This window comes from Sylvia atricapilla, chromosome 25 (genome assembly GCF_009819655.1).
Source record: "Sylvia atricapilla isolate bSylAtr1 chromosome 25, bSylAtr1.pri, whole genome shotgun sequence".
Classification (NCBI taxonomy): domain Eukaryota; kingdom Metazoa; phylum Chordata; class Aves; order Passeriformes; family Sylviidae; genus Sylvia; species Sylvia atricapilla.
In genome coordinates, this window is record NC_089164.1 from 526,288 (window position 1) to 649,331 (window position 123,044).

A 123,044-nucleotide genomic window follows, 5' to 3' on the forward strand; every position below is an offset into this window, starting at 1 on the left:
CGGCCCCGCGCCCGGCCCGCCCGCTCACCCAGCCCGCAGCGCCCCAGCGGGATGGCCTTCAGCTGCACCGGCGACGGCCGATGGAACCCCGCCGCCTCCAGCCCCTCCAGCACCGGCGGCGACAGCAGCAGAGAGCCGAAATCGGAGGGGCCGCCGGGCACCAGCACATCGCGGGTGCGGAACCGGCCCGGTGCCTCCCTGGGCGCCGCCATCTTGGCGGGGCGGGAAGGGAAGTCTCGCGAGAGGTGCCCCGATCCCGCGCAGGGAGACGAGCGGTGCCGCCGCCAGGGGGCGCCGGACGAGCAGCGGTGCCGCCGCCAGGGGGCGCTGCGCAGGGAGACATGGCGGCGGCTGCGCCTCACGGAGCGGGCTGGGAACGGGCTGGGAACGGGCACGGAGCCGGCACGGAACAGCCCCGGGGCCGTGCTGAGCCCTGCCAGCTCGGCTGTACACGGGCTGTGCCCTGCCAGTCACGGAACAGCCCCAAACCACCGCGGAGCCCGGCTCCTGGCCCCGCACGGACACCCCAAAGGCAGCCCGGGCCCGAGAGGGGGTCACGGAACGCACCATCCATCAGCCTACAGAAAAGTACTGCAAAAACATAACAGTGCAGTATTCACACAGCAAAGGGCAAATGTGTTCATCTGTATGTGCGTTACTACTACCCTCTGTAGGCCACTTATTTTAAATCGTGGGTGGGTTTATGAATATGAGCTTTTATCTCAGCGCTTCAGAGGCGCTGGCCGTGCATTTTCCATTCATGGCAGGGGGAGCTGGAAAATCTCCACAGTGGCTTTTTCTGTACAGCACTTACACTGGGTCATTATTCCTGCAGTGCCGGGCAGCCTAAACCAAATTAATGCCTTTGGTGTATCACGGCTTGGTCACGCCTTTGAAATTCCTCATCTCTATATTCCTGATGGGGGAGAAGAGTCCCTCAGATTCTGTGCAGTTATTTTTTTATTCTGATGGCATTTTCCTATGAATATCTGAGTAGCAAACACTGAACCCTGCAGGACAAAGAGCTGTTCCAGTTTGGAGCCCTCCGCCAAGGGAGACACCAGGTGATTGGGACTGTGCCCCAGAGCACAGGTAACAGGATCTGCAGGCATTCTGCTCGTCCAATTATTTATATTTTTTAATTTTTGAGTGGATATTCTCATTGGTCCTCAAGGGGAAAGAGTCTCCAACATGAAATAATTGTCCCTGGATAAATCTGGGAAAGGAGACAGACAAAGACACCTGGCCAAATAACAAACATCTGATTAAATAGAGCCTTTCATAACCCTTTTAAATTGATGTGATTTGAACAGACAAGGAAGAGCAGTGAGGAGGGACTGTTCCCGGGGGAGAAGGACAGCGAGGAGGTCACAAAACAAGCCCCAGGTGCCATCGCAGGGACTGCTCCTCTCTCTGTTTTTCTCACTTATCCCTTTTCTCCCAGGGTTTCAATAGTTGCGATATAACCGAGGTGATCTGAGACAGCCGTGATTCTCTGTGGTGCATTAATGAGACATTCAGACGCTGTCCCGTCATTCACAAGGATGCTGCTGTTAGTTCATTTCCCTTCTGCTGCCCGAGGCAGACAGACTCCGAACCCCGTGTGTGAGACACCCTTGGCAGGTTTGCTGTCCCTCTCCCGCTGCTTTTGGCCTGACTGAGGGAGCTGTGACACATTCCAGCTCCCGCAGCTCTGTCAGCGGATCCCAGGGAAGGAAGGTTGTGTTTTAACCCTCATCCCCGCAGTAAATGCTCCCTGCTGGTGCTCCTTTGCCCTGAGCTCGGTGTAGGTGCTGTGAGTCACGGCATCAATAGGGATCTTGGCCCCGCAGGCCTGGATCTGGCTCTGTGACTCTCCGGCACCGAATTCCCCTTGTCACCCTTCCCGTGTCAGCGCCGCCACCAGGAATCTGCAGCTCGGCAGTGACATGGCTTTGCCTTTGCTCGCAGTGAGGAAGAATCCCTGCTCAGGGCAGCCTTCGGAAATCTTGCCGTTTAATCTGAATACTCTGCAGGCAGAGTAGGTCCTGGGAAAGGATTTAGGTAAAAGAAGCAGATGAGACATCCTTCAGAGCGGGAGTATTACTAAAATTACAGATTCTTTTGAAGGGATATAAACTCTAGCTTGGGGTCATAAAAATCCTTGAGGTTTTAGGATGTAGAAAAGCCCTGCTAGGGAAAAAATTCTTCCTCCCATACACACTGAGAGCATGTTTTATTCCTCCAAGAAAGTGCTCACCACATTTTTGGCCCTGCTGGAAAGTGCACATCACATGTTTGATTTTAATTCTGTGCTGGATTGATTCTCCCCTGTATCTGGGTATCGATGTCTCAGCTTTAGGTAAATGATGTTCTAAGACACCTCTGACTGCTGCTGATGCTCCAGGTCAGGTGGTCACTACCCCAGACTATTTCAGCCCAACACCTGCAGTACCAGGACTTAGTGCTTCTACTAAATACTTCTCACAAATTTATCCATCTCTCCTTTTGTTACAAATCAACTTTTCATTCCCACCACCTAAATTCCTGTTGTGTCTCTTTGAAATACTGAGGTAAAACGCTCGTGGATAATTTGCATTGGCTTCCAGAACTGTTGGGTTGTGTCTATTTTAAGAATATATTCATTATAGATTTGGACATTGCTTTGCTACTGCGAACAGGCACCAGCCTTGCCTTATTCCTTTGCCTTCAAAGGGTTTTGTCTTTCAGATCTGCCAAGACATGGAATTATTCAGAGCAAATCTGGTTTACATAATATTTGTAGAATATTTTGAAAGTGAGATAATCTCATCCTCCTCTCCCAGATGTTTTCAGATTAAGACAGGGAAGTTTCTCTGCTCTCTGCAGCACGTGTGAGTCACTCTTTGGAGTGTGGGACGTATTTGTGTTTACACTGCCATGGAAACTGTGTTTGTTCTCTGTGCAGTGGAGCCCAGGACAGTGAAAGGGCCATTGATCCCAGCAGAGACAGTGGCTGCAGGCTCACCACCCAAAATTGACTCCCAGCACCCTGCACATGACTTGTCCTCTGGAAAAAGAAGCTGCATGGCAAGTTACCAAGTAGCAGCAAGTCTTGGGAGCAGCAGAATCTTCTCTTGTTTTAGTGACTAACAAAGTTGTGGGTTTTCCCCAGCGGGTCTGGTGTGTGGAGCTGGCATACATAACGACGGTGAGGAGGAGGATGGTGATGCCTTTCCATCCATCTAAGGCTCATTGCAGTGCCCTCCTGTGGGATGGATTTGGGTCCTTGTCAGGCACGTTCTTCCCGAAGATCCCCAGGCTGCAGATGGAATCTCCAGCCCCTGGGGGAGTCACCACGGGCAGGGTGCAGCTGCAGATAAAAGACCTCAGGGACGGGTCAGAGCAGCGACTGCAGCCCTGCAGAGAGAAATGCCAGTGTTCTACTCCTGTTGTTTTCCTCCAGATAAATAAACATCATCCCATTTTAATCTTAGATACCAAGATCTGCTAAATTATTTTTTCAGCTCGTATGAGCAGGATCTAGGTCAGGCAAACGCAGCGAGCCGAGATGAAATCCAGTGGTGGTTCAGCACAAGGCACACAGAGGCTGCACAGGAGCTGCCCTGGTGCCCACTCCTGGCTCTCCAGTGCAGGCAGAGCAATGTCAGGGGCTGGAATTTAGCTGGAGCAGCATTAAAAGTTTTCATTTTGAGGATGGGCCATAGAGAGGCTGGGGAATGTCAGAACTTTATGAAAAGGCCACAAGTGCAGGGACTGTGTGCACTAAATTAGACTTAATGGAAGCAACAGTCAGATTTCCAGGGGTGTTTTATCTCTTTATGCACAAATATAAAACCAAAGTTCTGACATTATACCCTTACCTATCGTGGCTGGTTGTTTCTGCCCCAGCGGGTTTAAACAAGGATGGATGCAATTCAGGTCATGCTGCAGCTGAAGTGGGAGGAAATTCTGAAAGGTCTGTCGTCAGTGTGCAGGAAAGTCGAAAGGAAAGAAAATTCAGTGATAACCACTCTTGTTAGTTCAGCAAAGAACAGTCACGTGGGAGCCTGGAGAAACCAGATCAATGAACTGAAAGACAACAAATGAGATGAGCCTTCAGCTGTGAAAGGATGGATGTTCCCTCAATCAGGAAGGAACGAGGCAGTTCACAGAAGTGGAATACTCCACTCTGAAGGAGTATTCTAATTTTTGCCCAAGGATCTCAGTTCTTCTTTTTATCCTGAAATAAACCATGTAGCTTTCTGCTTGAGGGTGTTTTATTCTTGGCTCTGTGTTTTCTCGGAGATCTGATTTTCCACTGCACTGCACCATCTGCTCATGGTTTACACCACGACGCAGTGGAAGGAGTGCAGGGCCTGGCATGAGGTGTCGGTGCTGCTTTGAACCAGTTGTCTACACGCAGGAGAAAAATGCTGCTTAGGAAGGAAATCCTACTGAGAAAATATTTCAGATTTTTTCTCTCCTCTTGCAAGTTCCCAGGAGTTTGGAGCACATGAATATTCTGGTCTTTTCTTTACCCTGTGCTCGTGAACTTCTTTATCAGTCTCCTGGGACAGGAGCAGCCCCGGAGGCTGGAAAATGGATCAAAAAGATGTCCTTAGCAGAAGCCAAAGAGAGCCTAGAAACTCTTCCTGTTCATCTGCCAGAAGATCACAGAGTTTGGTGTCTTGCAAGAGGCACAGGATCTTGCAGCATCTGCCACTTGCTCTGTACACGTGCAGGTGGCCTCCTGAATCCCTGCCATGAGCTGGGGGTAAGACACTGTGTAAGTTCCATTTGATCCCTCCAGTGACGGCGGGTGTCCTCCTCGCTGTGCCGCAGCAGTCGGATCTGAAGGCATCGCTCCAGCTCAGCAGCGATGCAGTGACCAGACTTGGGGGCCCTTTGTGCCACGTCTGGGACACTGCAGGGACACTGGGTCACTCCCTGGCATTCCCTGTGCCCCCGGAGCAGAGCCAGGGACAGTCCTGGGCTCCACTGGGGCCATCCCAGCCGTCCAATGTCCCACTCCCGCCTGGCTCCTCACCCTGCCATATGCTGGGATAGGCTGTGGACATCCACACCCAACCCCGGCCCCTGGGAACAGCCAGCTGGCCAGCAAATCCTGCCAGATTTCAGGGAAAAATCACATTTTTCAGGGAAAAATCATAGCTGGGCTAGGTGGCTTAGACTGTAAGAAAGACTCGAGACCAGCAAGTACCCACCCACACCATGGCACGGCCTGCTGGAGGGGATTCACTTTTTGATACGGTCGTTTCTTTAATAAATTTTTATTTTACTGCCCCACGTTCTACAGAGCCTCGAAGAGAGGAGCTGCTCCCTCGCTGAACAGATGGGAAATGGGAGCCCTGAAATGAGCGAAGAGACAGGGAATTTTGACCCATAATAACCGAGACACTGGAAGGATCAATAAGCATTAACTCTGGAGTGTTTTCCAAACACATGTGAAAGGGCAGATTGCAAATTTCCCATTTCAATTGGATTTTGACACAAAGGTCAGCTTTCAAAAGCACTGAAACTGACTTCTACAAACAAAGAAGCAAATAAACCAAATCCAATTACCTTCTATGAAAAATGTATTCCTCCAAAAAACAAAGACCTGGAGAGGCAAAAATTTTAGCCAGTCTTTGTGAAATTTATGGGGCAAAACCCAAGTTTTTAATCTCAAATTTGAAAACACAAACTACTATCTGTCCTCCTATCAAGTTCTTCAGCATTGCAGAATGACTCTGCCAAACCTTGCTAAATTATCACGGGGGACTCAGCATTTATCATCTAAACAACACACTTCGCAAATAAGATAAGAATGATATTTATTTGTGAGAAACACTCAAAACTTCAAACTCTTTCAGACTCGGTGCAGTTATGGAGTCTGATGATCCAAAATCGTCTGTATTTTTTTTCCCCGGCTCGCATGTCCATCTGTTGAGTGTCCTGTGGTGAGAAGCAATATTAGAGCTTGTTGATCCGAGATAAAAGACTCCCGCTCCGACATCCCCACAGCCCGGAGATTTCCCGGTGCTGCTGCGCTCAGACCGACACCGCGAGGGGAAACTCGTGACAATGAACCCGCAAAAGCCCTGCCGACACCTGCCCGTGCTCCGTGCGCTGTCCCCGGCTCGGCCCGTGTCTGTGTCCCTGTCCGTGTCCCTGTCCGTGTCCCTGTCCGTGTCTCTGTCCCTGTCCCGGCCCCGCCACAGCCCGGGGGACAGGCACAGGGGACACCGCCGCCAGGACAAAACGGGGACGCCGCGACCGCGTGCCTTTGCAATTTCTCCCGATTAATGCCATGTAGGTTAATCCGTGCTTTCGGTGGGGTGGTCCGCGTCTGCGGAGCGACGTGCCCAGCGCACAGCGGGACCGGCTAAAGGGCCCGGTGGGGCCGGGCGGAGCGCGGGGCTGCCTCTGGGGAGCGCCCGCCGCCTCCGGCGGGGCTGCGAGCGCCGGGGCCGCCCGGGGGATGCGCTGTGCGCTGCCCCCGCCCGCACACGCGGCCCCGCCGCCGCGCTCAGCGCCTGCCGCCTTCTGCCCTGAGTTCTGCCCGGCATCCTGCTCCGATCCCTGCTCCGAGCCCTGCCCCGCATCCTGCCCCGAGCCCTGCTCTGATCCCTGCCCCGAGCCCGCTGTGAGCCCTGCCCCGAGCCCTGCCCCGAGCCCTGCCCCGAGCCCTGCCCCGCCGGCAGCCGCCGCCCCCCGGAGCCGCCCCCGGCCAGCGGAGCCCCGCTCCCCTCCGGCCAGCCCCGGCCAGCCCCCGGCCAGCCCCGGCCAGCCCCGGCCAGCCCCGGCCAGCCCCCGGCCAGCCCCGGCCAGCCCTTCTCCCCTCCCCTGCCGCGGCGGGGCCGCGCCGAGCCGGGCCATGGAGCAGCACCTGCGGCGCCTGCGGCAGGAGCTGGTAAGGGCCGGGGCTCGGGGCAGCGCGGCGGGGGCGGCTCTGGAGCGGGGCTGGGGGTCCCGCCGCTCCCGTCCCCGTGAGCGGGGCAGGTCCCGGCTATGGGGCGGGGGTCCCGGCTATGGGGCGGGGGTCCCGGTTATAGGTCTGGGATCCCGATGCTTCCGACCCCCTGAACGGGGGCAGGTCCCAGGTATGGGTCGGGGGTCCTGGGTTGGGGGTCCCGGTTATGGCTCGGGGGTCGCGGTTATGGATTGAGGGTCCCGGTTATGGGTCAAGGTCCCGGTTATGGGTCAGGGGTCCCGGTTATGGCTCGGGGGTCCCGGTTATGGGTCAGGGGTCCCGGTTATGGCTCGGGGGTCGCGGTTATGGATTGAGGGTCCCGGTTATGGCTCGGGGGTCCCGGTTATGGGTCAGGGGTCCCGGTTATGGCTCGAGGGTCCCGGTTATGGCTCGGGGGTCGCGGTTATGGATTGAGGGTCCCGGTTATGGATTGGGGTCCCGGTTATGGGTCAGGGGTCCCGGTTATGGGTCAGGGGTCCCGGTTATGGCTCGGGGGTCCCATCCCCGTGCGCGGGGCAGGTCCCATCCCCGCCGGCGGTGGCCGCTCGGGCTCGGTCCGTGTGTCCGGGAGGAGCGCGGCGGGGACGCGCGGGGGCTTTAGCGACAAGCTGCCAGCACAGGTCAGGGATCAGAGAATCAGCCACGGAGATGGATGGGAACAACTTTGTGGCAATCCGAAGGCTGTAAAGGGAGCGCGGTGGCGCCTCCGGGCCCCGTGCGAACCCTTCCTCCCGAGGACAGCCTTTGTGAGGAGGGAGCGGTGTCTGGCCCCGCCGCTCCTGCCCGGCTGGCCGCGGCCGGGCCGTGCCGGGGCTTGTCCCGCTGCCCTCGGGAGGAGGAACCGGCACTTCCCAAAACAGGCTTCCAGGGGGTCTGCGGGATCCTGATAAAGAGACCATGAGAACAAAAGGGGAGGACGAGGCAGAGCGAGAAGGGGCGGGTGAAGTCTGGGGACGCCAGGAGCTCCCGGGCTGGGCTGGGGAGGCTGGTTTCGGCCGGTCGGTGCTCCGTGGGCTGTGTGCGGTGCTGCCCTGCAGGAAACATCCCGTGTGTGTGTGACAGCAGTCCCTGCGGGCGGGCCGAGCTCCAGCCGTGCCCGGGGCAGCCGCGGGGCTGGAGAGCCCTGTGCTCCTCAGATCTTGTGAAACACGGGCCTTTTCCTCCCGATAAATGTGGCAGCGGTGACATTTGACCCGCTGGCGTTCCCAGTGTTTCCCCAGCAAACGCGGGAGGTGAAGAGCGAACTAAAACAAAGGAAAATGGGAGTCACTGGTGTGCTGCACACGGAGAGTGATGAATGAAATGCAAACTGCAAACCAGGTACAGAATAATCAGAGAGCTCCTGAAAATCTGACTGAGTCAGAAGGTGAGATGGGAGAAAGAATAACTTCCAGAAGAACATCCTAAGAATAGGGTTCCTAAATCAGTGTTTTGTCCTCTGGCCAAAGTGGTTTTGTTATCTGAGCAGTATTTCTGTAGAGGAGCCTAAACACTGCACCTCTGAATCTAAACCAGGACTGTTTTGTAGTGCAAAGTACAACTTGTGAAGAGTCAATATCTTCAACAGAAAGGCAGATCCCTCTCACTTAATGTGAAAGGCAGGAAAAAAATACTTTGAGTGAGAAAATTCTGGCTTTTTTTTTCACTCCTTGTAGGAATCTCTTTTTTTCAATTGTAAAAATGCAACAGTTTTTATTATATCAATAAACCGTGACCTAGCCAGACAGAATTCTGTGTGTATGCTCGGCTTAAAAGACCTGGGAAGGGGCAGTTGTCACCTTCAGCTGGACGAGCTGTGACTTGACTGAGAGCAGCCTGGGTCTCCTCGCGTTTGCTTTGCACCAGTCACATTCGTTCCCCCTCCCACCGCCCGGGTTTTGTTACTCAGACTTTAAAACTTCCTTTCACACGGGTTCTGCAGGGATCCCAGGGCAGTTGTGGGACATCTGCAGGGTGCAGCTGGCCAGGGGTCACCTCCCTCAGCCTCCGTGCAGCTGAGCAGCTCAGCCTGGAGTGAAAGTGGGAGCAGTGGCAATGGGAACAACCATCGCTGGTATCCTGAGCGGTAACAGCTTGTAAAAATCAGTCCCCGTAGCCCGGAATTAAAATAGATTACTGTTTGTGTGAGGAGCAGCGAGCAGGGACAGCTGGGCCCATCTGCACCACGGGCTCTGGAGCTGCTGCTCTGCCCCTGCCCGGCCTTTGGGTGCCCCAGGGCCACGGGCAGCAGTGGTGACAGTGGCTTTGGCCCCAGTGAGTGGGGCAGGGGACAGTCCAGCCCCGGCAGCCCCCCGGATTTAGGAGCCCCAGGCTGTGCTGTGCCCGGGGAGCAGCGCTGCTGGGCAGGGAGGTGCTGCAGAGCTTCCCTCTGGATTTATTCCTTACCCTCCGTGAGGAGCCAGGTGTATGAGGGCTGCTCAGGGTCACACGGCAGGGTTAGAGACTGTCCCATCAGCAGAGGGACAGTCTCAGTGCAAGCAGCCTCTGGTTTGCTGAACCAGACTTTTGGCCAGTTTTGAGGAGGGGATTTTCTCAAGAAATAGTGGATGTCGGCCCAGTTCCCAAGGAAAGGTTATCTTCTGGTGCAAGCCAACCCCCAGCAGTGTGAGATAGGAGGATTCCAGCTCTGGTTTTCCTTTCCCTTGCTCTGTTTATTGAAAACACGTTGAATGTGCCCCGAGAGCACGGCGAGCCGTGCCAGCAGGGCTGAGCAGTGCCAGCAGGGCTGAGCAGTGAGGCCGGGCTGTGCTGACCCTGCTCTTCCCGTTTCCTGTGGCAGGGCTCTGCCAGCGCTCCCCAGGATCACTCCCAGCCCTTTCAGGCAGCCGGGGGATCTCCTGTCCCAGCCGCGTGCTGCCGCTGTAAGCTGATCGTCTCTGGCATCTGTGGTGTCCCTTTGATTGGAATTCATCCAGAGGCTGGGCGGGCACGAGAGCCTCAGCTGCCACAGGCATCCACGGCCCGCGGGGATGGGGACACCTCTGCTGGGCTGTGTCACCCCGGGCCCCTCAGCCCGTGTCCGACACTCGGTGCCAGCTCTGCGCCTCGGGTGCAGGACATGCCCCAGCGCTCCTTCTCCTCCGGGAGCCTCTGGGGATTGCTGGGCTCGCTGTGCCTCGGGGAACCTGCCGTGCTGCTCTGTGGCCGTGGGGAGGGACAAGTGGCACTGCCGCACTCCTGTCACCCGTCCTTGCCCTGGCAGTTGTGAAATGTGCCCCAGAGCTCGGGAATTGCCCTTCGTGCAGCTCATCCCCATCCTCAGAGCCCCCTGGCCCTTTGGGCTGCACTGGGACCCTGCAGAGGGTCTGAGGCACGGCAGGGCCGTGTGCCTGCTCCCCGGTCACTGAACAGGGCAGTTCTCTCCGCTCAGGGGCTGATGGAGCAGGAGTTTTGTCTTGCTGAGGGGTCAGCAGAGGGGTTTCCTTTCCGTGAGGGGTCAGATGGAGCAGTTTTGTCTTGCTGAGGGGTCAGCAGAGGGGTTTCCTTTCCGTGGGGGGTCAGATGGAGCAGTTTTGTCTTGCTGAGGGGTCAGCAGAGGGGTTTCCTTTCCGTGCCCCACGCCGCACTGGCAGTGCTTCCTGCGCTCTGCCACCAGCACAGGTCACACTGACGGGCTGCAGCATCGCCCTTGGCCCCTGGGATGGGGCCTGGGGCTCGTCTGCAGCTCCAATAATCGCTGTTTTCTCTCTGGGTGCGGGGGGCAGATTCCCCTGCCACGTGCTTTGTGTGCCTGGAGCAGGTGAGGGGGCACAGGCAGCTCTGCTCCGAGTGTCGTGGTCTTTCAGATGAATCCAGGACATTTCTGGGGTTTCTGTTGCTTTCTTCTGGGAGGAAAAGGATTTAATTAACCGCTCTGACTCGAACTTTTAATGTTCTCCCTGCACATTTGTCATAAATGCATCAAATTACTGAGTTTGATAGAGTCTGACTCCCTTCTTACATGAATTTATGTCCTGGTAGACAATGTTTCTTGCTATGAATATCCTGCAGGAATAGAACATTTGGTCTGAGTGAAAAATACAGCCAATTATTTTTACTCTTTGTCTCACACTGGGTCCTATTCCGGTAACTGTGTCAGGCTCCAGAGGAGCTGCTGTTTTCATTGCTGCTCCCTCTGGAGGGGCAGCTCGGGCGCTGTGCAGCCTGTGAGGCACAAATGCAGCCCTGAGGGTCCGGGGTCGCTGCTCCAAGGGCAGCAGTGGGAGCAGGCAGCTCCTTGTGTGTCTCTGCTGCTGCAGGTCCCTTTTTGGGTGCTCTAACCCAGTGCCAGAAGGTTGGGGGGTTGTCACAGGTTCCTTGGTGTTCCTGAGGGAAAGGTGCAAAGGAGTGACTTGACAGCAGATGTCCTGTCACGGGTAACTGGGGAGAGAAGGCAGCCACAGGCTCTGTCCTCTGGGTTATTTCCAGAGCAGTCACCTAAAGATGAGGATGGGTATTTTCAGACTCCCATCTCCACATAACCAGGAATGTTAAAGAGCAGATTCCCAGGGAAGCAGGGCTGGGCTGAAAACTGACATTTTTACCATCATCTTCAGTGGCCTGTCCTGTGGTCCCTCTTATCCGTGGGTTGTGAGTCAAAGTCTGAAGATTGGAGTTACTTTTGGCCCATTTTTATCCGGGTTGAGGAGAATTGATTTTTCTGGTCTGCCTTTAGGCACAGGGAGTGTTGTTGGGAAGCACAGACCAATATCCTTGCAGTGGGAAGGAAGGTGGAGAACGGAGTGATGCGTGTGAGTTTTCATGGTTAACATGTGCTCAGGATCCGCAGGAACTGCTGTGAGGGTGAGCCTCGGGCTCAGCCTCAGCGTCCTTCCTCTGTCAGCTCACCTGAGAGCTCAGTGACCACCCCGTGTGCACCCACACGCCCCGTGGGGACAGGAGCTGGGACTTGGAATCACAGGGATCAAAAGCCAGGGCTGCAAGACGAGTGCAGGCCCTGGGCATCCCCCGGGGCAGGAGAAGGCGGGTGGGACGTGGAGCTCTGTGGGAGCTGTGCCCAGCCACAACTGCAGCCTTCTGGGGATTAATCCAGTTAGTGACCCAAAGGAAAACACAGGAACAACATGATCAGCTCAGCAGTTCTAAAATAATTTCAGTCTCTATTATGTCATCTGCTTTAAATACCGATTGTTTGGGGCTGGCTCTGCTGCCCATCAGAACTATTATTAAGAACCATTTGCCATTTGTTCTTTCCTGTCCTCTTAGCAATAACTTCCTGTCTGTGCATGTCTTTTCCCTGAGAGCTGGACATCTGTCTTCCTCCTCGCTGTGACAAACACACTCAGGGCTCTTTGGCCCAGCTCTGTGTCCTGGGGTTTTCCTTTCCTTCAGCAAGCTGCTGCAGGCAGATGTGGGGGTGGGCTGGGAGTGCAGACATCCCAGCTGTGGCTCCAGGAGACCCTTTGGAGATCCTCTGGAACTGGATTCTGAGAGTTTGGAGATGTCAACAGAAAAACATCACTTCCCAGAGTGGCTGGGGAAAGTTGCTCATTCACCTGGGAAGTGACCAGGAAAATGTCGGGTTTGTCCATCTCAGGGCTGAGTTTGATGAGACGCCAGTCCCTGCTGGGGAGGTTCCTTGGGACAGGCTCTGCCCCTCTCTGCTCAGCAGTGCTGGGAGGTCACTGCCTCCCCGGCTGTGGGCACCTGGGGCTGTTGTTTGGGTGAGGAGATCATGGGGAGGGACTTCCCATGGGACTTCCAAAGCAGCTGGTGCCTTGGCTGCTCAGGGTGGGGCATTCCCAGTGCAGAACCCGCTCTGGATACGGACTCTGGAGGTTTGGGTTTGGTTCCCCCCATGTTGAACATTCCCTTTGATCGTTTGAAAGCGGAATTTTGAATTTTGCACTTCAGTTTTGGGTGCTTTGGGGTGCCTGCAGTTTGACTTTGCTTTGGAGGAGCACTGAGGCAGAGCACAGGAGGGCTGGGCCAGGTAACAGCTCAGTGTGGAGACAGGGACCTCTCCCATCACACAGCAGGCACCGCAGGGAGCACAGCCCTGTGAGTACTTGTCTTGCTGTAAAGGGCATGAGTTGGCTTGTGCAGAATTAGACAGAAAAATTTTCATGCCAATTTTTAGGGATTGCAAAAGTTTCAGGAATAATGACATCCAATTTGAGGCATCTGATTTTTTTTTTTTTTTAACTGGTTTATGGAGATAGATTTGGATGTCTGCAAGCTGTCATGGTTCTAAGAGGGCTTTTTTTGGAAGCAGAGGAGCCAAACAACCACTTCTATTGAAGGGCAGAGTGTCTCAGATTAGACACCCTGGAAATGTGCTGGGTTTGTGCACCTTGAGCAGGGAGCAGCAGGAGGCAGAGGGGAGGGGAGGCAGCCCCTGTGCAGCCCCAGTGCAGGAGGCAGCCCCTGTGCAGCCCCAGTGCTGCAGCCCCTGTGCTCTGCAGCCCCTGTGCACTGCAGCCCCCTGGCCCCACGGCAGGTGGGCATTTGCAGCTCCCGGAGGCCCAGAGCATCTCCTCATGCCCAGCTTACGTAAGGGCCCTTGCATAAGCCCGGCACGGCCGGGGTCCCTCTCCAGGCCACGTGGAGGCTCTCTGGGGTTCTGTGTCACATTCATGCTCTGCTTGCAATCCACTTCACCGCGGATTTGAGTTCCTTCTGCATGAAGTGTGTGAGCAAGAGCCAGTGAGGCTGCAAGGGCTCCCTTCAGCTGGAGTTCCACCACCTCCAGCAGTGCATCCATTTGATTTCCAGCTCAGTCTGCTGAATTATTTGCAGAATCCCTTTTTCTTCTCGCAGCCCAGGTAGTTCAGTCCTGACCCTCTGCCAGGGAGGTGATCTCTCTCCTCTGGGACATTGTTCCTTTTCTGGGGAGTCTCAGAGAAGCCAGTCTGAACTTGGGAGCGCTGAGATCTTGGCAGGGAGGAGAGGCTGGCACTTAGACACTGGGGAAGGTTTATTTTCCCTCCAGAATTTTCTTTCCAAGGTGAGTACTCTTAATTGCAGGTGGATGGAATCCAAGCCCCGCGGGCTGTTGGGTCACCAGGCAGTGACTTCACCTTGGGCTGGGCTCCCCTCACTCTGCACTCTGTAAAAGACTGAGCAGATACCATGAGGAGCAAAAGATAAAGCAGGGGGGGTTGGTTTGCTTCATTTTTTAACTTGCACAACCCAAAATTGCAGCAGCGTGTGCCAGCAGAGTTAAAAGTCTCAGGATGTTGAAAACCCCGTGGCTGCTGGTGGGACTCACATTGCAGGAGGGGCACTGCAGGGTGGGCTTCAGGATGCACCCCTCTGGGGCTGCCGGTGGGGCAGGAGAGAGGAGTCAGAGCCCAGAGCCTGCTCTGCTCCCTGTGCTGTGAGGGCAGCTCAGCCCAGGCGTCCCCATCTCTGTCACTCACAGGGGAGCTTTCCAGGGAGGAAAACATTCCCTGTCCTTCTCCAGCCCAGCCCAGGCGTCCCCATCTCAGCCATCCACAGGGGAGCTTTCCAGGGAGGAAAACATCTCCAGTCCTTCTCCAGCCCAGCCCAGGCGTCCCCATCTCTGTCACTCACGGGAGATTTCCATGGAGGAAAACATCCCCTGTCCTTTTCAGGCTCCCAGCCTGGCTCTGGCACCGGGTTTGGCAGCCCCAGCTCCTTTGTTCAGCAGGAGGAGTGCCGGGTTTGGGCTCGGGTCTGTTCGTGCCTGTGAGGGAAGGGTTCATTCCCCCGGGCTGTGCCTGGCTGAGCCCGGCAGGGCTGTCCTGTGCCAGGGCAGCTCCCCGGGGCCGGGGGGGACCGGGACAGGAGCCGGGGGGATGGAGGAGCCCAGCACAGGGATGAGGAGCCCAGCACAGGGATGAGGAGCCCAGCACAGGGATGAGGAGCCCAGCACAGGGATGGAGGAGCCCAGCACAGGGATGGAGGAGCCCAGCACAGGGATGAGGAGCCCAGGGATGAGGAGCCCAGCACAGGGATGAGGAGCCCGGGGATGAGGAGCCCAGCACAGGGATGAGGAGCCCAGCACAGGGATGAGGAGCCCAGGGATGAGGAGCCCAGCACAGGGATGAGGAGCCCAGCACAGGGATGAGGAGCCCAGGGATGAGGAGCCCAGCACAGGGATGAGGAGCCCGGGGATGAGGAGCCCAGCACAGGGATGAGAAGCCCAGCACAGGGATGAGAAGCCCAGCACAGGGATGAGAAGCCCAGCACAGGGATGAGGAGCCCAGCACAGGGATGAGGAGCCCAGCCCGGGGATGAGGAGCCCAGCCCGGGGATGAGGAGCCCAGCACAGGGATGAGGAGCCCAGCACAGGGATGAGGAGCCCAGCACAGGGATGAGGAGCCCAGCCCGGGGATGAGGAGCCCAGGGATGAGGAGCCCAGCACAGGGATGAGGAGCCCAGCACAGGGATGAGGAGCCCGGGGATGAGGAGCCCAGCACAGGGATGAGGAGCCCAGCCCGGGGATGAGGAGCCCAGGGATGAGGAGCCCAGCACAGGGATGAGGAGCCCAGCACAGGGATGAGGAGCCCAGCCCGGGGATGAGGAGCCCAGGGATGAGGAGCCCAGCACAGGGATGAGGAGCCCAGCACAGGGATGAGGAGCCCAGCACAGGGATGAGGAGCCCGGGGATGAGGAGCCCAGCACAGGGATGAGGAGCCCAGCACAGGGATGAGGAGCCCGGGGATGAGGAGCCCAGCACAGGGATGATGAGCCCAGCACAGGGATGAGGAGCCCAGGGATGAGGAGCCCAGCACAGGGATGAGGAGCCCAGCACAGGGATGAGGAGCCCAGCCCGGGGATGAGGAGCCCAGCCCGGGGATGAGGAGCCCAGCACAGGAATGAGGAGCCCAGCACAGGGATGAGGAGCCCAGCACAGGGATGAGGAGCCCGGGGATGAGGAGCCCAGCACAGGGATGAGGAGCCCAGCACAGGGATGAGGAGCCCGGGGATGAGGAGCCCAGCACAGGGATGAGGAGCCCAGCACAGGGATGAGGAGCCCGGGGATGAGGAGCCCAGCACAGGGATGATGAGCCCAGCACAGGGATGAGGAGCCCAGGGATGAGGAGCCCAGCACAGGGATGAGGAGCCCAGCACAGGGATGAGGAGCCCAGCCCGGGGATGAGGAGCCCAGCCCGGGGATGAGGAGCCCAGCACAGGAATGAGGAGCCCAGCACAGGGATGAGGAGCCCAGCACAGGGATGAGGAGCCCGGGGATGAGGAGCCCAGCCCGGGGATGAGGAGCCCAGCCCGGGGATGAGGAGCCCAGCACGGGGATGAGGAGCCCAGCACAGGGATGAGGAGCCCAGCCCGGGGATGAGGAGCTCGCACTCCCCACGGGCGATTACTGCCGGGGGATTTGGTGGGAATTGGCCAATGAGGGGCCAAGCTGCCTCCAAATCCAGCTTTTTCCAAAGCCCCAGATAAAAGAGGCTGCCATTAATAAGGCAAGAAAGGTTAGGAGGAGCAGCATTCCAGCAGATCTGGCGAGGTAAGGGGAGGGCTCTGTCTGAGGCCCCGGCTCGGTGGGGGAACCAGGAGCTTGGAGAGGCTGTGATTGGGACAGTATTTGCACGTCTGCAGCAGGAGTTTATTTGCTGATGTTAAGAAATGCCATAGCTGGAGGCTCTGGGTGGTGGAATCAGGAAGCTGAGCACAGATTTTCTGTATCTTTGTAGCCGTGTGCTCATTCCGGGTGATAAACAAGTTTCTTGAGAGAAAAGCTCTGAAAAATGGCTGTAACCTGCTGGTGAGTTTAGTTTTAGGTTCTGGGGTTGGGAATGGGCATTTGTGGTCAGAAACTGCTGAGCACTTTGCACTTAGGGAGCTGGGTTGTCACAGGTTTCTGATGGCTGCTCCTTCTCACTGCTCAGTCCACGTACAGAGAGGGAAATAGAGCAAGTGACTGAGCCAGCTTAGTTAGGATGAAGGAGATGGAGAAAATAAAGCGTGGTAATGTAAAGCTGAACACAAGGAAAAAAAGAAAAACTGGCCTTTTTCACCCTAATCCTGAGATGTGTTGCTGTAGAAAAAACGGTGATGGGCCTTTTGAAGTGCTGGTGACAGCGCAGGCTGGAGCTGCCCTGGACGGGGTAATCTCTTGTGACACGGCCTCAGCTCCAGCCCCGCCGGCCCCCGCTGCTCCCTGCCCCTTCCCAGCGCCCCTCCTGCTCCAAAGAACAAGTGGCAGCTGTTGGAAAGTGGAGCCCGTTTGCTTCCTGGTGTGCTTTGGGAATATGATCCAGATCCTGCAGGAGACAGAGAGCAGCAGAGCCAAAGGGAACGGGGGGACTCGAGGAGCTCTGGAGAATTTCTTGCTTATTTTAAACCTGGTGCAGGAAGTTCAGTCTTTGTGGTGAGGCTCAGGGATGAAGCAGAGCTGCTACTAAAGGTCCTGGGCTGGCAATCAAAGAATTCCTGGTTGAATGTGAGTAACCCCAGAGTTTGTTGGTTGTTCTGTGCAGAATTTCCAGTGCATTGAAATGTCTTTGATTGTCCTCCAGCGAGAGGTGCCTGTGCTGAGGGCATTGAGAGCTGAAGATGTGTTATGGAGTAACAGTTTAATTATTCCTGGGCTTTATTTTTAATCGAATTGAGCACCCCAGGTAAGGAAGCCAGGCTCTGTTCTGGCTCCTGATTTCAGCTGGTGACAGGGCACAAAAGACTCAAAAGCACAAGAATATCCTAAAACTGGCGGCAACCAAAACCATTCATAATTCTACACCTTGGGCTTCTGCCAAGCAATTAATGGAGATTCAAACTCTTTATTTTGGTTGTCAGGTCAAACAAGCCACTTCTGTCAGCTCCTCTTATTCCTAGAGGGACACTCCTAGGAAAGTCTCAGGGAGGTCGGGTGCAGTTGGTGAAGTGGCTGTAGTGCAGGGGGACGTGTGGTCAGGAGGGCGGGGATGGCCCAGAAAGGTGCTCAGCCCTGCTCTGCTGCCCCGTGCTGCTGCTGTCCTGGGGACACTGCTGGGGACACTGCTGGGGACACTGCTGGGGACACTGATCCACTGGGGACACTGCTGGGGACACTGCTGGGGACAGTGCTGAGGACACTGATCCACTGAGGACACTGCTGGGGACACTGCTGGGGACACTGATCCACTGGGGACACTGCTGGGGACACTGCTGGTGACACTGCTGGGGACACTGCTGGGGACACTGATCCATTGGGGACACTGCTGGGGACAGTGCTGGGGACAGTGCTGGGGACACTGATCCACTGGGGACAGTGCTGGTGACAATGCTGGGGACGCTGACCGTGTGCTCTTCCCTCCGCAGCTGTCCATGAAGGAGGTGGGCGACGGGCTGCACGAGCAGATGACGTGCATGATGGGCGCCCTGCAGGAGCTGAAGCTGCTGCAGGTGCAGACGGCCCTGGAGCACCTGGACCTCTCGGGGCGCCGGGGGCCCGGGCAGGACGCGGGGCTGGGGGACGCTCGGGGACGCTGCCCCCCTGCCCCCGTGTCCCACCCCACGGCGTTCCCGGAGCCTGAGCAGCCCCCGGAGCCCCCGTCCTGCTCCCGCAGCCTCGGCAGCGAGGGTCGGAGCCCCCCTCCAGAACCCGGCCCCGTGTCCAGCGGGGCAGAGCACGGCCAGCCCTGGGCACGGGGCACGGCCGGGGGGTGGCCTCTGGGCCAGGAGTGCCCCGGCGGTGACGATGGCCACGACTGGACGTCGTCCCTCATGTCCCAGAGCAGGAACCGGCAGCCGCTGGTGCTGGGGGACAACATCTTTGCAGACTTGGTGGGGAACTGGCTGGACCTGCCCGAGCTGGATAAGAAGGGGGAGAAGAGCGAGGCGTCCCTGTCCGTGAGCAGGTCCCAGGAGCTCTGCAGGAAGTTCTCCCTCACGGCCAACATCTTCAAGAAGTTCCTGAGGAGCGTCCGGCCGGACCGGGACAGGCTGCTCAAGGAGAAACCCTGCTGGCTTCCTCCTGAGGACAAACAGCCCCAGATCTCCAAGAGGTCCAAAAAGATCAGCAAACTCAAGGGGACGTTTTACCTGCCCCTGCACGGGAACCTGCAGAGCCATCACGGCAAAGCAGAGAGGTGCCCCAGGGCAGACAGCCGGGGTGAGCACCCCAAAACCAGCAGCAGGAAAGTCCACGAGCCCAGAGACTACAGCCAGGCGGGGTTTGACATCAACACGGCCGTTTGGGTCTGAGCCTGGCCCTGCCCTGCGTTTCCACAGCCACCACCAGCTGGAGGCCACCTCAGCTCCTCGGGAGCCTCCCGAGCTCTCCACAGGGACACCAGAGGAGTCCTGCAGAACGTTCTGCGCGTGGGATTTTCTGGAGAACCCAGCTCCAGGGACTGGCTGAGCAGCAGCTGGCTCAGCCCACCTGGGGAGACCTTTGGGGACCAGAATTGGCAAAAATAACCCGAATCTTGAGCAGCTTTAGGGTGAGTGGTGCCACAGGTGAGCAGCTCCTGGTGCCAGGCCCATCCCGTCATCTCCAGCCCAGTGGCTGCAGCACAAAATCCACGGTGTGCATGTGTGTGTATGAGTGTGCAAATATAGAGATATATATATAGTTTTGTTAAAAAATCTATTCCTGCTTGTGCACTTGACACTGGTTCTAAACCAGGCATCCCAAGCCTCGTACCTGAAGCACTTGTTATTTAAATGGAAAGAAATAAGTTTGAATTTGTAAGACTTGAACAATTGCTGAGTGGGGGGCAAATCCCCAGCTTTGGGGGCTTTCCCCTAAACTGCATCCCTGGTGCCTTCCCAGCATCTCCCCCTCCCCTGCCAGTTAAACCTGGGGGGCACAAGGCTCCTTCTGGGGGGTTGTGACCCGGGGTCTCGGTGGCTTTGCCCCTCTGCCCTCCCCTTGTCCCTGTGGATCTCTCCAGGTACAACGTTGCTGAAGTTGACTGTTGGATTTTCGCCCCGGTGCAAAGTTCAATCCCCATTTTCTTGTTGTGTTCCCTGTTGCTGTTGTACAAACTTTGTCTGGACAGAACCAAGTTCTCCCGTGTGCGACTCTCCAAGAGTTTCCAATAAAGTGGGATCAGTCTGCTCTCTGCTGTGGGACAGCCTCATCTCTTCTCTCCCTCTGGGCACTTCCCTGCCCGTGCCCAGCCGGGATCAGGCGCTTTGGGGAGCAGCCAGGAGAGTTTCCATTCCAGGAGAGGTCGTTGGCAGCTCCCTGCCCAGCTGCCAGCACTGCCCCAGAGGCACAGCCCCAGCACATCCCCTGCACATCCCCTGCACAGCCCCTGCAGCCCCTGCAGAGGCACATCCCCTGCACATCCCCTGCACATCCCCTGCACATCCCCTGCATCCCCTGCACATCCCCTGCATCCCCTGCACAGCCCCTGCACAGCCCCCAGAGCCCCCAGAGCCCCCAGGGTTTCTGCAGCTCCCCGATCCCTGCTGCCCCCAGCCGGGGCCCGGCAGAGGACAGGGCTCTGGGGGAGAAGCTGCTCGCAGGGCAGAGCCCCGGGGGCTGGAGGAGGGTCCCGGGGGTCCTGGCCCGGCCCCAGGGAGCCAGAGCCCGGCGGTGCCTCTGCAGCCCCAGCAGGTGCTCGTGCCTGCGGCAGGCTCGTGTTCCACAACCTGTTCCCCTCACTCCCGCTTTAGGGGGGGCTTTGGAGCCGGCAGGGGGATTGGGTTTTTTTTTTAACCACGCAACTCCGCTGCTGCTGTAACTTCCCAAGGCAGAGAGGCCAGTGGGGCAGAGGCGTGGAGGCAGGATTCTTTTTCTCCTTTGCAAATTAAATATAGGCACAAGGCTGGCCCTGTTTGTGCCCATACAAGGAGAGGAGCAGGGCAGCACCGAGCTCAGCGCTTCTGCAGGGACCTGAGCAGGCTTTTGTCCTTCCTCCTCGTGGGCTTCAGGGCCGCTGCTTCCCCCTTCCTCACTTCTCTAAGTGCTGAGAGGCTGATTGTAAAGCGTTTTGTTTTCCTCCTCTTTTATCAATGGCTCATCCTGTTTGTTACCTCCCTGCTCCTTTCCAGAGGGTCAGTAAAGAGTTGCCCCGGGGGTCCCAGCCCAGGTACATCCTGGGGGTCCCGGCCCAGAGCCCGGGGGTCCCAGCCCGGGCACAGCCTGGGGGTCCCAGCCCAAGTACATCCTGGGGGTCTCAGCCCAGAGCCCTGGGGTCCCAGCCGTGCCCCCTGGCACCGAGGAGATCTGCAGGAGAGGGGATCTGCAGGACAGGGAGATTTGTCGGACAGGGGGGCTGCAGCCCGGGATGCCCTCGGGGCTCCTCTCCGGGGGAAAAGCAGCTCCCAGGGCAGCTCCCAGGGCTGTCCCCGTGTCCTGCTGCCGGCCTGTGGCAGCCGCACTGTGCCAGCCCCGGAGCCCCTCCCGGGCTGAGCCCAGCCCAGCAGCTCCAGCCGCTGCTCCCCGGCCTCGGGCCCTCGGCAGGAGCCCCGGGAGCTTTCCCCGGAGGAGCAGCGCTTGTGGCCCCACGTGCTGCTGCCAGCTGCCCCCGGGGCCGTGCCAGGAGCCGCTCCCATCAGCTGCTGGCCCTGTCCCCTCTGTCCCCGCTCCAGGGACGGGCCATTGTTCCTGCTCCACGTGTTCAGCGCCGCTCCCGGCCCCAGCTGCCTCCCACACGTTCCTTTCCCACCCAAAGTGCTCCTGCTGTGGCCCTGCCCCGGCCACCGCCCCGGCAGCAGGGACAGAGCCCGGGGAGCTGCTGCACCTCCTGCCCTCAGCTCCAGGGACGGACAGCCTGGGGCTGCCTTCATTTGCTCCTCTGCAGGATCAAACCCCGCTGGGGCACTCTGCATGGACGGCTGACCGAAGGCCCAACGTGGTTTCAAACGTGTTGCTGTTCTCTCTGCCTGTTAAGCGTATCTTCAGAGCGTGTTTTGCATTAAAATGGGATTATTCAGGGTGTTGGCAGTGACAAATCCGCTGTGGTCCAGGCTTCAAACGCTTGGAAATAGTGAGAAAATGTAGTTGTGTCTCTTAAGAGGAAAAAAATATTTAATAAATATTCTTTATAGACATTCAAATAATCCAGAATATCACCCAAGCCAGACATCCTCCCTAATTTAGTCTCCGGAGTGGGATCTGCTAATAGATCAGAGTTGGGTTTGTGAATTACCATTTCACTTCTCCAGGGACTTCTCCTGAAATTATAATGGCTTTCACTCCTCTTCTTTCCTTCGTGAAACTGCCACGAAATTGTTCTCCATTATTAAGTATGAGCCCACCTAATTAGCAGCAGGGCAGTGTCTGGGGAGGCCCTGGCTGTGTCCTGTGGGCTCAGGGCAGATCCCACACACGGGGCAATACTGACAGGAGCAGCTCCCCGGGAAGCTGCCGGGGCACTCGGGTTTATCGGGGGTCTCGGCTCAGTCTCCTCCAGGGGCTGTGGGCAGCACGCCCCAGAGCTGCCGAAGGCACCGGCCCCGAGCGCTGGCTCCGGCCCAAATGGCTTAATGGGAAGAGAGGATTTAGCTCTTACCATCAATCCAGGGCTTTTCCAGGAGCTGCTCCTGCTCAGCCTCCCCGGGCTTTCCCTTCCTGGTGCCCACACCCGGCTCCGGGGCCAGATGGCCTCCAGAAGGCTCCCGAATGTGCCTGTAATTAAAAAGCCTCGATGCTCAAAACCATTTCCCAGCTTACCCCCTGACAGTGGGATGGGGCTCCCTGGGCTGCTGCGGCAGGAGGAGAGGGGACACGGCTGGATGCCCCGGGGGTGCCCTTGCCACTGGGGTTTATTTACTGTTGTGCAGTGGCTTAAACTGGCAGAGGGCAGGTTTGGATGGGAGACGGGGCAGGAATTCCTGCCTGGCAGGGTGGGCAGGCCCTGGGTGCCCAGAGAAGCTGTGGCTGCCCCGGGATCCCCGGCAGTGCCCAAGGCCAGGCTGGACGGGGCTTGGAGCAGCCCGGGACAGCGGGAGGTGTCCCTGGGCAGGGGGTGGAATTCGGGATGTTTAAGGCTCCTTCCAACCCACACCCTTCTGGGGTTCAGTGATTGACCCACAGGAGCTGGGGGTCCCTGTGCCCTGCACACCTGGGCTGGGCTGTACTGCACACCTGGGCTGGGCTGGGCTTCACACCTGGGCTGGGCTGCACACCTGGGCTGTGCCCTGCACACCTGGGCTGTGCTGTGCTGCACACCTGGGATGTACTGCACATCTGGACTGTACTGCACACCTGGGCTGGGCTGTGCTGCACACCTGGGCTGTGCTGCACACCTGGACTGTACTGCACACCTGGGCTGTGCTGTACTGCACACCTGGGCTGTGCTGACCCTCCCGGGGCTCCTGGTGCTGGGGAGGCTCAGCCCAGCCCCTGAACCACCCGTGCCGCTGTGCCCACTGACCTGGGAGCCTTTCTGCCTGAGCCAAAACTTCCCCTCCATTCCCTTTGCTGAGCCCAGCAGGAAAGGAATCACCACATCCTGCTGGATCCATGCGAGTCAAGGTCCAGCGCTGGTTTATTCCCCCCAGCACATTCCCCATCCCCTTCATCGTAATGTTCATCACCCTCATCAGAATCCCTTCCTCCAGCAGCGTTTCCACAGCCCGTCTCTGCAGGGGGAGGCCGGGGTTTATTTCCCTTCCCTTTTGTTCGGGTTCATTTGTATCCTCGCGGCATTTCTAATCAAGGACTCGCACCCCTTCCAGCTGGCAGGCAATCTCCTGTGCCGCTGGTAGAGCAGAAATGAAATGAGTTTACTGCAACAATCGGCCCCGGGGAGGCTGAGCTGGGGCAGCTTTGGGGATCCTGAGCACCCCTGGGTGCCAGCTGGGCTGACCCCTGCAGCCTCCTCGTGTCCTCTCTGCAGCTGCAGGGGTCCTTCCCATGGGCCGCTGCTCAGCTCTGGGGTGGGGTTCCCGAGCAGCCCCCGGGGCCGGGGCCGAGCCCAGCGCGGTCCCGTCAGGGGCTCACAGGCTGGGCTCTCTCCCGTCCCCCCGTGCCGGGATGGCTCAGCTCTGGCTGTCCGGGGGTTACCTGCCCAGAGCTCCCCGTCCTCCTCCTCCTCCTCCTCCTCCTCCTCCTCCTCCTCCTCCTCCTCCTCTCTCCCCGTCCCGGGCCCATTCGGCAGCCGAAGGCAGGCGGCCAGGCGTTTCTGCTGCAGCTGCCTGATCTGCATGTGCTCATGCTAATGGTGTGGAAAGGATTCACGGCCGGCTTTGTGCTGAGCTTCCTGTGCCCTGAATGGAGCTCTGCTCGGGAAAAGGAGAGAGCGGGTCCTGTGCATGTGGGGTCATTGCAGCGGGGAGCTTTCTGTGTGCTGCTTACCTGCTTCTCAATCGTGCCGCTGATGTCATGCTGTTGGCTCTGCACGGAATATCCGCCTCAAAGAGGCAAGTAACAGAGATATTCCCGAGGGAAATTCGCATTTATTCCTGGGGGGAATTCGCATTTATTCCCGAGGGGAATGGGAGAAACATTCTATTTGCAGCTATAGAGAGCATTGAGAGGCTCTCTGGAGAAAAGCTGCGCTGCCAGGAAAGTGGAGCCGGAGTTCTCCTTCCGCAGGGGTTTTATGGCAGCTCTAATTCACGGCGAGATGGGCAGGATAAGGCACCTGGAGCAGCCAAAGCGCCGCTTCCTCCCAGCGCCCTGCGGCCGCCCCCGCTGCTCCTCTTCCTCGGCCCGGGAGTGAGGGTCAGCCTGGGCCGGGACAGGGCAGGGACAGGGCAGGGACAGGGCAGGGACAGGGCAGGGACAGGACAGGGACAGGACAGGGCAGGGGGACAGCGGCGGGCCGGGGTCACAGTGCCACTGCTGGCTGCAGGGTGACAGAGTCACTGCCGCTTGTGGCTCCGGGGTCACACTGAGTGGCACTGGGGTCACAGAATGTCTGACACTGGTGGCTCCGGGGTGCCAGTGGCCCCGGTGGCTCCGGGGTGCCAGAGTGGCCCCGGTGTCCCCAGCCCAGCCCCGGAGCCCCCCAGCCGGGCAGGAGCCCCGGCCTCCATCCCGGAGTGTTTAACCTCCCTGGGTTTCAGTCTCCCTGCGCAGCCTGTCACCCCTGCAGCACCCCCGGGGCAGGACTCCCGGTGTCCCCAGCCCCGGGGATTGTCCCCAGCCCCGGGGGTTGTCCCCAGCAGGGGCTCAGGTCCTTGGCCATGACGGGATTCCACGGGACAGGGGTAATTCCGTGTGACACGTCTCTGCAGCCTCGGAGAATCCCGAAGCAGGACGATGCTCACAGGGCGCAGAGCTCCCATCTCTGTGCAGCGCCAGGTTCAGGACTTGGCAGCGTTTCCTCTGGGGGACAGCAGGTCCCGAACGCGACACTGGAAATGAATCAGTCAGATTGCAGCCCTGCGCTGGGGCCGTGGGGCCGATGCCTTCACGCTCTGCGCAGCGCCCAGGAGCTCTCAGCTCTCCGCTGGAGGAGGGAGATCTCCGTGCGCCCAAAGGGGCTGAGCTGCTCCTGCCCCGGGGGAGGAGAAACACAACCAGCAGCAGCCAGCCCTCGGCTTCCTGGGCCATTGACCCGGGATTATTCAGGCCCTGACCCCGCGCAGGAAAGGAGCGCCTTTGTCCCCGGGGACTGTGCCCGGGCCGGGCCGGGACCCGCGGGGCTCAGACAGCTCATTACACGGGCAGAAAATTCAATTGTGGTCACAAAATCCCCAGTGCCACGGCGTGGGGCCTCCGTTCACAGCTCGGGAGCGGGAGGGACCCGTTTTCCTCTGCCGCTCTGGGATTCAGGGCCCAAGGGCAGTTGTGTGCTGGCGGAGTCTCGGGGGAGGTTTGGGGCAGTGTCCCCACAGCCCCGGGGATGGGGAAGGACAGTCCCGGGCTGGAAGGAGCTCTGCGGGCAGCAGCGGGAGGCGTTTTCCCGGGGAAGCCTCGGCAGCCGGAGCCCTGGCTGAGCTTCCCGGGGAGGACACGGCCGGGAAAGGGTTACCGGCTGTCTCCGGGCAGGAGACAAAAACCCCAGCGCGCTCATCTAATTACCTTCTCTAACAGGATACCCTCTCATGATTTTAATTACTCACGTAATTTGGGAAGTAATTCGCAGCGCATCCCTGCAGGGTGCACGAGTCTGAGCCGGGAACAATGTGCTCGAGCCGGCTGCGGGAGAGGGGAGAGGGCGAGCCCCAGGGGACACGGGGACCTTCCCTGGGCAAAGCCTGGGGACACCCCGATAGCACATTGTCACCCGTGGGTGCGTCCCCGGCCGGCACCGCCCCGACCCCGCCGGGGTTTGGGGTCTGGGATGGGAGCAGTGACACCCGCCGGGGTTTGGGGTCTGGGATGGGAGCAGTGACACCGGACGGGGATCCCGGCGGGGTTTGGGGTCTGGGATGGGAGCAGTGACACCGGGCGGGGTTTGGGGTCTGGGGTAGGAGCAGTGACACCGGGCGGGGATCCCGGCGGAGTTTGGGGTCCCCGGAATGAGCAGTGACACCGGGCGGGGATCCCGCCGGGGTTTGGGGTCTGGGATGGGCGCAGTGACACCGGGCGGGGTTTGGGGTCTGGGATGGGAGCAGTGACACCCGCCGGGGTTTGGGGTCTGGGATGGGAGCAGTGACACCCGCCGGGGTTTGGGGTCTGGGATGGGAGCAGTGACACCGGGCGGGGATCCCGCCGGGGTTTGGGGTCTGGGATGGGAGCAGTGACACCGGGCGGGGTTTGGGGTCTGGGATGGGAGCAGTGACACCGGGCGGGGATCCCGGCGGAGTTTGGGGTCCCCGGAATGAACAGTGACACCGGGCGGGGATCCCGGCAGGTCCCGGTGTCCCTCCTGCCCCTGCGGAGCCGCTGCGGGTTCACTGTCCCTTTGAATCCCACCAGAGATCCTCTCCCGTGGCCCTGATGGGGGCTGTGATCCCTGCAGAGCCCCCGGGCTCCCCCAGCCCAACACCGGGCCGAGGAGCGGCCCCCGATGCCCCCGGAGCGATAATCGGGCAGCCCCCGGCGCTGGTGGATGTTGGAAATGTTTTTATCCACGGTCCTGCATCTGAATGTTGTTTTTTTTTTTTTTAAACATAGACTCACAGGGTTCAGCAAAACTGCGCCCCCAGCACGCACTTGTTTGGTTTCTTCGCTGTCTTTTGTAAGTTCCCCTGCTTAATTAGGATGCAAACAATCCCAGAGGAATGTTTAATTAATATTATAAAGCAACAATGGGATGATTAAGCGAGTCTGGGCAGCTGCTATTTGTACACAGGACATGTGGCACTTGTTGGGGGCCAGCGCGTCGAGGAATAAAACCATTCCACGCATCTCCCCGTGCACTTTTATTGCTTGTTTTAATTGTCTGCTTGAGGCCTTTTCTCCTCTTTGTGTTGGCTCAGGCGGAGCGAGAGGAGCCGAGATTTAACTGGGTCTCTTGTTCAGAGTAATTACAGTGAAAGCCTCGAGTCCCGGAGCCTCCTGGCAGCTCTGCCCGGCCCGAGGGCTCCGCACACAGCCCGGGGGCCTTCGGGCAGGGAATGGCCCAAACTGGGCCGGGAACAGGCCTGGGAGAGCCCCGGAGCAAAGAGCATCCCGCAGGATGGGGACAGGCTGGGAGGAGCAGCAGAACCCGCTGGGCTCCCCCCGGGCAGGGCAGGGGCGGGATGGGGAGTCCGGGGATCACCCCCCAGCCCTGGGAATCCCTGGCGGGGTTGGAAGGGACCCTGCAGACCTCCTCATCCCCCCGCCGTGGGCACCAGGGGCACCCGGGGCACCCCACTGCGCTGAGAGGGGCTCCTCACACAGCTCCTCACACAGCTCCTCACACAGCTCCTCACACAGCTCCTCACACAGCTCCTCACACAGCTCCGGGATGCTCTCAGCCCCCAGTGATGCTCTCAGCCCCAGTGATGCTCTCAGCCCCAGTGATGCTCTCAGCCCCAGTGATGCTCTCAGCCCCCCAGTGATGCTCTCAGCCCCAGTGATGTTCTCACCCCCCCAGTGATGCTCTCAGCCCCCAGTGATGCTCTCAGCCCCAGTGATGCTCTCGATCCCCCCAGTGATGCTCTCAGCCCCCAGTGATGCTCTCAGCCCCAGTGATGCTCTCAGCCCCAGTGATGCTCTCAGCCCCCAGTGATGCTCTCAGCCCCCAGTGATGCTCTCAGCCCCAGCGATGCTCTCAGCCCCCAGTGATGCTCTCAGCCCCAGTGATGCTCTCAGCCCCCAGTGATGCTCTCAGCCCCAGTGATGCTCTCAGCCCCAGTGATGCTCTCAGCCCCAGTGATGCTCTCAACCCCCCAGTGATGCTCTCAGCCCCCCAGTGATGCTCTCGATCCCCCCAGTGATGCTCTCAGCCCCCAGTGATGCTCTCAGCCCCCAGTGATGCTCTCAGTCCCAGCGATGCTCTCACCCCCCCGTGCCGTCGTGCCGTGGGTTTTAGGGCATTTCCCGTTTGGAAATGGTTTCTCTGCAGCTCCTCAGGAGCCTGTGCACAACCTGAAGTAATTGCATTTGCCTTGGGTTGAACTCTTTTGGCACTTTCTAAAAATAAACCCTCGATTTCTTCTCCTCGCCGTGGAGCTGCCTCTGCTGGGAGCAGGACCGAACAAACTGCTGAAAAATGAAAGGGAGTGGGAAATCCAGCGGGAGGGACACGGGATGCCGACAGCACAGCCCGGAGTGTGGCAGAGGCTCAGCTCCCGGCAGACGGTGGCCGAGAAATCCCTGTGGGGCCGGGGCTGGGCGCAGCAGCACACCTCGGCGCTGTCGCTCCCGTCTGCCCCGGCAGCTGCAGCCCTGGCACAGGGCAGGCACGATCCCAGCGCGGGCTGCTCCAGGAGCCCAGCCCCAAGCCCGCGGCCCCGGCAGCAGCACCCGGGAGCTCTTCACCCTGCCACAGCCCCAGAGAGCCCCGGCCTTTCCCCCAGCCCTGCCCTGGCAGCTCCAGGGGCTCAGGAGACACCCGGGAGCCTTTTCCCTCCTGGCCCAGAGCAGCTTTTGCTCTGACTCATCCTGACGTGTCTCATTCACCACCTCGCACTTATTCAATTATTACTTCAGCCCTGGCCCCGCTCTGGGGAGCTTATCTCACACCAAATCCTTCTCAGTCAAGCCCTAAACGCTGATTGCTTCAGAAGGAAAGGGCCAAGAGCCGCCCGTGGGCCGCTGGTCAGCCTCAGCAGGTTTGTTGGACAGAGGAACCCCCCGAGGTGGGCAGAGAGGCACAGCCAGGGCCGGCTCCTGCCGGGAAAGGTGCCTCCGGCTCTGGGGTGGGTTCTGACACACACAGCCACACACAGTCACACACAGTCACACACAGTCACACACAGTCACACGCAGTCACACACAGTCACACACAGTCACACACAGTCACACACAGTCACACGCAGTCACACGCAGTCACACGCAGTCACACACAGTCACACACAGTCACACGCAGTCACACACAGTCACACACAGTCACAGAGTCCCACACAGTCACACACAGTCACACGCAGTCACACACAGCCACACACAGTCACACACAGTCACAGCCGGGTCCTGCAGGGCACACACAGTCACACACAGTCACACACAGTCACACACAGTCACACGCAGTCACACACAGTCACACGCAGTCACACACAGCCACACACAGTCACACACAGTCACACACAGTCACAGAGTCACACACAGTCACACACAGTCACACACAGTCACACACAGCCACTGCCGGGTCCTGCTCCTGCCGGGGCCGGTTTCACCCAGCAGAGGGATTGGGGAGCTGAGCCCCTGGTCTGAGGACTCCTCCAGCTCCAATCCGTGTCCTGGGTGTGCTCAGCACTGCTGGACTTGGGGAGAGGGGGAGGTGGATCCTTTCCTTGTTCCCGCTGAGATCCCTGTACAATTCTGACCAGAGATCACAACTCCTGGTTGCCACTGAGGGTTTGCTTGCCACATTCTGGTGCTTCTGCCCTGGATGGTACCGGAGTGAGCTGACCCGGGTTCACAGGACGGGGCAGAAACCCTCAGTGTGCAAGTGTTGGTTCATCACAGAGCCACTGAGGCTGGAGAAGCCCTCTGAGGCCAAACCCAGCCGTCCCAGCACTGCCAAGGCCACCTCTGCCCCACGTTCCCCGTGCACGGGGCTTTGGGACTGTCCCAGGGGCGTTCCAGAGGCTGCTCAGTTCCTTCTGCGTTTGGGGCAGCTCTGGAGCTGCTGCTGTGCACATCCAGCCCTGCCCTCTGCTCCCCTGTTCCTGCAGCCGAATCGGGGCCTGGGGCTGGAGCTGGCTGCTGTCGGGTCTCCCTCACTTCAAACACCATTTATCACCCGGGATTATCCTGCGGGGGCTCCTGGGCCGTCATATCTAATAACCCGAACTGCTTCAAATCAAGTGATTTCTCCCGTGAATTTGAGCCGACCTGACACAGCAGCTTGACACTCCTTGTCTCCAAAGCCGAAGGGAAGATGGGTGAAGGGAAGATGGGTGTAGGAGGCTGGGCTCCAGCAGCCCTCAAAACGTCACAGCCACGCTGGAGCCGGGGCAGGGAGAGGGAGCTGGAGTGAATTTACCCGAGGGCTGGTTTAATTTGACAATTAAACAGCCTGGGCAGGGAGGGGCAGCAGCCCTGCTCCTCTCGCTCACCCCGGAGGGCGGCAGGGGAGTGGGTTCTCTGTGAAGCCCCTGCAGGGGAAGGGCAGGGCTGAGGCCCCAGGGCAGAGGGCTCTGGGCGGAGAGCTCCCGGGGGAGACGATGATCCAGCGCTGGGGGATCATCCCGGGTGCCCCCGGCACCGAGGGGCCTCATAAAGCCCCAGTGTCCGGCCGGGGAGCCGCTCCCGGCCCGTGAACGGGCCCTTTGTGGTGTCGGTGGGCGCTGGAGCATCCTCCCCGCACAAGGCGCTCCCTGTGCCCGCAGCTGCCCCGCGCCGGCCGGGACGTGGCCGGCCGAGGGAAATGCCGGGGATGTTTGCCGGGCTCGGGGCAGGGCCCAGGCAGCACGGACATTCCCAGCCCAGCCCCGGGCTGCAGCTCTGCCCCCGGCCGGCCCAGAGCCGGCACAATGGGTTCAGCCGCCTCTGGGGCGCCTCCATCGGGAGAGAATCCCGCTGGCCCCAGGGACGGAGGATCCAGGACACGCTTCAGATCCTGCCTCTCACCACGGGAGGAACCAGCAGTTTCCTCGTGTGCAGCCTCCTGCCGAGTGGGGAGAGAAGGCTGCTGTCGGTCCGGGATAGCACAGACAGGGTTCCCCCAGGTCCCTGGAATTCGGGAGGGATTTCCCGTGGCAGGAGCAGGAGCAGGGGCAGAGCTGTGCCCGGACTGCCGGGAGCCTGCGGCGTTGGCTAACCCACCCCGGCTGGGGGCTACCGAGCCCAGAGCCCCCCAGTCCTCTCCTCTCCCTCCTCCTGCACGGGGCTGGCTCCCACATTGGAGGAGTTTCCTTCCAGGAGGAAAGACAGAGCCGTGGCTGAAAGCCAGAGCACCGAGCAGCTGCTGCAGGGAAAGGAGAGCCAGAACCCAGCCCCAGCCAGGGTGGGCAGGGGGCTCAGCCCCAGCCAGGGTGGGCAGGGGGCTCAGCCCCAGCCAGGGTGGGCAGGGGGCTCAGCCACAGCCAGGGTGGGCAGGGGGCTCGGCCACAGCCAGGGTGGGCAGGGGGCTCAGCCCCAGAGAGGGGTGGGCAGGGGGCTCAGCCACAGCCAGGGTGGGCAGGGGGCTCAGCCACAGCCAGGGTGGGCAGGGGGCTCAGCCACAGCCAGGGTGGGCAGGGGGCTCAGTCACAGCCAGGGTGGGCAGGGGGCTCAGCCACAGCCAGGACAGCGAGCACACGCTGGGTATTCACCAAGTGGCACCTGGGCATCTGGAAAATCCAATTTCATTCCTCAGTGCCTGGTCCTGGCAAAAGAAAGAAAACATTCATTAGTTCTGGCGATTTTGCCAAGGTTAATGGTGAATTTAAGGGGAATTTTCTGGTCTCTCGGGTGGCTGCAGGATGCAGGACGCCCCACATCAGCCCCTGCCGTGGCAGGAATGCAGCTCAGAGGCAGGGACAAACCTGGTGTGAGCACCCTGGGAACGTTCCCTGTCACCTGTCTGGGTCAGCATCTCATCCTGCAATTAAAATTCCCAGTGAGGCAGGACGTGTGGGATCACCTGATCCAACCCACTGGGGGAAACACGGCTTAGAATCACCTTCAGAAAACACTGACAGTCGGTAAGCAGAGCCTGGGGGTGTGGGAGCAGCACAGGAGCTGATGGCCGGGGGTCTGCGGGGGATCTGTGCACAGCTCAGAGGAGCTGGATGGCTCCAGGGGAATTCTAAATGTGCCCCCTTGCTCACAGCAAAATCCCCCTGTGCTCAGCTGGTTCTGGTCAAGAGCAGCAGCCGGGCACTTGTGGGCGGTTGTTCTTTCCCCTCTCTTTAGGACATTCTGCACGAAGCGATTTTTAACCCAGTGACATTAACAATGCTTCGGGACATTTCCGTGTGACACGGAGCTGCAGCGGCTCGAGCGTGTCCCATGGATCTGGGGCCATTGTGCTGAAATCCATTAGAGAAGAACTTTCCTTTTATCCAGTGCGAAAACGAGCGCCCTGCGGGGGCAGAGGGGAGGGGAGAGGGCGGTTTGCGCTGCCCAAATCCCGAATTAGAGCGATGCCAGCGGAGCCGTCCCCAGCCCGGAGCCTCTCCCACACTCCCATCTAGCGGCAGCGGGGCTCGGAGCGCTGCGGCCGCTCGGCCCTCCTCATCCTCATCCCCATCCTCACCCCCATCCCCATCCTCATCCCCATCCTCATCCTCATCCCCATCCTCATCCCCATCCTCCTCCTCATCCTCATCCCCATCCCCATCCCCATCCCCATCCTCATCCCCATCCCCCTCCTCATCCTCCTCCTCATCCTCCTCCTCATCCTCCTCCTCATCCCCATCCCCATCCTCATCCTCATCCCCATCCCCATCCTCATCCTCCTCCTCATCCCCATCCCCATCCTCATCCTCATCCCCATCCCCATCCTCATCCTCATCCTCATCCTCATCCCCATCCCCATCCCCATCCCCATCCCCATCCCCATCCTCACCCCGCACACCCCCGTTCACAGCCCACTCCGTGCCCCGGCTTAGACAAGACACGTCCAGCGATCATTGAAATGACTTTATTACTAAAATATTTTTACATTTCTAAGGGTAACCGACCTGCAAACACCGAGCTTTGCTCCTCCTGAGAAAGGTGCAGAGGCGGCTTGAAGACAGGGAGCTGAAGGGACTGTGCCTGTCCCAGCGCCTGCCAGCAGGCAGATGTTGTCACACCACCCAGATGTTGTCACACCACCCAGATGTTGTCACACCACCCAGATGTTTGCATCCAGCCTTGTTGGGGCTGCACTTGGAGACTGGGATCTCTGTAATTCAACAGCTGCATCAGGAGCAGAGTTTTAGGAAAACCCTTTTACAAAACCTGCTCGCCCTGGACTCCAGTAACTCCACGGCAGGCACAGGAACAGGTCACACTTTAATCCCCTTCGGGAGCAGCAGGACAAGGCCTGGGCTGAGTGCTCCCTGTGAAGACATTTCTGCTCTCACTCAGCAGGGGCAGCAGCAAATCCTGCAGCCCCAGGGGATCCAGCAGATCCCACAGCCCCAGGGGGATCCAGCAGATCCCACAGCCCCAGGGGATCCAGCAGATCCCACAGCCCCGGGAGGATCCAGCAGATCCTGGGGGGTCCCAGCAGATCCCACAGCCCCGGGGGGATCCAGCAGATCCAGCATATCCCCAGGAGGTCCTGGGGTCCCACGGGGGCTCTGACCTGCACCCACGGGAGGATGCAGCACCCACGGGGCTCTCTTCAGATCCTGCTCTTTGGAACTTCCTTAAACCAATAGACATTTAAAAAAATCCACAAGGAACGAACCCAAAATGAAACCAAACCAACCCTTCAGCTGATCAGGGACCTCCAGGCAAAACCTGCTCTGAAACCCAGATCATCCTCCGAGCCAGCCAAGCCTGGGACTGACACCAAACTTGTGCAGCTCAGAGCCACCGAGCAGGGAAATATCTGCAGGAAAACAATCTTCAACAAGCCAAGAGACAAGCCAAGAGCTGCCTGCTGTCCTTTGGGAGGGGAACACCACACCCAGCATTGGGGAGCCTCAACAAACCCCCTGAGCCACCAGGGTGGGACAGAACTCCCAGAATGTGGGGCAAAGCCAAAGGCTGGAAACGGTAACAAAAACACAGAAACAAAAATGAAAATGTACTAAAATTTAATCATTCATAAAAGCTGTAATTTAATCTGTGACAGTAAAACACAAGAAGCAATATTAGAGTTGGTTTAGTATATTATATATTTTTGCTTTTAAAGCCATAGAAATCAGTTATCCCAGTTTTTTTTTCCTATAAAAGACCCATTTTTTCCAAAGCATTATGCACAAACATTTTTAATTAGAATACAATGGCTGAATGAAAATAATGATATTCCGTAACTTTTAAATATAAAATGAAGTCAATGACTCAAAAAGTTATTTGTTGCAGTGAGTTCAAAGGGAAATTTTGGATAATATATATCTATAGTTATAGATATAAAATATAACAGTGGAACATTTTTAGTGCTTGATGGGGAGAAATTATGATAAAATGGTCAATATGAATTTTAATTATAGTAGCAATCTCTAACATTTGAAATGCATCCATGCTCCTTGGGATAATCATATGCTAGAGTCAATTATATTTATTTTCACATCTGTTAATTGCTATTGCAAAGGAGGAGGAAGGAGGAATATTGGCTTAAATTTCCAAGAGATATACACAGAGCAACTGCTTTTTCTGGGGGCTGTGTGCAAACCATTGTTCAGACCTAAATCCTTCCCGTAGGATATAAAAAACAGGAGAAGCTTCTTCCGATATGTTACTCATTTCCGTAAGGTTCTGGAGTTGGGAATGCTGGCACTTTCCAGGTAGGCAACAGTTCTTCATTCCTGCAATCTGGGGAAGGTGAAACAGAGCACAAAGAGAAGAGGATGGAGGGACATTTCTCCCTCTGCTGCTGGGATCAGAGCCCGAGAGCCAAGGGCCCGTGCCCACAGCAGCTCCTTTCCCCAGAACTCAGGGCTGCTTCCAGCTACAGAAAGCAGGAGATTGTGGAACTCTCTCAGTGTTGTGTTTTATCGGGGCCACAGCGCAGTGTCACACAACTGCCACCCTCCTGCCACTGCCTGATAGTGCCCCCGGCCCCAGAACCCCGGGTCAGCAGCCCAGGGGGGCACTGATCCAGCTTTTCCCTTCTGGGATAATAAAACCCCTCTCAAAGCCTGAGCAGTCAGAGTCCTCCCGAGCTGTGGCCACCAGGCTTGGCCCAGAGGGGCTTCAGGAGGTGCTGGAGGGTGAGAAAAGGGCTCGGGGTCCCTGCCAGCCCAAACCCTGCAGGGCTCTGTGCCTCCAGGGGGCTGAGCACAGGGACTCCTCCAGCAGCTCCAGTGCTGCTGCACACGGGCTCTGGCAGGGAGGGAAGGGCAGGGATAGTTTCCTCCTGGGCTGGGGAATGCAAACTCCATCCTGCCTGAGCAGCAGGGATCACCTGAGCAACAGGAAAAGCCACTTCAGGCTCTTCAGTTCCCTTTCCCAAAGCCATTGCTCCCCACTGCCCTGGGCTGTGACTGTGCCACCCAAAGCCCGGGCTAAGAGCCTCCTGAATCAGCCCAGAACAGCCCCTGCAGTGCCCTGACCCTCCTGAGGCACTCCTGGGCAGCCTCAGGGCCAGCAGGGCTCAGGCCTGGCAGGGTCCTGTCCTCAGGAATTCAGCCCCCAGAGCCCCCAGAGCCGGGAGCTTTTCTCCAGCTGGGCTGCTCTGCCCCAGCAGCAGGACACAGCCCAGGAGCCCTCTGGGGGTGACAGAGGCAGGTGGCAGAGCTGGGCCATCACCCAGTGCCCTTCTCTGCCCCCAGATGGGGACATTCCTGTCCCAAACCTGGAGCCACAGAGCTGCTGTTTCCTGCCGGCAGCATGACAGAGCAGCTGTGAGCACACAGAGTTCCCTGCCAAGATACACAGGAAGATTATTTATAGCTGTGTCCAGCCTTGGCGGGGTTTTTTGGTTGGGTTTGGTTTGGGGTTTTTTATGTTTGCTTGTTTGTTTGCTTTGGTGGGCAGCTTTTTCTTTCTGTGCCACTGAAGCCCATGTCCCACCCAAAGCAACCTGGAATTGTCCCCAGCGCTCCCAGCACGGGGCCAGGAACACTGATCAGGGGAGAAAAAGGGAGCCAAAGTGAGCCCAGAGCTCAGAGGGCAGAGGGAGAGCCCAGAGGGGTGAGAGGAAAGGCCCAGGAAGAGCAGCAGAGGGAAGGGGCCCCTCAGGAGCTGCTCTGCTCACCTGCCCCAGGTAGGAGCACACCCCTCTTACCTGGCTCAGAGCTGCTGCGTGGTGGGAGTCTAGAGCAGCAGACATGATTTCTTTTTAGGCTTCTTCTTTTCCACTGGTGTTTTTCTATTTATCTGTCTGACCAGGTCATAAAAGATCTGCAAATGAAAAACACAAGTGAAAAATCCAAGTGACAGAACACAAGCTGTCAAGGCTGAGGCAGGCTGGGGAGCTGACAATTCTCTCCTGGTGGCTGCAGTTGTGTAAATTCAATTAAACTGCCTGAATTTATTAAATGTTTCTCAAGCAGCTGCTTATGGAAGAAGAAACCCAAAGTTCCCATCAGTGTGCAGAACATCAGGGAGCTGGAAATTCAGTTTATCACACCCAAAGCCTTCAGAGGAGCACAGCAATGAAATGGTGACATTTTCCTGGCTTTGGAAAAGTGGGAGCAAACTCGGGATTAACAAAAGGTTTTCTAAGAGGGGCATAAACACCCCCAGGATCAGCCTGGCAGTGGTGCCCCCGGGCTGGGGGGTCTGCAGAGCCCCAGAGGACAAGAGGCCTGTCCCTGCTGTCCCTCCCAACAGCTGAACTCTGACATTTCCAGCACGGGACCTCTCCAGGGCCCTCTCTCAGCTTTTGGGAACTCTGGTGCTGGGAGTTGTTTTCCCAGCAGGACTCAACCCATTTATAGCAAAATGAGCTTTGCAAAAATGCTTGGAGCTGGGTCACAGCATTGAGGAGAAATATTTCAACCTTCAGAGGGCTCCACCCTTGTCCTTGTTTATTTTTTCCCCTTCCTGGAGTGGCTGACAGCTCACAAATTCTTGTTGATTCCAAAGAAATTCCAAAGACAAAGGAACAGTTTATAACACACTGTAACAACTGAAATTTAAGATTTTCCTTTCTCTTAAGTTAGATTATTTATCTGCTAGTACTGACTGTGAGTACAGACATCTGCAACAAGGTTTCAGGAATGCCACCACCCCTAAAAACAGTCAGGGTGCTGCAGGAGCATCTCAGAGGTCACCAGAAGGACACTCCTGATTCACTCTGGATTAAAAGCTTATCATCTGAAAGGTCTGATGCACATTCAGCAAATGCATGTAGGAATTTATCACTCTTTACCTAGATTTTAACAAATTTAGAAACTCCAAAAGCAGTGAGAAAGGAGGAATAAACCCCCCAAAATGCAAGTGCTCCCCCAGGCCAGGAGCCAGCAGGGTGAACTCCCAGTGCTGCCCATTCACAGTTTCTCTCTTTGATTTCCTCAGCTTTTGTACTTTCCACAGCTAGGAAATACCAACTGGCAGGAAACCAGAAACTCATCTCCCACATAACCAGGTTCTTCTCTCTGCTGTGACCTCCCTGGAGGCTGCAGCCCCAGCAGGGGAAGGGGGAGGCCCCAGGTGAGGGATGAGGGGTGTCCCAGGCTGTGGCCCCACAGAACCCCCCTTCCCAGGGGTGAGGGTCACTCTGCACCCCAAAGGTGGGATGCAGCCATCCCAGGAGATCCCTGCTGGATCACTGAGCTGCTGCTCCCTGCCCCAGCACCACCCAGCACACAGACAGACCCCTGCTCTGCCGGTGCTGAGCACTGCACCAGGCTGAGCCCAGCCACAGCAGCTGCAACTCCCAGAGCCTGCAGCTCCCTTCCCTCTCCAGCAGCCCCACGCAGCACATCCTGCTGCCTGGAGCCCGGCCTGGGCCAGGATCCTGCTGCTCCTGCTTATCCCAGCCCCCTGGACAGCCCCACTTATCAGCTGGCAGCAGCCCAGCCCTGCTGCACGGGGTCACCTCAGCTTTTGTGCCTGCAAACTTGGCCTCTGGCACGGGCAGATAACTCCCAGCACAGAATAAAACCGTGGTGGGTGATGTGGAGCAGACCCAGAGCCCCAGGCAGCAGCAGGAGGCAGCCCAGAGCAAAGGGCTCTCAGCTAAACTTGGCTTTGGGCAGGGTTTTAGCCACTGGGGGCTTGCAGAGGGCTGTGAGGAGGCACCTGCAGCCAGAAATGCAAATCTTCCAAAGCAACGGCCAGCCCCACACGAGACAGGAGCACAAGGGGCATCACCCACGTCTGCAGTGGCAGCAGTTCCCTCACAAAACACTGCCTCCAGATAAAGTTTATCTAAGGCAGGAGTCACCCAGCCAGCTGGGGCTGCTCAGGAGCCTCTGCACCCCTGGGCCCTGAGAGGGGCCCCAGAAACACGTGGCTGGGAGTCACCCGCCTCTGCAGAGACAAGGGAGCAAACCTCCCTACAGCAGCCAGAAAAGTCCTGACTACACACCACAGCAGCCCTGCCCAGGCTGGGAACCCAGGCTCATCCTGAACGTCCCCAGGCAGACACAACTGCTGGGTCAGTCCCTGTCCACGCTGGGACACGGGAGCAGGGGCTGCTTACCTCGTTTACGTTGATTTTGGACTTTGCAGACGATTCTAGAAAGGCACAGTTACACCACTGTCGTGCTAAGTTCTGCCCCTGCTCTTTGCCCACGACTCGTTCTTCCTCCAGGTCACATTTATTGCCAACCAGAATCATGGGAACCTGCAGAGGGGCAAGCAGGAGGGGGAAATGCAACATCAAAAATGCAGCACCAAAAATGCAGCACCAAAAAAAATGAAAACCAGTAATCATCAGGAGACGAGGATGAAGTGGCCCCTGCCCCTCCCCAGTGCCTGTCACAGCTGTGGCCCTCCAGGATGTCCCCAAGGTGCAGGAGGAGGTGTCCCAGGCCAGGGGGAGCACCCTGGGGTGGTGCCAGCTGTCCCTGCTCAGGGATGAGCTTTGAGGACCCTCCCCACCCAAACCACTCTGGGTTCTGTAGCACCTTCAATAGGGAACCAAACCCACCCCAGATTCTCTCCCAAGGAGCCCAGCCTGGGGCCAGGTGCAGCAGCAGGTGACAGGAGTGGCCCCAGAGGCTGGCCCAGCCCCGTGTGCCCCGGCAGGGCTCGGGCCATGTCCCCTGGGTGCTGTGACAGCTCAGGGGATGGCACTGCTCAGGGCACAGCAGGACGGTGCCACAGCCCAGCACCGTTTCCTGTTTCCCCCACACTGAGCACAAGCACAAAAAACCCTCAAGAGCTGCTGATCAGGGTGTGCACCCCTCCACTTCCTCAGACATTGAATTCTTTGAGCAGAAACAGAGTCCTTTCCAGCTGGAAAACAGATCACCACCCGCTTCATTTGGTAACTTACTACAGACACACTGTGTGTTTTCAATCTACTTCAGTGTTAATATTTGTGGCCTCTTCCTGACACTCAGGATTAATTTTTGGCTTTAAAACTCCAGCCATACCCATTAGAAAATGATCATATTTTTAATTTTGAGACATAAATTTTCCTTATTACATCAGGAACCTGAAGTCACAGTACAGATGAAGCAAATGCAAAAAAAGCTCATTTGAAATCAGATTTACAGGATATTTATAACTCTATCAGCTTTGACAGAGTTGTAAATATCCTGTTCTTTATAGTTTTCTAGACAGTTAAAGAGATATTTTCTCATACTGAAACATGAAAATGAGTTTTGAACGTGTTCAGCAAAAAAACTGAAGTGTATGAGGCTGAGAAATAATAGGGCAAAAATACTACACTGAGTATTCTGAGATGAGTAAGCAGTACAGCTTTGGAAGACATGAAACTCTGTGTAAGGCTATTTCAAAAGGTATTAATGGTTTATCCAAAAATGGAGTTTGGTAAGCAACAACCTTTGCCCATTTACTGTTAGAAGACTGGAATTTAAACTCTTGCAGATAAATATAATGTAACCATTTCTGTAGGGGGACTTTAGACACATTCTGACACGGAAGACAGAAAGGAGCACGTTTCCTCACTCACCAAAACGTGGTCTAAACATTCAAAATGTTCTCAAGCTTGGATTCCACAGGTAACACACCAGGCAAATAAATGTATTTTAACAATGCAGTAAGAGCCTGAAGGCCAGAGGAAAGTCTGCTGAGGGCTGGAGCTGCCCAGCTGAGCACAAACCCTCCCTGAGAGCACTGAGACTCCCAGCACAGGCTCCTGCCAGCAGGACTGACCCAGCAGCAGCCCCTGCCCCAGGGAAAAGCAGTTTGGCTCAGAGAGGGGCTCAGCTACAGCAGGGAGAGGCCAGGAGCAGCACAGGACAGACCCAGCCCCAGGGGTCTGTGCCTGCCCCACCTTCTGCCAAACACCCAACTCCCCACAGCCGGCTCTTCCTCTTTTCAAAAGGAGTTTAAAACAACCAAAACAACAGCCCAGACTCCACCAGGCCCGTCCTGGTTCAGTTCCTGCCCCTGTGTGACCTCCCTGGGTGACAGACTTTTGCCAGGTGACAGAGTTGAGAAGCTGCTCAGGGCTGCAGAGAATTCCCAGCTGAGCCTGGGAAATGCCACAGCTTTGGACTTCCCCTTCACACCTCTGGAATAACCCTGGCAGTCTCCAGGGCAGCTGCAGAGCCACCGAGAACATCCTTACCCTTCTTTTCCCTTAACTTTGGGGGAAATAAAGCACAGCTAAAGCACTGAGCAAGAAGAAAATGCAAATCCTGGAGAGGAGTTTAAAGGGAAAAAAGTGAAGTAATGTTGTTCTCAATCAGCTCCCACCATTCCAAAAGCCTGTGGTTTCCAGGACATGGGACAATTTGGTTTTGTGATGCCCCTTAGCAGGTGCTGGGCCTCAAACAACAGCACTGGAAACTACAGGGCTCTGAGAACTTACTGCACACTACCCAGGAACATTCTTTGAAAGCAGCTTGGTTTGTAAACACACAGGCATTGGAGAGCAAACACTGCTGAACCGTTGGCAGAAATAAAACCAAACACATTGTACTCACATCTTCAGTGTCCTTAACCCGTAAAATCTGTTCCCTCAGGTCCTGGAGGTCGTTAAACGTGGACTGTGCTGTTATAGAATATACTAGTGCAAACCCCTGCCCGTTCTTCATGTACAGATCCCTCATGGCTGTGAATTGCTCCTGCAAGCAGATATTTTTAAAAGTAATTAGCTGGTGAATGCAGCTAATGAATAGTTCCAAAGGAATACTCTTATTGTACTGGAGACAAGAATACAGTGCCACAGAGCATGGATTTACATATTTACCCTGCACAGAAACCCACTGGAGCATGGAAATTGAATAAAAGCATTAACACTCCTTCCCTTCGGTGGTGTTTTTTCCCCTTAATAAAGGGCTTCTTAAAAAAAAAAAAAACGGGGAAAAGATGAAGAGCAGCAATGAAACCATCTCTGCAGACAGACTGAAATGCCAGAGGAGGCTGGACAACTGTGCCAGCAGGGCCAGGACTTCCACCAGACCCACACAGCAATGATTCCTGCTCCTGCTGGTGAGAACTTCCAACTTCCAGGGAGCAGCACCTGCCTGGGATGTGCTGGCAGCCCCCAGAGGGTTTGTTTGCTGGGGGACAGGGCAGTGCCAGGGCAGTGCCAGGGCAGTGCCAGGGCTGCTCCAGGCTCTGCAGGGTTTGCTCAGCTCCCCACACAGCTGAGGCACTGCCAGGGAAGCAGCTCCTGTGCCTGGCACAGGCTGTGCCCTTGTGCCCTGGCCACTTGCAAAGGTCACGTTTAAAATCCTCCCGCAGCAGAAAGCTGGGCTGGGGGTGGCACAGGGGACAGCAGGCTCTGTGCCCCAGCACTGACAGAGCAGAGAGTTGGGCTGGGGATGGCACAGGGGACACCAGGCTCTGTGCCCCAGCACTGACAGAGCAGAGAGTTGGGCTGGGGATGGCACAGGGGACACCAGGCTCTGTGCCCCAGCACTGACAGAGCAGAGAGTTGGGCTGGGGGTGGCACAGGGGACACCAGGCTCTGTGCCCCAGCACTGACAGAGCAGAGAGTTGGGCTGGGGGTGGCACAGGGGACAGCAGGCTCTGTGCCCCAGCACTGACAGAGCAGAGAGTTGGGCTGGGGGTGGCACAGGGGACACCAGGCTCTGTGCCCCAGCACTGACAGAGCTCCCCAGGCCACTGGCACTCACCACACCGGGCTGAGGGTGTTTAACAAAATCCTCCCATTTAAATTACTGCTGCTGATTTACTGCTTTTGCTTGGGCAGGATTAGCATTCTTAACAAAGGAACTCCAATTAGATAAAGAAATGCCACTTACTGTCCCTGCTGTGTCGAGGATCTCCAGCATACACTGCTGACAGTCTACTTCCACTTGCTGGGGGAAAAGGGGAACAAAGAGCTCAGAATGAATTGTCTGCAGTGGGACAGGCAAGAGGAATGTCAGCTCAGTTTGTATTTCTGCACAAAGGGCTCTCAGCAGAGCAGGCACCTGCACGTCCCCAGGGCTGAGCAGCACTGCTCTAGAGGATTAATCCTGCCCCAAGCCGGGCATTTGGGTCAGCTCACATGCTCCAGGACTCCCTTCATTAGCAAGGCTTAAACGAGCAGCTCACCGTAAACATCTCATCTTAAGTGAGATTGGAAATATCTCGACTTAATCCACTCTCGCAAATCAAAGCACCTTAAAACTTTAATTTTTCTTTGCTGCTGGGACAGAAGGGAATAAGGGAAGAAGAAAATGTAGAAATATTTCAGGATCCTCACAGTGAGACTTTGCAAAACTTCCACTCACTGAGAAACGTCTCGGACCTAACGAGGGCAATTCCAGGAAAGTCAAGTAAATTTAACAGCAGAACTCATTCCACAATTTAATTTAATTATCAGAGGCACAAATGTCACAAGTTTTTAGTGTATGTTTTGGTGCCTTTCACGCTGGTGACATTTCTGCTAATCCGTGGAACAATGGGTCACTTGACATCCAGGAGGGAAGAAAGCAGCTCTGTGCCTGGGGTTATGTAAGAGCCCAGGGCTCCTGCAGGGACTCTGCTCACAGCTCCAGCCCTGCATCCAAAACAGCCCCACAACTTCAGAGTTGTTCTCTGTGCGACTTGGAACAAAGAAAAACGACGGTGTTTTACCTTTCTGTATGAATCTTCTATTGTTGGGTCATATTTTTCAACAAAAATTCCCTGAACGAACTGTACAGTCTGGGGAGGAAGGAAAGAAGAAAAAAACCTGATGAGCTGAAAACAACCAGAAACATTCACCAAGAAGCACTTTAGGAAAAAGTAACAACAGTAAAACTGCTCTGCTGTTAAAAGTCAACAGTGAGGACCAGAGAAGAAGACTAAATTTCAATTCTGAAAATAAAATTTGTGCTTTTTTTCTGTTAAAATCACGTTATTCAAGCATATTTTCAAAACATTTTTGCACTACAACTGTTTGCTTGCTCGTCTCAGAAAAGACGACACCCTCAAAAATGCCTTTACTCCACTGCCTGTGACTTTAGAGGGGTAAAAATCACCAAACGTGGAAGAGCTGAGATCTCAGCAGCAGCACTGACAACTTGTGCGCTGTGGAAAATCCACATTTCAGCCCAGATCAGCCTCTGCGGGGCAGGGAGAGCAGCCTGCAGACTCCCTGGGCACTGCCCACTGCAGGAGGAGCCCTCACTCCATCCAGAGGGGCAGTTTCCTTCCCTGCACTCAGTCAGTGAGCCCAGCCATTCCCCCAAAGCTGCCAGCCCAGCTCCGTGCCCTCTCCAGAGCTCTCCTTCCCCTCCGGGAGCCACAGCTCCTTTTCCCTTTATCACCCACAATCATCTGCAGCAGGGCAGCACAGGAGGGGCTGAAGATTTGGGTAAAACAAGCTGGTGTTTGTTTGTGGAACTGAGGGATGGGATCCCAGCACTTACTTTTGTCCCTTGAAAACCAACAAACACACCAAATTATCTTTTGCCAGCTGAACCTTTCACAAGTCTCAGACACAAATCCTGCAAATTTGTGAGGAAAGTCTGAGAAGCCACAACTTCCTCACTTCAAAATCATTCTGTATCACTAAATTAGTGCATTTTACACTCTAATGAAGGAAGTGTCTGCTCCTGCAGTGTTTTCCTGTCACACTGAACAGCTGTCCCAGCCTGCCTGAGGAGCAGACCTCAGCAAACCTCCCTCCCCATGGACGTGGCTCAGAGTTACACCAACGCTGAAGCCAGCAGGCAGCACTGGGGGGCACAGACTGAGTTTTGGGATGGTTCCTGTGGATTCCAGCACGGCCAGGTTCACACAGCTGCTCCCCAGAGAGGCAGCTCTTGGCCAGAGGCTCACACATGAGACTGTCACATCTGTCCCCTCTGTGGGGAACTCTGGGAAGCAGAAGTGATCTGAAACACTCTTGATCTCTGATGGGCTTTGTTTTTTTGTATTATAGGTGAAAAGAAAGGGAGAGGCTACAAATCTGGGGGTGTTTCTGGGTTATGTGCAGATCCAAGACTTTCACAAGTTTCCCTCTGTTTGGGTTGTGCAGCCCAACTTCAGTTTCCAGTTCTCTGGAAGATTTTGCAGCACTGGGCTCCCCTGGAAATTGTGTCACCCACTGGCACCCCAGGAGAGTGCTGGCCTCAGAAATGGGATAAAACTGCTGTACAGGAAACACAAGTTGCTAAACAACTGTGGCTCTGTAACTGTGCAGGTTTTCTGCTACTCCACCACCGTCAGCAGAAGCACCACCAGGCCTGTGCTGGCACACAGGAGTTAAAGCAACAAGGAGGAGCTGCAGTGGAACAGCCCCATATTGTCACCGAGTGCAAACAGAGCTGGAAATGAACACCAGGCTCTTTGTTGCACAGGTCACTTCATACACTTGGAAGAACGAAATTTAAAGTCACCCCCAGATTATTTGAAATCCCACCTTGTAACCTCTCCTTGCTAAGGCTTGTAAATCAGCACAGAGACTCTTTGAAAGCTGAATATTATCCACTCCCAGCCGCTAATTGGCACTTACTGTGTGCTCCTACAAACATAATGGATCTATGCTGCATATGAATTACCAAATATGCTGAGTTAGCAGCCAGCCTGTCAGAAAGAATTTAACTTTTGTTTACCAGACTGTTTGAGTATTTGCATTTCAGCTGTTAAAAAGGTCAGCGATGGTGCTGACTCAGGCTTCCAATCACAAAGAAGGAAATTCAAATGTGTGAGATGCTGAGTAATTTTTATTTACAGCGTACTACTAAGTGCCCCATCTCACCTAGTGAGTGTCTCAGTGTTACATAAGAAAATTAAGATAATCAGGGAAGTGCTGGTGGAAAAAGTAATACAGATTGCTTCAATTGCTGTGGAAGAACAGAGCTTGTAAAAAAATTACACCTTGTAAACGTCTTGTAGTGATTAGGATGGCATTGCTGAAAGAGTGCATCAAATTTGATATACAGCTGTATAATCTCTCCTCCTGTTCACTGGGGTTCTGCAGGTGATTTACCAGGATTATTACCTGCTTTTAGCAGCAGAATCAACAACGAGGCAGGGCAGGAAAGGCTCAGCCATTATCATGTCCATGACAAGGAACACTGCAGTTCCTTGTTGTAGATAACTCCACACTTGACCAGTTCTTTGCCTCTCTCTTGGAGCTGCTTGACTGGCGAGTGATAAAGGGGTGACACAAGTCTCCCTCCCAGCGCCCTGCTATCACCTCTGCCGTGTAAAGCTCTCCTCAGGAACAAGACAAGCACTTCAGGAGTGCCAAGTGTCATCAGCCTGCTCCTCCTCTCTGCACAGGCTGCAGATGGATTCCCAGCGTGGTGTTCTGAGCTCTCAGGATGGAAAACAGGCAGCCTTCGAGGTGTGCAGGGCTGAACCCCCAATTCTGTCCCTGATTCAGCCAGACTCCTCCTGCTGTGCCACTGCTGGTGGGGCTTTTAATACTCACACAGATATTCAGCCACGTACAACACCACACCCATGCAGGAAGCAGACATGACACGCTAATTACCAGCAATTAATCACCTCTCCAAAACCATGACACGCCTCCACTCAGCAGTGTCACAGCGGCTACGTGGAAGTCCTGGCACACATTAACATCACCCCAACTCCCCAAAGGATCAGTGACAGGGTGTGCAGGGAGCCAGGCAGCTGGAGGGCTGGGAAGTCCTGGCACACATTAAAATCCCCCCAAAGGATCAGTGACCTGGTCGCAGGGAGCCAGGCAGCTGCAGGGCTGGGAAGTCCTGGCACACATTAAAATCCCCCCAAAGGATCAGTGACAGGGTGTGCAGGGAGCCAGGCAGCTGCAGGGCTGGCTCTGGGCTCCAGAGCTGCTTCCCCAAACTCACCAGAGCAGACTTGCCCACACCTCCTGAACCAAGGACCACCAGCTTGTACTCACGCATGGTGTGGGCTGTTCAGAGGGCGACCACCTGCAGGGCAGGAGCAAAGGCAGCGGTTAAACACACAGCTGTGACACAACTGAAAGAGCAGCTCTCCCCCTCACCCAGCCCTCCCCAGAAGGAGAACGCCTTTACTGACAGCTCTGGGTTTCATTCCACCACCTGAACGCTCAGGTTGAGGAGGCCGCTCCAGGAGCCCCAGGGTAAGGAAATGGCCAAAGCTGGATCCTGGCAGCGCTGGGAGAGGAAGAGGATGGACACACCATGGGACAAACAGAGGCTGTCCCAGCTGTGCCGGGCACCACGAGCTGTCACTGCCTGTCCTCTGCTTCCTCAGCATTTCATGGCACAATCCAGAGCACGGGACAAGAAAATGAGATCAGAAAGAAGCAAGTCAAGAGGTTTCCTTCTCCCCTCCGCCCCCAGCAGGGAGGGATTTAGGTCAGTGTTTTCTCTCTGGAAAAGGTCAGGCAGCACACGGCTGCCAAGGCAGAGCTCTGCTCGCCCAGCACAGACTCTGCCTTTTTATGGAAATCTTGCAACTCCCTCCAGTCACTCCGCAGCCCCAGAAAACTGCTCGTTCTCCTCGAGATTCCCCGACAAATAAGGCGAATGCCAAAGCTGGTGATAAACACTCCTCAGGGTGTTTACACTAGCAGCCAGGCCGGGCTGTCCCGCTGCAAACAATGAGCTCAGCACCAGTCCCCCTTCCTTCCCAAGTAAGGCTGCACACCCCGGGGCTGGAGCCTGGCAGCCTCCTCTCCCCCGGATCTCAAACCGGCCTGGCCACAGGATTTATGGGCTCGCTGGCTACTACAGCCTGCAGAAATAAAAACGTCTTCCGAGAGGTTTGACGGAGAAAGGCATCACCTCGTGGGCTGCCGTGAACACGCCCGTGAGGAACAGCGCTGGTATTTTTAGCTTTGTAACGTGGACAAGTCCCTGACAATCTGTCTCGAGTTTATGTAATCCTTAAATCGGGACAGGATCTCTTCTGTCACTTCAGCTCCCAAGGGGAAGATGGAAAACAGAGCCAAGAGGAGCCCCATGTGCTGCTGCTCACCCATCGCCAGCCTGAGCTGAGCTGGGACCCAACAGGGAGCTGGGGACCCTCCCCAAACGCCCCCCTGCCCCTGCTCCATGGGCTCAATGTCACCAGGTCTGGCTTGAAACAAGGACCTGAAAATCCCACGTGCAGCTGGAGAGAGACACACGAATTTCTGTGTTCGGTTCAGCACAACTTTAAATGAATTTTTCGGCCAGAATGAGAGAAATAAAGGACTTGCCTGTGCTGAGGCTCCCTGCAGTTACACAGCCCTGCTGCCCTGCCCTCCCCCAGGCCTTGGAGAGGGAGTAAGGCTCAGTGCAGCCCACCATTTTAACCACCTGCAGGAGGCTTTTCTTCAGCTCTTGAAGCCCACATGAGCTGCAGTTGCCTAATTGCAAATTGTGAAATCAAGTCAGACTGGAAGGGGTTTTCCAGAAAGTGCCTAAAAGCAGAGCAGGGGACGTCTGTGCACTCCAGGACACTGACAACAGCTCTGCCTAAATTCTGGGAACTGTAACCTCTCTGGCTTGAACATTTCCCTGAGAAGTTACATTCACTTCCTTTCTTTCAAAAATCATGACTTTGAATGGGAAGGAGAGGGGAATTGCAATTAACAATTATTTTCCCCTCGATAATCCCTAGAAATTAAAAATGCTGACGCATTTTTTATAAAGCATAAATGCAACTTATTGATCCAGTTTCTCTTCATTTTCCTACAATCCCCCAGTCAGTCCCACTGAAGAAAACCCAGGAAGCAATCAAGCTAAGGGTTAAATTTAGCTGTGAACTATTTCACTTCTTATTTATAGTAGAAAATACTTGTGGGAAAGTTTAAGCTGGGAGCAGTACAAGACTAACTTCTCATTTCTTCTCTACAGTATTTGCTGATCCTTTTTCTTCAGGTGCAACAGGAAACCAAGATCCTGAAAGGCACGAGTCTTATTACTGTAAACCCCACATGCCTTAATTATCTTGTAGCTCTTTCACAAGTATGTTAATGTTATCTGTTTATACAACATGAATAGAGTGCTCAAGAAATTACTATGCTGCATCCCAGCCAACTTTTCATTTGGCAACTGCTGAAGCCCACCTAAATGCAGTCAGACACAGCAGCATTCATTTCCATCCAGAGCTCTCTGTAGTGGAGTCACATGCTGAGAAGCAACGGCTCCATTTCCAAACAGAATTAAATTATGGGTGTTAAGTGTTCCTTTAGAGTCAAGAGAAGAGTATGATCACTAAAGAGTGTGGAAAAAAAAAAACTTAACTGTAAATGTTGTGAAACTGGTCTCATTAGTTCTGAGTGCCGTGGTGCAGAAATAAAGCAAAAGCTGAGTGTCTCCCCAGGCTCCCTTTCCCCACGGAGCAGGACAAGCAGGAGTCACAGCCCCAGCACTGCCCTGAGCTCCCTCTGCCCGTTCCCTCATCCCAAAACCACTTGCACCATCTACAGGGGAATAAATCACAGGGTTCCTTCACCTATGATCACAATAAAACCTTTGCTTCTACACCATCAAACACCTGATACATCAGAGTCCATCTGTGCTCTGAATTCCTCAACAGGAGCATCTCCTCTGCTGTCACCAGCACTGCCCAGGAAGAGACAGCAATGATCCTCTCCCAGCAGCAGCCCAGAGCTCAGCTCCTCCCTGACAGAGAGGTGAGGGGCTGTGCCCCGGGAGCACACGGAGAGGGGCCAAAAGCTGCAGGAGATTTGTGTCAGTGTGCACAGGCAGCGCAGGCAGAGGAGGATCCTGAGAAGGAGCACAGGTGGGTGCAAACACAGCTGCAGCCCCGACCTAAACTCACCTGCACCTTTGCTCAGCCAAGCCCTGGTGCCTCTCCAAAGTGCAAAGTCCTCCTTAACCCTGGTGCAGCCCGGGGCTGGGGCAGGGAGAAGCAAAACCCCGAGGGTATTTCCCAAGCAGCGGAAGCAGCGGGGCAGAGGCCGGGGGAGGTGGTGGGGACAAGGGCTGAGGCCCTTCATGACAGAAACCTGATGCAAAAACGAGCTGCTTCTGTTTCAGAAGTTTCAGCAGCTCGTCATGAAGGTTATCATTTCGGTGGTGGGGAGAGAGAAGCATGAACCAAAAGAAGCAAAGGCAGCGCTGAAAGAGAGTGAGTGCAAGAACTTCACTTAGCAATTACCCACCCCACTGTTTGCAGAAATTTCATTTAAAATATGAAGAGAACACTAAAAATTTCTTACCTTGGCATAAAAGATCTCTCATCAGTGTTAGCAGCTCTACTGAAGGTTCTTCCAGGCTCCCCCCAAGGAACTGAAAAAAAGAATTTAAAAAAGAGTTAATTTTTTTTCAAGTGTCAGCATTTGAGAAGCATCTCTGTAGTGCCTGAGCCAAAGCACCCTGCTCCTGTGGACTTCTCCTCCCCACAATACCCCAAAGAACACTTCACTGACAGAAGACAAACTCAAACTAACCATGTTTGAGGTGCATCAAGTTCACAATTAATTTTAGAAGATGAGAACTTAGTAGAGAAAGTACTACCAGGAACACGGGAGAAAGATTTAGAGCAGCCCAATGTCCCGATGATGTTACAGGGGGAAAACCATCCCCAGCAGCACTGCCACAGTAAAATCCAGTGACACACCTCCACAGCACAACTGTTCCAGGGAATCCAGCAGGACTGTGGCAGGAGGTGCAGAAACAAGATGAGCTTTAACCCAACCCATTCTGGGATTCTGTGACAGCCCTGGAGAGCAGAACAACTCCCAGCAGCACCATCCCCCTGGCTCCTTGTCCAAGGGTTTTAGAAGCTCTCACATCTCCAGTACCCCAACCCTTTGTTCAGTAGCACTGAAGAGCAGCAGAACTGAGACTTCAGACAGTAATCACAGCACTGCCTACACCCTGCTGCTCTGACAGGCAAAGGGTCCTGCCTTCCCTAAGTTCAGCACTTTATCCTTTCAAGGGATAAAAAAAAGAATCATTTGTTCCTCTGGAATCATAGGAAGTTGAAATGAAAACCCAGTGTGCCGGTTTTTTGAAAATATTCCTTTTAAGCAGCTCTGGAGTCACCTTGGAGTCACAGAAATCAAAACTGTTTCGAAACAGGTAATAAAAGCTCTCCTAATCCTTGTCAAATATTTTTCTGAGTATAAGAGAAAGTGAGTGTAGAGGGCAGGGTGAGATGGGATATTGGGAAGAAATCCTTCCCTGGCAGGTGGGCAGCCCTGGCACAGGTGCCCAGAGGAGCTGTGGCTGCCCCTGGATCCCTGCAGTGCCCAAGGCCAGGCTGGACACTGGGGCACTCCGGGACAGTGGGAGTGTCCCTGCCAGGCCAGGGGTGGCCCTGGGTGGGCTCTGAGGTCCCTTCCAACCCAAAGTATCCCAGGATTTTCCCCGAAGGTGCTGCCAGTGCCATCTCCAGGGCTGCAGACAGACCACGGCTCAGCAGCACCAGCTGCACTTGCAGCCAGAGAGCAGAGCCCGAGTTGAAATGAGGGTGAGAGAAAAGGAACAGAAAGACATGAGGCATGGAAAGGAGCAGCACAGAAACCACAGCATCAGTTCCTAGAGACAGTGTGAGTGGCCTCTCGAGGTGCAGCTTCTCCAGCCACTGCTCTGGGGGGTTCTGCTCTCTGCTCTGCCCTGGGATAGAGGAACCCTGACTGAGAGGACAGAGGCAGGGAGCAAGGACCACTCACCTGCCTTTAAGGAAGGAAAAGGAGAGTAACTCCTCGCTTGCTCACCCCTCACGCCTCCCTTTCTCTGCTTTTCACCAGCAGAAACCAGAATGTTGAAGGTTTCCAAGGGAGAAGAGGTGTCAGCACTGTGCACATTTGGGAGAGAGGCCCAGATGTCTCTGGGAACTGCAGCACCTCCACTTGGGCTGGCTGTGCCACTCCTGTGGCCGTGCCCTTCCCATTTCCCCGACGGGAGGCAGATTCTTGGGATGCTGCAGCCACACGTCCACGTTATTTTTATCCTGGCAGTTAAATACTGAATCGTGGCTACTATAAACAAACCTGTTTAATTTTCAACTTGTAAGTGTTCTCCGTGCCAGCTTTCTTCAGTTACTATAAACTAGGCCATGGAAAGGGGTGGATTTTCTTTTTTTAAAAGTGTCAACTAAACATTGCTCAACACTCCACCAAAATCCCTCCCTTACTCAGAGCCGTGTTGGCAAAACAAACCCAAACCCAAACCCAGCACTTCTGCAAGGGGAAGATTTGCAGCGATCAAAACCACACTTGAACTGACAGATTTCCCTCCACGCTGCTGAAAGAACCCAAACAAACAGAGAGAGGGATCCAGCAGGGAACGCTGGGAACACCAGGATCTCCAAGGATCTCCCTTGGCCTGAACATGCCCAAGGACAGCTCCACTCAGCACCTGCTCCCTGAGCTGCTCCACACTCAGAGATATTCAGTTACTCAGTGAAGTCCAAAGCACATGAAACACTTCCCTAATGCTCATCAAAGCTGTCATCAATTACGCAATGGCTCCACGAGCCGTGCTGGGAACTGGGATGTGCATCCCCAATGAAAGGGGGTTTGGCTGGAAATCCCACAGCTCAGCAGCAGATACAGCCCCTGAACAGCAGCAAGACAAACACTGTCACAGATTACCCTGTTAGTTAGCAAGGGGTCTATCTAATTAATAAAAATCACTGCCACGGACTCAGTGGTTCATGAAACGAGCCCTTTCTCCAAGGCAGTCGAACTCCCTGGCTGCAGGGTACAGGGAAAACTTCCTCCACCTTTCCTGAGGCCAACACCAGAAAAATGAGAGGGAAGAGAAAAACAAAAGACTAAAAGACCAGACTAAGCAAAAAGCAGGGCTTCGATGTGACTTCAAAAGGACAGTTTGACAAACTTCCGTTCACAGACTCTGCATTTATTTTCTTACTCATTATCACCGCGGTATCTGACACCAAAGCAAGTGTTTTAGATATTAACATTACATAAGGGGTAACATTTTATAATTTCTGCCAGGATTCTCAGCCTCAGTTTTGTAATTTTAACAGCAAAACCATTCTGTTTTCCACTGACTGCTTTCAGCATCAAATCAAATACCAATCAAGGCAACAAATGTGTAATTAGCTCTGCACAAGCCTGCTGTAGGATGAGTCATGACCCCACTGTGCATTCCTGATGCTGGAACACACGCTGTCCCTTGTCCATACCATCGGCAATCCAAGTCTAAATACATTTTCCTTTTGTTTTTCAGGTAACAGCCCCCAAAAGACGCAGCAAGAAGCACGCACAGGAAATAAACCTGGTGACAATCCAAATCACCAAACAGGGACATGAGAACACGGGAGAACACTGGCCAGAGGTGTCAGCTGAAAAGTTCCATCAGAAGAGGCAGGAGGGCAGCCTCCAAACCTTGCCTGCATTCCCAAAAGGGATGGAGGTGTGCTCCTGAGAGCCAGAGCCAGGCAGCACCTCCTGCCCCACTGCCCACCCTCTGCTCTGCTCCCGAGCCACGGCCACGGCCAGGAGAGCCAAGAGGAAAGTCCTGAGCCCTCCCCACGCCAGTGCTGAGCTGGAGCTTCCAGCAAATTAACTGCAGCCCACACAAACAAGGCAGAGAAACAAACTTCTTGGAAAACAGCAATAATTCTGACATTGGAAATAGTCATTTTGTGCACAAACGCTCTGGGATTGATCCTCCTTCAGCCTGTAATCTTTTGTGCAATCAGCTTCACGCTGAACCTGCAATTTCAAACAACATAATGTCAACTTCTATGGAAGTGACTGCCTAATTACTCATTGGAAATTGCTTTGCTGTAGAGGCTCTCCCGGCAAGGAACAAGGGCTCTGGGCAGCTAAAGCCTGCCATGCTGAAACGGCTAATTTATTTTTTGTCCTATTGCTCTGCACTTGCAGAAAGTTGCTCGGGACATGTGCCAGGCAGACAAAGGCAGGGGAAAGGAAGCCAGCAGCACAACTCAAAGCCCAGCACGCACTGCATCCCCAAATTAGAACAAAGCTGGACGTCAGTGGCTGGAGCTGGCAGCCTCCCCCCGGCCGGACTGCGGCACTCTGCAAATCACCACCGAGGAGCTGCAGGCAGGACACAGCCCCTCAGCTGAGCACACCCGGGCAAACACACTCTGCTCAATTCAAACATCCGAAACGCTGTGATAGGAGAGGCCGGGAGCTCACGGGTCCTCCCAAGCCACCATCTCTCCCTGTCCCATCCAGCCCTGCTGGGGTAGCTGAGCAGAGGCTTTACACCATTCACAGGAGTTCCTCATCTTTTTTTTTTTTTTTTTTTTTTTTTTAAGAAAAAAATGAAAAAAAATTATTTCCTTTCCTCCTTCCTCATCAGCCATTAGACACAGCAGCCGTTCAGGGGACTTCCTCCATTTGCTGCCCATCACATCCACAACTTGCCACGGATTTTTGAGCCCTATAAAGTTTTTCATTCCTCTCCATTTCCTCTAGTGGAAAAAATACCCTGACCTTTTATGAAACAGATTAAATTCCAGACAGACCCGAGGAGGCTCAATCGTAGCAAAAGACCAACTCCATTCGACTTGGTAGCAATAATTTGTTGTGCTGATAGTAGCTTGGCAACGTTCGCCACTAGTCTTCCTGGTTTATATAATTAAGAGTAAATAAGTGACATGAGGTGGATAGCTTGCCAGTGAAATTTCAGCTTGCACTTTAATTATTTCATTTTTGCAGTAGCAGTGACCAGAAACTGGTAATAAAGCCCAGTTTGAGCTTATTTGGTCTCCAGTGTAAAAAAATTTAATGGAGAGATGAAGCTTCCAGGCCACTGAGGGCTCTCTGAAACTTCTCAGTGAAGTTGGAGAGGTTTAAACTGCTCTTTCCACGCATCTCCAACTGACACTGGGGAGGTTAAGATTAGGACTGGAGAAGCAAGTCTTTACTCAGAGGGTGGGGAGCCCTGGCAGGGAGCAGCTGGGGCTGCCCCTGGATCCCTGCGAGTGCCCGGGGCCAGGCTGGACCCCCTCTGTCCCTGCCCATGGCACTGCGGGAGCTTTAAGGTCCTTCCAACCCAAACCATCCTGTGATTTTCACCCACCAGTGACAAACCCTAACCCTGACACCCAGCCTCTAAACACGGGGCACATCCCAGCTCTTCAGGAGACGGGGACAACACACAAATTCCAGAAATCCGGGGGCTCTGTAAATCCCCCTGGCACAGCTGCAGCAACCCGTGTGTTTGCACACTGGATCTGACCATCAGCCCTGTTCTAAAGGTCAGCTCTGCATGTGCAGCCCAGAGACTTTCACTTGCCTGGTGTGTGGCAGCCACGAGCAACCAAACCCCTGTTCCCACGCAACTGCCGCTCATTAAACGCCTCTTTTAACAACCATTTCCAGAATGAAAAGCCCCACTGACCATATGGCCGCTTATTAATACTACATTTGTTTATCAGTTTAAATAAACCCCCTACAGCAATGAGTATCCGTGTAATGAGGACTTAAACACTGCTCACAGCGGATGTGTTTTAGCCCTGCCAAGTAGGACTGCACCTCCTGAATGCTTTTCACGGCAGATTTTGAGGCTTGATAGGAACCTGAATAGAAGTAAGTGCACAGAATTAGCTTCAAACAGAGGGGAAAGTAACAGTTTCATTACGTCCTGTAAAGAAATTAAGTTATTTAATGTGGTGCTTAATCCTTCAGTACTTAGCTCAGCCCCTTAATGCTGCTTCCTGGAAACTTGGGGCAGAGTGGGGGTGGAAACTGAATTTTCTTCTACAGAGAAAATGAAACTTCCTTCTGTGTGAAGGCTTTAACTGAAGGAATATTCAAACAGTTATTAACACTTCGGTGCCAGAGTGAGAGCTTCGAGGGCAGTGGGGTTTTACCCAAACCTGGCCTCTGCACCGGGGCTTCTCTGAAGTTTTTTAATCCTCCTGAACCTGCTTAAAAGGGCAAAACCCCTTCGACAATTCATCCTGGAATCTCCTTTATGGTGAATAAAAGGTGACATTAAAGGAAACAGCTCTGACGGTTTAATCAGTTTTATAGGAGCCACTTCAGTATTTATAGGTCAAGCTTGATTACAACCAAAATAGACGATTACGGAGCTGCCTCTGAAGGGCACCAAGGCCAAGGCCAGGGCGCTGCAGCCCTGCTGGCAGCACAGGGCTGGCTCTGACCCACGGAAGGGAGGGCACATCCTACCCCTGAGCCCCACTGCCCCAGCAGCACCACTCAAACGGCAACAACAACAACAAAAAATGCCTTAGTTTTAGTCTTTGAAATGACAAGGCGTAAGGCAAAAGGGAAATAACCATCTCTCCCGCATTAGTGTGTAAATCTGCCCACCCCAGGGCCCGGGACAGGCGGCTCTGCACTCTGGGCAGGACCTGAGGACACAGCACACCCCACTGAGTGTGACCTGCCAGCTCCCACAGCTCCTGTGCCTTCCCTCCAACGCCAAAGCTCCCACTCATCTCTGTTCTGGAGTCAATCTGCCAATGCAGCAGCCCCAGCCCTGCCCTCGGCACAGCACCACCACCACGGGTTTTAAAGCTCCCAAACCTATCTCCACTTGTGCCCGTAGAGCTGCAGGGGATGTGAACCCAGCGTGGACAGTCACAGCATCCCAGCTCCTCATCCCAACACTCCTCAGCCCCCAGCTCTGGTTGCTCTGCTGCTACACGGATTTGGGCTCGATATTGTGTTCATGAGGAGGGTTTGGGCACACAGCTCATGTAACAGAGGCTGCAAAGCACCGGAATTACAGGGAAAAAGGACAAGGCCCACTTTCTCAGAATCAACCCTGGAGCACCACAACATCTGTCTGATCATTTCAAATGGGATTCCTGAAAAAGCTTTGACTGCATTCTAGTGATCAATATGCCAATGCAGTGTATTCACCAAACAAGGCAAAGCCACAGTAATATTGTAATCTCCACAATTTGGTAAGTGATCTGATGAGTCAAAAGCCCTAAAAGCATAAATATTTCATGAGAAAGGCTGTCTGGAACTACTTCAGTCTGTTTCTTTAATCCTAATGTTATTTTCAGCTACAATTAGTGTTATAATCCAAAGCAGAAAGCAACAATTGGCTAAATTTATTTTATCTTCTCCCATATTTACTTCATAAATCCAACAAGATTTCTGTTCTTCAGGCCTGATACCCAGTAATTGTTACTCAGCACAGGACTAACAAACACATCAAATCTCAGGGTAAAGCAAGATGTGTTGGAATGAGACTGTTAAACAAAAAAAAAAAAAAAGAGAATTGCACCAGAAATAGCCTTACCCAGTGAACTATGAGTTACTTTTAACTATCACGTGGTGAGTGGCATATAAAAAGATATTATTCTGCATGTCAGCTGTCTGCAATGAAAGTTTTCCTCTTCTCAGCCACCCCTCCCTACGACTTCAAGTTTATTTGCATGAGAGAAAAGAACATTACATAAAAAAATACAACATGAAAGGCACTGCAACCAATCCATCCAGCTGAAGCGCTCCTCCCACGGCCTCCAGATTACGGGTCCATTTCCAGCGGAGGATGTGAGGAATGCCCGATTCCACACACAGATCCTCCCCTGGACAAGGAGCTGCGGCAGCCTGGCTCCCGCTGGCAGAGGCAGGGGGATCTTCTAAATCCTTCCAAATACTGAAGGATTTGCCCCAGCTGCAGGTGGGATGCTCAGAGCCATCAGGAGCAGCCTGCACTGCCCCGCTCCACACGCAACAGCCCCAGCTAAAAACCACCACAAGTTCGCATTTTTTCAGTATTACAACACTGCAGAACACAGCATCATCGAATCCAACAAATACTTCGACTAAAAAATATAAAACCAAAAAACCCCAAAAGCATTCCAGCCAGCCTCGAGCCCGCAGTCACTGACAAGTGAAATGCAAGTGTCTGTTTTCCTGCAATGCTCCAGCAAGCAGCAGTTATGCAACGCAGCCCGCTGACACACAGGCTCCTGGCTGCAGCACATTCCCAAAAAGCAGGGTTTTGACAAAGCCACGGTCACCTGTTACAGAAATGCTCATCCTGCTCCTTACACCGAGCACATTCCTGGGGGGATTTTCCCTCACCGAAGTGATGAATAAAGATTTGTCTCAGCCCCAGCACTGCCACTGCTGTGGGCACATCCACACCTCTTGCTTCAGTGCCCCAGATGGATTTAAGCATTTTCCATCTTATCAATATTCAAAATAAATAACAAACCACAATGCCTCAGGCCACCTGCTCTCCAGGCCTGCCATTGCTCAGCTCCCCACGTCTTAGGTTAAACAAAGTCAAATAGGTGAAACAGCCAAACCAAGCCACCTGCAGCCACGGGCTGTGAGCAGCCCTGGGGATTCCTTTTTACCTGTTTGCCCTGTTACCTGCTCCTTCCCTGGTATCAAAGCCCCGTGCAGGGTCAGACTGCCCCCTCAAACTGACGATTTTGTTCAAAAGAAAGCAACCAGCAGTTTCCAAACCACACCAACCCTGCTCCTGCCAGCATCTGGATTTCTGCACCAAAACAAACCCAACGTGTGCCTCGCCTGGGTTCAGGAGAAGGCAGAGCAGCTGCAGTGAGGAAGTGCCTGGTCAGGTAGAGCAGGTCTTTCCCAACTCCCAATTCCTGCCCGAGCACTCGCAGCAGGGAGCACAACACACATCAGAACATCAAAACACCGTCTTGATGTGGCCACGCTGGGCTCAGCAGAGCCACCCGACCTGCTCCAGCGGCTGACAGGCTGAGAAAGAGCCCCAGCCCTGCCCTGGGCTCTGCTGCCACGGGAGAAACAGAAACAGCCCCTCGGAGCTCCCCTTCAGCAGGAGTGCTCCTGCCACTGCTGCACCCACAGGCCCCAAAGGGACTGCATTCCACATGGGGGACAGCTCCTGCTGTCCCATCTCCTCCCACACACACCCAAAGGACCTTCCCACAGCAGTGAAGGCAGTTTCAGTTCAAACACACCGTTTCTGATCAGGAATGTAACACTCAGTGGCTCCTCCGAGAGCACCACCCTTCTTCCCACAGCCTCATCATTTTAATACTGTTAAATGGATTAAACCTTAATTATTGCAGTATTTGCAAGGGAAGAAGTGAATTCTCAGTAACCAGCTCCTGTCCCTCTGCAGATCAAAACTTGTCTCAAACAAACCTGGGAGTGAAATGGCATCAGAGGTGCAGCACCAAGTGCTCCAGTGCAAAAACCAGGTACCAAGAGCTGAGCAGGCCCAGGTGTGTCCTGACTGATGCTCTGCTGTCTCTGGATCCCCTTTCCTTCAGAGGGGAGCTCAGAAAACAGGCACTAATTAACAAAATTACGCTATCACAGGAAATAACAGGAAGCTTCTAATAATGAGCCATTTAGCTCCCAAGGGTTTCAGTCAGACATGTCAAACCAGCTCACAGAGGATGTCAACAGCCACCAGCAACAAGCACAGCAGCTGAAAAACAAGCAGCAGAGACCCTCAAGTTGCTGCAGCAGAAAGGCAGCTCCATGGAACTCTCATAAATGCAGGCTGGTCCTTGCAAATAACAACCTCTGAGGACAGAGACCAAATGTCACCTACTTGGTGTTACTCTGGCAGCCAGAATGAGCCACAGGTCACCTGTGGCTGTCCCGGGCAGAGAAGGGTCACCACATCACCCCTGCTGCAGCACAAGGCTCAAGGACACTGCCCAGGCCCAGATGTGTCAGCAACTGCAGGTTCTGCTTCCCTCCTCAAGTCCTCCCCTCCACCAGCAGTGCTACTGGCACAATTAAAGCCTTTCTCCTTCACACCTACTTTAATCCTTTCTCTTCCGGTGTAACAGCTCAACAGGTCTTCACTTAACCCACACAGATGGGTTTGCACTCTGATGTTGGTGCTGGAGGCACTGAACTTGGGTTCCTGCTGGGTTCTTGCTTCCAAGAGTTCCTGAACAATAAAGGTTCAACAAGGGAAAGCAAAGGAGTTCAGTCTCTGCCCTGCCTTCCTCACCCCACAGAGAGTGAGGAACCCACTGCTGCTCCAGCTGCAGCATAAAACCACTCTGGGAAATTGTCACCCACAAAACCTGGGCTCCCTCCCTGGCCTGACTCCTGCCCTCCATCACCTGCACAGGGAGCACTGGCAAAAGCTCATCTCCATAACTCAGTGCTCTGTTCCACCATTTCCATCAACTGAAACGTCCTGAGCCTGATTCCACCTTCCAGAACCTGCAGGGAGCCCACAGGAAGGGTGGAGAGGGACTATTTACATCCCACACAAGTTTTAATATCAGAGCAAGACAGGCTGGACCAAGTAAGAGCTCAGCAAGATGAACAGCTCTTTCAGAGAACTTGGGGACATCCGTACTTATCTCTGCCATTAGGTGTCATGTTTCCAGCAGCAGCAACTTTCCTGAAGTGCAAACACAAATGCCTACAGGAAAAATTGACCCTGAGATTTAGAAGCATCCTTTTCAGGAGATGCTGCCATTAAAATTGTGTTTAATTTCCAATTAACTACTAATTAAAAGAGTAAAAGAAAATTAGTAACTACTTCAGAGCTCAACATAAAATGAATTGAGGCTCTACTTTAACCACCATCCTCAGTACCTCATCTTCAGAAAACAACCCAACACCCCTGGAAGCAAGGCCAAAAAATCCAAGCACCACCCCAGGAGTTTACCAAGTGTTAAAAGTCTTGTCTCTCTTGAATCTGCTTCTGCAGAATGAAATACACGAAGTTATAAGAAGTGATCGATATTCAACGTTAACGTGGCTCATCAGAAATTAAAAGAAAGTGACAAAAGAGCAAGTCTCCCATATTACCCTAACCCCCAAAAGTTTTGATCAGGATCCACAGCCAGAGCCAGCTGAGCCGATTTTGGCAAGGCTGAAAGTAACACTGGATCAAGGATAATTCTGAACTTCAAACAGCTACACATAAAAAACACTTCAAATATAAAGCCTAAAGGTTTGAACTCACGCACGTTCAAAAGATTCGCTCTGTTTTCTCTAGGAAAACGGATAACACGTTCCTGTTGTCAGAGCATTAGGATTCCTCTTGAAGACGATTTTTTTAAGCCTGCAAAGCTGCACAGAAGCAATCTGTTCTCTAAACACTGAGCACAAGTTCAAAGTGCCACCGAGCGCGCTGTGCACGTGCAGGGTACAAGAAGCACTGCAATAGAAAGTACAAACAAATGCTTGGAGTTGTTTATGCCCGGGACGATGATTCAATACACAATTAAAACTTTAATGTTCAAGTACATCCACATGTTACACTCCTGCCATTTAATTACTTTTCAGGTTTTTTTAAGAGCAGTCCTCAGACTGGCTGAGCAGCCACGACATGTATCACTAACAACCCACGTCTGTGTATTTGCAGCTTATGGTTTCAAACACAAACTGCCCCGATGCTCGCTGTACACACGAGTCTCCAAATAACAGCATTAACCTGTCACTGGCCTTATGCTGTGTGAGCAATTCAGCCCCTTTGGCAGGAGATCCTCTGAGAACCCTCAGCAAAGCTCCTTACCCTAGAAGCAGCCACGCCACAGGCAGGACACGTGATGGCAGCCAGCGCTCAGCTCGCTGGGGGTGACAGTGACAGCCGAGGAGGATCCCTGCCGCCTCCCGGGCGTCCCCAGCGCGGGCTGGGAGCAGGAGCTGCTCTGGAGGGATAACTGGGCTCCCCGAGAGCACCCGGGGCAGGCGCACGCCGCAAACGCTGCGCATGAAAACAGATTATTTTTAGAAGCCGAGCGAGCACAGCACTTCCTGCCGACTCCACCTTGAAGGACGGCAGACGCTCTGTCACCCTCCATTCCAAACCCAGGGTTTCACAACTTCTGCTACCTGCCACAACACAGGGAGAGGCAAGGGACAATCTGCCGACAACGGCAAGTGACAATTTCCCAGTTTGTAACTTGGCACCGAGAACTTCTGTTGGAATATGTTGCCAGTCTTCACTCACGTCAATAAATCGATGCCTTTTTTCCTGCCACGGGGATGAACAGAACACTGCATGTTTTTATTTATGACACTGATTTTTTCCATAGCAACCGGATGTGAACATGGCATTCCCAGCGTAATGAAGTCACTATAGCAACGTGATAATGATGTCAGAATAATCAGACAGCATTTCATACTTGTGAAATACATCGCTTCTGTGAATTCAGAAAGTTGCAGAGACCACAAAAGAGGGCTCCACCTGGAACTTCCCTTTAACTGGCATGGTTTTGGATAACTTCTCATTAAAGGCACCGAGCTTTGCTAACGCACCATTTTCTGTTTCTTCAAGCTTCATCCATTGCCTCCTGAACATCTCAAAAATTCCCACAATAAAACTCTTCCATACCCGAGGATTCGCTACACCAGGGAGAATTCCTGACACACCATTTCAGCATGGAAAAGGCAACGACACAAATCACAACAGTGAAACATTTCACAGGCACTGTCAGCTGAACACACGCTCTCCTCAGCTCCGCAGATAATCTGGTGTCTCCTTACGTGGAGCAACACAACTACTCAGAGAGAATTCCAACAGGAATTACAGAGTGCCGACACAATACTCCGAAGGCAGACCGGCGTTTTCGAGTCAAACAACTATTTTAAGAAATATTATCTCCCCTGTTAAGCTGCTGAAAGGAAAAAACCCAGAGTTTTCATGGTTTGCCCTTCCTGTTTGCAGCTCTTTCCAAGCTGTGAGCAAAGCAGACCCGGTTCCAGCTGTGTGTCAGTCGGAATGGCCTCGCTGTGTCCAAACCCAACCCTCCCACTGAGGCAGCTTCGCAGGAATCCCTGCACCAAACCCACCCGTCCTGTACCTCACACGCTGCCAGCAGAGACACCACTTAACGAGAAGTAGCTAAACACCAAAGTTTCCCTACGCAGAGAACTGCTTCTTTTTAAAGCGACCAAAGGAAGTGCAAGAAACCCTTTAAGAGCTGAGGCTGTCTGAGACAACCGGTCCTTGGGAGAGGAGGATGAGGACGGGCTGGAGGATTAGGATGGACCAGAGGATGAGGATGGGCCGGGAGGATGGAGATGGGCCGGGAGGATGGAGATGGGCCAGGGGGTGAGGATGGGCCAGGGGGTGAGGATGGACCAGGGGATGAGGATGGGCCGGGAGGATGAGGATGGGCCAGGGGGTGAGGATGGGCCGGGAGGATGAGGAAGGGCCGGGAGGATGAGGAAGGGCCGGGAGGATGAGGATGGGCCGGGGGGATGAGGATGGGCCAGGGGGTGAGGATGGGCCGGAGGATGAGGAAGGACCAGGGGATGAAGACGGTCCGGCCCGCGGCTCCACGTGGCCCCCGTGGGGCTCTCGCCCTGTCCCACCTGCCCAAACCCCCTGCTCCCCCGGGCCGGGGCAGCGGCGGCGCTGGCGAAGCCCGTCCTGGCCCTGCCGTGCCCCGCCGTGTCGCGGTGGCAGCCCGCCCTCCGTGCCCCCGGCCCCGCTGTCCCATGGCCTCCGCCGCCGGGGCCCGCAGCAGCCGGGCCCGCACACACCGGCCCGGGCACGGCGCGGGACTCGCTCGGCCCCGGGCCCGGCGGCCCCACAAGATGGATGTCCGGGGCCCGGGCCGCCTCCCCTGCCTGCCGCCGGCCCGCGGACACCGAGCCCCGGCCGGCCCCTGCCCCGCTCCGCCCGCGGCCTCGCCAGGCCCCGGGGCCCTCACCGCCCGCCCCGGGCCCCTCACCGCCCGTCCCGGGCCCCTCACCGCCCGCCCCGGGCCCCTCACCGCCCGCCCCGGCCCGCTCACCGCCGGCCCCGGGCCGCCTCCCGCCGCCGCCGGGCTGCCCGCTGCGGGCTCGGGCTCCGGCCTCGGGGCTCCGCCGCTCCGCCTGCCGCCGCTCCGGGGCTGTGCGCGGCGCCGCTCCGCTCCGCCCTCCGCGGCCCGGGGAGGAGCCAGCGCGGCGGGCGGGACCGGGCCCGGGAGTTCCGGGGGCAGGGGCGGGGAGACCGGCGGGGACCGGGACCGGGAGTTCGGGGGGCAGGGGCGGGGAGACCGGCGGGGACCGGGACAGGGACCGGGGCCAGGGCAGGGGAGACCGGCGGGGACCGGGGCCGGGAGTTCCGGGGGCAGGGGCGGGGAGACCGGCGGGGATCAGGGCCAGGGCAGGGGAGACCGGCGGGGATCGGGGCCGGGAGTTCCGGGGGCAGGGGCGGGGAGACCGGCGGGGACCGGGGACCGGGACCGGGGCAGGGGCAGGGGAGACCGGCGGGGACCGGGGACCGGGAGTTCCGGGGGGCAGGGGCGGGGAGACCGGCGGGGACCGGGACAGGGGAGTTCCCACAGGGCCAGGGCAGGGACCGGGAGACCGGCGGGGACCGGGACAGGGACCGGGGCCAGGGCAGGGGAGACCGGCGGGGACCGGGACCGGAGAGTTCCGGGGGGGCAGGGGCCGGGAGACCGGCGGGGATCGGGGACCGGGGCAGGGGCAGGGGAGACCGGCGGGGACCGGGGTCGTGTCCGTGGGGCCGTGTCGGGGCCGGAGCGACAGGAGCGGCCGGGAAAGGGGCTCAGCCTGGAGAAAAGGATGCTCGGGGAAAATTTGTGGCTCTGCGCAACTCCCTGCCAGGAGGAACCGGCCCGGGGGTCTCATCCCAGGGACAGCAGGAGAGGGAACGGCCCCAGGGTGGATGGACATCGGGGGATTTCCCCTCGGGAAGGGGCACAGCCCGCGGGGACCGAGCGCTGGGGCTGTGTCCGTACGGAGGAGACGATGCTGTCACCCGGGACGGGACACGAGTCACCAGGAGGTCACCAAGAGCTGCCCCAGCACAGGGCTCAGCACCAGCGCCGCATCACCTTCACCCTTTGAAAAGCTTTTCCTGAAACGCAGCGCTTCCAAGGGGGCGGCGTTTTGTTTGGAAAAGGGTGAAAATAAAGAAGTGTAACATTGAAGGGAAGAACACATGGGATTGACAAGAAACAGGCGAAGTGCGGGAAGAGGAAATGACACTGGCGATGGTTTTGTCTCTGAGCCTTTGTAAGTGACAGCAGCCGCACAGGGAGGGTCAGGGGGGAGTCCAGAGCAGGGTCTGGTCATCTGCGAGATCACTTCACTAGCCCCGGCTTCAACTGTAATTCAGCTCTGAACTACACACTCCAGAAAAGCTGATGTCAACAGTCAATAAATTTCAGGGGCTTTTATGTTTTCTTGGTTAAAAATGTATAATTACCCCAGGAGGAGCAGTAGTTGCTCTCCTGGTTGCAATGCCCAGCTCTCCATGGAATGCAGAGGGGTCTCTCGTGTTCCCAAGCACTGTCACCTCCTCACGTTAGGAGGGGACAGGATGGGACAGGACAGGATGGGACAGGATGGGACAGGACTGCAGCCGTGTCCCTGGGATGCTCCTGTGAGGCTGCAGAGGACCGTGCCAGAGGCGGCAGCAACACACCCACGGGCCTCCCCACACTCCTCTATCACCACTTGGAAAACTTCAGGGACACGAGCCGATTTATTGAACTCTGAGGCTACAGCAACAATATTTTAGCAGTCGTGCTGCCTTTCATCCCGAACTCCAACAGAAAAATGCTAAATATTACTTGTGTGGCCGCAGGGATTACACAAAGCAAAGAAAGATTAAATGATTTATCCAAAATCCCCAGCAAGTGCGTGGCCAGGAGACACAGAGCTCCGAGCCCCCCTCACCCTCTGTGACTGAAACTCTCCAGTTCTCCCTCTCCCAGCTCCCTGTGTGCAGCAGAAATAAACACACGGCGCAGAATTTCGCTTGCAGGTACGACTTGTGGCTGCTGATAGTGATCTGTAAATCCCGGCTCTTATGGCTTAAGAGGTGTCTCCTTCCCTGGGGACCACCAGGGAGCGAGCAGGTGAATCGCTGCTTGACTGGAGTCGCTGGAGGCAGGGCGATGTCAGCAGAGGCTTTGCACACTTTGTGTCTCTGCAGGACTCGGCAGTGAGAGGATCACTCACGGTGCCTTGGTCGGGGTGGCAAAAGCGTCTGCCGTGAAGGATGCTCAGCACACGTGGTTCAGCAACTCGTTTCTTCAGAGAACAAACGTTACTGTGAAATCTGTGAACTTGGGAAGTTACTGGCTCGATGTTTAAAAACATGAGGCTGTGCCTGGAAAACAGGCAGAGGCCAAATATCAGCACTAGCTTCTGTTTTAAAAGCTGTTCAAACCCATATTCCTATGGGCAGAAACTGCAAGGAGTGCAATTCCTTTAACAGGCTCGGTGTACTTGGAAATGTTTGAGCATTCTCCAAGGCTTCACCCCAAATTCCCTTTGAAATTAAAGCTTTAACAAACTTTGCCCCAAATATCAACCCGTTTGCAGCTTTTCCCACTGAGCACTGACTGAAGAGTTTTATTGTACCCAGGGAATCACACACTTCTCTGTTTCATGGCTTGTGGACCATCTCCCAAGTTTCAGAAGAATGAGGGTCCAGGCACACTGAGGGCCTGACTCAGAAGGGCTGAACTCCTCTTTGGTGTGTGCTCTGGGAAGATTGACTTTTCCCCCCATTTTCTGCAGGTTTCAGTGGAAGCTGATAACATTTATTGCTGAGTCAGACTTTGCAAGCCCATGAAATTAGATCTAGATGAGTGTGAACCTGGTTATGAAATGATTAAGAAGAGGAGAAGCAGGTCCAAGTTCAGCTGAAATCAGAGGCGCTTTTCCTGGCGGCTCCAGCAGGGAATGGACCTGTGTCTGTGTTTCTCCCAAATCCTGCAGTCAGGCAGGGAGATGCCGCCCCTCGGGCAGAGCTGTCCCACTCCCGTGCTGCTGCCGCTCCCTCGGGCAGCAGGGCGCTGCTCCTCAGCAACCCCAGTGCCGCATCCCGTGTCCACACCGGGGCTGTCCCTCGGCCTTTCCCCACCTCTGACACATGCCATTATTGCAGGGACGTGTCCAGGGCTGACAGCGCTGCCTGGAGGGCTGGGACCTGCTGACAGCCCCAGGCCGGGGTTCCTGCTCCACACCAACAACACAAGGTTATGAGGCAGAGGGAATGGATTCTCTGCATCCTGTCACACGCAGGACACAGCCTGTAATGTCCTGGACACAGCCCAGGAATCCAGTGACCCTCCCCACGGCAGTTTGATTGAAAAATGGTGTCGTTTATCACAGCCCATCTATTGATATAAAACACGAGTTGCCACAATAACTTCTTTCCAATAACTCTACAGTCTAAATCCATTCATATTAAATTATACCAAGATTTCACTCCCCTTTTCCTGCCATATGGCAGCAGTAAAAGACTGGAAGGAAAACATTCATTTATCTCAGAACCTGCAGCAGGATTGCAATTTTTTCACCTGCTTTTGCCTCTGAATTGCAGTGGTTGCACTGAGTCTTCTGCAGGCAAATTAATGTGAAGCAGAATCCCTCAGGACTTCTTTCATTCCAAAATAATAATTGCCCAATTGGATAAATTATCACAAGTTCAGCTGATGTAAATATGTAGCTAAGGCCCATTTGTTGATTTAATGAAATTCAGAAACAATTTGTGATTGCATAATGACCTTGGATTCCTGGCTGATAGAATCAGAGGGCTGGAGAGTAAATGAAAGTGGGTTTGACACCGTGCAGGCTAATAACACATTATCCTCTTGCTCTGGCTGTCAGAAGTAAAGGTGCTGACTGCATCCTGCTCCTGTCCTGAGTGTCTGAACTTAAACTGCTCAGCAAAGGAGCTGGTGCTCTCTACACTTACAATAATCATTCTTTAAACTCTAGTCAAGGGGAGAATGAAGGAAAAAAAAATGCTCATTCCAAAGAGCTCAACACAAGCCTTTGAAGTGCAAGCATAATATTTTCTTTACAGATGAGATTGCAGTGTATCATTATGAATAATGACTTAATGATGTAATTAACAGTGAGCACCCACATGGCTGCCAGCAGCTGCCCCGGCTGAGGGTCACCGAGCTCACACCGAGCCTCCCACGCTGTCCTAGCCAGGGACCCGACCTGGGGTCATTTAACAGAGCCCAGCACCCCAAACTCTGCAGGGCAGGAGAGCTCTGAGCCCTGAGCTGTGCCCAGAGCAGATTCCCTGAAAGGCCCATCCCTGCTCCCCGGCAGCCCGGGGTTGTTCCGTGCCCAGTCTGGCTGGGTGAAGCTCCCAGGTAATTAGGCAGATGAGCTGGGAGCTGGGGAGGGATGGCTGATCCCCAGCAGGGCTCTGGACTGGCTTTTCCACGCACCACAGCCCTGGGGCAGCAGTGCTGGGGCCCTGCTCCTCCCCCAGCTCATCCAGAGTCCTTAACGTGCCTGAAATCCCAGGAGAGGCTGGAGCCCAGGCAAACACAGAGGTGTTTTCCAGGTTTGAGCCCGAAGGATGTGAGCACAGGCACTGCAGAAAGGCTGAGGAGGCAGGAACAAGGCTTCCTCTACCAAAACCACCACAAGCCTTTCCTCTTTTGTGACTGTCACTCTGAAAGGGGCAGGGGATGGAGGCTTCTTCTGCAGCTCCCCAAACATCTCCCTACCCTGTGGGCTCACCCAGAGTCAGTCTGGAGTCTGCAGCTCTGCACAGTCAGGAGAAAGGCACAGACTCACAGGGGTTTCTGGTTCACGGGGTTTATAAATACCATCAGAGGCTGAGGAACTCACTGGGGAAGGAAGCACAAATCCTGCTTCCTGTGCTCAGCACGGCAGGGAGCTGCCAGTTATCATACACAGGGATTCCCGTGCATCAGTCCAGCAGCAGCACAATGGGCTGCTCCTGCTCTTGGCCTTCTGCACCAAGAATTGCCTTCTCCAAAGCTGCAGCAGCCTGGAGTTTCCTACCAGAGGAGCCTGTGAAGGAAAGGATGCTCAGAGAGCTAAACATGAGCAGAGCCAGCAGCCTGGGCACCTCTCCTGGCTTTAATCCCCGGTGCTGGAGCTGTGTTTGGGTGAGTGTCCCCACAATGTGTCACCTGTGCACGTCCCCAGCCAGCCTGGCCACGGCACAGAGCTGTTCTCTGCAGTTTGCTGGGGCCCTCAGGGTGGGAGAGGTGAATTTGTCTGTGCTGGGACACACGATGGGGGATGGTCCCAGCTCAGGGTGGGTCTGACCCAGCAGCTCCTCGTGCTGAGTTTGTAGGGCACTTCACAAATGTCCTGGGTCGGGATGGTGACACCTCCAGAGACCCCAGAACACTCCAGGGCCTGATTCTGCCCTCACCAAGCCCATCCACAGTTTGCAATGGGGCAAAGCTGCTGGATCTGCACAAGAAAAAGCCGAAGGAGAGGGGCCTGGAGTCCCCAACACCTGCACAGGCACAGCCAGGAGAGGCCAGGCTCCAGCAGGAAAAACTGGGGCAGCAGAACTCAACGTGAGCAATAACAAGTGTTATTCTTTCGGCTGACAAACTGTGCTCCCTGCTCACAGGCGGCTCCAACCACACATTTTCGATTAGCCAACCTCTTCCTGTGCAGTCAGACACCCGCTCACCCCGTGGCCGGGCGGGTCCTCCTCTCCCTGGGTACCAAAACCTCCTCCTCCACTGCCAGCTGCTCTCACCCACTTCTGGGCCAGATGCAGCTGCCATTTCCCTCCTTCTGTTTTTGTAAAATCCAGGCAGTAGGGTATGGGGAAGTTGGGGGAAAGGAAGGAAAAACAACAAAGATAAAATGAAAGTTAAAATGTAACTGCCTTTGTTAGACAGACATCCTTTGACTGGAGGTTTGGTGGAACCCACACAATGAGACAAACATTGCCTTGGAATTAAATGCCATATATATATATTGAAATGAGAGAATGTCTAATGCAGTGAGTATTCCTTCCCATGTCTCCTTTCATGGGGTTTAAACACTTGTTTTCTTTAAGGCAGTCACACAATGACTGTACTGTGGCCAAGGGGCAATTTTCGATTAGCAGGTAAAAGTAACAATCCAGGTATTTGTGTGTCAGCTTCTGGGAGCCCTGTAAGACCCACGGAGTCGCTTCATCTCCTGTCCCTGCCCTCTCCCAGCTGATAACCGGTTCCATTCGGGGGCAGATCCAGGAGCAGACACTGCTGGTGCCCTCAGCCCAGCCCCAGGCCAGCAGCACACACGGGCACGGGGCTGAGGGACAGGCTTTATAAAGACATCAGAGAGGTAATAACGTATCTGTACCTGGAGAAGAGATGTGTGCTTCCAATTCCTGCTGCTCTGCGGTCCTAAGTGGGCTTAATCATCCCACAGCCTTGGAGCCCCTCCAGCACCTTCACTCCTCCTGCTGCCAGGGGTTAGCGGGAGCTTGTCCTAAACCTGCTGTCAGAGGCAGCTCCTCGGCTCCCTTTAATAGCTGCTCCACTGTAATTATGATTACTGTAACACTTAGATTTTGACAGCACTCTTTGTTTTCTGATTGCTTCCTGAGCACAAGTGAATAACGCCGGCTTTGAGGCTCTTTCCCGGGAAGAGAAGGTATTTTCCTCAGGGAAGGCTGGACAGGAGGGAGCACGAGGCACCTGTGTGTCCTCCCAGCCAGCGCTGAGTGTCCCCTCCCAGCGCAGTCACCCTGAGTGGCACAGACACGCGAGCCGTGAGCCCAGCTGTGCAGTGAGCTGTCGCCTCCTCAGCGGATCATGAGTCACTTCCAGTCCTGCCGTGACTCGGGCTGTGACCGGGCACTGCCCGGGGAAGGCCTGGAGGAGCCGTGTCCCCCACCCTGCGCTGTTCCCCGGGCAGGGGCTGTGTGCCAGGGCCGGGCGGCTCACCCCGGGGGTCACAGGGGGTCTGCCTCCTGCACCCCAAGGCTGTGGGAGGTTGGGGACCCCCGAGCCGAGCCGGGCTGTCTGTGCGGGGCTGCACCCTGCCGAAACCCTCTGACATCCTACAAACCCTCGGCTGGGCTTTAATTCCCCACGCTTCCCGCTGCTGCCCTTTGGAGAGAAAGTGTTTGCATGAATAACAGCGGATGGGTTCGAACACGGCTCGTGGCCCGGGCGGCGTCTAGCGGTGGAGGGAGCGAAGAGAAAAGCGCTCTCTGCTCCAGAGGTGCCCAGGGCGGCTCCTGGCCTGGGTTATCTCAGCGCTCCTGCGGGAACTGAGATAAAACCGGCCCAGGGACAAAGTGCTGGCTTTGGGGCCAGCTCCGGACCCACGGTGGGTCACACCGAGCCCTGCCCCAGCGGGCACCGCCCGCGGGTCCCGGTCCCGGCGCTGCCCGGCCCCGTGCAGGGCTGATGGAGCTCCATCCCCGCCTCCATCCCGGGCTGTTTCCCCAGGGGATGTGGGCATTTATCTGCCGGCTCTCGCTTTGACCCTCCACAGACAAAAGTGTCCCGGGAGCTGCTGGCCCCTTCGATAAGGCAGGAGGGAGCTGAGCCCCGTGCCGACGGGGGCTGCCTCTGAAGGTTACCTTGATGACAGAAACCTCCACTTGTCTTTCCAGAGTTACAGGAACCGCAGAGGTATCAGAGCATTTAATCGCTTGTTTTACTGCCTGGGCCGTGTGTTGTGGTGAGGAGCTGCATTCCAGACTGACGGCTCCGACTGACGGCTCCTGTCACCGCCGTGCCAGCTCCGGGCGCGTCCCCAGCGCTGCGCTGCCGCCCTGCCCCGTCCGCGGGCGGATTGGGGCTGCATCCTGGGGGGGACTGGGGCTGCATCCTGGGGGGATTGGGGCTGCATCCTGGGGGGGATTGGGGCTGCATCCTGGGGGGGACTGGGGCTGCATCCTGGGGGGGACTGGGGCTGCATCCCCGGGAGGATTGGGGCTGCATCCTGGGGGAGACTGGGGCTCCATCCCCGGGAGGACTGGGGCTCCAGCCCCGGGGGATTGGGGCTCCATCCCTGGGGGGGATTGGGGCTCCTGGGGGGGATTGGGGCTCCATCCCCGGGAGGATTGGGGCTCCATCCCCGGGAGGATTTGGGCTCCATCCCCGGGGGGATTGGGGCTCCATCCCCGGGGGGATTGGGGCTCCATCCCCGGGGGGATTGGGGCTCCATCCCCGGGAGTATTTGGGCTCCATCCCCGGGGGGATTGGGGCTCCATCCCCGGGAGGATTTGGGCTCCATCCCCGGGAGGATTGGGGCTCCATCCCCGGGAGGATTGGGGCTGCATCCTGGGCAGGATTTGGGGAGCACAGGACGAGCTGCAGCCGCTCCCGGCTGGGCTGGCCCAGAGCCACAGGCTGCTCTCCACTCTCCTGAGATTTCCAGACGCGCTGCTGTCCCTGGGACACCCGGGCGGCTCAGGGACGCTGTGTGTGCTGGGGATGGGTCACTTGTTCCCCTCGGCAGCCCTGCCAGCCCTGGCCTGCGCACACGGGTCCCGCTGCGCTGTCCCTGCCCTGTCCCTGCTGTCCCTGCTGTCCCTGCTCTATCCCTGCCCTGTCCCTGCCCTGTCCCTGCTGTCGCTGGGCTGTCCCTGCACTGTCCCATCCCTGCCCTGTCCCTGTCCTGTCCCTGCTCCAGCCCCGCATGGAAACCTTGAGCGAGCACAGATTTCCCTTCCCGGCTGCCAGATCAACAAAGCCCAACTCAGCAGTTTCGTGCCCCACGTGTTTGGACCGGAGTGGAAGTGACGAGGAGCTGAGGAGATGGAAACAATAACAAACAAAAACACTTTATCTGCCCTGTCCTTCCCCGCTGCTCTGCAGCCAAACCCGCGGGGCTGGTGCCAGCGCAGCTCCTCGGAGGGTCACAGGGGCAGGGCCAGATCTCCCCCCACAGCACCGACAGGGCTCCGGTGTTAGTATCAGTTTACCCGGGGACACCGCAGTTTAAATTCCCTTCTGCTTCGGTGTTGTGATTCCTTCAGACAAACGCGAGGGTCAGACTCCAGACCTCACAGTGAGGCTCCAAAGTTTGCAGCAAGTATTTAAGAATAGTTTATTTCCCCCCAAATCAGGGCAGCGATGCTGGCAATGAGTGTCATTAGCAAAACAACTTTCTACAGCAATGAGCTCTGTGTGTGTTTTGTTGTAAGGAAAAATAAATTCCTTTTCTTCTGTAAGGAACCAAAAACCGTCTCTGAGTTAATTGTAGAACAAAAGAGGCCTTGATTTCTGCCATCCATCATGGAAAAGGTTGGATCCGAATATACATACATTAAAAATAAAAAGGTATAAACAGTTCTTCCTTCCTAAAGAGCTTCCCTGGCAAACCTGGGCCCCCAGAGCCTCCAGCTCATCTTCCTGTTTTTGGGGCCGAGCTCCTGGGGACTCCAGGCTGCTCTCAGCACCACTTCCCTGATGATGGTTTGTTTTCAGTCCGTCTTCCATCAAAGAAAGGCCCAGAGGCTTTCCTTCCTGCCCACACACTGTGAGTGAGTGCCCTTGGTGCTGTCACCGTGTCAGGTGGGACCTGAGCCTGCTCCCTCCTGCTCAGCTCCAAGGAACAGCAGCAATCCCCGAATTTCCCTGCAGGGCCCGGGCCAGGGCAGCTGAGGAAACCCGTGTGGGATCAGCTGGGCTTTGGGACCACTCACCCCTCTGCTTTGGAGCCCTCAGCTCCTTCCCCGTCCCCGGGGGCTTCATTTGTTCATTTGGAATTGCTGTTCCTCAGGGGAAAGCCTCTGCCTCCTCCTCGAGAGGATTAGAGCAGCCACAGGACCAAATCCCTCTGTTCATTACACCGGGCAAAGCTGCAGGAGAGAAATCCTGTTAAGCCATTGAGGCCACTCTGGGCTTACCCAGACAGAAACGGCAGCACTATAAATAAGGTCCTGGCTTGATTAGGGAAATAAAGGCAGGAAAAAGGCACTTAGAAGATATCCAGAGGAAATAGAAGCTCCCCCCACCCCAGTCATGCTGACAATGATGAATTGCTCCACGAATGCCAGTCAGAGAGTGAGTCATGATTCATAAATAAATTACAGCAAGATGTTCGTAGAATCACTGAGCAGCCTGAGCTGGGAGGGACCGCAAGGATCATCAATCCAGCTCCTGGCCCTGCACAGGATAACCCAAAGTCTTAGGAATCTTGGGAAATATCTTGGTAATATTCATTTAATCTGAGACATTTGTAGCCTGAGATGCCACTAAAATTCAGAGTAATTCAGTGACTCTATGTCAAGCACACATATTTATTGTGGTTGAGAGAGCCACACATTTCTGTCAGTGTCCTCTCAGCCCTTGTTGGAGACAAACTGACTTGGAGAAGCTGCTCGGTGGGTTTTACCCCCGTGTTCTCAAGCCCCGGGGACAGGGTGGCAGGGTGGTGGCAGCAGGTGCTGCCTGTGCCAGGTGTCTTGTCCCCTCCTGAGGATGCTCATCAGTGAGATAATGGCACTTTCCTCCCTGTCTTTTCAGAGAAAAGCTGCTTTTGCAGATAAATAAATTTCTGGTGTTCAGAAATAAGCTGGGAAGGGAGCTCGGGGCCTTGGCTTTGTTGTTTCACCCCGTCCTGACTCCCCCAGCCTTGCTGCTCCGAGATGCAAAATTATCAGTGGAAGAGTTTATAAAATGTCAAAACAGTTTCTCTCCTGTCAGGCAGACAATTTGTGTAACTAGAGCCTTTCTAAAGAACCTCCTGCCAGCTCAAACCTCCCTTTCATCTCCCCAGGATTTATTGTATGCCATTTCCATGGAATTTTAAAGCAGCCTTTAATGAAGAGCGCGGATGGGGATTTCTGTGCCGCACAGAGGAGTCTCCAGCGGGGTCCCGGGCCGCTGTCACCTCCCGGGGGCTGGCAGAGGCTGTGAGGCACGACCCGAGGGATCTCCTCTCCTCACACGGGAGGGGCTCTCCACACCGCTGGGGATGGCTCTGCGTCACTCGGAACGGGCTGCGAAAGCGGCGCTGGGAATAAAATATGCCAAGAAGCCGCATTTCCTCAGCCAGTGAGACACCGCCCGTCCCAGCCCCGGGAGAGGGGGGACAGGGACAGCCCGGGGCAGGAGGGACTGGAGAACCCGGGAATGGCTGATCCCAGGGGTCATTCCTGTGGGCAGGAGTGCGGCTGGCATCAAACTGTGTGCCAGCTGCTCTGCACCCACCCCACAGCACACCCAGAGAGAGCTAAAAACTCCACTTAGAATGCAGCTCATTTTAAAAACACAGAAAAGTCACAAAAATATGATTTGCCCAAGCCCCTATCCCTGTGCTCCTGCCTTGTTTGTACCTGGAATTCCAGTGCTCCTGTCCTGTCTGTACCTGGAATTCCAGTGCTCCTGTCCTGTCTGTACCTGGAATTCCAGTGCTCCTGTCCTGTCTGTACCTGGAATTCCAAAGCTCCTGTCCTGTCTGTACCCGGAATTCCAAAGCTCCTGTCCTGTCTGTACCCGGAATTCCAGCGCTCCTGCCTCGGGAGAATCCCAGCCCAGCGCAGCTCAGGCTCAGGGAATGCCATGTGGAAGGGAGGAAGAGCTTTCCAGATCTGATTCTCCTCTGACAATTTGCTCTTGACAGCAGTTGAAATCATCCTTGGAACGGGCCCTGCATTCTAAGGACAGTGAACTTTGCCTCCCAGCAGAGCTGTGTGTGCCACACGAGGGGTTTCTCCAGGTTTTTCCATCTGTGAGAAATACCAGCAGTGGTTTGCCAACATCACTGTGCCTCCACTGGGGAGGAAGGGGGAAAAATCCCAAATGGGGAGTTTCAGAGGGAAATGGAAAGGATCCTGCTCTGTCCAGCCCCGTCCAGCTCTGTGCAGACCAGAATAACCCTCCTTCTACCATGGCTGGGGAAACTGAGGCACGGACAGGACACTGGCCCCCCCAGCAGGCTGCAGCCTCTCATTCTGGGCCATAACTCACCAGCCCACGGTCTCTCTGTCACAGCAGATGTGATCCTGCTGCACATTCACATCCTCTCTCTGCCTTGCTTTCACTTCCTTCCCGGGCAGGGAAGAGCCAGGACAGAGCTCGCCACTCATCTTCCTCTGGTTTATGGGTCGCTTGGCGTCTTTCTCTATGCGGTGAAAAAACATGAAATTTTGAAATCCAGGAAAAAAACCCAAAAACAACCCCCCAAAAAACCCAAAACAAAACAAAGCCCCCCCTCCTGGCGCGGGAGCAGGAGCTGCCGGGATGGAATGTCAGAGGGGACAGCGATGTCGCAGGGCGAGGAGGGCTGGCACAGTGTGAGCACAGTGTGAGCACAGTGTGAGCACAGCCCGGGGCAGCCGGGACCCCCGAGCCCCCCGGGCTGCCAGGAGCTGCTCTGGCCTCCCTGCGAGGCTTTTCCAGCCCCACCACAACAAAGGCGGATCGCACGATAACATCATTGTTGTGGGATAGGTTTTGTTGTTGTTTTTTTCCTTTTCTTTTCTGTGTGTCACTCAGAAATAATTTTTCTCCAGCAAATTCGTTCTCCTCGCCTCCACCCCCGAAGCGCAAAGGGAATCTGTGCTCAAAGGCGCAGCTGAGATTGCAGAGACCTTCCCTTCCTGATCCTTATCTCAGCCGGACGTAGGAGGATCCCTCGGGAGGAGCTGGAAACCTTTGGCTGGAGCCATCCGAGGGCCGATGGAGCCTTTCAATGGAAACCCACCCAGTCCTCGGGCTGTAACCCGTCCGGCCGTGCCAGCCCCGGCCCCGGCACACGGCCCGAGCCCCCGAGCCCCACTGGCCCTCCGGGGCTGCTCAGCCCCACATCGGCACCAAAACTGCTCCTCGGGGCTCCTGCCCAAGGCCCGGCCCCAGCCCGGGCGGCTCCGGAGCCCACGCTGGGCGAGAATTAACCTTGAATGGCTTTGCAAGCTGTCCGGGGCTCCGGCCGGCCTGTCCCGAGGCCGGGGCTGAGGGAGGGCACAGCAGGGACACAGCAGGACACAGCAGGGACACAGCAGGGACACGGCAGGGACACAGCAGGGCACAGCTCCCCCTGCTCGGTGACAGGGCTCAGAGCAGCCCGCCTCGCTCGTGCCTGGGGCAGGAGACACCTGAGGAGGGTCAGCGCACCTTGTGGCTGCCCCGGCAGGAGCCTGCGGGACCGGGGGGCACCGGGCGGAACCCCGGCCCCGAGCCGGCCCCAGGGCTCGGCATCGCCCTCGGACACTGTGTCCCCAGGAAAAGCACCTGCCTCGGGAGGGAAGTGCTGTTAACTGCGAGTGCTGCTGCCAATCCCCCTTGGCACAGGGGCCGCTCCATCCTCCAGCTCCATCCTCCAGCTCCATCCTCCGGCCCCAGCCCCAGCCCCAGCCCCAGCTCCATCCTCCATCCTCCAGCCCCAGCTGCTCGGTCCGGACGGACAAAGCGCTCCCGCAGGGTGGAGCCTCTGCTCCAGCGCCCGCCCTCTGCCCTTACAACTGGGTTTTCTTGCTCGGGATCCTGCTCTGACCTGATGGGGAATTAATTTTTCCCCGAGCCAAGTCTGCTTTGCCCGTGTTGGCAATGGCAGAGTGACCTCACCTTGTCCTCACCTTCGCCCAGCAGCCTTTGATTTTCGGAGGCAGCTCCTTTCAACATCCCTGATTGCCTCAGTTGTGATGGAGACTGATAATTCGAGTGATAAGGGGCAGCCTTGCAGCCAACTTCTGTTGTCATTTTGGCACTTCTAAAACTGGCTTGAAAGAGGAACCTGTAGAACTATCTCTTTATAAGTTGCCGGTAAGGAGGACTGAGGAAGCTTTCCCACGTTTTCCCTTCAAAACAGCTTCCCAAGGCGCTCTGGTGAGTCGCGGCTGCTGAAGGGATGCGGTGAGCTCCAGGAGGGGGCTCCAGGGAGAGGAATGGGTCTGGACGCTGAGAAATCAGTGCTGAGGACATGAAATAGCGCAGCAGAGGTTTGGATGCTGGAGGGTCTCTGGAAGAGGCGAGACACTGCAGATCACACACGTGGCATTCGATGCCCGCGTTTCCTTCCGCAGCCGGGGCAGGAGCAGCTGCAGCAGCTCACGATGCCAAACAGCAGCAGCCCGGCCCTGAGCAGCCTGGACGGGATTTACATCGGCACCGAGTGCCTGGTGGCGTTGTTTGCCACGCTGGGCAACGTCCTGGTGATGTGGGTGGTGAGGCTGAACTCGGCTTTCCAGAACACCACGCTCTATTTCATCGCGTCGCTGGCGCTGGCCGACATCGCCGTGGGGCTGCTGGTGGTGCCCCTGGCCATCGTGGTGAGCCTGGGCATCGCCCTGCCCGCCCACGGCTGCCTCTTCATGTGCTGCCTGCTGCTGGTGTTCACCAACGCCTCCATCCTGTCCCTGCTGGCCATCGCCATCGACAGGTACCTGCGGGTCAAGCTGCCCACCAGGTGAGGCTGCCCCGCTGGGGCTGGCGTTGCTGGGGCTGAGAGGTTTTTAGCCTGCTGGTAACTGTTTCCCAAGGAAAAAAATTCTCCAGAAAGCTTCTTCCCAAAACAATCTCGGCAAACAGCTCTCCTCTCTCCAAACCATCTTTCTCCAGGGGGTGTTTTGCTGTTTCTCTGGTTTAACCCATGGGATTAGGGAGTTGTCGTTCCTATTCACCAACCATGGTCAGTCTGTGTGGGAACACCTTATCAAAGGTAGTGAGAATTAGACAAAAAGCCTTTTTTTCTGTGCTCTTTGCCCTCTGAAATATTTGGAGTCTCTCATCTTTCTCTCACGCCCTATGACACTCCGCCTCTGCCCAGCTTCTGCCCCACCTCCTCTGCCTTCCCCTCCAACCTTTCATTATTCGGATGCTTGTGCCTCAAAGCCCACCTGAGAGGAGCTTTCCAGAGATCCTCGTGAACAGCTCGGTGTTCTCAGGTCATCGCTGCGCAGAGTTTGAGCACAGGATGTGTCTGTGGGCAGCCTGTGCTGACTTTTCAGCACTTTGGTTAATTGTGCAGGATGCTGAGTGTGTTACAAGTTTCTTTTTTTAGGTGTCTGAGGCTTGTCTTTTAAATAAAATTCCTCTTAGTATTTGCTGAAAATACAGAAGCAGTAACAAACTTATTAACAGTTAACTGAAATCACTCGCTGTTCACATTTAAATGAAAATACACAAGCCAGAAAAGCAAAGCATAACCTCAAGCATCCAAGAAGTCATATTTTATAATGAGAAAGGACCTATGAAGCTGAAGAATGAGTTTTAGCCCTACAAATGGCATAAACGAGATAAAAAGAGGAAGGTACGCCCAAGGAAGCCAAGAAATGAGATAGGACTTCCAACAGCAGCAAAGCAATATCCTGACAAGAGGAGAACTAAGATCATAGTGAAACCAGAAACAAAATAGATTAGACATCCAATTTTAAACAAGGGAACTTAAGCACAGTTCTTACTGATGCCCAAAGTGACTGTTACAAATGAAGAGCTGAGGCTTGTCTTAGGATAAAAATTTGTCTTCTCCACAAAAAAAGTTAATGCTTCATTTTCTAACAATGATCCTGCAGCACCTGAACAGGTGAACTCATCCTTAACTTTAAAATCCTTAAAGTCCATCCTTACTTTCAAACATTTCTCTTTACATGACCTGGGATTTCTTCCCCTACAGGTATAAAACCATCACTACAGGGAGGAGAGTGTGGTGGGCGCTGGGGCTGTGCTGGGCCCTGTCCCTGCTGGGGGGGCTCATCCCCATGTTTGGCTGGAACAAGGCAGAGCCCCGGAGCTCCCTGAGGTGCAGGTTCATGGCCGTGATGAGGATGGATTACATGGTGTATTTCTGCTTCTTCACGTGCACCCTGGTGCCGCTGCTGCTCATGTGCACCCTGTACGCCGAGATCTTCCACATCATCCGCACCAAGCTGAGCCAGGGCTCCGCCGTGAGAGGGGCCCGCGCCTTCTACGGCCACGAGCTGAGGACAGCCAAGTCTCTTGCCCTTGTTCTCCTCCTGTTTGTCATCTCCTGGCTGCCCCTGTGCATCATAAACTGCGTCTTCTATTTTCACCCGGAGTCCCACATCCCCCCACATCTGATATACCTGGCAATCCTCTTATCCCACGCCAATTCTGCCATGAACCCCATCGTCTATGCCTACAAGATAAAGAAGTTCAAAAACACGTACCTTTTGGTTTTAAGGACCTATATCCTGTGCAAAAAACCAGACCCGGTTCCTACAGAGCAAACAACCGACCCACAGTCATAAATAAATAAAGGCTGAACCTGCCAGTGGGTACCAGACAGTGGATAAACCACCAGACTTTGCTACGAAACTCTCAGGAAAATGCAGCAACCCGTGGATCTGAGCCTGCTCGGAAGCTGAATGTGAATATATGTCTTTATGTAATATAATTTCTAAACACAGAAAATGGAAATTTTGTCGTGTTGGGCCCAAGTTTTGGGTTTCTTTAACATGAGTATTGTTGAGTTGATTGAAAACCAATCAATCAATCAACCAACCAACACAGACGTGTTCTTTGCTGTTCATAACCCAGCAGCTCACTGGGTGTTCTCACACCTTTGTCTTGTCTGTCCATTCAGACTAAACTTGACTCTGGTCAGCTTGTGCTTCAGCCAGTGTTGTCACATTTTCATGAGTAATAATAAATAGTAGATGGATTTTACATTAATTTGGCCTGCTGAGTCCTCCCATGACAATCAGAACCCCTGCCCAGTTTCAGCCAGTGGCCTGCCTGGGGTGGCACAGGAGTTGCAGGAATTGTCACACCACAACTGACAGCCCATATTTAGGGAACATGGGTCAAACTGAAAAGAGGTTGTTAAAGGCCAGGCTCATTTTTTTTCTCCATCTTCAAATAATAAAAGTGGTCTAGAAGAAGCAGAAAAGGGAGTGCATCGTTCTGCTCCTTGTCTTAGAGAGTGTTGGCCTCTGCTCCTGCAGCTGAGACCAGGCATCTCATTTCTCACCTGAGCTAACCCTCGTCCCAGGCCAGAGCTCTGCCCAGTTACACAGCTCAGCTCCGCCAATAAACAAGCCAAAGGAACCTCTGCACAGGAATATCAGAACTTGCTGCAGGTTCTCCTTCAGCATTGATGGGCCTGATTGCTTTCAGCAGAAAAACAGGTCTCACCTAAAGAGCAGAAAGTTGTTAGAATGGTGCACGGGGAACTTTGCTGAGGTGTTTTGGATAAATTGAGGGAGGATGGAGCTAAACTGCACCAAACTCCTGGCAGGCTGCCCGGCAAACTCCAAGGGAATGAGGCACAGGGAGGAGGAAGAAGAGGGAGGGCTGAGAGCAGAGCAGGGCCAGCAGCTGACCCTGCTCACCCGAGGGACCCAGCCCACAGCTCACCTTCAGCGAGGCAGGGAGACGCCCCCGTTTGGTCTATTAAACAGAGCTTGAGGGAACTGCCGTGACTGAGGTGTGAGCAGAGAACCGCAAAACAAAGACCACAGGTGGCTCTGCTGGCCCTCTGATGGTCTGTGGCACCAGCAGCAGCTTGTGGCCAAACCCAAACCAAATTTTCAGAGCATCAGAGCGTCTGGTCACACGTTTCCGTGGTCCCCCGAGACTCCAGCAGCTGCCGGGAGGAGGAGGAGGAAGAGGAGGCAGGAAAGCCCAGAGCAGGAGGTAGCACAGCCGAGGAGGAGGCGAGAGGAGCCCAGAGGAGAAGGAAGGAGAGGACAGGTGGGCAAGGCAGCACAGCCCGGTGCAGGAGGCAGGAAAGCCCCGAGGAGGAGGAAGGAGAGCCCAGGGGAGGAGACAGCACATCCCGGTGCAGGAGGCAGCACAGCCCGGTGCAGGAGGCAGCACAGCCCGGTACAAGAGGCAGCACAGCCCGGTGGAAAAGGCAGCACAGCCCGGTGCAGGAGGCAGCACAGCCCGGTGCAGGAAAAGGCAGCACAGCCCCGTACAAGAGGCAGCACAGCCCGGTACAAGAGGCAGCACAGCCCGGTGGAACGGGCAGCACAGCCTGGTGGAAGGGGCAGCACAGCCCGGTACAGGGGGCAGGAAAGCCCCGAGGAGGAGGAAGGAGAGCCCAGGGGAGGAGGCAGCACAGCCCGGTACAAAAGGCAGCACAGCCCGGTACAAGAGGCAGCACAGCCCGGTACAAGAGGCAGCACAGCCCGGTGGAACAGGCAGCACAGCCCGGTACAAGAGGCAGCACAGCCCCGTGCAGGAGGCAGCACAGCCCGCTGCAGCAGCCCCGGGGGCTGGCACACCGCAGCCCTGCCCCGTAACCCGGCCGAACCCCCGCAGCAGCACAAGGAGCTCCGGCGCTCCCATCCGCGGCTTGGTGCTGCCATCGGGCGGCTCCTCCGGAGCCCGGACACCGCCACCCACGGTCACTTATCCCCGCTCACGAAAAGGGAGCGATTTTACGCTGTACTCAGACCACTGTGGATAATAAGGAGTGAAGGAACATTTCCAGAGGTTTTGGCTGTCACACTGTGATTGTGCATTTCTTTTATGGGACCCAACCAGGAGAGATTTGCATACAAACATTTCATTATCATCACTCCAATAACAGAAAAATAACTAAGCAGTGCACTTGGCAATCAAAAAGAAATATGGAAAATGTTTTAGTTGGTGACAGAAAAGGGTAACACAAGGGCACACGTGTGGACATTTTCATTTCTCAATTCTCTGGCAGTTCTCACAAACGGAAACTTTACAAGGGCAGGAGATTTCTACAGATGAGGAAATCCTGTACAGAAACTCTCCATCTGCCCACAGCCGTTTGCAGCCAGTTAGGAACAGGAGACAATTTCCCACCGTAAGTACAAAAAGAGCTGTGTTACAGAGGGCATGGGGCGCTCCCAGGGCAGGCCCTGGGGAACATCCTGGAGGCTTTTGATGTCCAGAAAGTGGGAACGTTTTTATTTCATTTGGAACTTCCTCATCACACAGGCAGTGGTGTCTGGCCCCGCTGGAAGACCAGAGTGCTGTAGGTCACTTCATTCTGGGGGTGTGAGAGAAGCCACAGACATTAGAGAGTCCAGAAGCACTGCAGCTCAGCAGGAATTTCCCTCTTCTAACTTGTCCTCAACACCCCACACCATTAGCAGCCTGCCCCTGCATGGGGGAAATTGGTAAATGCTGCTTCATCCCACTGCTCAGTCTGGCTCAGGGTCTCCTTTAGGAGCTTCCAAAGAATTAATATCACAGAAGAAAACTGCAGGAATGCTTCCCCTTTGAAAGGTTTCTCCTAACCTGCCTGGTCAGTGGTTTAGATAAGCCCCAGAACCCCTGAAGATCCATGTCAAAGGAACTGCTGAGTAAGAGTCGAGTCTCAAAGGTGACTTTTCTCCCTCCCACCCCAAATTTATATTTACTACAATCAAGAACGTGAAATATCTGCACAAAGCATTAGAAATGACAGTTGTGACATTTACCTGGGTGTTCCTAAAAGATTCCTCAGCTGCCATGTGGGACAAAGCTTCCTCTTGTAAATTTTGGTGGGATCTTTTATAACCTAGGAAGGAAAGGGACCCCAGCCTCAGCTGCTCGCCCTGTGTCTGGAGGCAGCAGAGGGGTGACAGAAAGGTGTTGGGTGAGCTCTGGCACAGCAAAGTGGCAGTTTGGGCTGCCCAGTCCCTGCCCACCTCTTGGAAGCGGCCTGAGAGGGACTGAAAGGGACTGAGGAACTCAGTGCAGGCAGGGTTAGGATGAGAAAAGCCCAGAACCAACAAACACCCCCACAACTCATCAGTGGCAAAGTCAATCCTCTCCTGAAAACATCACTGGGATGCTTCATGAGGAGCTACTGCCAGGCCTGAGCTGTTCATCAACACAGAGTTTTTCGAGGCAGACATTCACTATTTGAGCCACTTTCTAAGTAATTCTGCAGAGTCACTATCACTCTGCTGTTACACCCTCGACTGTGTCACTCACTTTTCCTGAAGAGGAAGATGATTGCAAACACCAGGACAGTCAGGAGGATGCCAGAAAGGAAGGCCAGTGATATGTACAGTATTTCATGGCTGTTGATACACAGAAAATCCTGTCAGAATCCCCAGTTTCAACAGAAGGATTGAAGCATCAGTAATGCTCAAATTCACCAAACTTTATGGAATGTAACATTTATCCCCAGCCCCATAAGGTTAACATGTCTGTATCTGCTTTGAGCGTCTCTAGGAATCACCCATCCAGGGCACAGACTAGGAAATTCTAACCAAATTTTAACCCCCCAAGATGTTAAATATGTGATGTATAACCCTTCCCTTGCAGAAGTTGCAGAAGGAGGCTGCAGTCTCAGGGAGCTCTGGGTTTGAAGTCAGGAAATAAAGGTGTAGCATTTACTTATTGATCCAGCAGACTTCTTCAGGTTTGAAAGGAGTTGGAGGGGTGTGGAGAGGGACAGTGGCAGGGACAGTGCTGGGGACAGTGGTAGTAGTGGAGACGGGTTCTGGTTCAAATGCAACAGAAAAAAAAAAAAAAAAAAAAAAAAAAAAAGAAAATCATCAGCCTGTTTCAAAAGGTACAATTTCTGCAGCAGTTCCACAAGCAGCTAGAACCACATGGGGGCTGTGTCTGTACGGTCTGTCTGAAAGTGGAACCAGCAGACAGGAAAATGCTGCTGTTCAGAGGATGACTGTGCTCGGCAGCCCTGCAGCCCTTCCCCAAACAGCCCCAGGGCTCAGCCTCCCCCACTGCAGCCCCTGGGCCAGCACCTCTGCCAGCAACACTGCAGCTAAGGAAATGCCTTCAAAAAACAAAATACCTTGACCTGGAGAGCTGAGACCGCCTCCCATTCTCTCAGAGCATTAACTGACAGGAAGAGAAACTGAAAGAAAGGAACGAGGGTTATATTTATATACATACACACATAAGGAAAACAAACCTGTCATCTCTTCTAACTCAAAAGACTTGGTTTAGTTTTTATCCACTTCTTGGAAATCTTGTAAAAGTGGCACAAAGGCACTCAAACCTGGCAGTTCCTCAGCATCATCCCCCTCCCAGTGTCCTGTTCCTGAACACACCAGTTCACTGCTCCCTGACTGGTCTTCTCCACCAGAAAAAGAAGGATATTTAATAACAAAAAGCACCTACAGGATTATTTTTCACAGCAGCTAAAACCCTACGAACATTTTCATAATCAGAAGCAGCTTTGAAAAGTTTGTTGATGTTTAAGTTAAATTGACTTTTCTCACCAGAACAGGAACAGTAACTTTCTACTCAGATCTGCGTGTGGAATCTTAGAGATTCTTAAAGACACTCTACTACAAAATCCCTGCACTGGCATTTCTCACCACATGCTTTGCCAACTGTGGATTGTGAATAATGTGAAAATATCACGACAGGAAAATAAACACCCTCAGCTCTCTGCTGCTGCCCCTTTTCCTCCTACATCCCATTGTTGCCACATTCCAGAGGAGTCAAGCCGTGAAACCTCCCAGTTTCCCACAGCAAACCGCACAGGGTGCCGTGTTTGCAGTAACAAAAGAACCAAGAAATGACACAGCTCCATCTTACCTCCCACCATGGAAATGCTGCTGGAAAACTCCCCAAGCGTCAGCACACCCGTTTAACCACTTGCTTAGTGAGAAGAATCTGCCACACCAGTGAAAAGCTCACGTCAATCCGATGTGGGTTCACACAATTGTGGAAGTTAAGCAACTTCACTTTTTTTTTTTTTCAATTTAAATTGGCAAAAAACAGGAAACCGTGAAAGACACCTGCATTCTCCAAACAGTTATTCTAAAATAAAGTAAGAGAGTTTCAGCTTAGCTGGGCTTGATGGAAGGTTCTTGCCTCTAAAGAACACCACTCTGGTGAAGTGGTGCACTGGAAGTGTAAGAAAATCCCACTTTTGGTGTTTCTTAACCCCACTGAGAAATGGGATTGCAGGCACCCCCAGGCTGCCCACTTGGGTTTATGGACTACTTAAGTCACACCTCAGCACACAGTTTATTTCTGTGTCTGCTTTGCTGGGACTTTTGAGAACAAATTCCTTCAGGGAAAAGCCTCCTATAAACCAAAAATGAAAGCACTTGGGAAAGTCCAGAAAATCTCCTCTACAATAAACTTACCCATTTCCCTGTTTTAAAGCTGAAAACCAGCTGAGGGCAAGCTTTTGAGGAGCTTCTGACACATTTCCTGCCCAATGACTTTTCCCAGAACCCAAACCCTTTCAGCACTACACGAGGCTTTATGGTGAAAGGGAGTTTCCAGCTCCTTTAGAGAACAAGAACATTCACCCAGGGCCACGTGAACAGGAGCACAAATGATCCTGATTTTAGAACATGTCTACAAGGACAGCAGGTGTCTGGGGTTGCTGTCACTCAGAATTTAACACAGGGATCAGTTTCAGCACCAGAATTTTTCCTCTGTGAGGTTTTGTATCCCTGGAAGTGCCTGTGACCAAACAGGGGATCCAACAGGACCTCACACGCTGTGGTTTTATCTCACCCCCCACAAACCAGCTGCAGTGGTCGGTGTGACCATCCAGTGACCACAAACACAAACAGGCAGGGACTGTTGCTAGTGAAAGACAGCAGAGGTGGGTTTTTTTGTCTGTTTAATGATATTTTAGAGTCATAGAGTTTCCAACAGGAGGTACTGGATGTGTCAGTGGGCTCAGGCTGCTCACACGGCTGCCTGGGCGCTCTTGGACAGCGCCTTCAGGTCCAGGATACACTTGGCAATGCTTTCCTTCTGCTGCAAGAGAAAGGAAACAGCCTTCAGGAGACATTCCAACAAGCAAAACAGACACTGAAGTGCATCTTAGATAAACCTCTTCAGACCTATAAATTACTGATTAAGAGGGAGGCAATTATAGCTCATGAAGTCAGAGATTGACATCCAATAAAGCACAGATGTGGGTGCTGAATGTGAGAAGTCAGGCAGCAGCTCAGTGTCTGTGTAAAATTAAGTCTCAGATTTCTCACTCTGGCCTGAGAAATCAGGAGGAATTTAAACAGTCCTTGGAGAAAGGAAAACAATCCTTGGGGGTGTTGTTTGTGTCTCTGTTGTTTGCAAGAAATGATTGAGGGGTGTTATTCCTGACTGTCCCGTGATGGTGATGTGTTGGTTTGCTGCCCAATGAAGTTTTATTCCATTGGAACTGTCTATAAAAGAAGATTTCAAAGAGTGAAGATGGCTCTCACTCGCTAACAAGCCTGAGAGCCTGTGTGTCGTTTTCTACCACCATTCCCAATCTGAGCAACACACACCCTAACATCCATGGAACCCCAGAAGGGACCTCAAAGCTCACCCAGCCCCACCCCTGGCCAAGGTTTATCCATCACCTCGTGAGCCAGGACCCCTGAACAGCAAATCCTCGTGCGAGTACCTGCTGAGGTGTGATGCTCTGGATAACATTCTTCTCCACCCACTGGATCATGTGGTCCTGCTCCTTCTGCCTCTTCAGGGCCTGCATGGCCACCTGGTAGTCCAGCCTCTTCTTCACCTCGTTGTACACCATCATCAAGCGCTCGCGGTAGTTGGTTTCCAGCAGCATTGCAATGTTGTTCTGCTCACAGAGAGGGGACAAGGGGTTCATGGCTGGCAGCAGAGCGTGCTCTGTGCCCCAGCAGGGCAGGCTGCCCTGGGCTGGCCAGCAGCAGCAGCAGCACTGCTCACCCTCTTGGCGTCGAAGAGGTACGTGCGGCCCTCCACCCTCCACTGCTCCTTCTTCTCCTCCTCGATGGCCGTCTGCAGCGCCTGCATGGCCTCGTTCTTCATGGCCAACGCCGAGGCCATCTTCTCCTGCGGGAAGGAGGGAACCCACGCCTCAGAACCACACACAAGGCAGCTGTGATTAATCCTGAAATGCCGCGTTGAGCTGGGAGAAATGTCTGTGCACTGCCCTGCGCCAGGGCTCAGGTTGTGGGAACAAAGAATGAGGGCTCACAATCAGCTGTAGAATCCCCAGTTGGTTTGGGTTGGAAGAGAACTGAAATCCCATCCAATCCCACCCCTGCCAGGGCAGGGACACCTCCCACTGTCCCAGGCTGCTCCAAACCCTGTCCAGCCTGGCCTTGGGCACTGCCAGGGACCCAGGGGCAGCCACAGCTTCTCCTTCCACTGTGCCAGGGCCTCACCACCCCTACAGGGAAAAATTCCTTCCCAACATCCCACCTAACCCTGCCCTCTGCCAGTTTGAAGCCATTTGTGCTTTAACAGAACCACCCCTTACCAACAGCTGCCAAGCCCAATTACAGCTTCTTGGTTACCTCGTTAAGTTTGTCAGCATAAGCTGCCACGTCAGGCCCAAACCTCTTGATGCCATAAATGAAGACTCCCAGAATGCAGGCAGCTGCTACTGTCTCGTGGTTAATAACATAGATCTCCTTGGAAAGAAAGTACAGCAGGAGGCCAGTGCCCAGCATGTAAGGCCCTACAGGGAAAGCAAAGCATCATTACTTACATAAAGCATAACGAGGCTCAAGAAACTCAAGTACCTGAGACAGAGCTATTCTCAAGGCTCACAAGGTGAAGTGCTCTATTTTACCAGGACAATAAGCAGAGCCACAATTCCACCTGGGAAAGCTGCCACAGGGAATCTCACCGGGAGTGGAAGCAGCTTGCACCTGACATGGGCCCTGCTGCTTCTGCTCATTCAGAAACACTCAGAATTGCCTGTCCAAATGTTCTAAGGACCAACAGGCAACTAAATCTTTCCATAAAATCAAGCTCATGGAATTCTCTCAACCATTAGGTGCCTAACTTTAGAGCCAGGAGTCCTGCACATGCAAAATATTAATTTTCAGTAATATTTTACCTTCTCAGCAGCCAGAATTGGCGAACAGAACCACATAAGCATAGCTAAAAATGGTAAAACGCTATATTAACCTGTAACTCCTGTTTTAGGGTAGAGAAACTGGAAAAACTCCTCAGGGATGAAACCATGACGAACTTCTCCTCCCTTCTCAGGCAGAGGTGGCACAGGAGCCAAACTCTGCTGAGTTGTGTGCAGTGGTCTTGTGGTGTGCAACACCCTGTCAATAAGGAAAACACTTCAATTATGATTCTCATTTAAAGAATAGACAGAAACAGTCCCCAAAACCACCCTTAGAGGAGGCTCAAATACATTTCCAATTAAGTAAGAAGGTTTGTGGTGAGGCTCGGGCACAGGGTGCTCAGAGAAGTTTGGCTACCCCATCCTTGGCTGTGTCCAAGGCCAGGCTGGACCTGCTCTAGGAAAGGTGTCCCTGTCCCCGGCAGGCGGTGGCACTGGAGGAGCTTTGGAGGTCCTCTCCGACCCAAACCGTCCCGCGATTCGAAGGTGGCGTTTACTGGACACACCTCCTCCCAGGAAGTGGGTGGGACTAGATAACCTCCAGAAGTTCCTTCCCACAGTATGAATGAGGAAAAAAGGACACAAAACCCCAGAATAACGCTGTTTAAGCACGAATCCCGGCCGGTGCCCGAGGGGCTGCCCCGGTACTCACCCCACGGCGACGGGCGGCGGCAGGGCCCTCAGCGCGGCGGGGGCTGAGGGGACAAGAGGGCAGAGAGCGCGTCAGGGCAGGGCTCGGCCAGCACCCCCCGCCCGCCACCCCGTTCCCCCCGCGAGAAGCGGCCTTCCCCGCGGCTCACCGGCGCGCAGGACGAGGCGGGAGAGCATGGCGGGGTGAGGCAGAGCAGCGCAGGGCAGCCGTGAGGAGCGGCGCTGGCAGCCCTCGTCCCGCCGGGTGACCGCCGCCGCCGGGCGCTGAGATGGCGGCGCGGCTCTCGCGAGAGCGCGGGGAAGGCGGGCGGGGGGCGGGCGCTCTCGCGAGAGGAGGCGGCGGCGGGAGACACGTGGGGGCGCCGCCGGCCCCGCCGCCGCCGCCGCCATGGAGGAGCCGCTGCCGCCGCCGCTGCCGCTGCCGCAGGCGGCCCCGCCGCCCGCCCCGCCCGACGCCGCGCCGCCCGCGGCCTCTGTGGATGGGGATTCCGCGGCCGAGGCCGCCCCCGAGTGGAACATCCCGCCCAACGCGCCCGCCTGCATGGAGCGGCACCTGGAGCGCGCGCACTACCGCGCAGGTAGCGGGGCGGCGGCGCGGGGGCCCGGCGGGGCCCGGCAGCCTCGGGCGCGTCCCGGGCTTCCCCCGCGCTTCTCCCCGCGCCTCCCCTCGTGTCTCTCCCGCAGACGGGGCCCTGCTGCTGGGCGCCTCCGGGCTGAACGGGCGCTGCTGGACCGGCTCGCTGTGGGTGTTCGCCGAGCCCCGGCGCGCCCCCAGCGAGGGCTTCTGCACCGCCGGCGTGCAGACCGAGGCGGGCATCGCCGACCTGTGCTGGCTGGCCGACAGGGGCATCCTGGTGGCCTCCGACTCCGGTAAGCCACGGCGATGTCCCGCCGGGCTGTGTGTCCCCTCTGCCGAGCTGGGGTCCCATTTTTAACATCCCCGTTCCCTGCTCTGAGGCCCGTGTCCCTCTCCCTGAGTTGTGTGTTCCCCCGCGTCCCCCAGGTGCAGTGGAGCTGTGGGAGCTGGAGGAGGACGAGAGCCTCATCGTGAACAAGTTCTGTAAATACGAGCACGATGACATCGTGGTGTCGGTGTCTGTGCTGGCGGGCAGCAGCCAGGCTGTCAGCGGGGGCCACGATTTCTGGTGAGTGTCCCCGGGCTGGCGGCCGTGTCCCCGGGCTGGCGGCCGTGTCCCCGGGCTGGCGGCCGTGTCCCCGGGCTGTGCTGCGCGCTCACTGCTCGCTCTTGTCCGCAGCGTGAAGGTCTGGGACATCCCCGAGCAGACGGTGCTGCACTCCTACAGAGGTGAGTGCCAACCCACCCCTCTCTCTCCTTTATGAGCCCCTTTACATCCCTCTTTGACCCTTTTCCCCCGAGCCCTCGTCTGGCTCCCTCAGTCCCTCACAAGGACGTGTGGCCGTGGTTGCACTGGGCAGCTCATCGCTTTGGTAGGAAGCAGCTGGCTGCTGCTGAGCAGAAGTTATCCCGTGCCTGGGTATAACTGTTAAACTGCTGTGCCTCTGGAGGTCCTTGGGAATGTGTGGGGAAGTTGGATAAAATCTTTGAGGCTCTTTATCCTTTATCCTTTTGGTAGCTCACTCCGATGCAGTGACATGTGTGGCTTCCTGTCCTGGTAAGGACACTGTGTTCCTGTCCTGTGCTGAGGTAAAGCTCACTCTGTTGTCTAAATCTACCCCATTAAAATGAGATTTAACTTTAGGTATTTACAGTTTAATGCACTTAGAAACCACGTCTTGTGTTGCAGCCTGCCTACCTGTGTTATTGCAGTGTTCTAGGCTGATCAATTAATAATCACTTTATCAATCTGATTCCTACAGGTTTGTATCAAATTTTGGGAGCCCTTAGTTCTGTCCTGGGGATGACTGGAGGCTGCACTTAATGACAGCATCATGTTAACCCAGAGGAAAAGGCAGGGTCATTTTGCCTGTCAGTCAGCAGTGAATCTGAATTTATGCCACAAAGAAATGTAAAATTCTTCTCATTCCTTTTGGATTTATAGGACAACAGAATTTTACTCTGGGACACCAGATGCCCCAAACCAGCTACCCGAATTGGTATGTCTCTGTGTGCATCACTGCTTCTGCATGAGTTTGTGTTGGAAGAAAGAAATTATTGTGTGCCTGACTTATAACTCCTGACTTATAACTAGTGTTGTGCCTGTTAAAAACCTAAGGAGGTCTAACACTGTCCCAGAAGTACAATGAGCTTAAAACACTTGTCTTGATGCAGTAGCAGTGCTGAATGAGATGGATGGGGAATATCTTTGTGCTGTCTCCTTCCACACTCACCCAGTTTCTTTCCTCACAGTTTGCAGTGCCTGTAATTACCTCCCTACCTCAATCATGTGGCATCCACAGAAAAGTGACATCTTTGTCTTGGGTAAGAATCTGGACTCTGACCAGGCAAATCAAGGTCCTTATTTCCACAGGACAGCTTTTGCAGGTGACTTCAATCCCCCTCTCTCCCAGGTGACGAAAGTGGAACAGTTGCACTGGTGGACACAAAGAATCCTGACTCTGCCCTCAGCGCCGCTGTGCACACCCGAGGCATCACAGGCTTTGCCTTCTCTGCACACAGGTACTGAGTGGTCCTGGCACAGTGTGGGGCTGTGTCTCCTTAAAAGCCTCAGTTGTGTTTTTGTGTAAAACCATGAAAGTGCCACTTTTGGCCATCTTGTCAAGTAGATTGTAGCAGACAATAGAGTAAACCAAGCAATGTCTCAGTCCTGACACATGGGAGTGTCCATGAAAAGAATTCTGCAGTTCCAGGATTACTGACCCACACTGAGGGGATTTTTCTTGTTACAGTCACCTCTGATTCAAGAAGGATCACTTATTTTCAGACTCTAATAGAACATTCTCCACTCACTTTACTGGCACCCTGCCAAAATGCTGATGAAAACATTTTTGTAAGGTTTTTGTGAACTAATTCACTGTACCTGGGTCAGGATCACTTAGAATCCTGCTATTCACACATTTATCCCTAAAAGCTCTTGGTGTTTGCTTGTTCTAACTGTGCTCTCATCTCTCTCTAGTTCACCCTTACTGGCTTCCATCAGTGAAGACTGTTCAGTTGCTGTTCTTGACTCAGACCTCTCAGAGGTGTAAGTACAGACAGAATCTACTCACTGCTGTTGTCTTCTTGAGTTAATTATTAACACACAGGATGGTTTGGGGTGGAAGAGGCCTCAAAGCCCATCCAGTGCCACCCCTGCCCTGGGCAGGGACACCTCCCAGTGTCCCAGGCTCCTCCAAGCCCTGTCCAGCCTGGCCTTGGACACATCCAGGGGCAGCCACAGCTTCTTTGGGCAACCTGGAGTTAAAAATGTTCCTAAACAGAGGAGCATCATCCTAACAACCCAGCAGTTAGGGATGGCACAAGGCCACGTCCTCTCTAATGATGGCTGATGGAGTCTTGGTGTTTTGCAGGTTCAGAAACCGTTCTCATCGAGACTTTGTAAAAGGCTTGTCCTGGTCTCCCTCAGACGATGCCTTGCTCACTACAGTTGGATGGGATCATCAGGTTTTACATCACACTGTTCCTCTGCCAGCTGGTGAAGCTTCTGGAATCAACTGTGTAAAAGAATAGTTTTATAAACTCGTGGTCCAAGTTCCTTGCTGGCATCACTTTGATTCTGCTGAAGTCGCAGGTGTGTGAGCTGGAGTGGGGTCTGTTTTCTGCCTCGAAGTTCGTGGCTGAGAAGGTTCCTGTAGTAATTTTGAATTAGGTGTAAGTTAGTTACAAACCAAGCTTTACCCTCTCCTCAGGAGTGGCTTCTCCTGTAATAAAAGACTTTGGTTTTACTCAGAAAAAAATTGACTTCAGGCACAGAGGAGACTTGGAGAGACAGGGAATTAGGTGTAACGAAAGAAGAAATAAAGTCAAAAAGACTTGATCCTTTGCTCAGTTCTCTAGACTACCCATGGAATGAATAGAAGCTTTTGGGGGAGGTTAGCAACATGCCTGTTGTTGGGTAGATGTGAGAGCCTCAGCCTTGCGCAAAATTCTTTGCTCTGTAAATCAGGTGGAATGAAAAAACCTGTTGGGATTCAGGGGCTGGAAGGGTTCCAGTGCTGTCCTTAATGCAGCACGTGGTGGAGAGGATTCAGCCTCAGAGCCAGTGTGGGGCCTCTGGTGAGCACTGGGTGTGCCCTGCTCTAAATCCCAGTGCTCGGTGTCAGGGTGTGGAGTGAGGATCCCAGCTGGAGCCCTGCTGTCAGACCTTGGGGATGGTGCTGGAATCCTGGGATGCCAGTTCAGGGCCCTGGCAGGGGCTGGGGGCCAGGAGGGAGCAGCTGTGCTCTTGGACACCACAGTTCATCTCCTCTGTGCTGAAGGCAACTTACTCAAGGATAAGACCTGTGAACAAAAGGTTTATGTGAGGGGAAAACTGGACTGAGGACTTCAGTTGTCATTTGCTTGCTCCTGTACCAGACTCTGCTTAGTGATAACCCAGATCCATGCACTTGTGACAAGTGACTTCTTGTGCTGGCACTGAGGGGACAGGGCATTCCCCTACCCCCCAACCCAGACTCCACTAAACCTGTAGAGGTGTTTTTCTCAAATACATACGTTTCTAACTGAGCTGTTTCCCTGGAACATGTTTACCTGGAGGAAGTCACTGCTGTGCATGCTTTGCTGCTGCTCTAGGGATGGCTTGGTCTGGCCTGGTGTTTCCTAGGCAGAATGAAGCAAGTCTTGACTGATGAAACAAAAAATACCATTGAAATGAATGTTACCCCCAGTTTTTAGCATGATAGCAGCACTTAAATGTACACTGCTTCCAGTTTCTATCTCTGCATACACATAGGTTTAGTTGTGCAAAGCCCACAGTTGATTTTTAGGCAGACTAGGCTTTCCCAGGCTCTGTACTTTTCTCATACTCTTTGTAAACCTCGCTGCTTTTTAAATCCCAGTGTCATACAGGTGTTCACAGCAACTTCCTGTTCTAGAGCAGGGTATGACAATGGTAAATGATGATAAAATCTGACACGTTTCGTCAGAAATATCCCTTGAGCCACAAAGTCCCCCCGTTAGGGACCTGTGATGCTGTACTGAAACAGGTCTTGTGCTGGTTCTGAAAAAGTTGTCTTGGAAGATGGTTTTCATTTGTAACTGGGTTTAAGTTTCACTGGGCCACTTCTGTAGCACTGAAGAGCCAGCTGAGATCATCCACACAGTTCAAGTTGTGATTTCAGTCCCTGATATTAAAAACTGTTCTTAAATAAACGTTCACCGTATTCCTGTTCAATGCCAGGGTACTGCAGTTCTTCAGCACTGCTGCAAGGCAGGCTCTGGGTCCTGCTACTTTTCAGGAAGTTTTTCTTTCCAAAACTCTGAACTTGGTGTTCCATGGTGCACAGCTAAAAAGAGAAGTTCAAATGTCAGGCATTAAACCACATTAGGTTCCTCATACTGCCACACCTGAGCAAAACACAGCAGTCCACGGCAAAAGACTTCTGGTGGATGGTGAAGCCTGGAGGGAGAGAGGTCAGTGGTGATATATTAAGTCTTTTTTTACAATTAAAAGACCAAGCAACCCTCAAGGCTTCTGGCAGGTGTTTGTGGTGCCACAGGATGGCAGCAGCTGCCCTTGACAAGGGCAAGGCAGCACAGCCCCAGCCCTGCACGTTGCCTTAAGGGTGTCTGCTTTTGGGGTTTCCAGCGCTGCACGTGGGGTTTTTCACTCTCGTAAGAGAAGCACAGAAGAGCCGCAGCTCAGGAGGCACTGCTGGGCTGCAGCTTGGCTCAGAGTTGTTGTACCAGTGCTGGCAAGGCTGCAGTGAAGTCCCAGGGACACGTGGGCAGCGTAGCAGCAGCACCAGCAGTCCCACATCGATCCTTGCTGTGATTGTGAAGCTCCTGCCAAGGGATGGAGGGAGTGCCCTGGGGTCTGGGGCTTGCTCAGCAGTCCCTGCACCACACACCATTCAGCTTTGGGGACACCTGGGGACATCCACGGTGGCTGCAGTAAAAGCTTCAAGGCACACCTTGCACTCTTCCCCTCCCTCACCCAGAGCCTGCTTCTGCAGCCAGAGCTGGATGAAGGGGATGAGAATGCAAATCAGTTTAATTCTGAGTGGAGCGAAGCAGCTGCTCTGCAGACAAGCCTTTTATGTTGCTGCTTGCATTGCTCACACTGTGCTTGCAGTTTTGGGCACAGCATTCGAGTTGGGACTTGTAGCAGGTATGAGAGTTTCGCCCCTGATGAACAGCTCCAACCCAAGGACTATTTATAGAAGCTGCTCCAGCTCCTCTGCCAGCCTGCCCGACCAGCGGTGTGAGTGACAGAGCTGCTGGGGCTCAGCTGCCCCTTCCTGCCTTCACCGGGCTTCTCAAACACTGCCACGGCCACAGGCTTTGATCCAGTGCTCAGAGAAACTGCACCAAGCCCTGGGCAAGCTGAAAGTCAAACCCTTGCTGAGCTACATTTCCCCATCCTTTCAGGGACAGGCAAACTTCTCGGTCCTGCAGCAGACAATGCAAGCAGCACTAAAAAAAAAAAAAATCAGACCACACGTGTAATAAAACATTCAGAAATGTTTAATGCAAGAAGGTTGGTGTTCAATGGCACTCATAAATAAGAGACTTTGTTCAATACTTTACAGCTGAAGCTCTGTTACACTCCGCTAGCAGGAAACCTGTGAGGAAGAGGCAGCTGCAGGGGATAATTTAAGTTGTATCACGACTTGAATTACCACACTGCATCAGAGAGGGTGAAGTGAGAAGAACTCCAGGGTGAGGCTTCAGGATTGCCCTCAGCACTGGGCTGAGGCAGCCTGCTTTGCTCCATTCATCCCCCTTAGTTCTGTTCTTACTCTTGCTAAACTCCTGCGGTGAAAGGTGGGAGGAGCAGGGACCCGAGGACAGTTTATCCACGTCCCTGGCAGTTACCTGCCCCAGGAGGAGGGAGGGGGCTCTTCCCCACACCTGCAGTCCTCTCTCATGAGATCTCACCCCGTCCCCAAGTGCTTTGGCTGCCAGCAGCTCTGACAGTGGCTCCTTTGTCACCACGGCCCCACAATTAGCGGTGAGCTGTTACTGAAATACCAGAAGTCGCTGAATGCATTCTAAAGAAGCAGAGATAGACCGAAGTGAAGAATAGAAGTGTTCCACTGCTGAAAACCTGCATCCTAACCAGTCCTACAACCGGGAGCAGAGTCCAGCCTGATTTAGTGACAGCTCAGCCCCCTGTGCAGCCCCAGGATGGTGTTCTTGAATGAAGAATGGCTATTTTATAAAGCTGACTTACATTATCACTCCTATAATACTAAATTAAAACAACTGTCCTAGAAATGAAACACTCCATGGTGCCTAAGATCACATTTCAGCTACACATGAATTGTGGGTCTGGGTGAAGTAGTAAATGTGATGTTTAAAGCAGGTGCCAACACTGGAGCATCACATTTTTCTCTAAATAAAGAAAAAAACCCAAAAAAACCGCTTATGTTCAGGAGATTGCAGTTTGGAAGAATTCTTGAGGTGGAGGATTGCACACGTGCCCCCTGCCCTCCCCACTTCTGGGCAAAGTCAGTATCTAAAGATAAAATTGCCCACCCAGCCTTAAAATTGTTTTTGAGAGCTCATTTGCAATTATAGCTTATTATTTTGAAAAAACCAAAACAGTATCAGGAAGATACTGAAGAAACTTAAAAGGCTTTCAGCTGCAACGTTACCAAGGAGACTTCTTCCTTTGCTTTCAGGTTAAACTGGTGAAACTTCATCCAATACCAAAACACGACCCTGAACCCCTCAAGGAGGTCACAGATTTACTTCTGCAGATGGATGAGAATGCTCAGGATGTTCCTTGCATGCAGAAGATTCCATGTTTTGGGGCAGGTGGTATTCCACATGACACTTGGCCCACTTAAATGTCCTTACAGTTACTCCATAGTCACTTTTCTCTGTATTTTTTTTAAAAGCCAACACCCAGATATTTAAAGCCTATTATTTTATTTTTGGCTGGGGTGAGCCATGGAAATCTTCCAAGTCACTGCGACTTACTGGCATAAAAATGCCCTATGAATTAGCTATTAGACTGATTATTGTATTTGCATTTTCATTTTATTCACAGCAAAATAAAGTTCAGAATACTTTAAAGCTGCTGCAATATCTGGAAGGGCTGTTAAATTATTAGGTAAAGCTGGAAATGACACAAAACATAGAATGTCAATGACATGACTCGAATATCAAGATAACTTTTGAGAATTCCACTGTGAAGGAAAGTTTATCCCTGATTTTGAGCTGAATTATAGAGCAAGATCTGCTTGCAGGCCACATCCAGGTGCGTGCCAGGCAGGGCAAGCTGGAGTGGAACCAGTGGCATTTATAGCATTGAAAATAGAAAGTGCTTTCCATAAAAACAGACTCATGTCTCAAAGTGCTTTTAGTTTGTCAGTGATTAGGAAAATATTCTCTACAAGTTTTTACAGTTATCTTACAGTGAGTTTCAGCAGGTTTACCTAGGAGGAAGATTCTGTTCCTAGTTTCAGGACGTTGGCTATTCCCAACTCAGGTCAGCTGTCGTGAGGCCCCACTGCTCATTCTGGAAGCTCTTTGAGGCTGCTCCCAGCTCCCAGCCCTGCACAGGCACCAGCAGCAGGGAGCAGGGGCAGCTCTGCACATCCAGCACCTGCAGCAGCCCTGAGGGAAGCAGCAGGAGCCAGCTCCCTCAGGGGTGTCCCTGCAGACACCACCGGCAGAGAGACACGCTGAAATTCAGCTTCTCAGTCCCCAGGTCACACACATGGGAGCCAAGTCCCCAGCAGAAGAGTTAATAAGGACACTTTGGGGCTCGCATGGGTGTGAAGTGGCAAGAGACCCCTCAGGGAGAGCACCAGCAGCACCTGGGAGAGTCGCTGGCATCCACCAGCCCAAGGAAAAGGATTGCTCCACATCCTGCATCTCCCAATGCTTTACAGCCATCCAGCCAGGCCTCACAGCCTCCTTCCATGAGGAATAATTACCAACAGAACCATTGACAGTGACCAAAAGGCACAGCAAAGCGAGGCCCCTGCTCCCGAAGCTGCTCCTGGAGAAGGGTCAGAGCCCAGCTCGGCAGGACAGGCACTGACTGGCTTTAAGGCACAATTGATTTGCTCCAAACTCTGGAAGGACAGAAAGGGTCAGGATCTAAGGCATCCTAAACTCTCCTCCTATCCCACTGGCCTCACATTCTTATTATAATCCCTGACATTTAGCTATACTCTGCTCTGCTTCCATTGTGCACATCTCTCAGTTGGTTTCTCCCTGCTCCCAAACATGCTGGAGTTAAACCAATTAAAAAACAAACCGAAATCAATCTTCCCAGTGGTGATGCTCTTTAAGGAGAGCTGAGGATGCTCTTTGGCTTTCCTAGATGGCTTAACAGGCTGCAATTCTCAAAATAATCCAGGAGGGAAAATGGGAAAAAGGGACACCACGTTTGCTCACATAACGAGGCAGCGGCCTCTGCAGTAACTACTCTCCATGACAGTCTTTTGAGAAAAGTCCAAGTCTCGGGCTCATTCCCCACCTTCTCCATCAGCAGTTTGAAGCAAGTGCATTTCCAGGCTGGGTTGGGACCGTCCCTGGTGCTCGTGGAGAAGGAAAGGACCGACCCAGGCACCTTCTTGCCCCTTCCCTGCTCGGGCAGCCCCGAGGCTACCGGTGGCTCTGGTAGGTGTAGGAGATGGGCTGGCGAGTCCCGGGCCGCACCGTGAAGGTGTTGGAGGGTCCCCCGTAGTGTGCAGGCCTGCAGGGAGAGCAGAGGGCACGTCACCCAACACCCAGCAAAGCCTGGCGCTCAGTCACCACTGCAGTGATTTCATTTATTGCCCCCTGCCTCCACTCGGCGAGGTGGGGAGAGGAGAGGGATGGGCACTGGGGTCCCAGCTGGCACCAGGAGGAGCCACGGCACAGTCGCTGCCCTTGGACCGCAGCAGGAGCCAAGGGACAGCGACTCCTCTGGAGCCCCAGTGCTGCCGAGGGACCCCGAGGACAGGGAGGGCGGGCTCAGGGGGACACGTACCTGCTGGCTGTCAGCACGCTGCCGGGAGAGAAGTCCCCGTTCTGCGCCTTGTACTTGCCGTCCGCCCCGGTGCCGCCGTAGCCCGCGGCTTTCCCGGCGGTGTCCGCGGCCGGCCGCCTGCCCTGGGCGCCCGAGGGGCCGTTCCTGAGCGCAGAGCCCAGGCGGCGAGAGCCGTCCCCGGCCGCGGGGCTGAAGCCGCCGGGCCCGTAGGAGGACAGGGCGCCCGAGCCCCGGGGCGCTGCCCGCGGGTACGAGCTCTCGGGCTCCGACACGTACAGGCGCTTCTTGATCAGCGGCCGTGGGTTGGGGCCGTGGCTGGGGAAACCCGTGGAGCCGCCGTACTCCGGGTACTGCGGCGCGAAGTCGCCGTTCCTCCAGCTCTTCTCCAAGGGCGGAGGAGCTGCTGGCTCCTGGTTGCCGCCGTAGCTGCGGCTGTAGCCAGACCACCTGAAATAGCGCGGCTCGCCCGAGCCCCGGCCGCTCTCAGGGACGCTGGGGCTCTTGCGGTTCTCCTCTCGACTCGGGAGCGGAGCCTCGTCCGCGTCGTTGCTGAATTCGGGCGGCGGGGGGATAATGCCGAAGTCCAGCGCCGCGTCCCCGTTCTCCTCCTCCGCGGGCCCCGGGTGGCGGGCCGGGCCGGGCCGGCCGGAGTCCAGCAGCCCCCGGAGCAGGCTGGAGGTGACAGCCGGCCGGGGCCCCGGGGGCTGCGCCTCGCCCCCCGCCCGCCCGGCCCGGCCCTGCTCCGAGGAGCTGGAGAACGAGGGCGGTTTGCTCCAGCCGGGCCCCGCCGCGGCCGCCCGAGGCACCACGGTGAAGGAGCAGGGCTTGGACTCGTGGCGGAAGAAGCTGCTGGAGCCGCCGTCCGACGAGGCGCTGCTCAGCCTCAACGGAGCCTTGGCCCCGGGCTGGCGGCCCCGCTGTGCGCGCTGCCGGGCGGCCAGCAGCAGCGCCATGGGCGAGCCCCGCTCCACGCGTTCGCCCGTCACCGGGTGGATGAGCGCCTCCTCCTGCCCCGCGCCCGACGCGGCCGGGGGGCTGCGGCCCGAGCCCCCGGGGCACGGCGCTTCGGCCGAGCCCGGGGCACAGGGCGCCTCGGCCGAGCCGGCCCCAGCCCGGTGCACCTTGTACTGGAAGACGGCCGGGCCGGGCTGCGGGGCCGGGCTCTGCGCAGGGGACGCGGCGGGTGACGACGGGGTGGCAGCAGGGGGCTCCTCTGCCGGGCCCCGAGCTGGGTCTGGGGGACTCACGCCGCTGTTGGGGGAGCCGGCAGCAGGGCTCACATCCTCTGTCACCTTGCCGGCAGCACGATGGTCCTTGTGGTCTGTCTCGTCCTTCTCCACAGCCACCACCGGCGCTGGGAGCGGGCTGGGGACCGGTTTTGGCACCACGGAGTCACTCGTGTCAGGGGGGCTCTTCCTCACCGGAGGGGTGCTGATGCCGTTTTCCACACCCTGCTTCTGGCTGCTGAGCCCCGGGGCAGGTTTCCCCTCTTTCTTCAGGGACAGCACGGCCTCCAGCTCGTTCCTGATGGTCATCACACTGCGGGGCTGCGTGTCCTGGCTGCTCTCCGGGGCGGTGGCTGCAGCGCCGGGGGAGCCCCCGTTGGTGCTGGGGGGGCTGCTGGACACCTCTTTCTTCTCACCGTCCCCTCCCTTGGATAACCCCGTGTCCTTCCTGCCGCGCTGGGGCTCGCTGAGGCCCGGCTCACGGCCGGGAGCGCTCTCCACGGCCTGGGGAGCAGCCGGCTTCTCCAGCGGCCTCTCGTCCCGGCGCGGGGAGCGCAGCAGCGCCGACAGCTCGTCCCGCAGCTTGTTCAGGTTGTTGGCGTCCTTCCAGTCATCCTCGGGGGTCGGGTAGTCCGGAGGAGGGAGGTCCAGGTCGTTGGCAGTGAGAGGTTCGGGTTTCGGAGGGGAGTCTCTGCCGGCTGTTTTCGGCCGGGGAATCTTCTCCCCCTCGGAGCCCGGCGGTGGGGAGCGGCGGCCAGCGGCATTTTGGCCGAGCCCCGGGCCCGGCTTGGGGCTCGGTGCAGGGGCTCCAGCCGGCTTCCCGACGGCGTGTCGGAGCCCGGGATTCCTGTGCTCGGCTTCTCCGAGGCGCGCCTTGGCCGCGGGCCGGATGGTGAAGCAGGGTGGGAGCGGGGGCCGGGCGTGCGGCTGCCTGGGGCCGGGCTCCTGCCGCCCGGGCTGCCCCTCCTGCACCGGCATGGACGAGGAACGCGCCGGGGCCGGCGGCGGCACCTTGAACGACCTGGGGAAGGTGAGGTGGGGCTCGGGCTTGGGCTGCAGGCTCTCCTTGGGGCTGGGGGCTGCGGGCGCCCCGGCCTCGGCGGGGCAGAGCGGCCCCTCGGCGTCCGCCTGCCTCGTGTTCAGCACCGTCTCGGATTTCCACTTGGAGATGCCGGGGCCGAAGGGCGCGGGGTCCCGGGCGCCCGGCGGGGCCGGCGGGATGAAGTCTGGGGGAGCCGGAGTGCCGGGGGGAGACAGGGCGGGGGCGGGAGGCGGCGGCGCTGCCGTGGCTGGGGGTGGTGGCACCAGCTCGGGTGGCGGTGGGGGTGGCACCATCTCGGGCGGCGGTGGCACCACCTCGGGCGGCGGTGGCGGCGGTGGCAGCATTTCGGGCGGTGGAGGGACCGGCGAGGCCAGAGAGGGTGGCACAGGCGTTGCCGGAGGGGGCGGTGGGGGGACCGATGGCGGTGGGGGGATGTCATCATCCAGGTCATCTCCATCGAGGGCCTGCGGGCGCAGGTCCCCCACCGAGCTGTACATCCGATAATTGCCATTGAGCTGGGAGCCGGAGCCTGCAAGAGCAGCGAGAGCACAGCCCGTGAGCGCCTCTCCAGCAGTGCTGGCCTGTGCCAGTGGCCTGCCCGGGGAGCCAGCCCCTTGCCAGGCTTGTCTAAAACTTCCTGAGCTGCAACAGCCACTCTGCCTCACCCTTTAGGAATTAATTAATTTCCAATGACTTAAAAAAATAATTAATAGCACGCTCTATTTTAGCATGAAAATATATGAGCAGAGTGTCTGCTCCGGAGCTCGGCACACACACACTTCCTGCCCCGAGGGCTTGCTGAGCGCTTTGTGCTGGCCGGGGCTCCACAGAGAACATCCCTTACCAAGAGCTGCCTTTTCCTCAAAGTCTTTTGGCACCGACGGCGTTGGCACAGCCACCCCGTGGGATTCTTGGGCGTTCTGCAAGAGTTGAGAAAACAGAGCTGTCAGTCTTACGGCCAGAGATCAGAGCAAAGGGCTGACAAGCAGCCGGTAATTTGTCCGCACAAGCCCTGATGGGATCCAGGGCAGTGTCCCTGATACGGGGGTCCCTGTGGAAGCTGCTGTGACAGGGTTTGAGGGGATGAGTGAAGGGATCAAGGCTGCCCAGGCCGTGGACACAATTCCCACGAGGGCTGGAGAGGGGTTCAGCTATTCCACATCCCCCCGGGCTCCTCACCGTCCGTGTACCAGCGGACTGAGCAGCTCCCCTGGGCTTGGCACTGCCACAGGCACGTACACACCCCGCTGAGGTCCCAGACAGACCTCCGGCTTCTGGGAAACTGGCACCGGCATATCTGAGCACTGGGAGAGCTGCTCCCTGTGTGGTTTGTGTCCCGCTCTCAATTGCTCCCTCCGCAGTGCCTTCAGCTGGTGCAGGAGCAGCAATTTAGCAGCCTACACATCCGGGAGGACGCCTGAAGCGGAGGCTCTGCGGGGAATCACAGCCACCCAGCGAGAGAGCCGGGGCAGGCTGACTCACCCGGAGCGCTGGCCGGGCTGTGCCGGCAGCAGGGAGGCTCCGCTGTCCTGTGCCTCACGGCCGGGCTGGCTCCCGGACACTCCTGGGCACACACCTGAGCCGGGGGTGAGCGCACGGCCGGGCTGTCACACACCAGCCTGGGGACAGCCTGGGGACAGCGTGGGGCACCTCAGTGTCACAAAGACACAAAGCTCTGGGGGACAGAGACGCGACATGGGCAGCGGCCAGGGACACACCGTCCCGTTCCCAGGCTGCACATCCACCCTGCTGCATTCCTGCTCACCCCAGCAGCCGTTTGGTAACAGCCCTTGACAAAGGAAATGTTATCCTGCCATCGGCCCGCGCCTCTCCCCGAGCCGTTTCCTGCGCACAAAACCTGGATAATGGCTGAGCCCCTGCCCTTTGCCTGCCCTTATCACCATTGCTACATCAGATTGCTACGGGATTCCAAAGTCTCCTGGATCGGAGGTCAGCTGCATTTGTTCATCCAGGCTCAGCCAGCACATTACAGTTACACACGGCCCTGGGGAGCTCAGGAGCTGCTGGGGCACAGCTGATCCAACCGCAGCACCTGTGGAAGAGCCCTGGAATGCCCCAGCTTTGGCCAAAATAATAGGGAAATACACATTTCACTTGGTGCCTCCACCACCCTGCGGATGACCAAAGATCCCCTACAACCACACGGGAATGAGCCAGTTACTGGTGACTCAGGAGCGAGGGAATTCAGAGCCCTGGGATTGCACAAGGACCGGACAGCTCTGTGCTGATGGAGAAGCCAAGGGCTGTGAAGGCGTGAGGGCAGATCCTGAACTTCATCTGAGAGCCAGAGGGAAGACAATGGCCAAGAGAGGCGCTTCAAGAGCTGATAGTTCAACTGTCCAGAGCAATGAGATACCAAAATCACAAAGAATAAAAACCCCAGCAGTTGCCATTTGCTATGGGAATCCACTGCTGCTGGTTTGAGAGCACCCCGAGGGGACCTGCGGGCTCACAGGGACGTCTGAGCTCTGCCAGCAGCGTCACCTGCTTGGAGGGGAGGGGAAGGGACTGGCAGTCAGCAGAGAGCTATGCAAAGCTGGAGGACACAGTCTGCACTTCATAAAGGAGCAGTAATTTTGGACGTGTCATTTCAAACTGGGCAAGCCTGTTCATCACCAAAACCTTCTGTGGTGGTTGCTAACGCTCAGCATCTCTCAAAACCCGCCCGTCCCCACGTCAGGAGCTGGCTGCTGAAATGGAAAGCATCCCCAGCACGCTGCCAGTCTGCAGAGATGGTTGGGAAGATCGTTCCTGCTGTTTGCTCGGGGTGTGGCCAGCCCAGAAAACCTCCAGCTGATTCAGAGCAGGCTCTGGGTGCTGTGCCAGGAACCTGCATTTCCAGTTTGTGGTACCTGACTCAGATTTGTGCCTGCTGAGGATCCCGTGGGGGGAAGCTTTCACTGTAACCACCAGGAATCACTTTTCATCCCTGGAACAGTCGGATGTCCCCAGTGAAGGGATGCTGGCTGTCCCCATGGTCCTCCCCGGGCTCTCAGGAGCCCACCCATGGAACGGCCAGGGTTTGAGGCTGCCCCTTACAAAAACCACCCAAAATACAACTGCTGAGCACTTGGGGTCTCAGAGAGGACAGGAATTTCTCTGAACACGAAGAGCTGCCCCCAAACTCCCTGTCTGGGAGCTGCGGTGGGCTGCTGAAGGAATTGCTTCGCCCGGGATGCCAAAGCTCCCCCTGCACCTGCAGTGGGCCGTGGGGGGACCCCCGTGCTGCCGTGACTCCTGTGGGGCGGCCCAGGGCCCGGCCAGCCGCGGGAAGGAAGCTGCTCCTGTGGGGAGAGCTGCCAGCTGCAGAGGCCAGGAGCTGCGGGGCAGGGCGTGTGCATCCTCCTGACTCACTGCGAGCTGCTCCCCGTGCGGGCGTGGGGGAAAGGGTGAAGGCAGGAGCTGCAGAACAGCCCCGTGCAGGTGTGTACCCGGTGCCGGTATGTGCGTGGCAGCACAAGAGTCCGTGCCAGATCAAATCACCATCAAACCTCACCAGAGGAGTGCAAACATCCAACACAGAGCGATCCTCCGGAATGCTGCCTTTTCCCACTACTTGCGTCAGTCAAAGCTGGTACTGTCAGAGGAGCCCAAGCTTGGGAGGGACCCTCACAAAGGAAAAGGAGCCCCAGGGCCGGCTGTGCCTCTGTGAGCAGCACCAGGGCTGGTGTGACAGCCCTCAGGATTTGTCCCGGGGACATTCCTGCTCTTAATCCCTCTGCCACACACGCTTCCATTAGCAGAGATCACCTCCTTGTCAAGACCAAAGGATTTAAGCATTTTACTGTCTTCACTGACCTGGTGACCTGCGGGTATCACTTCAGTTTAACTACTGCCACCACCCTGCTCGAGTGGAAGGGAGTGGGATAAGATGAGCTTTAAGGTCCCCTCCAACCCAGGCCCTGGGACTCCGAATCCTGCGCCTCGCTGTGCTCTTTAGGGAATGAGAACTCTGGAAAGTGCTGCACGGGGCTCCTCAAAACCAGCCACAAGTAAAGGTGCCTTTGGGAGTTACAGCCACCTCCAGGCCCTCAGCTCTGCCTGTTTTGGCCCTTGCTGCTCCAGACATTGCTCCCAGCTGCTGCTGCAGCACTGGCAGCTCTGCAGGGAATGGTTTCTTTATACAGAGATTGAAAAGAATCATCCTCTGCACATCCACAGCATCACCTCATTCCTCTGCTGCAGCAGCTTCAGCACTGCTGGCTCCAGCTGATCCTGGGACAGATCCTGCCAGCAGTGGGGAGATAAACTGCACTGCAAGCCTGATCTACCATCTCCGTGCTCAGCAGGTAGTTTGTAATTTGAAAACGCAAGTCTGACGGTGCTCACACCTCCCCTGAGTGCCTCCTCCGTGCCCCACACCAGCCCCGAGCTCAGACCACCTCCTCATCCCCTGTCCCCAGCGTCATCCCAGAGTGGTTTTGCTGTTGGTTTCTGTCTCCCTGGGGTGCGGGCTGAGCAGCCAGCCTGCTGGGCCCCCGTTCCAGCCCCGCAGACACTCACCAGGGGCAGGAAGGTCAGCAGCGGCCGGACCCTCGGGCGGGGCTTGAGCGTGGCTGTGCCAGAGTCTGTCACTGTCCCGAAGCGATTGTCACCGTAGTACACCTCGATCACGTCGCCTGAGGGGAGAGCACACTGTCAGCAGCAGCACTGAGCTGGGGCACTGGCAAAAACAACACCAACGCCGCGGGAGCCTGGGGAGAGCTGGGCAGAATTTGCTGCACCCCAGGAGTGGGCAAAGGCCAGCAGGTCCTGAGGGAAACCTGGGAGTCCTGGAGGAGAGGGGAAGACGGGGAGAGAAGGGTCCCATGTGTGCAGGACGGGCACTCACAACCCTGTCACACACGTGCAGAGCACAGAGAGCCCCCCCTGAGCTCCGGAGGATGGAACCCAAGCAGCTCAGAAGGACCAGGATGCGATCCTGGCTGATCTCAGCAGCTGGAATTGAGGGGAGGCAGCAGCAGAGCTGACCGGGAGCAGGGAGAGCTCCTGCCCTGCCGAGCACTCTGTGAGCAGAGCAGACATCCCACACGGGTCATTCCTGGGGCTTCACAGCACTTCCACACCCCAGCCTGCTTTGGGCGACTTCCCACAGAACACTGCCGTGGATGGAGGGGGCCAGTCCCAAACTGGGCCCCGGTGTGACAGGCAGCAGGAGCCGTCAGGAATTCCTGGTTCCCAGCCTTGTGCTTTCACCTTGAACCACACCTCTTGGGCCGCTTTATTTCTGACAGTGAATAAAGCTCATAAAATTAATTTAATTACGTTCTTTGTGTCTGATTAGCAGCATGAATTAACAGGCAGAAATACTGAAGCACGTAAACCCCACCTTGGCTGGAAGGAGATACACAAATAACTCGTAGCTAAGGAGACCGACATTAAAGAAAATCTGAGGGTTTGGGAAGGAGGGGGAACAGCAAAATGGCTGTGATTGAAGGGAAAGCTGCAGGAGTGTTCCAACAACAGACTGATAGTGAGGAAGGGAGGAGACGAAGGACGGGCAGAAATCAGGAGGCAGCTCCCAAGGAAACAGCTTTACACCAAGTCTAGAGAAAAAGGAGGAGGGAGCTCAGGAGCTGAGCCTCTGTGAACGTCCCACAGAAGGAAAGCGCTTGCATGAACACCTGAAATGAAGAACCTGAGCACACCAGGGGCTGGGCATGAGGCAGCACAGCCTCTGCTGAGGAATTCCACACGACCTTCAAACACACCACAGAGTCCAGAAGCATGTCAGCTTTTCCCTTCTCCCACCCACCACCCCCCAGGTCACCCCAGGAGGATCTGCCCTGTTATCAGTGATTGATATTGTTATCACTGTGGCCTCATTCCAGGCAATCACAGCTTCCCCTCCCTCACACTTCAGGTGATTCTTTACACAAAGGACGTTTTCTCCAGCTTTCAAATCACCAATCAGCCTGTGTTTCAGCCAGCCTGGTCCTACCAAGACTTCACCACCTCCTTGCCTGGGAGAGGCCCAAGCACTCCGGAGGAGCTGCTGGAGTCCCAGGGAGGACAGAGGTGCCAGCAAATTGCCTGGAAGTTTTCAGGGCCAGGCTGGATGGGACTTGGAGCAGCCTGACCCAGCGGAAGGTGTCCCTGCCCATGACAGGGAGTGGAATGAGATGAGTTTTAAGGTCCCTTTCCACCCAAACCACTCTATGATTCTGTGATGATTAATTTTGCGGGTGACCCCGCATTCAGTGAGTAAGGAGCAGGAATTAAGGCCAAGACAACAGGAGAGTTTGGATTCGGTGTGAGCAGCGACAGAGTAGTTCTGAGACTTGAAACGTGAGTTTTATATTTAACAAGTCACTAGGTAAACCCAGCGAGAAACTGGATTAAAGATCACAAGGACTTTGATCCTAGATTACTAAGCATTGCTACTCTGAATGCTTTAATTAAAGGAAAATGAAGCGCTTATAGTTGTGTTTTCTTTGCTAGATAAACAGGACTTGCCTGCTGGGAGCCCATCACCAGCAAGACCTGAGCTCTGCCAGCCTCGTTTCCTGGAAGGAGGGAGCAGGAAACTCACCCTTGGAAGCTGTGGGAAGCAGCTGGCTCAAAGCACTGGCCTTGCTCCGGCCACTTTCTGACATTCAGCCTGTCCTGGAGACATTGGTGTTTGCTCAGCCATGGGAAATTAAATAAACAATTTGCCACGCATGTAATGGAACGTCGTCCTCCCCGGGGGTTGCATCACCTGGAGGAGGTGCAGCAGGTTTGAGCCGGGGTATCCACAGCTCCCAGGAGGAGGAGGAGGTGGCATCAGTCACTATATTCAGGAATCTCTGAGTCAGGGACATGCAAACCTACACCCAATTCCACATTGCTTAACTTGTGTTTACTCTGTGTGAGAAACCAAGGCGGGGATCGGCAGGAGCCGTGGACTCCTCCTGGCACGGAGCTGTGCAGGAAACGTCCCTGAAACCGGGTCAGGAACCGTGCTGTGTGCGGGCCTAGCTGCGACACGACTGTCCCCTGCTGCTGTCCCGGAGGTGCTGTCCCTCTGGGGCTGCTCCTGTCCCTCTGGGGCTGCTCCTGTCTCCCGGCTGCTGTCCCCCTGCTGCTGCTGTCCCCCGGCTGCTGCTGTCCCTTTGGGGCTGCTGTCCCCGGGCTGCTGCTGTCCCCCTGCTGGTGGTCCCTCTGAGGCTGCTGTCCCTCCGGGGCTGCTGTCCCCCAGGGCTGCTCTCCCCTCCTCACCCGCCCCACACACCGCTGTGGACGCGGCCCCTCAGCCGCGGTGTCACACTGCCACTGTCCCCTCCACAAGGCAAATCCAGGGCAGAAATGCCACGAGGATGCCAAGGAGCGATTCAACAGCTGTTCTTAGGCTCGGGTTTGAGGATTCCCGGCTTCCCCTTTGCAGTCTGACCCACACCCGAGCAGAAAGGTTTCGTACTGCCACTGCAGAACTGTAGCCACGGAAATCAGGCTTGTAATAAGCAGACACAGCAACTTCTTTTCTTTTTTTTAATCCAAACCACATCAGAGAGAAGCTTGAATCCTCCTCAGATTTACGACAGTTAGAAATCAGCAATTTTCCTTCTAGGTTGCAGAGTTGCACGAAACTCCCTGTCACATTTTCATTTTATCTTGGTTTCAGCAGCTTGGCCTTTGGGGTGTAACCGCCCCGCAGTTGCTTTCAGTGACAATACTTCACCCTGCACAGCTCAGCAGGCAGCACTTCCATTTTGTTAATCTTGGAAGTTTGTCGGGCTCTTACAGCCGCCGAACTTCGTCCACAAACTGCTATCTACTATCTACCTGGCTCCATTACTATTAATTTGGCTCCCTCCTACATGAGCCTCCAGGGCACCGTATTGCAATTAAAACCACAAAGAAACACAAATAAATCCCGAGGAATATGCAACCCTCAGCTCCCTGTCCGCTCACAGCCCTGCGAGAAACAGGTTTATGAGTAAATAACTCAAACCTGGGAAGGCGCGGATCAAACATGGCGTGGGAAAGCGCGACGGGAAGCAACGAAACAGATTCTCAGCCTCTCGTCGGGCACTTTTAGCGGAGTTTAACCCGCCCGGAGCGGCAGCCGGCCCAGCCCAGGAGCGGACCCTGCGGGAGCCGCGCTGCCGCATCCCGGAGCCCCCGGAGCCCCGAGCCCAGCGCAGCCTTCTCCCCCCGGCCCCGGCCCGACCCGCGGGACACTGACCGGTGCCACCCGCGCTGTCCGAGGTCACCTCCTGCGTGAAGATCCAGGGCGGGTTGGTGGCGAACAGGGACGCGGCGCTGGGGCTGGAGTGGCGCTTGCCGAAGAGGCGGCTGAAGGTGCCCTGCACCGAGTGCGGGTGGTGCTTCTTCATCGCGGCCGAGCCGGGCGCTGCCGCCGCGCTCCCGGCCGGGCATCCCCCGGCACCGGCGGGGGACGGCAGCCGGCGGCTGGGCAGGGGCGGGGACGGTCCCACCCCCGGGCCCGCCCTCCGCCAGGTGCCCCTGCTCCCGATGAGCAGAGAGAGCCTCCCGAGAGGCTGCGAGCGCCCCTGGACTGCAGAGCCTCTCCAGTGCCTGCGGAACCTTGTCCTGGTACCGAGCCCCAACCTCCCTGACCCGGCCCCGGCCGTTCCCTCGGCCCGAACCCCGCCGGCCTTTGCCCTTTCTCTCCTGCCGTGTTTCTCTGTCCCTTCACCCCAAACACCCCGTGACACCTCGGTGCCCGCGGGCTCTGGGTGCTTTTCATCCAAAGCCTTGAAGGAGATGGGACTTGACCAAAAACCATTTCTACTTTCAGGTACAAAAGCAAATTTCAAGCACAGTTAACGATTTTTTGGGCTATGCAAGTAAAAACTGAGCGTTAATGAGTAACACTGGGTAGTAATAAATGCAGGGAATTCTGGAGAACTTTAAACCCAAAATAGTTGCCAAAACATTAACTCTGAAACTCAGCTTCCAACTTCAGGTTAAGATCTTACACCTCTTTCTATCTCTGCCAAGTTTTGAGAATCAGAACAATACAGATTTTTCATTTTCAGTGCTAAATATCACAGAATCACTTTGAAATGAGACTTTTCTTGTGAAACGCATCTTCTGGATTGCTTTAAAGAACAAATTAAAGCAACACATCAAATCCCCTGTGAAGAATGAGAAATGAGCACTGTTAAGATATTCCAAAAGAGAAGTTTAATCGCGGCACAGATGATGGGGCAGCACCTAACAAAAGTGGACTATGAATGGGACATGGGGGAGGAAATGAAAATGTTAAACTTTATTGCCGAGGCTGTGGTAGAGGAGCCCTACTCCCCCCTCCGGCCCCGGCCCCGCTGGTTGTCCAGACATTGTTCAGCAGTGGGAATTCCCAGATGGAAACTTCTTTGGGAACCTCACTGGTCACAGTGCTCTTATAAACACACTGGCTGTAAATTCTGATAATGTTCTGGTCTCGGCAGCTGGGGATGGTTCTGTGCACTTTTGGGACTGGACAACTGGAGAGCGTTTCCAGAGTATACCCAGACCTGCACAGCTGCCTTCTTGGGACTGTGATCCGGGAATATAGGCCTGTGCTTTTGACCAGTCTGGAACCAGATTGCTGACGGCTGAAGGTGATGAAACCATCAAGATTTACAAAGAAGATGATACTGTGACTGAAGAATATCATCCTGTCAGGTGGAAGCCAGAAATTTGCATGAGAAAGCATCTTTAATGCTGCAACCTGCTACTTCTATGATTTTGTTGCCGTTTCAGTTTGATTTATGATTTTATTTATCTTTAATTCAGGAAAGTTTTATAATAATTTTATTTCCCTTTTATTTAGGAGTATTTTATAATAAATTTTATTTCTCTATAAAACCCAAAAAATGGTTTCATAAGCCCTTTCTTTTATAATTTCTCTACCTGTTTATGACAAAGAATCAGTTCAAAGGGGTTGGAAAAAAACCCAAAACCCTGTAATTACTGAGTCCAACTTGTGGCATTTAATGAAAATTCCCTGGCACCTGTCAAAAGCAGAAATCAGGTGTCAGGAAGAACCCATTATCTGCTGCGAAGACAAAGGATATAGTATCTCTCTCCAAGACAGGGAAGACAAAAGCGCTCACTAATATCCATTTCTTGGGCGAAAAAATGAAGCGGCACTCACAGAGAGACAGTCATGCGAGAGGGAAGGAGAAGAGGAACTATCTGACGAGCGAAAGCCAATAAAACCCCGTGGGATGGGAGAGCCTGGGCTCCTGCACGCAGTCCTTCCACGAGATCTCCTTACAGGAAGGAGGCTTCAGAGGGGCTGCGGCGCTGCCCTCGGGAGCAGAAGGGGTGACTCAGCTCCCTGACACTGCCCCGGGGTGTTCCTGAGCCCGGGGCTGGCAGTGCCCTGCCACCCAAAAACACGCTCCTGCCTCACCCCGGGTGGGCAGCGCAGCAGAACATCACCCTCACAGCACGGGGAGATTCCCAGGTGAATTTATTACCGCACTGAGCACAAGCTGCTCAACAATTCTTCCGGGGCTCCTGTGCACACTCCTGTTTGTTTGTTCCTTATGAAAGATGTTTGTTCTTTACCTTCCACCTCCCAGCAAGGCACAGACCTCCCTTCAGAAGGGGAGGAAAAGCTGAGCAGCAGCAGGAGGAGCAGGCTGGGTGTGCTGCCGGGCACGGTGGCTTCTGTGAAGTGCAAACTCCAGGGACACAGGAAAGTCGCCAGGTTGGGTGGCTGGGCTGTGTTTTTGAAGAAGGACAACTGTCACTCTTGTGTGACTGAGGCCACACAGACTGGTGGGCTGGGCACAAAGCTCAGAAAAGTGCTTGGAAGGTCTCCAGCACATTTTATGGCATAGAAAGAGCCATGTGAGCGCTGCTGTGATGTAACACACCGCGGTGTGAGGCTGCCTTTGATCCCAATTCGGGTAAACACCCCAGAACAATCTGCTTTTGCATCAGGGTGAGGAGCTGCACCCTCAGATGTGGATGGTTCCTGCTGCACTCGCAGGTGTGAGAAGGGTTTGTGCAGGAGGGCAGCGACCTGCAGGAGAGAGGGAAGGGAGGAGAAACCCTGGGGTGTGTCTGCCGAGAGCGAACGGCTCCCAGCGACAGACAGAGGAGCAGCTGGTGGCATGGGCAGCACCGGTGGCTTCCAGGGCTGCAAATCCTGGTCCCCATATCCCCTCTGCACCCCCTGCCCCGCTCAGCCCCCCACCCTGTGACACCCAGCGCCCGGTGACACCCCGCGGTCACAATGGCCTCTGTGGTCACAAAGACCCCCAGAGCCCTGACACCCTGCCCACGCCCGCAGTGCTGCCTCCTGCCTCCACCGCAGACAGTGCCACACACCAGGGCCTCCACCACCGAGGAGACCTCACAGGTGTGTCCCAGGCTCACAGGTGTGTCCCAGGCTCACAGGTGTGTGTCCCAGGCTCACACTGTGTAGCCGTGCCCCCTTTGTGAGCTGCTGGTCCTTGTCCCGAGGGTGATCAGCCCCGGTGATGTCAGTGAGGCTCTTCATCCCATCCCTGCTGTGCAAATTCCGCTGCTGCCGTCAGCCGGCTTTGCCCCTGTGGTGCTGAGAGATCAGAGCACAACACACCTGGTGGTCCTGGGGTGGCTCCTGGGGTGGCTCCTGGGGTGGCTCCTGGGGTGGCTCCTGGGGACAGGCAAGGAGCTGCTGGCCTGGGGACGTTCCCTGAGCAGGGACAGGGTGGACAGTGCCGTGCCAGGCTCCAGGAGCTGCCCAGGGAGCTCCAGCCCAGAGAACACACCAAACCCTTCCTGCTTCCCCGATTACAGAACCAGCCTTTCCCTGGGACCCAGCTGGGATTTGCTCGGGCAGACATCAGGCAGTTTGGGAGGGATTAGGGATCTCTCCACGTAGGAACGGGTGCAATAGGATTACGTGTGACTCTTCATTCAGGCACAGAGCTCTGGCAGTGCCAGAAATAGCACCAGGACCTTAAGCTGGTGCTTCCCCTCCAAGGCAGGGATCACGCAAGCAGGTGCCTTCACCCGGGCAGGAAGGAGGTTCCTGCAGAGCTCCAGGTGCCCCAGAGCAGGAGCAGGAGCCGTGGGGCAGCCAAGCCCCACAGCAGCAGAGCCCAGAGCTCAGCACACCCTGGCTGGGTCCCTGCCCATCACTGCAGGGACTGCCAGGGCTCCAGCCAGCCCTGCTCATCGTGAAGGCATCTGCATGACTTGGCAATTGGGCTGCCAAGACAGCTCCAGCCTCCCCTCCACGCCCCAAAGACAGGGAATTAATGACTTTGGTGCTCCTGTGGGGTGGGTGCAGAGGCCTCAGCACAGTCCTGTGTGTACTTGTCTCTTCCGAGGTGAGGGTGGCCAGGAGCCACAGCAAACACCTGTATGGAAACAGCAGGTTCTGAACGATCTGAATCCAGAGCAGGGGTGCACAGTCCTCACAGAAATGGCTGTGGTCGTGTAAAATCTGCTTTTCAGGAGTCAAAATCCCAGTATTTTATCCCCTGGGGGAAAATGGACTGAGGTTTCCTTGCGGCAGCAGCTGCTGAAATAACCCCTGTTAACCCCTGTGTGCTGAGGGCCAGCCTGTCACACTTTTGGCATCTGCCCTGGAGAAATGAGTAACAAAAAGAGGTGGTGAACCTGTAGGGATCTGGTGATTACCCTCAAAGGCTTTAAGGAGATTTCTAAACAATCTGCAGGCATTCCCCTTCTAATAGATTTAGGAGCCCGGGAGCAAAAATAGCGCCAAGTACGTCACGGAAAGTAGGAAACCTCTTTACAAGGTTAAAAATAAGCAAACAGCAAAGCATTTATTTAGGACGGGCAGGAGGAGAGTGGCTAATTGCTGAGGGAAGAGGCAGTTTCCATTGACACGGAGGTGTCGTCAATGAAAACAAGATAACTGAGTCATGCTTAGGTAACAGCAGCAGAGAATATCTCTGCAGTCAAGCACAGCCCTGGGTCACAGGTCACCCCTGTGTGTCCTGGGGGTCACATCCATCCCCTCCTCTGCAAAGGGTTCTTGCAAATGCTCTGTCCAAACGGGCTCTTTCCCTGGTCCTGGTGCCCTGTGTGAGGCCTTCACATTTCTGGGGAGAAAAACCCATTTGGGTTTTCCCCAGGATCGGCTGAGCACCATTCCCAGAGCAGGAGGAGGCCCCGGGAGCTGCGGGGTCCCTGCAGAGGCACCCAGAGCTGCTGGGCTGATGCTCCCGAGGACAGTGTCAGGGTCTGCCATCACTGCTACATCCTCTCGGGTCAGATTGTGTTGAACAATCTGGTTTTCAGGGCTGCTTTGCGCGGCTGTGGGTGGTGGCAGCTTTACCAGGAGCGTGTGGCATTTATCACTGTTGTGACCGAGAATTAAGAGAGAGTCAAGTCCCTTGTATCACTCGTATTTTCTCAGCATTTGTTTAAAGTCGCTTCCATATTTCCGGAGCATCATTTGAATTTAAATTCATCTCTCTTTAAGCAGCACCAACCTCAGATTTTTGGCTAAGGATGTTAAGGGCTCCTCAGCACTAACACTGCCCTGACTGCCCTCGCAGGAGCTTCCCTGGGGGGGGACGGTGAGGACTGGGGCCAATTGCCGCTCATTTTTCTGGCTCATTTTCTCCACAGATGGCAAAACCACCAGAAACCCCCGGCAAAGACCACACTAGAGCCGAGGGGATGGAGGAGACCAAAGCCATGCCAGAGATCACTAACCCACCTCCAGCGTCGAGGAACCTGCCGCCCCCAGCTCCTCCCCTGGGCTCTCGCTTTGTGCCGGTGATCGTCCACCCCGGGGGCCGTCCCCTGAGCTCCGTGGAGTTCGTGTTCTACCGGCCCGAGTGGCCCAACTCGCTGGCCCCGTTCTGCACGGCGCAGAAGGCGTTCTGCGGCGCCCGCTTCCAGCAGGACGCCCGCCACGGCCGGCGCCGCATCGACCTGCAGAGCACCGAGCCCAGCAAGTGGAGGTCCTTCCACCGCCCCAAGCCGTAGCTGGGAGCAGCACGGGCGATAATAAAGGCCTGAGACAGCAGCTGGGGGCCGCGGGGTGCCGTGGGGCGCGGGGCACGGCCAGCACCGGGCGGAGGGATGGGTGGGGAGGTTCCGCCGCTGCTCCCCGGGGAAATATGCCGAGTGGATTTTGCTGTAAAAAAAAAGCCTGTCCGACTTGTCCTGTCATGCGCTGCTCTGGGTGTCACGGCCCGGGGCACGGAGCGAGCACCCACCCAGCCCAATGGGCTGGAGCGCAGGGCAGCACTGAGGGCTCACCTTGCACAACAGGGGCCTGCCGGGGAGTGCAGAATTAGCACATCCAATTAGTGCTCCTCAGCTTAATTCCTTTTCCGTAAGTGTTTTATGATTGTGTAATGCTGCTTTTTTTAGCAGAGTTTTTTCCTAATTTACTGTGGTGCAGGAGCAATACTGGGCTCTGTCACTTGTTAGATAACTGCGGTTGTTAGACATAAACTGTGTGTTATGCAAAAACTCTCTGTGGGACAGACCCTGGAGTCACATCCATTCACTTCCAGCCAAGGATCTGGCCCACGATGCTCTTTGAGGGTGTTTTATTCCCGAGTACTGCTCAGGATGCCGTGTGTCCAAGTGAAAACAACTTTGGGTTTGGTTGTATTTACACGGAGAATTTCTCATGGTAACCCATCGTAAGTGGAAACTGAAGCTGCATTTAACTGCACTGGTGTGAGCTGAGTTTGTAACGCAGCAGCCAGGACACCCTGCTGGGGTGGGCACAGTGTGGGACAATTTTGAGGAAAAAACACTCCGTTACAGGACCAAAACTGGACAGGGCACCCCTGGAGCTGGGGAAGAGGGCCCTTCCCCTTCTTCCTGTCTGCAATTAAAGCACTTAAACCCTTTCCATTCAAAGCAATTATGTTTCTATATTTGTCTCCTCACACCAAATTTACCCTCTTGGTGCATCTCTTCCAGAGGCTGAAGTGGCACTTCTCCTGCCTGAATTCCAGGCTCCAGAGCCCCTCTGGAATCCTCTGGCAGGGAGAGGTGAAGGGAAAGCAAAAAGCAATAAAGCCCAGGGAATTCAGAGTGGTTTTCTCTCGTTCTTCTCACTCTGGTTCAGGTGCAAAAATTGTTGCTCATGTGACAGCAGCCCCCCTCTCAAATCGATAAATGAAGTGGATTAAGAGATTAGCTCATCACAGAGAAAATTCCACCCTCCTAATCTCCTGCTGGGCCTGTAATCTGCAAGACTTCCCCATTTTACCTCTTTTCTATTTTAACCCTGAACTCTTAATGCCTGGCAGGAGGCAATCTCCACTCATTGGCTGGGGAGGGATTTGCTGGGTACTTAAATGTCACCTTCCCGTCCAAAGAGGGTTTTGTGCTTTTGGGTTTTCCCGGGAAGACGAGTCTCCCGTGTCCATCACCACTGGAATCTGTACAGCACCAGGCACTTCGGGTTTTCCTGATGCTCTGACCGCTGCAGTGCTGGGCACATCTGGACTTTGAAGGCAAGAAGCAGAATTGTGATTTTTTTTTTCCTCCTCTAAATTTCACAAACCCTCCGTTTTTGGCTGCGAAGGGACCAGCCCTTGGTGTGGAGATGGGGAACATGGACGGGAAAACCGTGGAGGAGCTGAGCACCACCGAGTGCCACCAGTGGTACAAGAAATTCATGACAGAGTGTCCTTCTGGCCAGCTCACCCTCTACGAGTTCAAACAGTTTTTTGGCTTGAAAAACCTGAGTCCGGCAGCGAACAAATACGTTGAGCAAATGTTTGAGACATTTGACTTTAATAAGGTAAATATTGTCCTTCCCACTCGGCCGTGCTCTGATCCCGTGTGCTGGGGCTGGGTGGGTGTGAGAGAGAAACTGCTCTGAGTGTGCACAGCCTGATGGACTGTGGCCTCATAAACTGTAGAATCAGTTCTGGAGCGTGAAAAATGCCAGCGCAAACTCTTCACCCGCTGCCTGCTCTGCGAGGACGCAGAGGCTTCTCTCAGAACTGACATTTTCCTTTTTTCAACAGTGGGGTTTTATCTGGCAGTCTCTGATCGCTCTAAAATGAAGTGCCCTTTAATCCTTAGACACTGGGTGTTGTGACAGTCGCCGTGAGGACAAGGGCTGCATTCATGCAGGGACAGCGAGTCCCCAGCGCGGCCGGGGCTGGTGGCATTGTTTGAAACTGTAAATGGATTGCACCGGCATTGATTTTATTCCGTGGGATAAGGGGCTCGGGCTCTGTGGAGAGGCTTTGAGCCCAGGCTGTGGCTGTGCCGGACCCCAGAGCGGGGCAGTCCCGGAGCAGGGATTTGGGAACCCAGTCCCGGAGCAGGGATTTGGGAATGCAGTCCCAGAACAGATATTTGGGAATGCTGTCCCGGAGCAGGGATTTGGGAATGCAGTCCCTGAACAGATATTTGGGAATGCTATTCTGGAGCAGATATTTGGGAATGCTGTCCCGGAGCAGATATTTGGGAATGCTGCTCCCCCAGCTCAGGAGCCGTGCCAGGGAAGCAGATGGATGTTTCCAACAGGAAACTGCATCCTCCCCTACTTGCAAATGACCTGAAATTGCACCTCCTTCGAGATGAGGAGTTTATTTTATGGCCACCCAAAGGGCTTAGTGGCATTAATCCCATTGACAAAAATGCAAATCAGGCCCTAAATCCTTCAGGTGTTCGGTTTGTGCCTTGGCCTTTCCCTTGCTCACTGCCCCGTGTTTGAATGCGTGCCTGAAAAGGGAATTGATGCACAGGAAATCCTGCTGGGAATGGGGCTTAGGAGCTATTTGTACCTAATCTGGCTCCTGCAGCAGCGGGATAAAGCCGATGATCTCCTCGGGAACCGGCCCTGGGGCGGTGCCTTCGTTCATTGACAAAACCCTGGCTTTTGCTCTGCCCCTGGTTTGTGGAGGGAGTCACGGAATCACCGAGGTTGGGAAGGACCCCTAAGATCAGAGCCCCGCTGCTAACCCAGCCCTGCCGGGTTCAGCACGGGACGTGTCCCCGGTGCCGCACCCCTCGGCTTTGGGCACTTCGGGGCAGTGCCACAAACCGCAGCAAGAACCATCTCCCTCCAAAGCACCGTTTGGGAATGCTCTGTGGTGGGCAGGAGGCATTTTAACAACCTCCTGGAAGCTGTGAGCATCAGGGGAGGGGTCTGGGGGCAGCTTGGTGGCCTGTGAACTGGTGCCAGCAGCTTTGCAGTGTGCCACCACCCTGGTCCAGCTGGACACCCTGGAGTGAGCTGGGGTGGGCAAACACCCGGGAGGAGAGTCAAAGATAAAAGAGTTTGTGCTCCAAACGTGGAGCAGGCACAGGAATGTCACAGGGACAGAGAGACACCTTCCCAGCCCCAGACGTCAGCTGAGTGCTGGGGTGACTCCTGAATTGACTCCTCTCCTGGAAATGAGACCCCCTGGAAAAAGGAGCTGTAGGTGTATGCAGCCAGGATGAGGTTGGGTAATTTATCAGGGATCATCTGCATAAACCTCTCTGACCTCTGAATTCCCGCTGCTTTGGGCCGGTAATTAATGCCTGGCCTGTTAATTCCCTGAGCACAGGCCAGCTCTCCGACCCCAAGCCAGATCCACCCACCCAGTCCCTGCCTCCCCAACGTGTAACGGCCAAGGCTGGATCTGATGATCTTGGAGGATCTGGAGGCTTTTCCCAGCTTTAATGATTTTTTAATTCTATGATTCTACAGCATTTCTGCAGAGATTCAGGTGGGACCTTGGCTGGTGGAACCACCCCAGGTCTCAGAGTGGAGGGACCCAACCAAGAAAATCCTTTCCTGCCTGACTCTCTGCTTTTAATCTCACCTGAGCTTCTAACCTTCTGCTTTCAGGATGGCTACATAGATTTTATGGAATATGTGGCAGCTCTGAGCCTGGTGCTGAAGGGGAAGGTGGACCAGAAGCTGAGGTGGTATTTCAAGCTCTACGACGTGGACGGGAACGGCTGCATCGACCGGGCTGAGCTGCTGAACATCATCAAAGTGAGTGGGCCCAGCTCTTCCCTTCCTGCCCCAGGTGGGCACTGCCTGCAGGGACACAGGAGCTCCAGCCCAGAGAATCCCCTGGTCGATCAGCAGGCACTGCCCAAACCTGCTGCTGCCCTCTGCCAGTGCTCCCAGCTGGGGCCTGCCGCACCCCGGGGACTCACAGCAGCCCCTGGCCCTCCCCTGGCAGCCTGCTTAACCCTGTTCACTGAAACTGGGGCTAAGATAAGCACTTGAATTTAATCTAAGGGTTTTCAGAGGTGAATGGCTTCGGGCTTATCCCAGGATGCCCACTAAATCTTGTAAAGCATTGACTGCCTTTTTAGGTGGTTTTAATCTCCAGCTTTTTAGACAGAACTTATTCCTTCCCGAGCCTAACTGCCTGAAAGCAAGTTTTAGCCCCGAGAAAGAGTTTGGCCTCTCGTGTCTGGTCATTTGGCCACTTGTTCTGATGGACACACGAACCTGCAGAGCAGCCAGTAACTGCCCGTGCCCCTTGTCCCCTCCAGGCCATTCGGTCCATCAACCGCTGCCAGGAGAAGATGACGGCGGAGGAGTTCACAGACATGGTGTTCAACAAGATCGACATCAATGGGGACGGTGAGGCCCCTCCTCGGGCAGGACCCTGCTCCTGCCTTCCCTTGCTCCTGCCTTCCCCCGTTGCTGCTCTCCAGGCTGCCCGAGCAGCTCCTGCTGCGGGATGTCCCAAAACCGCAGACGGGGAGAGCTGCCGGGGGTGGCTCCCTGCAGACACGGAGCTGCCCGTCCCCTTTGGGCTGCCCCAGGGGACCCTGCCCACGGCCCCTCAGGGTGGGAGCTGGGGTGGGCTCTGGGGACAACACCCGGGGCTGAGACCCCGATTTCAGAGGCTGTGCCAGTCCTGGGGGTGACACAGGGAGGAGCAAGGCTGTGGGGTCTAACAGAGCTGTGGGGTCTAACAGAGCTCTGGGGTTTAACAGAGCTCTGGGGTTCAGCAGTGCTGTGGGGTTTAACAGAGCTGTGGGGTCTAACAGAGCTGTAGGGTCTAACAGAGCTCTGGGGTTCAGCAGAACAGTGGGGTCTAACAGAGCTGTGGGGTCTAACAGAGCTCTGGGGTTTAACAGAGCTGTGGGGTCTAACAGAGCTGTAGGGTCTAACAGAGCTGTAGGGTTTAAGAGAGCTGTGGGGTTTAAGAGAGCTGTGGGGTTTACCAGAGCTTTGTGAACGCTCTCTGCAGGTGAGCTGTCCCTGGAGGAGTTCATGGAGGGCGTGCAGAAGGACGAGATGCTGCTGGACATCCTCACCCGCAGCCTGGACCTGACACACATCGTGAGGCTGATCCAGAACGACGGCAAGAACCCGCACGAGGGGGAGCAGGACGCCCAGGCTGCCCAGTAACTCCTGGGACCCTTCCCTTGGCCTCCCCAGCACTGTCAGCTCCGTGGGGCTGTCCTGGGACTGTGCCTGGGCAGCGGGAGGAGAGGCCTCTGCAGGGACAGGTGACACTGCTGGGCTCTCCCACACGGACCCGGGGTGGCCTCGGCGCCTCTGGACGCTGCTGCTGAGCTCAGAGAGGGGACAGCCGGTGCTCCCCGGGCAGGGGAGCTGCACCAGGCTGTGCAGGCCAAGAACACACCGAGAACACCCCAAAATTCCCACCGAGGCCGTGGCCAACACCCCCTCAGAGGTGTCCAACCAGGGGCTGCCCAGGACTTGGCCACGGTGAGAGGAGTCCTGGAAAAGCAGATCCAAACCTTCTCCTTCCATTTGTATCTCCAGAGCAATTGGTCACCAGTTGTGGTCACTCCTTCCTTCATTTGTTACTATTTGGTCAGCAGTGATTAGTGATAATGTGAGTTAAAACACATGTTTTTATGAGCTAGAAAGAGGGGAGGGGTGAATGCGGTGTCTTTTCTGTTTAAAAGCATTAAAAACATTGAATGGTGCCTTTTTTAACAACCCCCCGGACTGTGAGGAAATGTTTCTCCCTGAAGCATCCGGAGGGAAGGAAATGCTTCCAGATAAACAGAAGCAGCAATGGAGTAACCTGAGAGGGAGAAGCTTTGTAGGACTATTCCTGCAAGTTTTACCACCTGGAAAACGAGCACCAGGAGTTCTGACCCCCGTGTCTGTGCAGGTTTTGGAGGGGGGAGCTGCTACAGAGGGGTGAGACAGCTCAGAGGGGTCCTGAGCTGGGGCCCATCGCCTCCGGGTGGGATCAGGGCGGCGGTTCAGCCCCAGGCTCCCCTTTCCGGAGCCCCGGGCAGGGCAGGGCAGAGCTGCCGGCCCCCAACGCACAAGGGCGGCTGCGGGAGCGGCCTCGCCCCAAACAGCCCCAGCTGAGCCTCGGCCGCTCCTGAGGGAGGTTCCTCACCCACGGGAGCAGCCCCGGGCGTGCTGAGGCAACACAGGACACCAGGGAGGGTTTCTCGCCCAGCCGAGAGGTTTGGTATTTAGCACTGGGTGTTTGCAGTTCTGACCATTTTTCGTTTGACAGAGTTTGACCGGCAAGTTTTTGTACTTCCACTCCTACGGTGAACTAATAAAGATGTTTTACAGTATTATTTCAGGTCATGCTGCTTCTCTGTTCCAATCAATGTTTCCAGCAGGGCAGATTTAGTGGCTCACACAAGCACAGAAACAGCTGCTCTGGGGCTGTTGTGGGGCTCACAAACCACAGCAGCCCGGACAGGAGCCCTTGATGGGCCGACATTGTCCACTCACAGCGCTGCAAGAGGGAGCAGCTGCAACCCCTCATTAGAGGTGGGCTGAGCTGTTTACTCCCAGTGCAACTCTCCTTCTTGCAGCAAAACCAACACCCCCGCACATGACCAGCACAAAACCCTTTGGCTCTGCACCGGCACGAGGAGGGAGCTGAGCTCAGCGTGGGCTTCCCGAGCAGCCTCTCTGGGCACACACACCGTCAGCCCTGCCCGAGCCCCGCTCAGCCTCTCCTCTGCGCCCACGGAGCAGCAAGGAGCAGCTTTGACCAGCCAGATTCCTATTTAGAAAGGGAAAGTTATTCCAAAAGGGCTGCCCCCGTCCCCATCCCTGTCCCATCCGAGCCCCATCCCGGTTTTGGGTCCCCTCTGTCCCCATCCCTATCCCCATCCCTATCCCCATCCCTATCCCCGTCCCTATCCCCGTCCCTGTCCCCATCCCAGTCCCCATCCCTGCCCCATCCCGGTTTTGGGTCCCCTCTGTCTCCATCCCAGTCCCCATCCCTATCCCCGTCCCTATCCCCGTCCCTGTCCCCATCCCAGTCCCATCCCAGTCCCCATCCCTGCCCCATCCCGGTTTTGGGTCCCCTCTGTCTCCATCCCAGTCCCCATCCCAGTCCCATCCCGCTCCCGCCGCGTCCGCCCGTCCCGCAGCGCCCTCTGCTGGCCCCGCGGGGAGCAGCGGGAACGCTCCGGGACCCCGAACCCGAGCGTCTGTCCCCAAAATACCCCCGGGACCCCAAACCCGAGCGTCTGTCCCCAAAATACCCCCGGGACCCCAAACCCGAGCGACTCCCCCAAAACACCCCCGGGACCCCAAACCCGAGCGTCTGTCCCCAAAATACCCCCGGGATCCCGAACCCGAGCGACTCCCCCCAAATACCCAAGGGCTTCCCAGTGCCCCTTTTCCCAGGTTTCGGCAGCTCCGGCAGCGCTCCTCGGCTCCCGGAGCATCCTTTGGTGCAGGAGCTTTAAGGGTGAAGCACTTGAGACACATTCTAAGCTTCTGTGGGGCACTTAAATTAGAAGGAAAGAAAGAAGAGAAAGGGAAGGAGAAGAAAAGGACGGCAGGAAGGAAAACGGAGGAAGAAAGGGAGAAAAAGACGGAAAGAGGAAAGAAAGGAAAGGAATTTTGCCGTGGCGCAGCTGAGCACAGGCGCTGTAAGGAAACCAGCGAGCCCACAGGCAGCGCCTGCAGTGACCAGCGCGGGGCTCAGGAGGTCACTCTGCCTTCCCACGGGACAGTTTCGAAGGGAACCTGCCCACAGGAGCTTCGGGAATGACCTGGACACAACCCGTGCCTCGGGCAGCCCCTGGCCGAGCCTCAGGCTCACACCGAGCAGGGCTGAGCACAGGGCTGGCTGCAGGGATCCTCTCTCCTCCTCAGCCTGCCGTTCCTGCTGCTCAGCGCCTTCTCCAGGGATCCATCTCCAGGAGTATTTTGGAATGTGAGGTCTCCTTGGCTCCTGTTCCCTCTTCCCTTCAACAGCACCTCCAGCTCCATCTATTCCATCCACATACCCACCCTACCTCGGCTCCTGCCCAGGGGCACCCAGCTCGGAGCAGATGGTCGCCCAGAAAATCACGAGGCGTTTGCCTTTTCCGAGCCATCCTGTTTCCCAGTTTAGAGCAGAAAGAAATCCGATCAGTCAAATCCAATTCGAGCTGGGCCCTAAGTCTGGAAAACGGATTATGCAAACTACCTGACATCAAGAGCCGGCCGTGAATGCTGAACGGAGTTTGGGAGGAGATCAGGGTGTTTATAGCCGGGGCTTTAAAATAGCCCTCGGGCCAAAGCACCTCGCGATTTCTTGACCAAAGATTACACAATTGATAAGAGGAACGATTTTCCATCGGGTCCTGCCAGCTCGGAACCGACACATCCCCGGCAGCTCCAGCCCACCCCTGGCCCGGCCCCAGGACACGGAACCA

At 55.3% G+C, this 123,044-nt stretch overlaps 8 protein-coding genes across 9 annotated transcripts in view; 4 read left to right on the plus strand and 4 right to left on the minus strand.

The window, feature by feature from the left end:
* DDX20 (DEAD-box helicase 20) overlaps positions 1–214 on the minus strand; it is a 5,389-nt gene extending 5,175 nt beyond the window's left edge. The window contains exon 1 of the mRNA XM_066335549.1: positions 29–214. Within this exon, the coding sequence (XP_066191646.1) occupies positions 29–212 (184 nt within the window). The 5' untranslated portion in view covers positions 213–214. The remainder of the gene's footprint in view (positions 1–28) is intronic.
* Positions 215–6,797: 6,583 nt separating this feature from the next.
* INKA2 (inka box actin regulator 2) lies at positions 6,798–19,134 on the plus strand. Its single transcript, XM_066335925.1, has 2 exons — positions 6,798–6,874; positions 18,161–19,134. Exons 1-2 carry the CDS (start codon positions 6,839–6,841, stop codon positions 19,043–19,045), a joined length of 921 nt encoding a protein of 306 aa, XP_066192022.1. The 5' UTR covers positions 6,798–6,838; the 3' UTR covers positions 19,046–19,134.
* Positions 19,135–33,941: 14,807 nt separating this feature from the next.
* Positions 33,942–63,057, minus strand: RAP1A (RAP1A, member of RAS oncogene family). Of its 2 annotated transcripts, XM_066335874.1 has the most exons (9): positions 62,928–63,057; positions 49,483–49,552; positions 46,172–46,255; positions 42,981–43,049; positions 42,161–42,217; positions 40,874–41,014; positions 38,455–38,598; positions 36,091–36,206; positions 33,942–34,676 (listed from the first exon to the last, which is right to left on the minus strand). In XM_066335874.1, exons 3-8 carry the CDS (start codon positions 46,226–46,228, stop codon positions 36,120–36,122), a joined length of 555 nt encoding a protein of 184 aa, XP_066191971.1. In that variant the 5' UTR covers positions 46,229–46,255; positions 49,483–49,552; positions 62,928–63,057; the 3' UTR covers positions 33,942–34,676; positions 36,091–36,119. The 2 variants fall into 2 exon arrangements, with proteins under 2 accessions (XP_066191971.1, XP_066191972.1); XM_066335875.1 differs by lacking the exon at positions 42,981–43,049.
* A 13,796-nt stretch (positions 63,058–76,853) lies between these two features.
* Positions 76,854–79,235, plus strand: LOC136371561 (adenosine receptor A3-like). The gene is made up of 2 exons (XM_066335705.1): positions 76,854–77,256; positions 78,463–79,235. Exons 1-2 carry the CDS (start codon positions 76,904–76,906, stop codon positions 79,055–79,057), a joined length of 948 nt encoding a protein of 315 aa, XP_066191802.1. The 5' UTR covers positions 76,854–76,903; the 3' UTR covers positions 79,058–79,235.
* Positions 79,236–85,318: 6,083 nt separating this feature from the next.
* ATP5PB (ATP synthase peripheral stalk-membrane subunit b) lies at positions 85,319–88,477 on the minus strand. The gene is made up of 7 exons (XM_066335651.1): positions 88,359–88,477; positions 88,211–88,253; positions 87,612–87,757; positions 86,993–87,156; positions 86,400–86,525; positions 86,110–86,289; positions 85,319–85,475 (listed from the first exon to the last, which is right to left on the minus strand). Exons 1-7 carry the CDS (start codon positions 88,384–88,386, stop codon positions 85,404–85,406), a joined length of 759 nt encoding a protein of 252 aa, XP_066191748.1. The 5' UTR covers positions 88,387–88,477; the 3' UTR covers positions 85,319–85,403.
* Positions 88,478–88,576: 99 nt separating this feature from the next.
* Positions 88,577–93,460, plus strand: WDR77 (WD repeat domain 77). Its single transcript, XM_066335648.1, has 10 exons — positions 88,577–88,787; positions 88,894–89,079; positions 89,213–89,354; positions 89,466–89,515; positions 89,805–89,875; positions 90,231–90,285; positions 90,539–90,610; positions 90,700–90,808; positions 91,266–91,334; positions 91,660–93,460. The coding sequence occupies exons 1-10, from the start codon at positions 88,598–88,600 to the stop codon at positions 91,817–91,819; spliced, it is 1,104 nt and encodes a 367-aa protein (XP_066191745.1). The 5' UTR covers positions 88,577–88,597; the 3' UTR covers positions 91,820–93,460.
* Positions 93,461–96,830: 3,370 nt separating this feature from the next.
* C25H6orf132 (chromosome 25 C6orf132 homolog) lies at positions 96,831–108,881 on the minus strand. Its single transcript, XM_066335655.1, has 5 exons — positions 108,697–108,881; positions 105,033–105,148; positions 101,353–101,428; positions 98,241–101,037; positions 96,831–97,964 (listed from the first exon to the last, which is right to left on the minus strand). The coding sequence occupies exons 1-5, from the start codon at positions 108,845–108,847 to the stop codon at positions 97,874–97,876; spliced, it is 3,231 nt and encodes a 1,076-aa protein (XP_066191752.1). The 5' UTR covers positions 108,848–108,881; the 3' UTR covers positions 96,831–97,873.
* A 7,081-nt stretch (positions 108,882–115,962) lies between these two features.
* GUCA1A (guanylate cyclase activator 1A) lies at positions 115,963–119,790 on the plus strand. Its single transcript, XM_066335563.1, has 4 exons — positions 115,963–116,211; positions 118,261–118,410; positions 118,923–119,013; positions 119,630–119,790. The coding sequence occupies exons 1-4, from the start codon at positions 116,014–116,016 to the stop codon at positions 119,788–119,790; spliced, it is 600 nt and encodes a 199-aa protein (XP_066191660.1). The 5' UTR covers positions 115,963–116,013.
* Positions 119,791–123,044: the final 3,254 nt, after the last annotated feature.

Coding starts and splice junctions, on each gene's coding strand:
- INKA2 (XM_066335925.1), top strand. CDS start 6,839: ATGGAGCAGCACCTGCGGCGCCTGCGGCAGGAGCTG. Junction 6,875..18,160: donor GGCGCCTGCGGCAGGAGCTG/GTAAGGGCCGGG, acceptor TTCCCTCCGCAG/CTGTCCATGAAGGAGGTGGG.
- RAP1A (XM_066335874.1), bottom strand. CDS start 46,228: ATGCGTGAGTACAAGCTGGTGGTCCTTGGTTCAGGAGGTGTGGGCAAG. Junction 43,050..46,171: donor GTGTGGGCAAGTCTGCTCTG/GTGAGTTTGGGG, acceptor CTTCCTCCCCAG/ACTGTACAGTTCGTTCAGGG. Junction 41,015..42,160: donor TCCTCGACACAGCAGGGACA/GTAAGTGGCATT, acceptor ATCTGCTTGCAG/GAGCAATTCACAGCCATGAG.
- LOC136371561 (XM_066335705.1), top strand. CDS start 76,904: ATGCCAAACAGCAGCAGCCCGGCCCTGAGCAGCCTGGACGGGATTTAC. Junction 77,257..78,462: donor CGGGTCAAGCTGCCCACCAG/GTGAGGCTGCCC, acceptor CTTCCCCTACAG/GTATAAAACCATCACTACAG.
- ATP5PB (XM_066335651.1), bottom strand. CDS start 88,386: ATGCTCTCCCGCCTCGTCCTGCGCGCCG. Junction 87,758..88,210: donor CCGCCGCCCGTCGCCGTGGG/GTGAGTACCGGG, acceptor CCTTATTGACAG/GGTGTTGCACACCACAAGAC. Junction 87,157..87,611: donor CCCTAAAACAGGAGTTACAG/GTTAATATAGCG, acceptor CTTTCCCTGTAG/GGCCTTACATGCTGGGCACT.
- WDR77 (XM_066335648.1), top strand. CDS start 88,598: ATGGAGGAGCCGCTGCCGCCGCCGCTGCCGCTGCCGCAGGCGGCCCCG. Junction 89,080..89,212: donor CCTGGTGGCCTCCGACTCCG/GTAAGCCACGGC, acceptor CGCGTCCCCCAG/GTGCAGTGGAGCTGTGGGAG. Junction 89,516..89,804: donor GGTGCTGCACTCCTACAGAG/GTGAGTGCCAAC, acceptor TCCTTTTGGTAG/CTCACTCCGATGCAGTGACA.
- C25H6orf132 (XM_066335655.1), bottom strand. CDS start 108,847: ATGAAGAAGCACCACCCGCACTCGGTGCAGGGCACCTTCAGCCGCCTC. Junction 105,149..108,696: donor GGACAGCGCGGGTGGCACCG/GTCAGTGTCCCG, acceptor CTCTCCCCTCAG/GCGACGTGATCGAGGTGTAC. Junction 97,965..98,240: donor AGCGTGCTGACAGCCAGCAG/GTACGTGTCCCC, acceptor CTCTCCCTGCAG/GCCTGCACACTACGGGGGAC.
- GUCA1A (XM_066335563.1), top strand. CDS start 116,014: ATGGGGAACATGGACGGGAAAACCGTGGAGGAGCTGAGCACCACCGAG. Junction 116,212..118,260: donor AGACATTTGACTTTAATAAG/GTAAATATTGTC, acceptor TTCTGCTTTCAG/GATGGCTACATAGATTTTAT. Junction 119,014..119,629: donor GATCGACATCAATGGGGACG/GTGAGGCCCCTC, acceptor CGCTCTCTGCAG/GTGAGCTGTCCCTGGAGGAG.